Source organism: Corythoichthys intestinalis, chromosome 18 (genome assembly GCF_030265065.1).
Source record: "Corythoichthys intestinalis isolate RoL2023-P3 chromosome 18, ASM3026506v1, whole genome shotgun sequence".
NCBI lineage: Eukaryota > Metazoa > Chordata > Actinopteri > Syngnathiformes > Syngnathidae > Corythoichthys > Corythoichthys intestinalis.
The window spans coordinates 40,104,074-40,210,942 of NC_080412.1; the positions used below are offsets into that span (position 1 = coordinate 40,104,074).

At 39.1% G+C, this 106,869-nt stretch overlaps 2 protein-coding genes across 4 annotated transcripts; one reads left to right on the top strand and one right to left on the bottom strand.

Annotated features, from left to right (window-relative positions):
* Nucleotides 1-545: 545 nt before the first annotated feature.
* Nucleotides 546-31,599, top strand: LOC130906775 (prolyl 4-hydroxylase subunit alpha-2). 3 transcript variants are annotated; one of them, XM_057821393.1, is made up of 16 exons: nucleotides 546-664; nucleotides 8,191-8,331; nucleotides 8,665-8,761; nucleotides 8,942-9,093; nucleotides 13,112-13,249; nucleotides 13,384-13,623; nucleotides 15,211-15,419; nucleotides 17,024-17,200; nucleotides 17,272-17,342; nucleotides 17,566-17,665; nucleotides 18,632-18,685; nucleotides 20,631-20,690; nucleotides 20,745-20,810; nucleotides 23,350-23,418; nucleotides 26,918-27,014; nucleotides 31,336-31,599. In XM_057821393.1, the coding sequence occupies exons 2-16, from the start codon at nucleotides 8,250-8,252 to the stop codon at nucleotides 31,404-31,406; spliced, it is 1,683 nt and encodes a 560-aa protein (XP_057677376.1). In that variant the 5' UTR covers nucleotides 546-664; nucleotides 8,191-8,249; the 3' UTR covers nucleotides 31,407-31,599. The 3 variants fall into 3 exon arrangements, with proteins under 3 accessions (XP_057677376.1, XP_057677375.1, XP_057677374.1); XM_057821392.1 differs by lacking the exon at nucleotides 20,745-20,810; XM_057821391.1 differs by lacking the exon at nucleotides 20,631-20,690.
* An 8,870-nt stretch (nucleotides 31,600-40,469) lies between these two features.
* On the bottom strand, nucleotides 40,470-95,987 carry LOC130906637 (sodium- and chloride-dependent GABA transporter 2-like). The gene is made up of 14 exons (XM_057821151.1): nucleotides 95,669-95,987; nucleotides 95,459-95,593; nucleotides 95,197-95,337; nucleotides 80,595-80,685; nucleotides 80,269-80,401; nucleotides 77,300-77,434; nucleotides 71,181-71,284; nucleotides 70,874-70,998; nucleotides 63,583-63,695; nucleotides 63,369-63,506; nucleotides 58,261-58,363; nucleotides 58,092-58,192; nucleotides 53,084-53,254; nucleotides 40,470-46,282 (listed from the first exon to the last, which is right to left on the bottom strand). The coding sequence occupies exons 1-14, from the start codon at nucleotides 95,859-95,861 to the stop codon at nucleotides 46,139-46,141; spliced, it is 1,827 nt and encodes a 608-aa protein (XP_057677134.1). The 5' UTR covers nucleotides 95,862-95,987; the 3' UTR covers nucleotides 40,470-46,138.
* Between the last annotated feature and the right edge of the window lie 10,882 nt (nucleotides 95,988-106,869).

A 106,869-nucleotide genomic window follows, 5' to 3' on the forward strand; every position in this document is an offset into this window, starting at 1 on the left:
AAAGAAGCCATGGAAACACAAGATACACACTGTAAACGTGACTGGTTGCATGTAGAACACTACCGTGTTTACCCAAATAGGCTGAACTGAGGTTTCTGTAGACCAAAACACACTGGTCATTAACGTACGCATTCATGCACGCAGGCACATATCTTCAACTCTACGCTAATTTTAGAAACAGAACCATTACACACTCACTATTAAAATTAAAGCATTTCTTTCCCATTTCATCAATGACATAAACTAGCTTTTAGTACCGCAACTTAACTGGTACTCTGGCTCCCTCTAGGGGTACTTTCAAGTTTCACTGCCTCGATCAATAAAAAGGGACTGGGCGTCTATCATCGTCTTTGGGAGCCAACAAGTTACAAAATACAACCACTGTCATTTTTAAAAAACCATTATGATATCGTATTTGACATTCTAATACTGCCTTTGAATATTTTATGTTAGATTAGATTTAATATTGAGACACTGAAATTTACGAGTTGCCTCAAATGCAACACAAAAAACCCCCTCGGAAACCCGATACCGTTGCGCATTTATTATAATATTACGGCATCTTCCAGGAGGTTCTGTACGTGGCAGCGGCACTTTCGCACCCCTTTCTCCGTCATCTTCACCCAAGGGTGCTAACTACATTTCCGAACCCCAACAGACGAAGGTAAGAATACACAGATAACCTCCTAACGCCCCCATTAGCCACTTTGGGTTATTTCTGTTGTTTCCTCTCGTTTTCATTGCGAACATGCATGCATGGTTACACACTGGCTCGGTCCAACTCCGGGGGCTTACAAGCCAGAGAACAGGAGTTCGGAACATAACATGAACTTGTGTTTTACACATGCGTTTTGTTTCCGACATGTTAGTTTAGGTCACTGTGAGTAGCTACAGGGATGTCGTTGTCATACTTTACATAGCAAATGATAAAAAATCAAATACTTACGTGCACCACAGCTACTCAAACACGACTTTTGCCTGGAGCACCTTTTGACACATTAGCACTCTTTAAATCCACATAGAAAACACAATTGCTGCTGCTGTCACTAGAAATGATCTTTTTTTACCCGTGCCACCCAAATAAGTTGGGACCCTAGTCTAGAAACTACTATTGTTGTGACGTCACCAAGGGTAGGTTTAATTTGCTTGAAATAAACTTCCAGTTTTTTCCCATAGTCCGTCTAAAAAAATTAGCATGTTGTGATAAAGTTAATTATTTTCTGTAATGTACTGATAAACATTAGACTTTCATATATTTTAGATTCATTACACACAACTGAAGTAGTTCAAGCCTTTTATTGTTTTAATATTGATGATTTTGGCAAAAAAAAGTCAAGAAAAAACAAAATTCCCTATCTCAAAAAATTAGCATATCATGAAAAGGTACTCTAAAGAAGCTACTAACCTAATAATCTAAATCAACGAATTAACTCAAAACCCCTTCGAAAGATTCCTGAGGCTTTTAAAAACTACTCTCTTACTTTCTTTTCTGTTCACATCTTTGGAGTTTAGCTACAGTGTTCTGGGCTTTACACTTATTGATGACACCACGCACGGTAGACATGGGAACATTCAGGTCTTTGGAGATGGACTAGTAAACTTGAGATTGCACATGCTTCCTCAGAATTTTGCTCAGAGAGTCCTCAGACAGTTCGTTGGTCTTCTTTCTTTTCTCCATGCTCAATGTTGTACACACAAAGAGACAGAACAGAGGTTGAGTCAACTTTAATCCAATTTAACTTGCTGCATGTGCGATTTAGTTATTGCCACCACCTCTTATGTGCCACAGGTAAGTAACAGGTGCTGTTAATTACACAAATTCGAGAAGCATCACATGATTTTTTTTCAAGGGTGCCAATACTTTAGATCGGCCCATTTTTGGAGTTTTGTGTAAAATGATTATGATATTTTAAAAAATTCCATTCTCTTTTGTGTTTTTTACACTGCAAGCAAAATAAATGAAGATATCGCTACCAAAGCATTTGTAATTGCAAAAATTTTCCGGGAGAAATTGAGCATTATCTGACAGAATTGCAGGGGTGCCAATACCTTTGGCCAGCGCTAATATATATATATATATATATATATATATATATATATATATATATATATATATATTATAAACAGGGGTAGGACAAAATAATTGAAACACCTAACATTTTGGCATCATAACCATTGAACATAATTGTTCAAAAACGGCATGAGGAACATTCTAATGAACTTGAGCATCTCATATGGCCGGCACAATCAATGGTCAGTTTTAGAGATTCGATTAAGATATCGATTTCCACTGCCATCATCTCTAAAAAAGTTAGAGGGTATTCTAAGTGAAGAATGGCTTAAAAAATCGTTTGGAACCACCAGATCCACCAGGGGGTCACTAAACCCCCCTCAATCTCCGCCTATGCACACAACAGTACATTTGATCGCTTATTTTTTACATTTTGGAGGAAGCTGAGTTTCTCTTGCAGTCTTAGAGCAATCACCACTGTCTTAAATATAACAATTAAATATATCGAGCTTGATTGGGTGGGGAAAAAAAACAATCGTACTTTACAATAGGCAAATGAAAATGCATCACATTTTAGGCACTGTAAACATTAAGGCTGTGCAAAATTGTAGCGGCAAGTTACTGTTAATGTTTCATCTATGATCATTTTCAGTGATTTACATACCTATAAAAGCAGGTTCTAACATGTTCTTCTTTACTTCGATCCCCTGATAACCAAGGCATGCATGATATGTATTCATGTAAGCACCAGGGTCCAGGATATTTCCCTTTTGCATGCCGCAGTTTATCTGTAAATTTGGGGAAAAAACACATAAAAAAGTACAAAGTTTGGGTAAAAATCTTTCTTTATTTAAGTACATTTCGTTCATATTTTTAGCAAGGTTTAGCCAACATTATAATACAGCCATTAGGGCTGCAGCTATCGATTATTTTAGTAGTCGATTAATTGATGAACTATTTAGTTCGAATAATCGAGTAATCGGATTAGTAACATAAATTAAAAAACCTGCGCTGAGCCTCAAACAGTATAAAAAAATAAGTAAATAAATGAGGATCTATGTACAACAAAACAATGGTTGGCTAACTTACATAGCAAACATCTGTTAGCTTAAATGCTATAAAATGCTACCCCCCCCCACAATGCTCTTAAATGGTTCAGACACATATTTCCAAAAAAATGGCTAAATATACCTGTAAACAAATTACTAACGCATTAAAAAAAAACATTAGCTCAAACAAAAACTTAGCTTATGTTGGTCTTGACAGGGAGCAGATGGATTCAGCCACGTGAAATGAGGTAGACTAGAGGGTCGTATATCCACCCAAATCAATAAGGGTGTAACGGTACGTGTATTTGTATTCAACCGTTTCGGTACGTGGTGCTGGGTTCGGAACGGAGGCGTACCGAACGAGTTTCTGACGTAATGTAACCCTTACTTTTCGAGGCTGTGATTCGATCGGGTTACAGTTTCTTTGTGTAGATTATATTTACTCCGTCTTCTCTACTATATGAGGACCAACACGGTAGGACAGTATAACCCAGAAACGTCAACGGCGCGACAACGTTGCCGCCGCGAGAACATAGTGAAACGCGGGCGTTAAAGTCAATCAGCCAATGCACATCAGTCGCAGTGCGGACGCGTCCCAGAAGCGTCTCAACACGACGCACGCGAAAAGAACGGCAGTTTATTATTTGACATCGAGACGCGACCCTCCTGCGTCAATACTACTACCGGTAGCTAGGATCGGGCAGACCGGAAGTCACTCGTGTAAAAATACGGTGGATCTGATTTTCAAACTAATATGCAATCGTAACACACTTTTTGAGTCCATCAGATCTCTTGAGTGGTAGATCGGGGCACAGTTGTCTTGTCTTTGTTGATTTACTGCTGTCTTCTCTGCTATAATAATAACCAACACAGCCCCGAGTTCAATACAAAACCCTCCTACCACAACAAAACAAGTAGGAACTAATCTTCACATAGGAATTCAAGTTATACAACATAAAATATACAATATAAATGAATACTACATCACATTTGTAAAATATAAACACATAATAAAATAAATAATAGCCCTTTTAAATAAAATAAATTGAAATGATCTAAAACACCCGTAATTAAATAATAAGAATGATACACAGATCCTGCTTACACAATTAAATTTATTAATTTCTGAGTGGCGTTTTAACTTGAGAAAATCCACCTATAAGGCTTTTGAAAACCGTTCATAAGAAAAAATAATGATTCATTGAGGCATTTCATTTGTAAAATACATATTAAAATATTTGTCATTGGGATTGGTTTTCTCTTTAGCACAGGACTTCTTTTTTCTTCTTTCTTTCAGAAAGAAAGCTGACCAATACGCGGGGTCTGAAAGGCAAATTGTTGTTGGATTATCTTTAAATACCCACTACTTTTTGAGCAGAATTCTAGCTTTGTATAGGCTAATGTTCCTATTGTTGAAAGCACAAAGGTGTGTAATAAACAACTAGCACATTTATATTTTGCATTTTGTTTTCTTACTGTACCGAAAATGAACCAAACCGTGACCTCAAAACCGAGGTACGTACCGAACCGAGATTTTTGTGTACCGTTACACCCCTACAAATCAATAAAACTAAATGCAAACACTTTCAAAACAAATCATTACAACGCCATTTTAATTAAACGAATACTCAAAGCAGCAAAATTTTATTTGAATCTTTTTTTTTTTTCTAATCAAATACTCGAGTTAATGGATTAATCGTTGCAGCACTAACAGCCATGAAACAAAAACACGTTGATTCACTGAAGTCATCCATTTTTTTCCCCAGCTGAATAAAACAAGATGCTTTGAGGAAAAATACCCAGTTTGCAAAACACATTGCATTCAGATAGAGTTCACTGAGTTAAAATTCAAAGTGATTGTTTGATTTCCAAACTTGGACAAAGCACAACATTGTAAAACAACAAGTGAAAAGAAAAAAATAGGGCAAAAGTGAAAAGTCACAAATGTCTTGGATAGCAAGCTGCTTTAACTTCTTATTTCCAGTTATTCTGTTCTTGCGTCTGGTAAAAAAGACGCATTAGGAGCAGAATTTCAAAAACAGCAGGACTCCCATCTTTTCAGGAATTTCTGTCATTTGGTCTCGTGTTTGAGAAGGGCAAACTATGCACAATAAAACAGATTTACTAAGGTCTTGTGTAATGGCTCGAAATGATTTATTTACTTAGACTTCTTGGGTGACATTCATCAAGCAGACTTAAAAGTACTGGAAAAGGGACCAAAAAAGGAATGCACTTAGTGTAGTATACATGAATATCTCCTCATTAATAATTGCTAAAACAAATATAGTGAGAATTACAGTATATTTGTGTGGGGTCTATAAACTGAGAATAACTATTTTAAAACTATTCTTGTTTCTAAGCAGTGCCGTTCTGCTTTTATTGGCCAGGCAAGTCTATGCTGTATATTCAAAGCATCACGCATGAATGACCAATGCCTAATCTTTTTAAAAAACAAATGCAAGTTGGATTTTTTTGCACAAGGACCACAAGGACAGCTTATAACTATGACAGTCTTTTTTGGTTAGGGGTGTGACAAAATGTTGAAATGGTGATATATCGTGATACTTTGTATCCCAAAATGTTGTCGATAGAGTTATCCGATAATGACTTTTAATTGATAACCGATATCCCGATATTGTCATCCTCCAAAAATCCGATACGGGTATTAAAATGATACCTATACGTGTGTTTGTGGACTAAGTAGTATCTGAACCTTTTGGAATTTCTCACATTTCTGTGTAAAATCACCATCAAATGTGATCTTTGTCAAAATCACACAGATGTAAAAACAGAGTCTGCTTTAACTAAAACCACCCAAACATTTATAGGTTTTCATATTTTAAACGAGGATAGCATGCAAACAGTGACAGAAGGGGGAAAAATAAGTAAGTGAACCCTTTGCCTAAGGAGAATTGAAGAGCAATTGAAACCAATTTTCACCAAACAATTATAGTCACGTGTGTGCCCAATCACTGATGAGTGGTTTAAAGCTGGCTTGCCCACTATAAAACACACACCTGGTAAGAATTATCTTGATGAGAAGCATTGTTTAATGTGCATCATGGCTTGTTCAAAAGAACAGTCCGAAGACCTGCGATCGAGGATTGTTGATTTGTATAAAGTTGGGAAAGCATACAAAACCATCTCTAAAAGTCTGGATGTTCATCAATTGACAGTCAGACAAGTTGTCTACAAATGGAGAGAGTTTGGCACAGTTGCATCTCTCCCAAGGAGAGGCCGTCCACCAAAGATGATGTCAAGAGTTCAGCGCAGAATACTCAGAGAGGTAAAAAAGAACCCAAAACTGTCTGGTAAGGACTTACAGAAATCACTGGCACAGTCCAAATCTCTGTAAACACCGATGAAACCAAAGTGGAATTGTTTGGGAGTAACACACGTCATGAAGTGTGGAGGAAAAATTGAACAGCTCACCAACATCAACACCTAATCCTCACCGTGAAGCATGGTGGAGGGAGCATCATGATTTGGGGCTGTTTTGCTGCCTCAGGGCCTGGACAACTTGCAGTCATTAATGGAAGAATGAATTTAAAAGTTTATTAGGATGTTTTGCTGGAAAACCTGAGGCTGTCTGTCATACAGATGAAGTTTAAAAGAGGATGGATGCTGCAAAAAGACAATGATCCAAAACACAGAAGTAAATCAACTTCAGAATGGATACAGAAGAACAAAATAAGCGTTCTGGAGTGGCCAAGTCAAAGTCCAGACTTGAACCCCATTGAGATGCTGTGCAGACAGTTTTTTCATCTGTGTGATTTTGACAAAGATCAGATCAGATTTGATGGTGATTTTATGCAGAAATGGGAGAAATTCCAAAAAGTTCAGATACTTTTTCATACCACTGTATTGTGATGCCACACTAGATGCTTTAATAATGATAAATGTAACAACTTCAAAGTTTTCCAAATACAGGTAGTCTCCGGGTTACGAGTATTAGAGCTTTCCGATTTTTAGGGCATTTCACTTCCTGTTGAGTTTGAGTCACTGCCTATTCATTTGGGACCATTCCTGGGTCACTTCCCGCTCTGTAACCCAAAACAGGAAGTGACTCAGAAATGCCCCAAAATCAAAAGGAAGTGACTGGAAATCAACAGCAAATGACTTGGCCCCTAGTTAAACTCATTGGTTGCCAATGACCGCTATAGACGTCCAATCCGTGGAAGTGGTAGGGATGACATTCGTTTATTCACTGCCACCCTCCCAAACACATTGGACTAGTGATAAACGGAATTATTTCCTTTAACATGTTCCGGTAATTGTTAGTATATCGCCATATAGTGCTGCAACGATTAATCGAACAACTCAAGGAATTCAAGAAGAATAAAGGTTCGAATCAAATTTTGATGCTTCGAGGATTCGTTTAATTAGAGTGGCGTTGTAATGGTTTGTTTTGAAAGTGTTCACATTTAGTTTGTTTTGGGCTGATACACTACCCTCTAGTGGCAACAGTGGATATGACATAACTCAACAAACATGGCTGAATCCAGCTGCCTGTTGAGACCAACATAAGGTTGTAAGTTTTTGTTTGAGCTAATATGATCATTTATGCATTCATTCTTTAGAAGTATATTTAGCAGTTTTTTTGTGGGAATATGTGTTTAAACGATTTATTAAGAGCATTGTAGTAAAAAAAAAAAAATTTGCATTTTATGGCATTTAAGCTAGCGGACTTTTGCTATGCAAGTTAGCCAGTTGTTTTCATGCTGTACTTACATCCTCATTTATTATTATTTTTATACCATTTGAGGCTAAGCTCAGGTATTTTATTTTTAAATGCATTTATTGCTCTTTTGAAAGGATAGTGCAATAGTTTGAAAAAAAACCTCGGGAATTTTATTTTGAATTCACATTCAATGCTCTTTTGAAAGTGCAATCTTAGCAAGCCTTTGTTTTAGATCTCTTAAAATTTATTCAAAACACATTAAATGTTGCTAATCTGATTACTCGATTATGCTGCAGCCCTAATCGTGAGATAATCGTTATCGTGATCCTTGTATCGCATATCGTACCGTGGTCAATTACATCCCAAAAAAGTTGAATATTTTTTTTATCTGAACTTAGTTTCACATTTCCTAATTTCAAATGTAATTATTTTCCCTGTTTTTTTTTCAGGTGCAGCTTCTTGTGATTTAATACATTCATTCAGCAATTGCATCACACAATCCAACAAAATGAGGTGGTTCCTATTTCCTGTCTCCTGGTTTCTACTATGCTGCTGCTGGATCACACAAGCAGAGATCTTCACTTCAATAGGTGGGTTCAAAACTTCAAATAACAGAGTACTACTGAGGCAAGCCATGATCTTCCATCTTAGTCGGTCAGTTCCTATGTGACGCGTACAAGCAGAAAGCAAAGCCGGCTGTTGTTCCTCTTCTTGGCAGCCGCGGTGAATTTACCACGGTTGAAAAATCCCATGGAATTGTCCACTTCTCTCCTCCGGGATAAGTATGCTGCACAATGAATGGATGTTTGCAGTTTTTTTATGAAGCATGTCATTCCATTATAGCCTCAAAATCATATGGTCAGCTGCAGTTGGATTCAGCGCAAGCAGGAAATACAGTGTGTGTGTCTTGTCTGTGCCTGCAGGCCAGATGACAGACCTCCTGTACACGGAGAAAGAGCTAGTCCACTCCCTCAGAGAGTATATTAAAGCAGAGGAGTCTAAACTGGCTGAGATTAAAAGGTAAAGTACACATTGCAATAATAATCCTTGTAAAGCAAATTTATGACGTTGATAATGATGATGAATTGGTAGTGGCAGGTCAGGGCATGGTGGTGGAATCCAGCTGATCATTGCTGCCACATTTTTGTGCTGTACAATGCATCCCTGATATTAATATTAGCTTTTTGCATTTGGTATAAGCTGGGCCAGGAAGTTGGATGACTTGACCAGAGTGTCCACGTCGGACCCAGAGGGCTATCTGGCTCACCCGGTGAATGCCTACAAGCTCATGAAGAGGCTGCACAGTGAATGGTCTCAGCTGGAGAGTCTGGTGCTGCAGAACCCTTCAGATGGTAGGGCAATCAATTTAGAAAATAGTCTGTAAAGTATACAGTGGGGCCAATAAGTATTTAGTCAACCACCAATTGTGCAAGTTCTCCTACTTGTAAAGATTAGAGAGGCCTGTAATTGTCAACGTGGGTAAACCTCAACCATGAGAGACAGAATGTGGGGGGAAAAAAACAGAAAATCACATTGTTTGATTTTTAAAGAATTTATTTCCAAATTAGAGTAGAAAATAAGTATTTGGTCACCTACAAACAAGCAAGATTTCTGGCTGTCAAAGAGGTCTAACTTCTTCTAACGAGGCTCCACTTCTTACCTGTATTAATGGCACCTGTTTTAACTCATTATCGGTATAAAAGACACCTGTCAACAAACCTCATTCAGTCACACTCCAAACTCCATTATGGCCAAGACCAAAGAGCTGTCGAAGGACACCAGAGACAAAATTGTAGACCTGCACCAGGCTGGGAAGACTGAATCTGCAATAGGTAAAACGCTTGGTGTAAAGAAATCGACTGTGGGAGCAATAATTTGAAAATGGAAGACATACAAGACCACTCATAATCTCCCTCGATCTGGGGCTCCATGCAAGATCTCACCCCGTGGTGTCAAAATGATAACAAGAACGGTGAGCAAAAATCCCATAACCACACGGGGGGGACCTAGTGAATGACCTACAGAGAGCTGGGACCACAGTAACAAAGGCTACTATCAGTAACACAATGCGCCGCCAGGACGATTGATCTGTGTAAAGGAAAGAATGAATGGGGCCATGTATCAAGAGATTTTGAGTGAAAATCTCATTCTATCAGCAAGGGCATTGAAGATAAGACGTGGCTGTGTCTTTCAGCATGACAATGATCCCAAACACACAGCCAGGGCAACAAAGGAGTGGCTTCGTAAGAAGCATTTCAAGGTCCTCGAGTGGCCTAGCCAGTCTCCAGATCTCAACCCCATATACTGTATGCCTTATACATATACTGTATGTATTCTTTCTGACTATCTACAAAGAGTGTAAATAGTCTTTTTATTCAAGGCCACTTTGAACCAAGACATATGTTTCTGCTTTGTTCATAAGGTTAAAAAAAAAAAGTAATTTTCTCTCTTACAGTGAGCATTAGGGACTGAAGTTAAATGATAACAATTTCTGCTCCCCAGATGAGCAGAGAAAGGAACTGCAGCTGTTGCATAGCTGACAGTTTGCCTTTTAGATGTGTGTGTTTGTCTTTAGCTGTGCAAGAGAGATAAACCAAGGACAAGAGTTTACAGTATTTTGTCGGTAACACTTTAACGATAAGGGTCCCTAAATTAACATTAGTTAATGCATTTTTAAACAATAACTAATGTTTAGGTACCATTACAATAATTAATATAATTGCCTATTTATAACATTTATTATTATGATAATTAACATGTGTTAATGCATTAGCTAATGCATTAGTTAATGCATAACCAGACAGTAACTAATGGTTTGGTAAAATTAAAAAAATATAAAGGCCTTTATAGGGTTAGGGTTTTGGATTTGGGGTTAGGGTTTGTTAACTTAGCATTAATTTCCTAGTTAAGGGACACATGTGCTACACTTTACAATAAGGGTCCAAAAAGCATTCAGTAATGGTTAATAAAGTTTAAGGGAGGGGGGGACTTAAGCATTTATAATTTCTTAGTTAAGGGACACACGTGCTACACTTTACAATAAGGGTCCAAAAAACATTCAGTAATGGTTAATTAAGGTTAATTAATAGTTATGAGGTACGTTCACGTGAAATAACGGCATACTTAAGGTTAGGTTAGCAGTACTCAAGGACTCACAGAGCAATATTTCTCATTTTAAAATAATATAATCACTTACTTGTACCAGTATACAGTACATTAATAACTATTTATTAATGCTCTAATGTAAATGTGAATTAATGTTAAATAATGTATTATATATATATATATATATATATATATATATATTATAACCTAACCTTAAGTATGGTATTATTTCACGTGAACGTACCTCATAAGTATTACTTTTACCTTAATTAACCATTACTGAATGTTTTTTGGACCCTTATTGTAAAGTGTAGCACATGTGTCCCTTAACTAAGAAATTATAAATGCTTAAGTTAACAAACCGTAACCCTAAACCAGTGCTTCTCAATTATTTTCTGTTACGCCCCCCCAAGGAAGACGTAAATGTTTCGCGCCCCCCCAACTCTCTGCCGCCACTGTAAATAGTATCATTCGTCTATATTACTATTATAAGTACGCCTCAGCCTAACATTGTGTCCTTTTTTTTTTCTATTAAAGAAAAAAAGTAACATAGATCAACTTATAATAAAGTATAACTTTTTTAACATTGTGTTGCTTGTAACAGAAAAGACTTAATGCGCATCAATTTGCCTGAAGTTAAAAAAAAAAAAAAAAAAAAGTCACATCCAAACTGTAAAAATACACTCAAGGTACATTTTTGACCATTTGATACTGAAAAATAAAATGTAATAAAATCAGTAAATAATAACAAATTCAAATTGATTAGAAACATTTACTCTTCAGGACAACATGCCAAAAAATTTGACCGAAAAAAAACCAAAACTGAATAGAAGGGGGGGAAAAGGTCAATGAGATTGAGGTCTAATGTCTTTAAGTGGCGTCTTAACTGATTTGGCTTCTCCGCTATAATCATTTTTAGACTCAGTAAACAGTGGTCTTTCCTATTTTCCCACTATATTAAAAGTCAAAGGCAAACGGCCCGAAAAAAGCGCATTCTCGGCGGCCGAGGGAGAACCGTAGGTGAGGGCGGTGGTCGTGACGATCCCAAGCCGAAAACGGCACTTCTCGGCCGGACACGTGAGAAAGACAGTGGGTCGCTGCGTGAGTCCAGCTCTGCATGAGTCTCTTCCGTGTGCTCTTGCTTACTTCAAAAATACTGCACGCACTTTGAAAATGAGAGCGCCACTGCCACCCACGGAGTGGATGTGCAAGTACACTTTATTCTAGTACGGCAAAAAAAAAAAAAAAAAAAAAAAAAAAAAAGCATGTTCCCCGAGGTCACTCGCGCCCCCCCTGGCATCGCTCTGCGCCCCCCTGGGGGGGCGCGCCCCACCATTTGAGAAGTACTGCCCTAAACCCTAACCCTATATAGGCCTATATATATTTTTAATTTTACCAAACTATTAGTTACTGTCTGGTTATGCGTTAACGAATGCATTAACTAATGCATTAACTAATGCATTAACTCATTGTTAGATAGACAATTATATTAATTATTGTAATGTTACTGAAATATTTATTGTCTTGAAATGCACTAACTAATGCATTAACTCATGTTAATTAATATAGTAATAAATGTTAGATAAGGGATTAAATGAATTATTGTCATGTTACTTAAACATTAGTTACTGTCTAAAAATGCATTAACTAATGTTATTTAAGGGACCCTTATTGTAAAGTGTTACCAACCTTTCAAAATGGAGTCCGTACAAAGGGTTAAGACTAAGTTGAACACGCGGAGTTTAGCCTTCTGGCCAGATTGTCGGGGTCTCGCCGGCCCGGGTTGTTGGAGCTGCGCGAGCGCGGTTTCGGCGGTTCGGCTGGCGCGATTCCGGCAGTCTGGCTAGAAGGTCAGATTCCTTCAATAGAGATGTCCCAAGCCGATCACATACAACCTCTGACTCTCCTGCTGCTTTTCTTGATCAGCAGGCAGCTGCAGCTTGTTCAAGTTAATGATGTGACAAAGGTGCTGCTTTAATCTTGCCAGAGAAGCTTGGGAGTGCTACCTTTCAAAGGCGCCGTGTCATTTAGCTTGTTAAACACTCGCGGTAGTGTGTTGTTTGCTGTTCTAAGAAGCATGAGTGGATTTGAGAGGACTCGCTCAATGAATTCTTTAATTTCTCAAAGAATTATAAAAAAAGATGTCGTTTATGTATCTCTCAAAATCTTAATAAACACATTGAAAACACCCCCCAAAACTCAACAACTGCTGTTCATCTTATTTCAAAGAAGTACTCAAAAGAGTTTTTGCATTGCTTTGTACAGGCTTCATTTCCAACATGACCATGCACAGACAGTACTTTCCTGATGCGGAAGACGAGAAGGGTGCAGCAAAGGCACTAATGCGTCTCCAGGACACGTACCGTCTTGATTCAGAGGACTTTTCCAAAGGGAGGCTTCCAGGTAATCAGGACGTGATGAAGGACGTAAATGCAGTTTAATGGGAGACACCACCAATATCTGTATAATGTATTGCATTAAGATCCAGACAAGGTGTTTACCAGAGAATCACATAGTTCATCAACATGTTGCCCCAGGTATGCACTCCAAAGCCGTTTTAACCGTGGACGATTGCTTTGATATGGGCAAGACGGCTTACAACGAAGGCGACTACTACCATGCGGTGCTGTGGGTTCAACAGGCCTTGAAACAGCTGGACGCCGGCGAGGAAGCGGTGGTTTCCAAGGCGTCAATTTTGGACTATCTTAGCTATTCTGTTTACCAAATGGGAGACCTGCCTCGTGCCATCGAGCTGACACGCCGCTTGGTGGCCATAGGTAAGATATATGCAAAGAATTCCACAAACCATTCAGTATGCAAATTATTTTACAGTGCACACACACATTCTAGACACATTTTTAGAGAGGTACCGTTGTGTTTTAACTTTTTCACATTCTGCAGACCATAGTATGGGGCTCCCTCAACTCTCACTATAATTATGTATTGGGCTAGCTAAAACCGCAGGGTGTGGCCCACCCCTATGTATGCGCTTTTGGTTTTTAGTTAATTTTAGGCTCATTGTCAAGGTTTGCTAGCGACAACACCCAGAAACCTCTCAAGGAGAAATACAGTATGTTCAGTGTAGTGCTGCAACGATTAATTGATTAACTCGCCTATTCGATCAGAAAAAAATAATCAAATTAAATTTTGTTGCTTCGAGTATTCGTTTAATCAAAGGGGCGTTGTAATGGTTTATTTTGAAAGTGTTTGCATTTAGTTGTATTGATTAGGGTGGATACACTGCTCTCTGGTCGGCTTCTTTTCACATGGCTGAATCCAACTGCTCCCTCTTATGACCAACGAAAGCTAAGTTTTTGTTTGAGTTAATTTTTTTAATGCATTCATAATTTAGTATATTTAGGTATATTTAGCCATTTTTTGTGGGAATATGTGTCTGAACCATTTGTTAAGAGCATTGAAAAAAAACTAGAGCATTTTATAGCATTTAAGCTAGCGGACTTTTTCTATGTAAGTTAGCCAATTGTTCTTTTGTTTTACATAGATCCTTATCTTTAAAAAAAAATTTTTTATACCGTTTGAGGCTCAGCTCAGGTATTTTAATTTTTCATGTTCCTTATCGGATTAGTCGGACTAACTAGTCCATCGATTAATCGACTACTAAAATATTCGATAGCTGCAGCCCTAGTTTAGACTAACTTAAAATTTAACTAGAACTTAAAAATAGCTTGACACAAATGGAAATTCAATTGAAACACGTGGGGAAAAACACCTAACTTTTAAGTGATGTGTGTTATCAAGCGTAAGAAATATACAGTGTATATATATATATAGTTATTTGTTTTTTTTAAGATCTAGAAGTTTTTTGAGTGAAAGCAGTGAATTAATCTATTTTTTATTCTGGTCACATCTGAGATGCAAATGTTGGCTGTTTTCAACAATGTACATCGAAAATAATGACATTGATTGACTGAAAATGGTTCAGTATTAGATGAACTGTCTTGTTTTCTCATGTATATTTATAATTGCTCTTTACCTAAAAAAAAAGTTTTATCCGATTACTCGATTAATCGATAAGATTTTCAGTCGATTATTCGATTACTAAAATATTCGATAGCTGCAGCCCTAGTTCAGTGTCTAGAAAATAAATGGCATTAATTGTGTTTCATATATTAGTAACATAAACCAGGATATTCCAATGAACATTAAAAATCAAACAGCAGCAGTCAAATAGTAGCTACATTCCACTCGAGACGCGGTGCTGGTTCAAGCATATTTTACACGGTCAATCTGGTACACCACTAAACAAAAATGTCACAATTATAATTTAAGATGAACTCAAAGCTATGGATTCCTGAAATAGTGTTTGGAGCTCATTCAAAAATCCAATTTCCTTGTGTGGACAGACTCTAGCCACCAGAGGGCAGGAGGAAACCTGCGTTATTTTGAGAAGTTGCTGCTCAAAAAACAGAATGATGAGAGGCAGGCGGAGGAGCAGGCAGACCAGTCTTCTTCAGAGGAGCCTATTCAGCTGGGAACCTACGTTAGACCCAAAGACCACCTTCCTGAGAGAGACGTGTATGAAGCCCTATGCCGAGGGGAGGGAGCCAAATTGGTGAGATGGTGCTTGCTACAATCTTCTTCTTTTCCTTTTGGCTTTTCCCTTCAGGGGTCTTTTACTATAATAGGTCCAACCGTTGCTGTAAGGATTTTTTTCGTAACCATTTTCTTTCACAAATGAAAACCTTACTTTGTAAAACAAAGATAATTAGGAAATCCTGTATTTTTAAAAGAATTCGAGTTAGAGTTAATACGACTGAAATGTTTGCAAGTGGGGTAGCATCATCAGTACATACAGACAATTGCATGAGTCTCTATGATCTGAGTCACAAGTAAGTCCCGAGTCTTACCTGTTACCTGGGTCAAGTCGAGTCATGAGGTCGAGTCACAAGGTCGAGTCGAGTCACGAGGTCCAGTCGAGTCAAGAGGTCCAGTCGAGTCACGAGGCCGAGGCCACAAATGAAAACATTACTTTGTAAAACAAAGATAATTAGGAAATTCAGTATTTTTAAAAGAATTAGGAGATATGGATTGCATGAGTCTCTATGATCCAAGTCACAAGTCTCGAGTCTTACCTGAAGTGGTCTAGTCGAGTCGAGTCACGAGGTCGAGTCATAAGGTCAGGTCGAGTCACGAGGTCGAGTCGGGTCACGAGGCCAAGGCCACAAATGAAAACATTACTTTGTAAAACAAAGATAATTAGGAAATTCAGTATTTTTAAAAGATTTAGGAGATATGGATTGCATGAGTCTCAATGATCCAAGTCACAAGTCCCGAGTCTTACCTGTTGTGGTCTAGTCGAGTCGAGTCACGAGGTCACGTCACATGGTCGATTCACGAGGTCGAGTCGAGTCATAAGGTCAGGTCAAGTCACGATGTCGAGTCGGGTCATGAGGCCGAGGCCACAAATGAAAACATTACTTTGTAAAACAAAGATAATTAGGAAATTCAGTATTTTTAAAAGAATTAGGAGATATGGATTGCATGAGTCTCTATGATCCAAGTCACAAGTCTCGAGTCTTACCTGTTGTGGTCGAGTCACAAGGTCGAGTCATTTAGGTCAGGTCGAGTCACGAGGTCGAGTCATAAGGTCAAGTCGAGTCACGAGGTGGAGTCGGGTCACGAGGCCAAGGCCACAAATGAAAGCATTAATTTGTAAAACAAAGATAATTAGGAAATTCAGTATTTTTAAAAGAATTAGGAGATATGGATTGCATGAGTCTCTATGATCCAAGTCACAAGTCCCGAGTCTTACCTGTTGTGGTCTAGTCGAGTCTAGTCACGAGGTCGAGTCATAAGGTCAGGTCGAGTCACGAGGTCGAGTCGGGTCACGAGGCCAAGGCCACAAATGAAAACATTACTTTGTAAAACAAAGATAATTGGGAAATTCAGTATTTTTAAAAGAATTAGGAGATATGGATTGCATGAGTCTCTATGATCCCAGTCACAAGTCCCAAGTCTTACCCGTTGTGGTCTAGTCGAGTCGAGTCACGAGATCGAGTCTGCATTTAGGAGTATCATATCATTACTTTAGCCAGAATGATCTGAAAAGTTTCCAACATTTGCGGTCAATATTACACACAGATTTTTTACAACGGGAAATTCGTACATAGACATCATAACTATTAATGGCTTTCTTTTGATATCAACATTTTAAAGACTGAAGAAAGGCGCAGCCGTTTGTTCTGTCGCTACCACGATGGAAGCAGGAACCCTCGCCTTCTGCTGAAGCCAATGAAGGAGGAAGACGAGTGGGACAGCCCACACATTGTACGCTACCTGGAAGCCCTGTCTGACTATGAGATTGAAAAGATAAAAGAGTTGGCCAAACCTAGGGTAAGACAACAGAAACTACTCAAATAAAATAACCTTGAAATGAATTAACTTCATTTTGTTTGTTTTTTAAGCTTGCTAGAGCTACTGTCCGAGATCCTAAAACAGGAGTGTTGACCACAGCCAACTACAGAGTATCGAAAAGGTAATTGACTGAACTCATGCACGCGATACCTTTCTTCCACGTACTGAATTTTGTGTCAAAACAACTGCAAGTACATTAGATTATGTGATGAATAGTTCTTTAGTTTCTTCCCCAACAGTCTTCAATCAGTTGAAAATGTAACACTAGTACTCCCAGTACTCCCATCAACTGTTGCAGCCAGTGCTTAATCATGGCTAAATACACTATGTTTACATTTAATCAGTGCCTGGTTAGAAGAAGAAGATGGTCCAGTCATTACCAGAGTCAATCAAAGAATACAGGACATCACAGGCCTAACAGTAGACACAGCAGAGTTATTACAGGTAATGTTTAGATACATGAATCATCTATATACTAAAATGTTTTCATAATGGCTATAACAGTGTTTTTCAACCTACTTCATATGTATTTTTTAGGGCTGTCAAAATTATCGCATTAACGGGCGGTAATTAATTTTTTAAATTAATCACGTTCAAATAGTTCACGCATTTAACGCACATGCCTCGCTCAAACAGATTAAAATGACAGCACAGTGTAATGTCCCCTTGTTTCTTGTGTTTTATGGTGTTTTTGTCGCCCTCTGCTGGAGCTTGGGTGCGACTGATTTTCTGGGTTTCAGCACCACATGAGCATTGTGTAATTATTGACATCAACAATAGCAAGCTACTGGTTTATTTTTTGATTGAAACCTTTACAAATTTTATTAAAAAGAAAACATTAAGAGGAGTTTTAATCTAAAATTTCTATAACTTGTACAAACATTTATCTTTGAAGAACTACAAGTCTTTCTATCCATGGATCACTTTAACAGAATGTTAATAATGTTAATGCCATCTTGTTGATTTATTGTTATAATAAACAAATACAGTACTTATGTACCGTATGTTGAATGTATATATCCGTCTTGTGTCTAATCTTTCCATTCCAACAATAATTTATAGAAAAATGTGGCATATTTTATAGATGGTTTGAATTGCGATTAATTTAATTAATTAATTTTTAAGCTTTAATTAACTCGATTAAAATTTTTAATTGTATGACAGCCCTAGTATTTTTTATTGTTGTAAGGAAATATAATAAAGGTTCTTACTTCTTTACAGAGTTTCCCCACATTAAGACCATCAAACAATTGGAAATCTCCCTTAAATCAATCCAAACTTTTTAGAATTGCATACAAAAATGTAGACATTGACATAATATGGAAATGCACATACGTGAATATGAAGGAGTTCAATGTACATGTTTTGTTTACATTGATCTTTAAGTCTTTTCTTTTAATGGTTGACCAGGTTGCTAACTATGGTGTTGGAGGACAGTATGAGCCACATTTTGACTTCTCCAGGGTGAGTACACGTGGATTTTGTGTGTGAGCATATGTCATGTGTGTGTGTGTGTGTTAGAACTTGGAACTGAATTTCATGAGTCACTGTTCAGTTTCTCTGGCTAAGTATGCTTTGCACAGATGTTTGGACTTGTGCAACACAGAAAGGATTTGTTTGAAGGATTTTTATAACCCCTAGCAGGTCATGGCAGGACAAACTGAAGAAAAAATGTAATTGGAACCTATTTGAATTTACTGCCTTAGACGGAAATCGGTTGTTAAAAAAGTGTTTTCCACCTTGCCGATTCATGTTTTTTCATGTTCGTCACACCGTAATAATACATTTTCATACACCTGTAGGTATCTGAACCTTTTGGAATTTCACACATTTTTGCATAAAACCACCATTAAATGTGATCTGATCTTTGTCACAATCACACAGATGAAAAAAGTGTCTACTTTAACTAAAATCACCCAAACATTTACAGGTTTTCATATTTTAATGAGGATGGTATGCAAACAATGACAGAAGGGGGAAAAATAAGTGAGTGAACCATCACATTTGGTATTTTGTGCACCCCCCGGCAGCAATAACTTCAACCAGACACTTCCTGTAGCTGCAGATCAGTCTGGCACATCGATCAGGACTAATCTTATCCCATTCTTCTCTCATTCCTGGGATGTCTGGCATGAATCGCTGTCTTTAGTTCATGCCACAGCATCTCAACGGGGTTCAAGTCTGGACTTTGACTTGGCCACTCCAGAATATGTATTTTGTTCTTTTGAAACCATTCTGAAGTTGATGTATGTTTTCCTGCAAAACATACTGATAAACGTTAGCATTTATTCCTCCATTAATGATTGCAAGTTGTCCAGGCCCTGAGGCAGCAAAACAGCCCCAAATCATGATGCTCCCTCCACCATGCTTCACGGTGGGGATGAGGTGTTGATGTTGGTGAGCTGTTCCATTTTTCCTCCACACATGACGTTGTGTGTGGTATTTACTTTGGTTTCATCAGTCCACAAAATATTTTACCAAACCTTCTGTGAAGTGTCCCAGTGCCTTTTTGTGAACATTAAACGAGCAACAATGTTTTTCTTAGACAGCAGTGGCTTCCTCCGTGGAGTCCTCCCATGAACCCCATTCTTGCCCAACGTTTTAAATATAGTTGATGTGTGCACAAAGATATTGGACTGTGCCAGTAATTTCTGTAAGTCTTTAGCAGACACTTTAGGGTTCTTTTTTACCTCTCTGAGTATTCTGCGCTGAACTCTAGGCGTCATTTTTGGTGGACGGCCACTCCTTGAGAGAGAAGCAACAGTTCCAGACTCTCTCCATTTGTAGACAAATTCTTTGACTGTCGATTGATGAACATCCAGACTTTTTGAGATGGTTTTGTATCCTTTCCCAGCTTTATACAAATCAACAACCCTTCATCGCAGGTCTTCAGACAGCTCTTTTGACTGAGCGATGATGCACATCAGACAATGCTTCTCATCAAGAAAATTCTTACCAGTTGTGTGTTTTATCGTGGGCAGGGCAGCTTTAAACTCTCAACTTTCAACTCATCAGTGATTGGGCACACACCTGAGTTAAATTGTTTGGTAAAACTTGGTTTTAATTGCTCATTAAGTCTCCTTAGGCAGAAGGTTCACTTACATATTTTTTCCCCTACTTTCATTGTTTGCATGCGATTCTCATTAAAATATGAAAACCTATAAATGTTTGGGTGGTTTTAGTTAAAGCAGACACTGTTTTTCATCTGTGTGATTTTGACAAAGATCAGATAACATTTCATACCACTGTATTATTCCACCCGCAAGCACTTTTTACCCCACCATATTAACTTACGAAAACAAGGAGTCACTTTCGTTTCGACGAAGACTCCAGTGGATTGCATTTGAGTGCAGTCGCGGCTCTGATACAATTCTTAATGTTAAGTTAAAGTTCTAAACATCTGTTGCAGCGTCCTTTTGACAGCAACCTCAAGGCCGATGGAAATAGGCTTGCCACCTTCCTAAATTACGTAAGTGTGTGTTGTTTTCATTGTATATTTTACCCTTGAATTTTATCTTTATAGAAAGATGAGCCTGATGCTTTCAAAAGATTAGGCACTGGAAATCGTGTGGCCACTTTTTTGAACTATGTAAGTAGTCGCCGCTGATTGTGGGGAAGTTGTGGCTTTTTTGTGGGCCCACGTCTTAACTCAGCTTCAATCTTGGACTTGAATTGATTGACTGAGTGATTTCAAAATTTATTGATCATTAATAGAAGACCTTAGAAAATTCAAGAAATACTCATCATCCCGTCAATCGCTTCCAGTGCTTATTGTAAAGAGTTTTTGGCCACCCCACACATAACATGCTGATAGACAATGTTTGAAGTTGGATTGGGAATTCTAATAAGTGTTGTTTACTGGATCTATTTTTTTTGCCATTAATTGTGCTGTTTGCAAGGGCGTAGGTTTGCATAAGGATGGTAGGGACATAACACTACCAACTTTTCAGGATGCTCAAATTGTCCCCACCAACCTTTAAGCAACCTGATTTGCATTCTATAATGAGTTCAGTTATATAGGTAATTTAAAATGCCTTCCTAAATGTTGTAAGGATACAAGTGACCCTACCATTAATAAGTGAATTATTTTCATCATGTTCAGACTTATATTTACCCCTTTTTCACTGCTGAATGTGCTAGTCCATTCCCCCCCCTCAAACTTACGTTTGATTGGCTGATGACTTGAGCCCCCCCCAACACACACACACACAGATACACTGACCCGACGAAAATACACCACGTCGCCTACATGCCGCCTCATCCTCCCCCTTCAAAGAGGAGGGATATTAGAAGTTTTTTTTGCCAGTCAGCAGCTATAGAACTATATATAACCACTATAAGTAATATAAATAGACGTCTGTGTTATGGAGGTGGGGAACACACCACTAATTTTGCTACTGAAATTTTGCTACAACCTGCATCAGAGTTTGCATAACATTAAACTGTGTGAATTTGCTAACCTGCAAAACTCGAGTTGGAAGCTAGTGCTTAGAGAGAAGTGCCCTCCACTTTTGTATGTATTTTCTGTTGTTAACGTTAATTAAACTGTGAGAAATGTCATGAACCGAGGTTTACCCCCTTCTACCCAATTTTTGTTTTGATTATGTGGTCCCCTGCCAAATGTATTACATTTAATACACTTAGAATTTCATGATTTTGAGACTAATTCAGAATTTTGAAATATCTTTCCTCAAAAAAAAAATAATGGATGCAAGTCAACTCATGCATCTGCAAGATCCATGACAAAAACAAACAGGATTTAGCATGGGTTATAGATATTAGAGCGCTTATTGCACATATTAATTTTGTTTTTTCTTTTTCACAAATTTGAAAATAGGTAATTTTCCAAATTTTGGTATTCTCTGACAATTGCTTCATATTGCAGGCATTAAAGGGTTAGCAACACTTGGTAACTTTTCAGTTTTGGTCGATTTTAGCGACGCTCGTGGACAAAAGCAGTACTTTTTTGAAGACTGCGTTTCCCACGAGGACCAGCGCATGAGCGCATAGTGTCTTCCTATGAGGGGCGTAACAGAAAATAATTAAGAAGCACTGGTATAACTCAATACAGATTTCTTTTGCAATGACCCTATCAATTAATTAGGTTCATATTCGTGAGAAAATGTAACCCTGACCCCCATTTACCCAATCTGTTTGGTCTTATTAATTTCCCGACCCCAGCAAAAAGTGTACATGCATGTTATGCTGTTATATCGTCCCTACCAATGTAGAGCCCAAACCTTACACCCTTGGATCCTACCATGATTAAGTGAATTACAATACTTTCATTATGTTCAGACTTGCATTGACCCCTTTTCACTCGCTGAATGTGCCAGTCCATTTTTCCCCCTCACACGCATGTTTGATTGGCACATGACTTGAAGCCCCCCCACCACCACCACACACACACGCATTCACTGCCCGACAGGAATACAACATGCTGCCTCCCCCGCCCCCTTTGAAGACGAGGGATATTAGAATGTAGAAGTAATGTTAAAAGATGTCAATATGCTGCTACAGTGCTTCAAGTCAATTTTACTCACTATAAACAGACTTATTTTAAGCAGTGTTTGTATATTTAATCCTAAAAGAAAAACTTGTTTGACACAAATGTTCTTAATGCAAGACTATTGTTCAATACATTATTTGAAAGCAATTTTTTCTTGATTTAGTTGAAAAGTGACCAATGTTTAGATGTATGGGATTAATAAAACAAATAATGTAGTAATATTTGGTTAAAGTAAGTGGAAGAATATGACGCATTAATCTGTCAACTAGCCTTTAACACTCAAAACAAGATGGGAGAAAATTATTTGACTAGATTTAACAAAAAATATCAGATTAAGACGTTATAAATTTGCAGCGTGAAAGTTAGTATAGGTCAATACAGATTTATTTTGCATTAATCATTTAGCCTATCAATTAATAAGGTTCATATTGGTGAGTAGTGTAGCCCTGACCCCCATTTACCAAATATGTTTGGTCTCATTAATGTCCCGTCCCCAGCAAAAAGTGTACATGCAGGTTTTGGTGTTATATCGTCCCTACCAATATTGAGACCAAACCTACACCCTTGGCTGTTTGTCATATGTAATAGCATTAATATGTTGTTGTTTTTTTCCTGCCAGATGAGTGATGTTGAAGCAGGCGGCGCTACAGTCTTCCCTGATTTTGGGGCTATAATCCAGCCAAGAAAGGTATTGAATAAAATTCAAATGAGTTTTGATGCATGACAATTAATAATCTGTGAATCTAATCACAATTCATTCCAAATGGATATGCCATGTAATCATCGTAGAATCACATACACACACAAAAAAATGAAGTTACTCCAGCACTTGATGGATTTCAAGGGTATTATGCTGATACACAATAATTTCCTGATTTAATCACTACTGTGTAACAGTGGCGGATGCTGGTCTTTTAATGAGAGAAAGCTCAAAGTGTGTCTGCCTGTGAGTGTTTTGTGACAGTGGAGCAGCTCAGTCCGCTGCTCTGTTGGGAAAGAAACTAGAGTGCCAGAAGTCTAGTCTCCAAACACAAGTAGGAAAAAAAAAAACCACCAGAAATAGAAGCTCGATTTTTCACTGGTCGTTTTTAGTGTGTGTGTGTGTGTGTATGTGTCGCTAGGACTGTTATTACAGTCTCCAGTTCAATTCCGAACAATGGAATGAAAATGAAAAATACCTCCCGCAAATGCTAAAGCAACACTAGTTAACTTTTCAACCTTTTTAAAATATTTCCATGACATTTATGTTTATATGCCGACAGACAATTAGTTGAATGACACCTCTTTTATATGTTGAGGGTGTCTGTTTTGCTTTCACCGGGACTCATTAACTTTGAGGAGGGTGGCAGGAACCCTGCCACACAAAAAACTACAAATGTGCTGACTGTTTTACAGCATACATCACTTCCCCCCTCCTCCTTGAATTCTGCAAAGATGGCGGAGCAACAAAAGAGACAAAAAATTTTGTCCGAGGAGGAAAAAAAATGGGGAGTCTACCACGGATAAAAGGATACTCAAGAAGAAATATTGGTCCAGCTTTCACTTGCTGACGTGACGAGTTTGGGTGGGGTCGGGGGATTAGCCACACGGTTGCTAATAGGGGTGTGACAAAATATCGAAATGGTGATATATCGTGATACTTTGGATCCCAAAAGGTTATCGATATTCTCCTGCCAAGAATCGAGATATCGTTTTAAAAAAGGTGTCAATGTCTAAAATAAAAATAAAAATGAACCAACAAGTTGCTACCAAAATCTTCCACCATCGTAGTGTGTCAGTTAACCCTAAGGCTGCATTGACGGTGCTCGATGCCCAATCACTTTAGACAGGGAACGTTCATTCATTTGAAACCAGAGCATTCACAGTCATTCTGTCCGATTTTCAGGGCATTTACAGGTCACTTGCTGTTGATTTTAGGGCATTCACAGGTCATTTTCTGTTGAGTTTGAGTCACTGCCTTTTCATTTGGGTGATTCCCAGGTCAATTCCTGTTCTGTAACTCAAAATAAACTGGAAGAGACCCATCAAATACCCCAAAATCAACTGGAAGTAACTGAAAATCAACAGGAAAATGACCTTAAATGGCCCAAAATGACCTCATTGCCTGGCATTGGCTGCCACTGACGGCCATAGACGTTCAATCTGTTTGAAATGGGAGGGATGGCAGCGAATGAACATTCGTTCATTCGCTGCCACCCTCCCAGTTCAAACGGATTGGATGTCTACTAATGATAAACTCATTCCGATTCACAGCAGAAGCTTGTTTTTCTGTTTATTAGTTGTTTGTAGAATATCCTAGAATGATATATCTTCCCAAGCGTTCGGCCCATCAAATCAGCACCAGAAACGTGAAAACGACAAACTTGATTGTTTATTTTTAGTAACAAGACTTAAATTAACACAAGGGAACTATTCCCAAAAAAAAAAAAAAAAAAAGTCAGGCTACCAGGTTACAAGGACAACCAATAATAAACATTGGCCCATCTTTCATTGGCTGACGATCTGCATTTTGAATTTATTTGGCTATGTTACCTCAGTTAATATTGTTTTTTTATTGGCATGCTAGGATGGGACCATTGACTAGTGCTAGCTTAGCCTAACCGGAGCCTTGAAATTAACTAATTTGCTTCCAAAAAGGTATAAATACGTTCTATTTTTAATTCTTTCAGTGTCCCAAAGATGTATTTATACGTCTTTTACGTTTTTTTCACAAGAGACATCTCTAGGTTCTGATGCAACTTTGCTCCAAAGCACAACACTGAAAATCCATTTTTAAACTGGCCACTGGAGGGCAGTAGGGCATTTGGTAAGAACTCATATAGGACCATGAAAGGAAGTAAATGAAGACAAATAGTCAGGAAACGGAAGTAAGAAGTGTGAGAAAAATGTGGAGAACGATGTCAAACACAAGGCACATGCCCCACTCAAGTTCCCTAGGTGAATTGTGTTATGAGGTAGTGGTCACTACACAGGTCCCCCCCAGAATTCACCCACACAGGACGCCAGGTGTAACCCGATTTAATGGAACGGTCGGGTTGCATGGCCGGGGCTACAGCCACAACAGCGTCATCTCTCTGTTCAATAGTTTAGTTATGTGTAAATAAATTGTTACTTTGCTATGAAAAGCGCTATTTGTCTCGTTGTATATGTTATTTTGTAGAAGGAAAACATTATTCAGATGTTTGGGATGTCACAAAAGCAAAAATAATAGCTGTGTTAAAGTCAAAGTTATGTTTGAAATCTATGCTTTTACAAAAAGCTCAATTTCTCTGTTTTTTCATCAGAAATTGGAAAACTGCTCAAACTAAGCTATTTTCTCAAGCTGATTTCTAAAGAATGGAAAAAGATGTGAACCAACTTTTTTTCCTGCTGAAAGAAGAGAGTCTAATCCTTCTTTTGGTGGGTTCCATTTTTATATAGCAATAGAACAGAATTTTCTGTGGGCCTTGCAAAATCAGTCAAAATCCAGTAAAACGGTCGGGAGCGAAAGGGGTTGCTCTGTTGAAAATGGCTGGGACTGAATGAGTTAATAAATAACTAACAAACTGCACGGAATTTGTTGAAATCATCTCCACCGAAAAATTAAACTCCCGGTATATCGAAGATTAAGTCAAATGTAAAAAATTCTGAACTTCGGCTTTAAGTGTGGTTAGAAACGTGGGTTAGAAAAGTGTTTTTACCGGTGTTGAAGGGAAGAACAAGGGCTGTTAGGGCAGTCTCAATTTAAATGTCAATTGGTGGAGCATGTATAAAGTAGAAAGTATTTCAAATTAACTCTAAAAGCATGAATTATATATTAAAAGAACAGCAATGCCATGTATTGGATATTGATATAACTCATGTATTGCTACCAAAAAGTCCTGTAATGTTGCTTTAAAAAGTCCAGTCCGTCCTAACTCCACCCATAATGCTTTACTCTCGAAAGCCTATTTTGAAAAGTTTACAATGTGCTGTTTGATTGAAAAATGTCCTGAAAGATTTGTTCTGTCTACACTGTTAGACATTTGGCAAAAAGATCACATTTAGAAGGAAACATTTGGACCTATGTACTTTCAAGTGTGTAAAACTGTTCCAGAAAGGTGAAAATATCTAGGTTCTTAACTTCTTACTGTCTGTGTGTCAGGGTCTTACTGTCTCTCATTTTCCACTCATTCCCTTATGTCCAATCTGGTCTTCTCTCATCACAGGGGACAGCTGTGTTCTGGTATAATCTTTTCAAAAGCGGAGAAGGAGACTACAGGACCAGGCATGCAGCCTGTCCTGTCTTGGTTGGCAGTAAATGGGGTGAGTTAAGTAGTCCTTATATTGCTATGAAGGCATGCTGCAAAAAAAAAAAAAAGACCTCCAATTGATGATAAAAGAAAATATTTGTGTGACACAATGGAAAAGTACTGAGGATCCCTGCCATTAATTTATTGCGTGCTTTTTTTTTTCTTCTCCAAGTTGTTTCACAACTGAGACTTTCACATGACTTCATAGTTCCTTCAGTCCAAAACATTTACTACCCTAATGTTGTCTAAGGTCACCCGGGTGTTTGCACCTGGGACTGTAGCCTATGGGATGAACTGTCAATCTAAAATTTGAAATGTGTACAGTGGCATTCAGTCCAGGGGTCGCGTTAACCGAATATTTTCCGTCATTGACCGTTTTTTTTAAAACGGTGACGGAAAAAACTGAAGTCCACCTGTCATTTTGACAGGTTGCAATTCACACCCCAGACCACAGGGTGGCGAGTGAGCATATTAATTAGCTATTGTCTCTCTTGATGCATGACGTCGTTGGCCTTACTCTGAAAAATGTCAAGGCAACTGAGTGTCCGAAGTTTCTTCAAAAATGATAAAAGAGGTGAAAAAACAGGGACTGCACAAGCGGGCACGCAATTCAAGTCCATGCGCACCAGGAGGAAGGTGTAAGACTCCTTTCAGGCCACAGCAGGTGAACTGTTAATTTCATTGTTCCATATGTAGCCCACCTACTGGGGCCACAGTCAGCTGTTTTTGTCACTGCGGAGAAAAAGTTACATATTCATCTGCTTGATGTGTGATGGCACGGTGTGGATTCTCTGTTAAGCTTGTTCGGACAGAATATTAATTTAAAATGAATGAAAACTAAATACTATTGAATATGTTGAAGCGAGTTGCAATGTTAAGATTGCCTGGCTCTGCCAGACTGTTCTCCCTGTATTTTTCAAACACAGAGAGTATAGTCTGGGAACCAGCCCATTAACGGCCTCTCGAGCAGGTACAAAATCAATCGTCAAATCGGATTTGTTTATTTGCGTGACGTGTTCTTAACGAGCAACGTCACTCTTGCGCGTCGAAAGTCGTCTCCACAACAACACAGATGGTGAACGGGAGAGCCGAGTATATTTTCCAATCCACGGTAAAATCAGTTTTAAATGACCAAAAACACATCGACACGAGTCATTGACAAGTCTGTCTCGCGCTAGCCATGTTGAATAAACTCCGCTCTCTTCGTATGTTTACTTCCGCGCTTAAGTCCCTCGTCCTGCCCTCGTCATTTTACTAACGTCACGTCTGCCCGTCGCTGATTGGTCCACTCCGCTGTCTGTTTGCTGTGGCTTGCTCCGCCCTGGAAATTGTATCCGCGTGAATGGTGGCCAGACTCAATAGCTGGAACAGCGGTGAGTCTGGTGTACCAGGCAAATGTTAAGAGTCTTGTTAGCTCGAATTGCTGTGTCCAGCCGCTATAGCTCTGCTGCTCTCTGTGAACTCTCTATTCAAGCCGGAACGCGCGCGGCTCTTAAGTGTCTCCGTCACATGACTGTGTCGTAGCCGCTAACGGGCTCGGCCAAATGGACACACAAGTACGGAAGGTGAATTATGCAAAACAAAGGGTCACCACAATGTCATTATCATCATTTAAAAAATTTAAGTGACAGGTAAAAATAGATTATGACCGGATTTTTATGACCCTGTCAGTCAAAATGACAGACAACGAAAAAGTCTAGCGCAACCTCTGATTCAGTCCATATGATAAGCTTCTGAATCGGTGTATAACTTGTTTTGTCATTGTTTTTATGTTTGAAAACTAGCATGAAACTGCATTATTTTCAACGTTGAAGCTCAGCTCTCATGATGCCCTGCTGAATGTGTTGTAAAACCCGTGCGAATGCGCAATGACATTTATTGGTAAAGCCACTGGATGAAAGATATGATATTCAAACGGTAAAAATGAGATATTTTTATTTTTCGGACTATAAGTCGTAGAATTTTTTTTTTTTATAGTTTGGCTAGGGGTGCGACTTAAACTCTGGAGTGACTTATGTGTGAAATTATAAATCATTTCACATGTTATTTTCACACCAAACCGCAAGAGGGCGCTCAAGGCCTGTGTTTTAACATTGGCACTAACTTATAAAAACAATTCAAAACAACTGAGAAGGGCTGAATAAAAATGGCACTGAACCTTTATGCCAGGGGTTGGTAACCTTTCACACGCGTGTCAGCACTGGCACGTGAAGGGTTAACCAGTGACACGCGAGCGCATGTCAAAAAAAAGTTTTTTTTTTTTTTTTTTATGTGCCTTTTTACCTGAAATTAAGGCATTTTCAGTTGCGTGCCCTGTTATTTAGGGGCTTTATGTAGGGCTGGGCGATATGGCCTTAAGTACATATCACGGTAAATTGAGCAGAATTACCTCGATGACGATAAATTTGCCCAAACGGACTGTTATATAATTTGAAAATCTGAATCAATGCATGAAATACAAATTAACCGTTTATCGTTGATTTGTTTACCAGCTTTCAATTTAACAATTGTAAATGCAGTCTAAACATAAACTAACTTGCGCTAGCTTGTCCACTCAAGAGCCCTGAAACTAACAAATAACTTACGGACTAACTGAATTTGTTGAAATCAACTCCATCGACTAACTAAACCCCTGCTAACTCGAAGATTAAGCCTTATGTCAAAAATCCTGCACTTCCGCTTTAAAGCCATATTGCTCTTATGCCAATGAAACATTGAAGATTTTAGAAGATTTTGGCAGTAATGACACAGAACAAAGCAAGCACATATAGAAAAATAGCTGTGGCCATTAAACGGTCATACAGGCTTCACAGTTGGATTATACTTTATGCTTTACACTCATAGCTTTTATGATGGTATTAGAGAAATCACACACACAGATACAAAATAACGCGACATTCTGATTGCTAGGTGCAGTCCGTGCCCTTAAGTTCAGCCGTTTCGACAAGGTTAGAGCCACTATCTGAGTCATCACGTTCATTTGTAGAGTTAGCCGCTATCATTAGCCTTTGGCCTGGCTTCCAATAGAAAGCACTGAAAGTACCCTCTCCTGAAATTGTGAGAACCAGGGAGGACAGCGGGTGAAAAGCCATTCTTGGCCATAGTTTTACATATAGTTGATGTGTGCACAGAAATATTGGACTGTGCCAGTGATTTCTGGAAGTCTTTAGCTATCACTCTATGGTTCTTTTTTACCTCTCTGAGTATTCTCCTCTGAACTCTTGGCATCACCTTTGGTGAACAGCCACTCCTTGGGAGAGAAGCAGCAGTGCCAAACTCTCTCCATTTGTAGACAACTTCTCTGACTGTCGATTGACAAACATCCAGACTTTTAGAGATGGTTTTGAATTCTTTCCCCGCTTTATACAAATCAACAATCATTGATCGCAGGTCTTTAGACAGCTCTTTGGACAGAGCCATGATGCACATCAGACAATGCTTCTAATCAATACATACAGTATTTGGGTGTGTGTTTTACAGAGGGCAGGGCAGCTTTAAACCACTAGTCAGCGATTGGGCACACACCTGATTCAAAATGTTTGGTAGAAATTGGTTTCAATTGCTCTGCAAGTCTCCTCAGGCAGAGGGTTCACTTACTTATTACCCCCCTCTTCTGTAATTGTTTGCATGTTATCCTCATTAAAATATGAAAACCTATAAATGTTTAGGTGGTTTTAATTAACACTAGAAAACCCAGCAGAGGCCGACTCGGCCTTTCCCAAGACATATACCCCTAATGTTCTCCTAATATATCCCCCTTCTCATGACACAAAATCGGCCTGTTTCTGTTTTTCTCACTTTTTTTTTTTTCTGTTTTCACACATTTTCTTGTACTAACGTCAGACACAATGACGACAATTCATGCTCCATGCCCATGATTCATTCCTTCTAAACTATAGACACAATTCCTGCTTTACACTCAAATTGCAGTTCTAAAACGCTATTTCAAATCAATGTACACATTTTGGCCATTTTTTTGTGTGTATGTGTGTGTGTGTAGTTAAGGGAAAGTGAGTTAAAAAATGTGTAAAAAGTGCAAAACTCCATAAATAAATGTAAATAAATAAATGAGACTATTAGGAGTACCAGAATTCTCTGGGGCTTCTAGTGTTAAAGCAGACACTGTATTTTCATCTGTGTGATTTTGACAAAGATCAGATCACATTTGATGGGGATTTCATGCAGCAATGTGAGAAATTCCAAAAGGTTCAGATACTTTTTCATACCACTGTCACAATTAAGACAAAGCCAATTGTGTGTGAAGTTTTTAGATGAGCATTAATATACGTTTTAAACATTTACATTTTTGGTTATACTTGTGTTTCTTTTTTCAGTGTCAAACAAGTGGATTCACGAGCGGGGGCAGGAATTCCTGCGACCGTGTGGCCTAACAGAAGTGGATTGAACTTTGACCATCTACCCTTACGTTCCGCCAACTCATAAACTCTACACATACATGTGACATACAGCTCCGAAACATGCAACCTACACATGATATTTTCATCACCTTTTCGTTGCTGACATATTTTTAAATGAAATGTACACATCACTTACACTCCAAACCCTGTCATGAATCAAATAAATGATCAAACACACAACGATGGAAGTAAATCAGCTGAATTGTGAATTTTACAAACAGATAAAATGCCTTCACATTATAGTGTGAAAACATGCGCAAATCTAACCAACTTGACATCTAGGATTTGCAAGCTTGCCATCAGGACTGCCAACTATAATACAAAAGGATTGAAAGAAAAAATACCACGCCAATGGAAAAGGATGAAATACACACCAAAAGAGGTTTTTATTTGGACAACCTAACAGGAATGCTTTCATTTTTAGCCTTTTTCTTTATTTATACAATGTTTAAATTATTTCATTGGAGTCTGCGTTTTCTACCAAATGGCCATCATCAAAGTTAATAAATGGTCTCCTTAAAATGCAACATGCCAGTCCTATTTTGTGAACAAAATCTACAGTTTTCATACACTTTGCTTCAGAAATCATGCTTTGTCTAGTTGTCTTTTTACAGGGACTGCCCCATAAACTGCACGGCCCAGTGTTGTTTTTGTCAATGATGACGACAACGAAAATAGTCAATGAACACTTTTTTCCACGACGATGACCAGACGATAACGAGCTAACAACGTCCTCCGGGAGACTAAAACATAACGAGATGAATGCCAGTTTTCGTCTGACGAGACGAAAATGACACATCATGTCACGTGTTCACGATGTGTGACTTTTTATGTGTAGTTAGCCTGCAGCGTAGCAGTGTCTGGTTGTGTCACTCGTGATGTGCTGCACCCCCCCTCCCATTCCCGACTCACCATTGTGTCCTCTCCAGTCTCCAAGCAGGCTTGCACACACGGTAAGATTTGATTTCTTGGCCAGAGAGAATATGCAATGTTGCTTCAGCCTTTAAAGGTCTGTGCTGAGTGATCATCTCACACTAAATGTAACTTGTAGTGTTATGTTGGAATTCGCCCCCCCAGCCAAGCCGCACGGAAACGGCAACAGCCGAACGAAGTGCCGCTCTGCTGATGTCGCCTCTGTGCGCCAACTGGGAAGGCGGAAATTCCGCGCGTTCACCTCTTGTGTTAACCGTTCGTACTGACTATGTTCCAAAAGTTTGAAGAAGGCTCACCGAAAACAGGTTGACAATTTATTTGTCGACAATGGTCAAAAAACAGACGACGGAGGAACAATTCTGGATCCAAAACAAGGCTACATAGAAAATGTTTCTGAGCAGCAAAAATCTGTGTTATCTCAGTGTCCAGTGTTTTTTTAAGTCTGTGGTGGAGTAGGCCGGGCCGAAGGTGTGGCTGACTGTTGTTTCGGGGCCATCCCGCCGGTTTTGGGCGGTTAGGTTCGTCCGTGGTTGGGACGTGGTTGCCACAGCGACCGACGCTGGTCTTGACGTCCCAAGCGCCTGCTATCAACTTTGTTATCCGGGCTGGCTCTACTTGTTTTAGGACAAGGCGCTCTGCTCTTTGTCCTTGTTGGTGTTCGGGAGAACTAAATGGCGTGCCGCAAGCAATACGTCACTTCCGTTCATTAATATTTATGACATTAGCTACTGTTGCTAAATAAGGACAAGCCACTGTTTGTCCCTAATAGGAAATGAATGGAAATCGTGTACGAAGGAGATGTTTACACAGTTAAACCTACCAATTCTCTCCGAAAATGATGTGCCTGGTGCCAAATTCACTGGCAAAGATGTGGAAGAACATAAAAATGTTCAGTTAAAGAGATGGCTTTAGTATCGAAGGCTGAAAAAGACGAAAAAAACGAGCCGGCCTAAGCAAAGCTTTAGCTTTTTTATTGGCGCGGCTGACAATGACATTCTCCTGTTTCAACAAGCTATCCTTTAACATCAGCCCTGTCTTTCTTATATATCCTCTGGTTGTCCTACGTCTCTTACCGTTCTTGGGGGTAATTTAGTTAGCTTTGTGTAGCGATTGCAAATGGTACTCAGTGACAGCCAACGAACACTTTTAATTTTTTCATGATAACACATCCTAATCCTGTGATTTATTTACACTTCCCTCTTAATAATGTTGTTTTATATATATATATATATATATATACAGTGCCTTGCAAAAGTATTCGGCCCCCTTGAATCTTGCAACCTTTCGCCACATTTCAGGCTTCAAACATAAAGATATGAAATTTAAATTTTTTGTCAAGAATCAACAACAAGTGGGACACAATCGTGAAGTGGAACAACATTTATTGGATAATTAAAACTTTTTTAACAAATAAAAAACTGAAAAGTGGGGCGTGCAATATTATTCGGCCCCTTTACTTTCAGTGCAGCAAACTCACTCCAGAAGTTCAGTGAGGATCTCTGAATGATCCAATGTTGTCCTAAATGACCGATGATGATAAATAGAATCCACTTGTGTGTAATCAAGTCTCCGTATAAATGCACCTGCTCTGTGATAGTCTCAGGGTTCTGTTTAAAGTGCAGAGAGCATTATGAAAACCAAGGAACACACCAGGCAGGTCCGAGATACTGTTGTGGAGAAGCTTAAAGCCGGATTTGGATACAAAAAGATTTCCCAAGCTTTAAACATCTCAAGGAGCATTGTGCAAGCCATCATATTGAAATGGAAGGAGCATCAGACCACTGCAAATCTACCAATACCCGTCCGTCCTTCCAAACTTTCTTCTCAAACAAGGATAAAACTGATCAGAGATGCAGCCAAGAGGCCCATGATCACTCTGGATGAACTGCAGAGATCTACAGCTGAGGTGGGAAAGTCTGTCCATAGGACAACAATCAGTCGGACACTGCACAAATCTGGCCTTTATGGAAGAGTGGCAAGAAGAAAGCCATTTCTCAAAGATATCCATAAAAAGTCTCGTTTAAAGTTTGCCACAAGCCACCTGGGAGACACACCAAACATGTGGAAGAAGGTGCTCTGGTCAGATGAAACCAAAATTGAACTTTTTGGCCACAATGCAAAATGATATGTTTGGCGTAAAAGCAACACAGCTCATCACCCTGAACACACCATCCCCACTGTCAAACATGGTGGTGGCAGCATCATGGTTTGCGCCTGCTTTTCTTCAGCAGGGACAGGGAAGATGGTTAAAATTGACGGGAAGATGGATGCAGCCAAATACAGGAACATTCTGGAAGAAAACCTGTTGGTATCTGCACAAGACCTGAGACTGGGACGGAGATTTATCTTCCAACAGGACAATGATCCAAAACATAAAGCCAAATCTACAATGGAATGGTTCAAAAATAAACGTATCCAGGTGTTAGAATGGCCAAGTCAAACTCCAGACCTGAATCCAATCGAGAATCTGTGGAAAGAGCTGAAGACTGCTGTTCACAAACACTCTCCATCCAACCTCACTGAGCTCGAGCTGTTTTGCAAGGAAGAATGGGCAAGAATGTCAGTCTCTCGATGTGCAAAACTGATAGAAACATACCCCAAGCGACTTGCAGCTGTAATTGGAGCAAAAGGTGGCGCTACAAAGTATTAACGCAAGGGGGCCGAATAATATTGCACGCCCCACTTTTCAGTTTTTTATTTGTTAAAAAAGTTTAAATTATCCAATAAATTTTGTTCCACTTCACGATTGTGTCCCACTTGTTGTTGATTCTTGACAAAAAATTAAAAATTTATATCTTTATGTTTGAAGCCTGAAATGTGGCGAAAGCTTGCAAGGTTCAAGGGGGCCGAATACTTTTGCAAGGCACTGTATGTATATATATATATATATATATATATATATATATATATATATATTATATATATAAAACAGAGACGGTAGCAATGGCAGTCAGATACCACTGTAATTCTTTTCAGGTCATTCATTGTCAGACAGAAGCAGTACGGCACAACGTTACGCTAAAAAAATAAGTTAAAAATATAAAAATGGCTTACCTCTTTGTCCTCTGAAAGACCATGCCAACCCAACATAATGTTTACTGCATATGATATGTGAATGGATTCACCGAGCTGGTGTTAAAGTCCGCGCAAGTTGATTCGGTCTTCACATTTTTACCTCCCGAGTTTGGTTTCCGGAAACGTATGAAGAAAACATCCTTCATGTGTCGTAATGTCTGGAGTCGTTTCTACAAGTTCCAAAAAAGCAATGCGTGATCGGCATGTTCGTTTTTGAAAGATTACCAGCGAAAAGTAGCACTAATTGCGTTGTGTCTATGCGAGGGCGGGTCTATAATGTCCCACTTCGGCTTTACTTCCGCTTTACGATGCGACGTCACGGTCTAAAAATAGCCTGCGTGCGGTACGCCATTACAAGAGTTGGTGCGTCAATCTTGCTCGTGACGCACACGTTGGGCTTCTGTGATAAGATGGCGTTGTGTATCTATTCTGCTTCTTTTCATTAAACTATGTTGTGCTATTTATTTTATATTAGGTGTGGTAAAATAGTACAGTCCCACAGTAAATATGAGAAATGAAACTATTCCCTGATTAATTATATTATGTGTGTTAGAGTAATGTAAACAGACGGTGCCTACGAGAAACTACCATTTTTCCATTTCCCCCTCATGAGCCCTGATAAGGTGATTAACTTTACTGTGTCCAAGGGCATGGAGTGAAGTCTGCCTAAACTATAGTTAGATGAATGTGTTAGACTAATGCAAACAATTAGATGGTGTGTGCGAGAACGGTACCTATTCCCTTCAGTTAGTATAGCGTTCGCGTTAGCATTAGACTAATGCTAACGGCGAGCGTCCTCTTAAACTCTTTGAAAACTTTTTTTGCTTACCGTTTGTGGCATCCAGGTGGGTATAATTAATTGAAAATAATGTACAGTGGTACCTCTACTTATCAACGTCTCTACATACGGAATTTTTAGGTTGAGGCACACCTCAATGGGAAAGTATTGCCTTATGTTAAGAAGGAAATTTCAGGATACGAAAGGCAAAAACACTGTTTGGGCTGCTACTTTCAGCCCATAAGAGTTTACCGAACATGGCTTAGCTGCTCTGCTATTGGCTAGCATCCTCCTGGCATCCAATTGGCTAAGACAGACCTCCATTGTAAGTGTATATGTGTTTCCCAGCATCCTTTTCATTCGCCCCTCAGGCAATGAGGTGTTCCGACAGCTTAACATGGGTGTATTAGCTTTTATTATTTTACATTGTTTACTACATTCTTAATTTTTTACAGTATGCACAACTGGGGTTGTGCATACTGTAACTGGGGTTGTGCATACTGATGTTTATCTCATGTTTATTGTGCCTTAATCTAATTGTAACATGTATTTGTTACATATTTTGATGCATTTTATGCTTTATACTAGATTTATGTCTGAATTTTGAACAGATTAGGACATTTACATGGAAAACTGTTGGTTAAAGACTCATCCAGTCAATATCATGGCCTGCAAATAGCCCAGATCTAAACCATATTGAAAACCTGTGGTGGAAATGGGGGGAAAAAAACGGTCCACAGCAAGGCTCCAACCTGCAAGAATGATATGGCAACTGCAATCAGAGTTGGCACCAAATTGATGAAGAATACTCATCAAGTCCATGCCTCAGAGACTGCAAGCTGTCATAAAAGCCAGAGGTGATGCTACTAATTACTAGAGATGTGTTTTCCTTGTTATTTCTTTGTTTGTTTCCCATGATTCCATATTTTTTTCCTCAGAATGGAGTGATTCCGTATATATTTTCCTGCACTTGCTCTATAAAAGTAACACCACCACAATGTTTTTTATTCATTTCTTATAGTGTTTCTAAATGCTAAAGAGTTGCACTTAACTAATTCAATTTTTTTTTATTTCCAAGCTTTTTATCTGAGTTTGTTCTACGTGATAAAATGTCTGAGTGAGTGCTCGTCCGAGACTGGTGATTCCATACATTTTGCTAGGGGTTGTAGTATCCTATGTAGAATATCCTAGAATGATTTCCTGACCCACGTATCGGTAATTGTTAAACTCCAAATTGTGAGATCATCGTTATCGTAAGCCTTGTATTGCTTATCGTGAGTTACCCAGAGGTTCCATTAGTGGAGGATAACTTACAGTGGGGCAAATAAGTATTTAGTCAACCACCAATTGTGCAAGTTCTCCTACTTGAAAAGATTAGAGAGGCCTGTAATTGTCAACATGGATAAACCTAAACCATGAGAGACAGAATGTGGAAAAAAAAACAGAAAATCACATTGTTTGATTTTTAAAGAATTTATTTCCAAATTAGAGTGGAAAATAAGTATTTGGTCACCTACAAACAAGCAAGATTTTTGGCTGTCAAAGAGGTCTTACCTTCTCCTAACGAGGTCTAACGAGGCTCCACTCGTTACCTGTATTAATGGCACCTGTTTTAAGTCATTATCGGTATAAAAAACACCTGTCCACAATCTCAGTGAGTCACACTCCAAACTCCACTATGGCCAAGACCAAAGAGCTGTCGAAGGACACCAGAGACAAAATTGTAGACCTGCACCAGGCTGGGAAGACTGAATCTGCAATAGGTAAAACAACTGGTGTAAAGAAATCAACTGTGGGAGCAATTATTAGAAAATGGAAGACATACAAGAACACTGATAATCTCCCTCAATCTGGGTCTCCAAGATCTCACCCCGTGGCATCAAAATGAAAACAAGAATGGTGAACAAAAATCCCAGAACCACACAGTGGGACCTAGTGAATGACCTACAGAGAGTTGGGACCACACTAACAAAGGCTACTATCAGTAACACAATGTGCCGCCAGGGACTCAAATTCTGCACTGCCAGACATGTCCCCCTGCTGAAGCCAGTACACGTCCAGGCCCGTCTGCGGTTCGCTAGAGAGCATTTGGATGATCCAGAAGAGGACTGGGAGAATGTGTTATGGTCAGATGAAACTAAAATAGAACTTTTTGGTAGAAACACAGGTTCTCGTGTTTGGAGGAGAAAGAATACTGAATTGCATCGGAAGAACACCATACCCACTGTGAAGCATGGGGGTGGAAACATCATGCTTTCAGGCTGTTTTTCTGCAAAGGGACCAGGACGACTGATTTGTGTAAAGAATGAATACGGCCACGTATCAAGAGTTTTTGAGTGAAAATCTCCGAGGGCATTGAAGATGAGACGTGGCTGGGTCTTTCAGCATGACAATGATCCCAAACACACAGCCAGGGCAACAAAGGCGTGGCTTCGTAAACAGCATTTCAAGTTGCTGGAGTGGCCTAGCCAGTCTCCAGATCTCAACTCGATAGAAAATCTGTGGAGGGAGTCAAAAGTCCGTGTTGCCCAACGACAGCCCCAAAACATCACTGCTCTAGAGGAGATCTGCATGGAGGAATGGGCCAAAATACCAGCAACAGTGCGTGAAAAGCTCGTGAAGAGTTACAGAAAACATTTGGCCTCCGTTATTGGCAACAAAGGGTACCTAACAAAGTATTGAGATGAACTTTTGGTATTGACCAAATACTTATTTTCCACCATGATTTGCAAATACATTCTTTAAAAATCAAACAATGTGATTTTATGTTTTTTTTTCTCCACATTCTGTCTCTCATGGTTGAGGTTTACCCGTGTTGACACTCACAGGCCTCTCTAATATTTTCAAGTGGGAGATCTTGCACAATTAGTGGTTGACTAAATACTTATTTGCCCCACTGTATCAAATCTTTAACTCATGGAGGCAGTAGTTCAAACATTAAACTTCCTTTATGTGGCAAACAGGCACTTAACTTAAACTGAAGACAATTTCAAAAATAAGTCTTATTATTTTGGGGGGAGTTAGTCCCACCCAGTAAAAATAACAATCTGACCAAATGAACAATGCTTTTATTAAATAAAACCCTAAAACAATCTGTAAATAGACATTCCAGTATGTTTGTGTACAGTACTCATAAACAACAGAGAACAACAGTTACAGGAAAATAAAATGATAGATATTTGACAAATTAAAAAAAACAACCTAAAATGATGTTGTAAGGCACTTTGCAAAATCATTATTGTAACGGCACTATACAATTGAAGTAATGGAATTACAGTAGTACGCTATTTAAAATTACTGGTAGAACTATAACAAAAAATACAAGTTAATGCTTTATAATCAGTGTTTTTTAAGACTTTGAAGAAGTCAAACAAAACAACTCATGGCGGTCCGAGCATATCAGATGTGGGCATGCACTAAGCGAACCCAGCACACACCATTCCACATTTACATTTTTGTTCTCCATATTTTTTTAGTATTTTTTTGTTTCTAAAATTTTGCATAATTCAGCTCTACCTCCGTGAAGTTGGCCCCCCATCCGACGCAAATTTATATAAAAATGATGTCAAACGTTTGTGCTTGTTTGTGCTGTAAAAAGTTTCATTTGTGCTGCTACAATATGTGCTTGTCTGTCAATATTCATTCGGAATAGTTGGAAACCTTTCTTTATTTTTATTAAAAAAAAAATTTTTTTGTGGAGTAAATTTTTTAAAATTTTACAGGCGAAAACATTTTTTTTTTTTGCAAACGTCGAATAATACTGGATGAAATTAGTCTTGAGTTTTGTCCAAAAAAAAAAAAAACTAGACGAAGACACATTTTGAGATGACTAAAGTATGACTAGTGCTAAAAACATAAGCGGATTTTAAGTGGGGGCCAGGGCCCCCCTGGTGGCCGAAAAGTGTCATTGAATGTAATTGACTTTCCTATATTTATTAAAGTTGTAAAGCAATAAAACTGCAACAAAAATGAATGAAATGAACAAAAAAATATATTTTTATAATGGTTCAAAATTATTTTTCGAACAGATCATGTGACTAGCAACTTAGGCGGTCATTTGCTTTGCATATAATCCCCCCCCCCCCCAAAAAAAAAAAATTAGGGGAGGGCAATTTTATTTTTCAAATGATTTTTTTTTTTCTTTGAGAAAAAAATCAAAATATACATATATATATATTTTTTTTTTAATAAAATATTATATATATATATATATATATATATATATTTTTTTTTTTTTTTTTTTTTTTGATTGAAGCAACTTTTGGGGGGGATTAAATGATTGAGAGACAAATGTCCTACCCATAATATGGCCCAAACACACAAAAAAACTTTTTCGATGAAAAATTAAGTGTTCGAATGCAAATTTTTCAATCTCAAATATTTTTTCGCATTCAAAAACTTTTTCCATGATTGAAATTTTTTTTTTTTTTTTTTGATTGAAGTGATTTTTCTTTTTGAAAATGTATATTTTTTTGAAGCAACTTATTTTTTGATTGAATAATAAAGACAAAAATGTCTTAGCCAAAATGTGGCCCAAACACAAATCAACATTACTTCAATCAAAAAAAAAATCTTGAATAAATGAATTTTAAAAAAAAAAAAACTTCAAATCAAAGAAAAATAGCTTTCATATGAATTTTTTTGAGTTTCAAATTCATTTTTGTATTCAAACACACTTTTTTTGGATTGAAGCGACTTTTTTTTGATTGAATAATAAAGACACAAATTTACCTCCATAAGGCTCCGCCCAGGGGATACAATTTTTGACTGGGGTAACTACATTGGCACGACACCTGCGGGCGTACTATATTCAATGGATGACGATCATGGCGAAAAGTATTGCCTAAGCAGCCTGATTTAGAATTCCCCTTAAGAATGATGGGAAACAAAAGACGCTGATTGTAAACTTATCATTATAAATATTCTTGTAAGTTAATTTTATTGCTGACACTGCGTTTCAGAGTCATCAACATGTTGTGCCCCCCCAGCCCCAAAAGTCAAATCCGTCTATGGCTAAAAATGCATCATCAGTTCACCACCAAATAGTGTGAAGAACCTTAGTCCTCTAGTGATGACGTCATCAAAACGCGGCGAGAAGCAACACACAGGCTGACGCTATTTCGCTAACACTACTGGCTCACAGATGACATGTCCTTGTTTATAAAATCTTCCATTAGAATAGAAATTTTTGTTCTCCATATTTTTTTTTGTTTGTTTCTAAAATTATGCATAATTCTGCTCTACCTCTGTGAAGTTGACCCCCATCCGATGCAAATTTATATAAAAATGATGTCAAACGTTTGTGCTGTAAAAAGTTTCATTTGTGCTGCTACCTTTATTAAGATATTTACAATTCTTTTATAGGTCAATCTGAGGTCAACCAGCCCCCCATTTTGATTCAAAACGGCTAAAATTGGTGTCATTTGTTAATGCTTCGTTTGCGATTTTAAAAAATTTCGTTTGTGCTGCTATTGTTTTTCAGATGGTGAGATAGTAATTTCGAGTGATGACGTCCTGCAGCCCCCCGATTTATTGTAAAATAGAAACGAAATGGTGCCATTCGTTTCTATTATTTGTATTACATACCTGTCAACCCGAGGCCGATGGCAATCTTACAAATAGTGAGGTATGCCCTTACAAACTGGTGACTAATCTTACAACGTTGTATATAGCGTGCAATATGAAACAACAATAAAACTCAATTTTTATAATAATATGAATTTATTGGTAATATTGTAACATATAACCTGGTGCAATCAAAGAACAATATCTTCAGCTACATCATGATTACTAAAATTTAACAGTGACTTTTGTTATAATTGTATGTAGCACTTTTGGCAATTTCTATCATGTCTTTTGATGGCTGCACTTCAGCTCGCAATTCAGTTTGACTTGAAGGTAGTCCGTTAGTGTGTCCAATTCTAAATTAAAAAGGTCAAATGATAAAATTAACTTACCGATGCAATCTTTGAGTTAGGGAACATTTCTTTAGCTAATTCTGAGAAGTGATCAGCAATAGTTGCGGGCAAATTGTGTTCGGCAACAAATTGGCAGGATAAAATCTCCGCTTTCGTCACTTTTCATTCTGCAGACTTCATCTTAATGACCAGTGTTGTTAATCTTTACTTTAAAAAAGTAATTAATTACAGTTACAAATTACTTCTCCCAAAAAGTAATTGAGTTAGCAACTCAGTTACCTGAATGTAAGAGTAATTAGTTACTTGGCAAAGTAATTGGTGTTACCGTTCATGTTTTTTTCTCCATTTTTTTTCAAAAAAACAAAAAACATAGTAACCTTTGCTACGTTTGGAAGTCATTTAATGTTGTGAATCAACCGTTTGTTAAAATTGCTTCCATTTTTGCATTAGTTCCCTTCTGTCTGCTTTCGACACGTGAAAGTTTTAAAACTGTTTCATCATTTAAAGATAGATTCAAGTCAAGATTTTGCCGATTTAGGAGTATTTTAAATCAAAAGTTACTTAGGTTCGCTAGGAAGGTTCACTACAACAGAGCCTTTCTGAGAAGTCTACTGCTTTAAAATGGCGGCTGTTTACTAACACCGCCGAGTCTGTCATTTCGCATGTAGTTCTATATGCATGTAATAATCTAGGCGTAGATTGTAGGCTGTCGGCTACAGTCAGGAAATATTGGAGCCACCTAGCCTAGCATCGTGTTTGCTACAGCGTCACAACAAACACTTTTCTCTCTCCGTGTCTCTGACTTTTCTCGCGTCATTCAACCAACGTTGTAACGCATAGTAACGTTGTCTCGTTGCCAAAACGCTGACAAAATCCGAACGGAGAAAAAAAAACGTAATGCACGATAAACGTACAGATTTTGAACGTACGGCGTACACATTTAAAAATCAGTGCTCACTTGTACTAATTACGCCGAAACCGTACAACTTGACAGGTATGCTATCATCTATTTAATATCTGAATACCTACAAAACAATAGCAGCACAAACAAAAGAAATTAACAGCAAAAAGGCAAACAGCAAAAAAAACAATTGACACAGTTTTTTGTCATTTTGAAACAAAATGGGGGGCTGCTTGCCCTCAGATTGACCTACAGTGCTGGCCAAAAGTATTGGCACCCCAGCAATTCTGTCAGATATTGCTAAATTTCTCCTAGAAAATGATTGCAATGGGGTACATCGCGCTATACGTCACTTCCGCTCATTAATATTTATGACGTAAGCTTCTGTGGATCTGCTGTTAGCTAAGGTAGCTCTTGTTTGTCCCCAATAGGAAATGAATGGGAATAGTGTACGACGGAGATGTTTACAGAGCTAAACCTACCAATTCTGTCCGAAAATGATGTCCCTAGTGTCAAATTCACTGGTAAAAATGTGGAAGAACATACAAATGTTCAGTTAAAGAGATGGCTTGAGTGTCAACGGCTTCGCTTTTTTATCGACACCTTTTTCTTACGCCACTGAAAATGATATTCTCCTGTTTCAACAATCCATCCTTTACTACCATAAGCCCCATGTTTCTTATATATTATATCCCCTGTTTGTCTTACGTCTCTGACCATTCTTTTGGGGGACTTTGCAGTTTTGTGTAGCGATTGCAAACGCTACTCGTTGACAGCCAACAAACACTTCATTTTTTCATTCATAACAAATCTTAATTCTATTAATTTATTTACACTTTCCCCTTACTAAAGTTGTTTCTTTCCAACAGAAAAGGTAACAACGGTGGCAGTCAGATACCACTTTAAATTTTTTTTCAGGTCATTCATTGTCAGACAGAAGCAGCACGAAAAACGCCACGCGAAAAAAATAACTCAAAATATCAAAATGGCTTACTTCTTGGCCCAAACAAAATGTTTACTGCATATGAAATGTGAACGGCTTCACTTTACTGGCGTTAAACTGGTCTTTTAGACGTTCGCGGCATAGTAGCTCCATTATTCACGTTTTTTGGTTCCGGTAGAGTATGAAGAAAACATCCTTTATATGTCGTAATGTCTAGAGTCGTTTCTACAAGTTCCATAGTAGCAGTGATTAATCGGCATGTCAGTTTTTGAAAGATTACCGGAGAAAGAAGGCCGAAATATAATGGTTTGCTACTTCCGCTTTACGATACGACGTCACGGTCTAAAAATAGCCTGCGTGCAGTACGCTATTACAAATGCTTTGGTAGTAATATATTCATTTATTTGGCTTGCAATGAAAAAACACAAAAGAGAATGGAAAAAAAATATATATCATTTTACACAAAACTCCAAAAAAATGGGCCGGGCGAAAGTATTGGCACCCTCAGCCTAATACTTGGTAGCACAACTTTTAGACAAAATAACTGCGAAAAACCACTTCCGGAATCCATCAATGAGTTTCTTACGTTGCTCTGCTGGAATTTTAGACCATTCTTCTTTGGCCAACTGTTTTGGGTCATTGTCCTGCTGGAAGACCCATGACATCTGAGGGTGACCCAGCTTTCTACATTATGCTGCAAAATTTGTTGGTAGTCTTCAGACTTCATAATGCCATGCACACGGTCAAGCAGTCCAGTGCCAGAAGCAGCAAAGCAACCCCAAAATATCAGGGAACCGCCCCCATATTTGACTGTTGTGACCGTGCTATTTTCTTTGAAGGCCTCATTTCTTCTTCTTGTAATCTCTATGTTGATGCCTATTCCCAAAAAGCTCTACTTTTGTCTCATCTGACCGGAGAACACTCTTCCAAAACGTTTTTGGCTTTCTCAGGTAAGTTTTGGCAAACTCCAGCCTGGCTTTTTTTATGTCTCTGGGTCTAAAGTGGGGTCTTCCTGCGTATCCTCCCATAGAGTCCTTTTTCATTCAGACCCAGATAGATAGTACGGGTTGACACTGTTGTACCCTCGGACTGCAGGACAGCTTGAACTTGTTAGGATGTTAGTCGAAGTTCTTTATCCATCGTCTGCACAACTTTCGTTGAAATTTCTCGTCAATTTTTCTTTTCCGTCCACATCTAGGGAGGATAGCCACAGTGCCATGGCCTTTACACTTATTGATGACACTGCGCACGCTAGACACAGGAACATTCAGGTCTTTGGAGATGGACTTGTAGCCTTGAGATTGCCCATGCTTCCTCACAATGCTGCTTCTCAAGTCCTCAGACAGTGGTTTTCTTTCTTTTCTACATGCTCAATGCGGTACACACAAGGACACAGGACAGGTTAAGTCAACTTTAATCCATTTTAACTAGCTGCAAGTGTGATAAAGTTATTGCCTCACTTGTTATGTGCCACAGGTGAGTAACAGGTGCTGTTAATTACACAATTAGAGAAGCATCACATAATTTTTCCAAGGGTGCAAGTACTTTTGTCCGGCCCATTTTTGGAGTTTTGTGTAAAATGATCATGATTTATTTATTTTTTTTCCCATTCTTGTTTGGGTTTTTCTATTGCAAGCAAAATAAATGAAGATATTACTACCAAAGCGTTTGCGATTGCGATCATTTTCTGGGAGAAATTGAGCATTATCTGACAGAATTGCAGGGGTGCCAATACTTTTGGACAGCACTGTTTATAAGAATTGTAAATATCTCAAAAACGACAGCAGCCCAAACGAAACTTTTTACAGCACAAACGTAGCACAAATGATTGACATTATTTTTATATAAATTTGCGTCTGATGGGAGGCCAACTTTATGGAGGTATCTCTTTGGTCTTAATAATGTCCTGTCCCCAGCAAAAAGTGTACATGCAGGTTATGCTGTTATCTCGTCCCATCCAATGTTGAGACCAAACCTACACTCTCGCAAAAGGCACTATCATATTTTGCTGTAAATCTATAGAGATGTCAGTACTTTTTTGCAAGGAAATTTTACAGTGAACAATACAATACTTAAAAAAAAAAAAAGTAATATATCCGGGTCCAAGTCTTAGCTATACATTCGTCTTCGTGAGTCTTGTATAGTTGAAGGCTCTTCATCTCATCTCCTCATTATTGAATATACCCACTTGGGCATTTGGTAACTTCCTCCACACAAGACAAAGGTTTCAGTTCGGTGATTGGTGCAACGACCTTATCTCCCAGCTGCGAAAGACATTTCAGATCATCTTCAGGAATGCAGAGCGCCATAAACCGCTGCGGAAAGAGGAGAGATAGAGAAAAGAAAGACACTTCGGTCATTAACATGTGAGTCATTGCATTATTTTTAGTCAATTTACAGCAATGGTCTACTGAAGTATATTTTGATGACATGCTGCACCAATACACCTGTTTATCTGTTTATTTACACCTGTTTAGCTCAATTCCACACAGCACCATTGGGGCAAATAAGTATTTAGTCAACCACCAATTGTGCAAGTTCTCCTACTTGAAAAGATTAGAGAGGCCTGTAATTGTCAACTTGGGTAAACCTCAACCACGAGAGACAGAATGTGGAGAAGAAAAAAAAACAGAAAATCACATTGTTTGATTTTTAAAGAATTTATTTCCAAATTAGAGCGGAAAATAAGTATTTGGTCCCCTACAAACAAGCAAGATTTCTGGCTGTCAAAGAGGTCTAACTTCTTCTAACGAGGCTCCACTCGTTACCTGTATTAATGGCACCTGTTTTAACTCATTATCGGTATAAAAGACACCTGTCCACAACCTCACTCAGTCACACTCTAAACTCCACTATGGCCAAGACCAAAGAGCTGTCGAAGCACAACAGAGACAAAATTGTAGACCTGCACCAGGCTGGGAAGGCTGAATCTGCAATAGGTAAAACACTTATGTAAAGAAATCAACTGTGGGAGAAATTATTAGAAAATGGAAGACATAGAAGACCACTGATAATCTCCCTCGATCTGGGGCTCCGTGCAAGATCTCACCCTGTGGCATCAAAATGATAACAAGAATGGTGAGCAAAAATCCCAGAACCACACGGGGGGACCTAGTGAATGACCTACAGAGCGCTACGAACACAGTAACAAAGGCTACTATCAATAACAACGCGCCGCCAGGGACTCAAATCCTGCACTGCCAGGCGTGATCCCCTGCTGAAGCCAGTACACATTCAGGCCCGTCTGCGGTTAGCTAGAGGGCATTTGGATGATCCAGAAGAGGACTGGGAGAATGTGTTATGGTCAGATGAAACCAAAATAGAACTTTTTGGGAGAAACACAGGTTCTCTTGTTTGGAGGAGAAAGAATACGGAATTGCATCCGAAGAACACCATACCCACTGTGAAGCATGGGGGTGGAAACATCATGCTTTAGGGCTGTTTTCTGCAAAGGGACCAGGACAACTGATCTGTGTAAAGGAAAGAATGAATGGGGCCATGTATCGAGAGATTTTGAGAGAAAATTTCCTTCCATCAGCAAAGGCATTGAAGATGAGACGTGGCTGGGTCTTTCAGCATGACAATGATCCCAAACACACAGCCAGGGCAACAAACGAGTGGCTTCGTAAGAAGCATTTTAAGGTCCTGGAGTGGCCTAGCCAGTCTCCAGATCTCAACCCCATAGAAAATTTGTGGAGGGAGTTGAAAGTCTGTGTTGTCTAACGACAGCCCCAAAACATCACTGTTCCAGAGGAAATCTGCATGGAGGAATGCAGACCATGATTTTGCCACCACCAAACTTCACTATTTTGTGGCAAAAGGTGGATTTTTCAGATGAATCTTTCATTGAATTACACCAGAGTCGCCGCAAATATTGCAGGAGACCTACTGGAGCCCGCATGGAGCCAAGATTCACTCAGAAAACCATGAAGTTTGGTGGTGGCAAAATCATGGTCTGGGGTTCCATCGAGTATGGGGATGTGTGAGAGATCTGCAGGGTGGAAGGCAACATAAATAGTCTGAAATATCAACAAATCTTTGCTGCCTCTTACATTCCTAACCATCAAAAGGGACAAATTCTGCAGCAGGATGGTGCTCCATCGCATACTTCAATCTCTACCTCAAAGTTCCTCAAGGCAAAGAAGATCAAGATCCTCCAGGACTGGCCAGCCCAGTCACCAGACATGAACAGGATGAAAGAGGAAGCATGGAAGACGAAACCCAAGAATGTTGATGAACTCTGGGAGGCATGCAAGACTGCTTTCTTTGATGTTCCTGATGACTTCATCAATAAATTGTATGAATCCTTGCCGAACCGCATGGATGCAGTCCTTCAAGGCCATGGAAGTCATACAAAATATTAAATTTGGATCTCACAGCACCACTACTTAATTCGCTTATGTTATGTAACATATTTTTGTATCTGTAGTACATTTTTTGTTCAATTTTCACACTACTTTCTGTAGGCGACAAAACTTTTGTCTTGCCAAAATTTGACCTTTATGTTTTCATTAAAAACCCTTTATTGCCGAATGTATCACATTTGATTCACCTAATATTTCATGATTTTGAGACTAATTGAGAATTTTGACATTTCTTTTTGGAAAAAAAAAATGATGGATGCAAGTTAACACATGCATCTGCAGGTTCCATGAGAAAAAAAAACAGGATTTAGCAAGGGTTATAGATATTAGAGCGCTTATTACACATATTCATTTTGACTTTTCTTTTTACAAATTGAAAAAAAGGTTTCATTAGGACCTTATTTTTCAAATTTTGGGATTCTCTGATCATTGCTTCATGTTGCAGGTATTTAAGGGTTAAATGATAAATCTTTTTTCAGTGAAACTAATGTATTTTTGTTAGGGTTGTCAATCCATGGATAGAAAGACTTGTCGTTCTTAAAAGATAAATGTTAGTACAAGTTACAGAAAATTATTATTAAAACCCCTCTTAATGTTTTCGTTTTAATAAAATTTGTAAAATTTTCAAACAAAAATAAACTAGTAGGTCGCCATTGTTGATGTCAATAATTATACAATGCTCATGGATGGTGCTTAAACCCATAAAATCAGTCGCACCCAAGCGCCAGCAGAGGGCGACAAAACTCCCAAAAACACAAGTAACAAGTGCATATGACCCTGAGCTGTCATTTTAATCTGTTTGAGCAGGGCATTGCGTTAATTGCGTCAAATATTTTAATGTGATTAATTTAAAAAATTAATTACCGCCCGTTAACGCGATAAGTTTGACAGCCCTAAATTAAATACAACTGAAAAAAACGTCTTGGATAGGGAATACCAAAAATAAAAATGGAACCTTCCTTCAGGTAAAACACTACTGCTTTTGTCCACAAGCACAACGAAACTCAACAAAAAAATGAAATCTCCTTTGGGCTGCTTTAAGATCACATAAATCAAATAAGAATGAAAATTGGGGAAAAGGGGTTAAACCTTGTTAACAGTAGAAAACATACCGAAGGACACTTCTCTCTAAGCAGCTACTTCTCAAGTTTTGCAGGTTATCAAATACATACAGTTCAATGTTATGCAAACTCTGATGCAGGTCGGACTTTCAGTTGCAAAATTAGTGTTGTGTTCCCCACCTCCACAACATTGACATCTTTTTACTAGGGCTGTCAAACAATTAAAATTTTTAATCGACTTAATCACAGCTTAAAAATTAATTAATCGTAATTCAAACCATCTATAAAATATGCCATATTTTTCTGTAAATTATTGTTGGAAGGGAAAGATAAGACACAAAACGGATATATACATTCAACATACTGTACATAAGTACTGTATTTGTTTATTATAACAATAAATCAACAAGATGGCATTGACATTAACATTCTGTTCAAGCGATCCATGGATAGAAAGACTTGTAGTTCTTGAAAGATAAATGTTAGTACAAGTTATAAAAATTGTATATTAAAACCCTTCTTAATGTTTTCGTTTTGATCAAATTTGTAAAATTTTCAATAAAAAAATTAGTTAAAAACTAGTAGCTCGCCATTGTTGATGTCAATAATTACATTACATTATGGTGCTTAAACCCATAAATTCAGTCGCACCAAAGCGCCAGCAGAGGGAGACAAAAAACACAAGTGACAAGTGGACATGACTCTGTTCTGTCATTTTAATCTGTTTGAGCGGGGCATGTGTAATTGCGTCAAATATTTTAACTAGGGCTGTCAAAATTATCGCGTTAACGGCCGGTAATTAATTTTTTAAATTAATCACGTTGAAATATTTCATGCAATTAACGCACATGGCCCGCTCAGATTAAAATGACAGAAGTGTAATGTCCGCTTGTTACTTGTTTTTTGTTATTTGGCGCCCTCTGCTGGCGCTTGGGTCCAAATGATTTTATGGGTTTGGGGAATGAGCATGGTGTAATGACATCAACAATGGCTAGCTACTAGTTTATTTTTTGATTGAAAATTTTACAAATTTTAATAAAACAAAAACATTAAGAGGGGTTTTAATATAAAATTTCTATAACTTGTACTAACATTTATCCTTTAAGAACTACAAGTCTTTCTATTCATGGATCGCTTTAAGAGAATGTTAATAATGTTAATGCCATCTTGTTGATTTATGGTAATAATAAACAAATACAGTACTTATGTACCGTATGTTGAATGTATATATCCGTCTTGTGTCTTATCTTTTCATTCCAACAATAATTTACAGAAAAATATGGCATATTTTATAGATGCTTTGAATTGTGATTAATTACGATTAATTAATTTTTAAGCTTTAATTAACGCGATTAAAAATTTTAATTGTTTGACAGCCCTAATTTTAATGTGATTAATTTAAAAAATTAATTACCGCCTGTTAACGCGATAATTTTGACAGCCCTAATTTTTGTACATTCACCATCATTTGGGAGGGTGTTAGCTTTCACATGAGCCATTTCTGAAACCAATTGAATAATTAAAAGTCAGGTTATTAGCAATTGTTTCTACAAAATGGAGAAGAGACAAGACTTTGGTCAGGGACTGTATACTTTACCCCAGCTTTCCTTTGACCTTGATGAGGACAACCACCGTTAAAAAAATGGATGGAAGTGAAATCAGCGATATCATATAAATGATCACGTAGAGCTGTCATGTTGGTGTTTCTGTGTTGTTTGAGAAACGAAGAAACCGGAATGTTGTTTATGATTCCCACATGAGGGCCAAGACTGCTTGCCAAGTTGGACTTAAACAACCTCTACATGCATCTGTTCTTGTTCTTCAGGAGAGCCTGAATCCTCCTTCGTCCACTATGAGGGCACCTGGATCATAATCTCACACAATAAAAGTGTGCATGATACGAACTCACGTTTGCTATGAGCCTAATTTAAAGGTAAAATTAAAAGATATTCAACGTTTCAGTCATCTTGTTTGATTGATACTGATATTGTTAGATTCCTATGTTTTACACAACACTGCTTTATCAATTTTGATCACGTAACTTCACGGGATTTACTTCCAGCTGGTTATTGAATATTTTGCTTACCCAGGGGTGAAAGTGGCTAGAATTTCTTGCCGGAACTCCCACACGTGAAGGTTGCCACAGAGCCAGAAATTGTGTTTATTTATTTATTTATTTGTTTGTTTGTTTGTTTAGGCACACTTTTATTTCTATAACACATACAAAAACTGATTTTTGTTTAAAATTGTATTTTTCCAACGATTTGCAAAATAAAAGTTAACAAAAAAAAAACAGCAATAACCCCAACCTCCATCTCCTAATTTTTATTTTCCCATCATCTCCTCACATACTAAATGCCAAATCTCAATTTTAACTACTTAAGAACATTGGATGTATATTAAAATTGAAATTAATGTAAATGTTTACTTTTGCTTTTTTTTTTTTTTTTTTATTATAAAGATATACAGTGGGGAGAACAAGTATTTGATCAATCAAATACTTGTTCTCTTGTTCTCTTGTAGGTAACATACATTCAGAAAGAAGACTTTTTTAAATAATATGGAAATGAATAAGTAGTCTAACATAAATGAACAAATATAAGTGCAAAGTGCACATTGACAGCTAAGATGTTCTAAACCTCCCCATCAGAGCAAATAAAACTAAATATGATGAATAAGTCTCCTCAACGCTTACCTTGCTCTCAGGGCCGGCCCGGCCCATACGCAGACTATGCAGCTGCTTAGGGCCCCTGACCACTAGGGGGCCCCCAATCTGGCAATTGTTTAATTTAGATACTATTTTGTTTACTACAGTTTGCTTCATTTGACTTTTGTGAGTTTTGATACTTGATTACAAGCTTAAAAAATAAAGGTCCTTCCTTAACTTTCTTTCTTTCCTCTTTTAGAAAAAGGTTTGGCGCTATCTACTGTAAGTACTGACAATCATTTGGGGTGAGAAGTTTGAAGTATGCAGTGCAAAAAAATCTGATTAATATACAAAATATGGACGTATGGGTTGGATTGCATGTATGGGTTTCACAGTAGACTGTGACGAAATGGTGGGCCAAAAATATGGGCCCCTTTGCATTAGTTTGCTTAGGCCCCCCAAATGGCCTGGGCCGGCCCTGCTTGCTCTTAAAGATCTGATCCATTTTCTGTTGCATTGCCCTTTTTTGTCGCATCAATTCAACACTTTTTTTTTTTTTTGCTGTTCCAGAAAACATGCACATTTGAACCAATCAGAGCTAACTATCTCTGCTGATCACATGTCAGTATGTCAGCCAATTGAACGGATAAATGAGTCCAGGCGTTTTGCGTTGCTGCGTGCATTCGCACATTGACGTGACTCATCATCGTCAGACTCGGATAACTGCAGCAGCTGGGGAAACCTCCATGCCGTCCGTGGAATAAAATAAATAATAAATATCGGTGGAAACGGATTACGCTACACAAGTACTTCATTATGCTTTTTGTCAACACTTCTTGGAGATTAAATGCATGTGTGGCATTTTAGGATTTTAAATTTAAAAAAAAATTTTTACATAGCGTTTTGACAGTTGCCGTCATATTTTTGGAATCAAAGCACCGTGTACCGGAACAGCATTCTGGCCCTTAATCTTATACCGGAACAGTTCCGGCCCTTAATCTTGCGTTCCTGACCGTTCTGGCCCACTTTTACCACTGCGCTTACCTGATACAGGGTGCCTTCGCTGTGTACTAGTTTGTAGAGCACAAAAATAGGAATTGCGGAGAGGGAGCTAGTGGCCAAGAACCAGCCAAAGATGTTGGCCCACAGTGGATAAACATAAGTGCTGCTGAACTTCAAGGGAGAGTATTTGACGATGGAGAAGATGAAGGTGCCCTGCGGTTAGAAAAGACAATTGAATTATTATAACAGTGGAAAATGTGTTATACTACAAAATTATATGATTTACATTCATGTTTCTGCATAAAATCGCTCTCAAATGTGATCTGATCTTTGTCAAAAGCACACAGATGAAAAAACAGTGTCTGCTTTAACTCAAACCACACAAACATTTGTAGGTTTTCATATTTTAATGAGGATAGTATGCAAACAATGAAAGAAGGGAGAAAATAAGTAAGTGAACCATCACATTTAATATTTTGTGGCCCACCCTTTGGCAGCAATAACTTCAACCAGACGCTTCCTGCAGCTGCAGATCAATCTGGCACATCGATCAGGACTAATCTTGGCCCGTTTTTCTCTACAAAAGTGCTGTAGTTTAGTCAGATTCCTGGGATGTCTGGCATGAATCGCTGTCTTTGGGTCATGACACAGCATCTCAATGGGGTTCAAGTCTGGACTTTGACTTGGCCGCTCCAGAAAGTGTATTTTGTTCTTCTGAAACCATTCTGAAGTTGATTTACTTCTGTGTTTTGGATCATTGTCTTGTTGCAGCATCTTTTTAGCTTCAACTGTCTGAGAGACGGCCTCAGGTTTCCCTGCAAAACTTTTGAATTCATTCTTCCATTAATGATTGCAAGTTGTCCAGGCCTTGAGGCAGCAAAACAGCCCCAAATCATGATGCTCCCTTCACCATGCTTCACGGTGAAGATGAGGTGTTGATGTTGGTCAGCTGTTCCATTTTTCCTCCACACATGGCGTTTTGTATTACTCCCAAACAATTCGACTTTGGTTTCATCAGTCCACAAAATATTTTGCCAAAACTTCTGTGGAGTATCCAAGTGCCTTTTTGCGAACATTAAACGAGCAACAATGGTTTTTTTAGACAGCAGTTGCATCTTCCGTGGAGTCCTCCAATGAACACCATTCTTGGCCATAGTTTTACGAATAGTTGATGTGTGCTCAGAGATATTGGACGGTGCCAGTGATTTCTGTAAGCCTTTAGCAGACACTCTAGGGTTCAGTTTTCCCTCTGAGTATTCTGCGCTGAACTCTTGGTGTCATTTTTGGTGGACAGCCACTCCTTGGGAGGGAAGCATCAGTGCCAAACTCTCTCCATTTGTAGACAACTTCTGTGACTGTCGATTGATGAACATCCAGACTTTTAGAGATGGTTTTGTATCCTTTCCCAGCTTTATACGAATCAACAATCCTTGATCGCAGGTCTTCACACAGCTCTTTTGACCGAGCCATCAGACAATGCTTCTCATCAAGACAATTCTTAACAGGTGTGTGTTTTATAGTGGGCAGGGCAGCTTTAAACCATTCATTAGTGATTGGGCACACACATGACTTAAATTGTTTGGTAAAATTGGTTTCAATTACTCTTTACGTCTCCTTAGGCCTTTTTGCAAAGGGGGCCAGATTTGGTGTGGTAAAAATGTGGGGGGCCGACCTTAGCTGACATCCTTTACGTAGAACAATATATTTAATCAAATTTTAGCAAGCCATTCTGGGTGTCACATTTGCTTTATTATTTTTTTAAATTAATTATTTCAACAATCTCGCAACTAGCCTTTGTGGCGGTCTCTTTCGACTCTCGGCTGTCGCAGTCAACTTTCTTTTTTTTTGTTGATTGTCGCCATTTTACAAAATTGGGAGTAAAGGGTCACACGGGGTAAAGTTGCTTAGAGTGCTGCTGCCTTTTAGTGGGTAAATGAGGAGCAGCATTTAGTGTGTAAGCTACTTCATATGCTGGTAGCAGTACTGCTGATCAATTTATTAAGCCTGTGTGCGGGCCAGACGTTATTGATTTTATGACAGAGGCTGGGGGCCGGATGAAATTTGACCAAGGGCCGCATTTGGCCCCCGGGACGAACTTTGGACATGTCTGCCTTAGGCAAATGGTTCACTTACTTACAGTGCCTAGCAAAAGTATTCGGCCCCCTTGAATCTTGCAACCTTTCGCCACATTTCAGGCTTCAAACATAAAGATATGAAATTTAATTTTTTTGTCAAGAATCAACAACAAGTGGGACACAATCGTGAAGTGGAACAACATTTATTGGATAATTTAAACTTTTTTAACAAATAAAAAACTGAAAAGTGGGGCGTGCAATATTATTCGGCCCCTTTACTTTCAGTGCAGCAAACTCACTCCAGGAGTTCAGTGAGGATCTCTGAATGATCCAATGTTGTCCTAAATGACCGATGATGATAAATAGAATCCACCTGTGTGTAATCAAGTCTCCGTATAAATGCACCTGCTCAGTCTCAGGGTTCTGTTTAAAGTGCAGAGAGCATTATGAAAACCAAGGAACACACCAGGCAGGTCCGAGATACTGTTGTGGAGAAGTTTAAAGCCGGATTTGGATACAAAAAGATTTCCCAAGCTTTAAACATCTCAAGGAGCACTGTGCAAGCCATCATATTGAAATGGAAGGAGCATCAGACCACTGCAAATCTACCAAGACCCGGCCGTCCTTCCAAACTTTCTTCTCAAACAAGGAGAAAACTGATCAGAGATGCAGCCAAGAGGCCCATGATCACTCTGGATGAACTGCAGAGATCTACAGCTGAGGTGGGAGAGTCTGTCCATAGGACAACAATCAGTCGTACACTGCACAAATCTGGCCTTTATGGAAGAGTGGCAAGAAGAAAGCCATTTCTCAAAGATATCCATAAAAAGTCTCGTTTAAAGTTTGCCACAAGCCACCTGGGAGACACACCAAACATGTGGAAGAAGGTGCTCTGGTCAGATGAAACCAAAATTGAACTTTTTGGCCACAATGCAAAACGATATGTTTGGCGTAAAAGCAACACAGCTCATCACCCTGAACACACCATCCCCACTGTCAAACATGGTGGTGGCAGCATCATGGTTTGGGCCTGCTTTTCTTCAGCAGGGACAGAGAAGATGGTTAAAATTGACGGGAAGATGGATGCAGCCAAATACAAAACTGTTAAAAAAGTTTAAATTATCCAATAAATTTTGTTCCACTTCACGATTGTGTCCCACTTGTTGTTGATTCTTGACAAAAAATGTAAATTTTATATCTTTATGTTTGAAGCCTGAAATGTGGCGAAAGGTTGCAAGGTTCAAGGGGGCCGAATACTTTTGCAAGGCACTGTACTTATTTTGTCATTGTTTGCACACTATCCTCATTAAAATATGAAAACCTATCAATTTTTGGGTGTTAAGCCAGGGGTCGCGTTAACCGAATATTTTCCGTCGTTGACCGTTTTTTTAAAACGGTGACGGAAAAAACTGAAGTCCATCTGTCATTTTGACAGGTTGCAATTCATACCCCAGACCACAGGGTGGCGAGTGAGCATATTAATTAGCTATTGTCTCTCTTGATGCATGACGTCGTTGGCCTTAAGGCTCAAACACACCAGCAACGTGAACGTCGCGTCAACGATCTCGCCGCGATTACGCTTCGAAACGCAGCCGTTAAAGTCAATCAGCCAATGCACACCAGTCGCAGTGTGTCCGTGTGTTAAGGCGGTAACACACCAGCAATGTCAAAGTCGCGTCAACGATCCCGCCGCGATAACGCACCAGTGACGCTCGGCGTCAATTTCCATAGGACGCGTTTCACGAGCAGCGCGTCTGTGGAGCGGCTCGATCGGTTCACGCGAGGATTGCAAGATCGCGCGAGAATAGCGGGTATTTAAAGGTAATAAAACAACAACACTTTGCCTTTCAGACCTCGCGTATTGGCCAGCTTTCTTTTTGAAAGAAAGAAGAAAAAAGAAGTCATGTGCTAAAGCAAAAAGCAATCCAAATGACAAAGATTTTAATTTTTTTTCTTATGAACATTTTTCTAAGCTTTATTGATGTTTTTTCTCAAGTTAAAGCACCACGCAGGAATTAATTTAATTGTGTAGCAGGATTTGTGTATTATTCGTATTAATTGCAGGTGTTTTAGCTCATTTCAGTTTATTTTATTTATATAGTAAGTTACGATTGCATACTATTTTGAAAATCGACCGGATCCACCGTATTTTTACATGAGTGACTTCCGGCCTGCCCGAACCTACTTAGTAGTATTGACGCAGGGGGGCCGCGTCTCGCGTCAAAAAACAAACTCTGCTGTTCTTTTTGCGTGCGTCGCGTTTAGCGCTTCTGGGACGCGTCTAACACGTGGACGCACTGCGACTGGTGTGCATTGGCTGATTGACTTTAACGGCCGCGTTTCGAAGCGTAATCGCGGCGAGATCGTTGACGCGACGTTCACGTTGCTGGTGTGTTTGAGCCTTTAGACGCCACAGTCAGCTGTTTTTGTCACTGCGGAGAAAAAGTTACATATTCATCTGCTTGATGTGTGATGGCACGGTGTGGATTCTCTGTTAAGCTTGTTCGGACAGAATATTAATGAAAAATGAATGAAAACTAAATAGTATTGAATATTTCATTATTATCATTTTAAAAATTTAAGTGACGGGTAAAAATAGATTATGACCGGATTTTTATGACCCTGTCAGTCTAAATGACAGACAACGAAGAAGTCTAGCGCAACCTCTGGTCAAGCAGACAGTTTTTTCATCTGTGTGATTTTGACAAAGATCAGATCACATTTGATGGTGATTTTATGCAGAAATGTGAGAAATTCCATAGGTTCAGAAACTTTTTCATACCACTCTACTTAGTCACTTGGGATAGACTCCAAGCTTATTTATGACTCTGGACAGGATAGCCCAGGAGAAAATACAGTACATTAATGAAAGAAAAGTGAGGCTTCTATCCGGAGCGTTGTTTCAGGGCATCTGGCAGTTTTAGGAAATACAGTACATAAGTTGTCTGTTAATAGGATTTTAACGGAATGCTTACAAAACATAAACAAGGGGTGAAGTAGCACCAGCACAGCTTCATTAGCGGAGATGGACGATAACCGATCATATCTGTGATGTTCCCATAGAAACGCTCTGCCCCTATGAAGTAAAAAGGGAATTATTTACTCTTTGTTCATATTATTTTGTAAATTTGACCAAGAGCATACCATAGACCCAAGCAATGCAAACGGACTGGCAAAGGGAAAGCAAGAGCAAGGTGGTCCCGCTGCATACGTAGAAGTCCACCAGCTGGAGTAGGTACATGCCTCCCTGTTAGCATAGCAAGAATAATAACATAAAGTTTCACAAGTCTGTTAACACACAGTAGCTGCAAATCATTTTCTTTCAGTGATGTAGTGCACTGCGGTATGGGAAACTGAATTCTGGCAATAGGATCCAAATTTCAAAAGAAAAATGCATATCTCTGGTGTAACCCACCACCCTTAGGAAAACATGTTTTCTTTGCAGTGTTCTCACTTTGAAACTGACCTTAAATGTCCTTTTAGATAGTGTTAGGGGGAAATGAGGTGATTTTTTTGGGGGGGGGGCAAGTTTTCGACAATGTTTCTATACAGTCCCTGACAAAAGTCTTGTCGCTTATCCATTTTGTAGAAACACTTGCTAATAACCTGACTTTTAATTATTCAATTGGTTTCAGAAATGGTTCATATGAAAGCTCAGACCCACTCAAATAATGTTGAATGTACAAAAATATATTTGTTTCACTGAAAAAAGATTGATAATTTAATGAAGACATAAAGGTCAAATTTTGGCAAGACAAAAGTTTGGTTGCCTACAGAAGGTAGTGTGAAAATTGAACAAAAAATGTACTTAAAATACAAAAATATGTTCATAACATAAGCGAATTAAGTAGTGGTGCTGTGAGATCATAATTTAACATTATGTATGACTTCCATGGGCTTCGGCAAGGATTCATACAATTTATTGATGAAGTCATCAGGAAACATCAAAGAAAGCAGTCTTGCATGCCTCCCAGAGTTCATCAACATTCTTGGGTTTCGTCTTCCATGCTTCCTCTTTCATCCTGTTCATGTCTGGTGACTGGGCTGACCAGTCCTGGAGGATCTTAATCTTCTTTGCCTTGAGGAACTTTGAGGTAGAGATTGAAGTATGCGATGGAGCACCATCCTGCTGCAGAATTTGCCCTTTTTGTGGTTAGGAATGTAAGAGGCAGCTAAGATTTGTTGATATTTCAGACTATTTATGTTACCTTCCACCCTGCAGATCTTTCACACACCCCAATACTGAATGTAACTCCAGACCATGATTTTGGTAATGATGGAACCACCAAACGTTACTGTTTTCTGAGTGAATCTCAGATCCATGCGGGCTCCAGTAGGTCTCCTGTTGTATTTAATATTTGTGCCGACAGTGGTGTAATTCAATGGATGATTCATCTGAAAAATCCACCTTTTGCCACTTTTCAAGCGTCCATCCTTTTGACAGGCTGTGGGCCTTGGCAAGTGCCACACGTTTTTTTAATTGTCTGCACCCTAAGAGATAAATAGTCTGAAATATCAACAAATCCAAGCTGCCTCTTACATTCCTAACCATAAAAAGGGACAAATTCTGCAGCAGGATGGTGCTCCATCGCATACTTCAATCTCTAGATCAAGATCCTCCAGGACTGGCCAGCCCAGTCACCAGACATGAACATCATTGAGCATGTCTGGGGTAGGATGAAAGAGCAAGCATGGAAGACGAAACTCAAGAATGTTGATGAACTCTGGGAGGCATGCAAGACTTGCTTTCTTTGATGTTCCTCATGACTTCATCAATAAATTGGATGAATCCTTGCCAAAGCCCATGAAAGTCGTACAAAATATTAAATTTGGATCTCACAGCACCACTACTTAATTCGCTTATGTTATGTAACATATTTTTGTATTTGAAATACATTTTTTGTGCAATTTTCACACTACTTTCTGTAGGCGACCAAACTTTTGTCTTGCCAAAATTGGACCTTTATGTCTTCATTAAATGATAAATCATTTTACAGGGAAACAAATATATTTTTGTACATTCAACATCATTTGGGAGGGTCTTAGCTTTCATATGAGCCATTTCTGAAACCAATTGGATGATTATGAGTCTGGTTATTTGCAATTGTTTCTACAAAATGGATAAGTGACAAGACTTTTGTCAGGGACTGTAGAGTAAAAAAAAAATACTGCATGAATACTAGGTTATCAGTATTAGTGCTGCAACGATCAATCAATTTACTCGAGTAACGTAATTTTTGCACTATAAGGTGCACCTCACCTCTATTATGAGATATTAACACCAAAAGATATCAACCAGTACCACTTTTTTTGACATTGCCATCATAAGACTGTCATAAGACCAAATGAAGCTTCAAAAAGCTTCAATTTCGCGAGACAGTCAACACTCTTGCCGTCCAATATCCCTCCTTGCATACATTGCAGCGCTACAGATGTAAATAACATCAAAACTCATGTTCTGTGCTAATTATTTCTTCAGTTACTGTTCTAGTTGTTTCATTAATTGCTAGTTATGGAATTTGGTAACACTTTATTTGACAATGGTGCCATAAGACTGTCATAAGACTATCATAATTATGACATGACACTGCATGACACATTAATGAATGCTTAATGAATGTGATTACTCGATTATTCGTACCAACTAGTTGATAGAATAATTGACTAATAAAATGGTAATGGTGACAAAATACAGTGGGGCAAATAAGTATTTAGTCAACCACTAATTGTGCAAGTTCTCCTCCTTGAAAAGATTAGAGAGGCCTGTAATTGTCATCATGGGTAAACCTCAACCATGAGAGACAGAATGTGAAAAAAAAAACTTTATTTAATTAAATTTTAATTATTTAATTAAATTTGTTTCCAAATTAGAGTGGAAAATAAGTATTTGGTCACCTACAAACAAGCAAGATTTCTGGCTGTCAAAGAGGTCTAACTTCTTCTCACGAGGTCTAACGAGGCTCCACTCGTTACCTGTATTAATGGCACCTGTTTTAACTCATTATCAGTATAAATGACACCTGTCCACAATGTCAGTCAGTCACACTAAACTCCACTATGGCCAAGACCAAAGAGGTGTCAAAGGACACCAGAGACAAAATTGTTGACCTGCACCAGGCTGGGAAGACTGAATCTGCAAGAGGTAAAACGCTTGGTGTAAAGAAATCAACTGTGGGAGCAATTATTAGAAAAATGGAAGACATACAAGACCACTGATAATCTCCCTCGATCTCGGGCTCCATGCAAGATCTCACCCTGTGGCGTCAAAATGATAACAAGAGTGGTGAGCAAAAATCCCAGAACCACGCAGGGGGACCGACAGAGAGCTGGGACCACAGTAACAAAGGCTACTAACAGTAACACAATGCGCCCGCCAGGGACTCAAATCCTGCACTGCCAGACGTGTCCCCCTGCTGAAGCCAGTACATGTCCAGGCCTGTCTGCGGTTCGCTACAGAGCATTTGGATGATCCAGAAGAGGACTGAGAGAATGTGTTATGGTCAGATCAGAACCAAAATAGAACTCTTTGGTAGAAACACAGGTTCTCGTGTTTGAAGGGGAAAGAATACTGAATTGCATCCGAAGAACACCATACCCAATGTGAAGCATGGTGGAAACATCATGCTTTGGGGCTGTTTTTCTGCAAAGGGACCAGAAAGACTGATCTGTGTAAAGGAAAGAATGAATGGGGCCATGTATGGAGAGATTTTGAGTGAAAATCTCCATCAGCAAGGGCATTGAAGATGAGACGTGGCTGGGTCTTTCAGCATGACAATGATCACAAAGACACAGCCAGGGCAACAAAGGAGTGGCTTCGTTAGAAGCATTCCACAGTCCTGGAGTGGCCTAGCCAATCTCCAGATCTCAACCCCATAGAAAATCTGTGGAGGGAGTTGAAAGTCCGTGTTGCCCAACAACAGCCCCCAAACATCACTGCAACAGTGTGTGAAAAGCTTGTGAAGAGTTAGAGAAAACGTTTGGCCTCCGTTATTGACAACAAAGGGTACATAACAAAGTATTGAGATGAACTTTTGGTACTGACCAAATACTTATTTTCCACCATGATTTGCAAATAAATTCTTTAAAAATGAAACAATGTGATTTTCTGTTGTTTTCTTTCCCACATTCTGTCTCTCATGGTTGAGGTTTACCCATCTTGACAATTACAGGGCTCTCTAATATTTTCAAGTGGGAGAACTTGCACAATTAGTGGTTGACTAAAAACTTATTTGCACCACTGTAAATTAATTGGTAACACTTTTTTTTGACAGCTGTGTCATAAAACTGTTATAAAACCAAATGAACCACCATGAAGCTTTGAACCAATTAGCTGCAAAGCATTGCTTGCTTCAAGAAGCTTCAAGAAGCTTCATTTGGCTATCACTGCTCCTTTGAGGGAGACCGTCAACATCTGCTGCCACCTGCTGTCAACACAGCTTTCATCCAACATGCCTCTTTGCATGCATTGCAGCGCTACAGATGGAAATAACAATCTAAATTCATACTGTAAGTATGTGAAATTCTTATCAGGTAACTGACTGAATGTGAAACTTTTTAAAACATTTACAGTGCCCTCCATAATTATTGGCACCCCTGAAAAATATGTGTCTTTTAGCTTCTAATATATATTTTTTAATTCAAATAATATGGGACCTCAATGGAAAAAAAGAGAAAAATCCAACCTTCAATACAAGTGCATTCATTCAGTGGGGAAAAAATCCTACATAAAGAAAAAATTATTTGACATCAAATAATGTGTGTCACAATTATTAGCACCCCTGTGTTAATACTTTGTACAACCACCTTTTGCCAACTAAAATGGCCGTGGGAGGAGCTTCATTTTGTGTCTGGAGAACCATTTCTGTGTAGATTTGGCCATATATTTAGGGTCATTGTCTTGCTGAAAGACCCAGTGATCACCCATCTTCAGCTTTCGAGCTGAGAGTGCTTTAGCTTTAAAGTGTTTGTTGCCAAAAAGCTCAATCTTGGTCATTATTAGCACCAGGGGTGCTAATAATTGTGACACACATTATTTGATGTCAAATCATTTTTTCCTTATGTGAGATTTTTTTTCCCCACTGAATGAATGCACTTGTATTGAAGGTTGGATTTTTCTTTTTTTTCCCATTAAGGTCCAATATTATTTGAATTAAAAAAAAATATTAGAAGCTAAAAAAACATTTTTCAGGGGTGACAATAATTACGGAGGGCACTGTACTTGGATGGATGTTTTTTTCTTTTTTTTAACAAACCTCAGTCACCAGGGAAAGTCCTAGCAGAAAGGAGACGGTGCATATGGCCAGCAATACTAGCTCACGTCTGCAGCCTTGACGTAGATAAGATGGGTAGAGATCGACCAGTGACGTCATCAGACACTCCAGTCCGACAAACTGCAACAGGTAGAAGGCTTCAGTTGAAATTTTTAGCGACAGCTTTGTGCTATACGTTCAAAGAGATCATGCTTACCTGACTATCTAGGCCAAGTAGGATGATCATGAGGAAGAAGCACACTGCCCACACTTGTGGCATAGGCATCATAGCTACAGCACGCGGGTAAACAATGAAAGCCAGCCCTGGACCTAAAGGTATTTACAGTTTCAAAATATCGTATGTTAAGCATAGTTTCTCTGAGTAAGGTTTCCTCCCCCTCTTCCAAAAGTATGTTTTTTTGCCAGTTTTTTTTTTTCTTTAAGTTCTTAGAAACTCTGAAACCTTTCCCAGTTTTGCTGCTTTCTACAATTCAAATTCTTTGGCAGACGATTGCATCCGCCCAACATCTTATAGCTCTTTACTTTGATAGGCCTTGATAGCTGTGAATATTTTCCAAAGTATGTGTAACCCATACCAATAAGTTTGAATCACTCAAATGGAACTTCACACATAAACAAGTACTTTCAACAACAAACTACTGTATGTTAGGGCAGCTGAATCTCTTGGAAACTGTGTAATATAGCAAAATTCAACACAAGGCAATTCAAAGTGCTTTACATCACATGAAGATAATAAAAATCACATTAAAATCAATGGAACGTAAAAACAAAGACAATCGAAATAGGAAATAAAATTATACATAAAAATCACATTTAATCACGAATAGAATAAAAAAAAATAAAATAAAATAAAACATATACGACTACAACTACTACTGCTACTAACTGAAATCCGCAATGGAGATAAGCACAAGAGGAATAGAAGGCAACCACTTTAATCAACCACTAATTCTCCCACTTGAAAATATTAGAGAGGCCTGTAATAGTCAACATGGGCAAACCTCAACCATGAGAGACAGAATGTGGAAAAAAACCAATAAAGCACATTGCTTGATTTTTAAAGAATTTTATTTGCAAATCATGGTGGAAAATAAGTATTTGGTCAATACCAAAAGATAATCTCAATACTTCGTTATGTACCCTTTGTTGGCAATAACGGAGGCCAAATGGTTTCTGTAACTCTTCACAAGCTTTTCACACACTGTTGCTGTTATTTTGGCCCATTCCTCCACACAGATCTCCTCTAGAGCAGTGATGTTTTGGGGCTGTCATTGGGCAACACTGACTTTCAACTCCCTCCACAGATGGAGAAAGGCTAGGCTACTCCAGGACCTTGAAATGCTTCTTACGAAGCCACTCCTTTGTTGCCCTGGCTGTGTGTTTAGGATCATTGTCATGCTGAAAGACCCAGCCACGTCTCATCTCCAATGCCCTTGCTGATGGAAGGAGATTTTCACTCAAAATCTCTCGATACATGGCCCCATTCATTCTTTCCTTTACACAGATCAGTCTTTCTGGTCCCTATGCAGAAAAACAGCCGCAAAGCATGAGGTTTCCACCCCCATGCTTCACAGTGGGTATGGTGTTCTTCGGATGCAATTCAGTATTCTTTCTCCTTCAAACACGGGAACCTGTGTTTCTACCAAAAAGTTCTATTTTGCTTTCATCTGACCATAACACATTCTCCCAGTCCTCTTCCAGATCATCCAAATGCTCTCTCGCGAACCGCAGACGGGCCTGGATGTGTACTTTCTTCAGCAGGGGGACACGTCTGGTAGTGCAGGATTTGAGTCCCTGGTGGCGCGTTGTGTTACTGATAGTAGCCTTTGTTACTGTGGTCCCAGCTCTCTGTAGGTCATTCACTACGTCCCCCCGTGTGGTTCTGGGATTTTTGCTCACCGTTCTTGTTATCATTTTGGCGCCACGTGGTGAGATCTTGCATGGAGCCCCAGATCAAGGGAGATTATCCGTGGTCTTGTATGTCTTTCATTTTCTAATAATTGCTCCCACAGTTGATTTCTTTACACCAAACGTTTTACCTATTGCAGATTCAGTCTTCCGAGCCTGGTGCAGGTCTACAATTTTGTCTCTGGTGTCCTTCAACAGCTCTTTGGTCTTGGCCATAGTGGAGTTTGGAGTGTGACTGACTGAGGGTTGTGGACAGGTGTCTTTTATACCGATAATGAGTTAAAACACGTCCCATTAATACAGGTAACGAGTGGAGCCTCGTGGGACCTCGTTAGACCTCATTAGAAGAAGTTAGACCTCTTTGACAGCCAGAAATCTTGCTTGTTTGTAGGTGACCAAATACTTATTTTCCACTCTAATTTGGAAATAAATTCTTTAAAAAAAATCAAACAATGCGATTTCCTGTTTTTATTTTTCTCCACATTTTGTCTCTCATGGTTGAGGTTTATCCATGTTGACAAGTACAAGCCTGTCTAATCTTTTCAAGTCGGAGAACTTGCACAATTAGTGGTTGACTAAATACTTATTTGCCCCACTGTATAAACAGTTATGGATATGCAGTGTTAAACAAAAGTGTTTTTAGCCCTGATTTAAACGAGCTAACAGTTTGAGCATACTTCAGACCTTCAGGTAACTTGTTCCAGAGGTGAGGAGCATTATGACTAAATGCTGCCTCCCCATGCTTGGTTCTTGTTCTTGGAACATACAGGAGACCGGTTCCAGACGACCCTAGGGGTCTAGATGTTTCATAGGAATCTATCAAATCAAGCATGTATTTTGGTCCAAGGCCATTAAGTGTTTCGTAGACAAGCAGTAGTATTTTATAGTCTATCCTTTGACTCACTGGAAGCCAGTGTAACGATTTCAAAACCGTAATGTGGTCCAGTTTCCTTGTATTTGTCAGGACTCTGGCTGCAGCATTCTGTACTGGCTGCAGCTTCCTGACTGATTTTTTATCAAGTCCTGTAAATATACAGTTGCAGTAGTCCAATCTGCTGAAAATGAATGCATGCTTAAGTTTTTTTTTAGCCAAAAAAGGAAAGGTCAAAGATAAGCAGGCACCTTAGCACAATGTGACTTACAGCTACAAACAAAGTCAGAAATCTTGGCGTACTTATTGACTCAGACCTAAAATTTGATAGCGATCTAGAGTCCGTCACTAAATCTGCGTATTACCACCTAAAAAATATAGCCAGAATTAAGGGGCTTCTGACTCAACAAGATATGGAAAAACTTAAGCATGCATTCATTTTCAGCAGACTGGACTACTGCAACTGTATATTTACAGGACTTGATAAAAAATCAGTCAGGAAGCTGCAGCCAGTACAGAATGCTGCAGCCAGAGTCCTCACAAATACAAGGAAACTGGACCACATTACGGTTTTGAAATCGTTACACTGGCTTCCAGTGAGTCAAAGGATAGACTATAAAATACTACTGTTCGTCTACGAAACACTTAACGGCCTTGGACCAAAATACATGCTTGATTTGATAGATGTCCATGTCTCGTTGAGTCAGAAGCCCCTTAATTCTGGCTATATTTTTTAGGTGGTAATAAGCAGATTTAGTGACGGACTCTAGATCGCTATCAAATTTTAGGTCTGAGTCAATAAGTACGCCAAGATTTCTGACTTTGTTTGTAGCTGTAAGTCACATTGTGCTAAGGTGCCTGCTTATCTTTGACCTTTCCTTTTTTGGCTCAAAAATGATCACTTCCGTCTTCTCCACATTTAACTGAAGAAAATTTTGGCACATCCATTCATTGATTTGATGAATGCATTTACTCAAGCAGACTAAGGGACTATAATCCTGTGGGGACACAGAAATGTAGAGTTGTGGGTCATCTGCTTAGGTATGATAGGAGATATCATACTGTTCCATAATCTGAGCTAGGGGAAGCATATAGATGTTAAATAAGAGTGGTCCAAGAATTGACCCTTGAGGGACTCCACGCGTGAATTTGGTTCGTTCTGACTGATGGTTTACGATTGACACAAAGAAATCCTTATCATGTAAATAAGATGTGAACCACTGAAGAACAGTGTCAGTAAGCCCGACCCACTGTTCCAATCTGCTTAGTAGTATGTTGTGATCAACCGTGTCGAATGCGGCGCTGAGATCCAATAGTAGCAGAAAAGATGATTTGCCTGCATCGGTATTCCGAATGATATCCAGACTAAAATGAGTTAAAAAGATTGTTTTGCATCATAAAAACCTGGATCTGTTCGAACACAACCCTCTCGATAATTTTCCCCAGGAATGTCAGATTTGATATAAGCCTATAATTACTAATGGTTGAGGCATCCAGATTAGGTTTTTTTTATAAGAGGTTTTATTACTGAAGTTTTTAAAGTCTGTGGAAACTCTCCTGTTTGGAGAGAAGTACCTCTGGGGCTATGCAAGGAAAAACAGTTTTGAAAAAGTTTGAAGGAAGATTGTCAAGGCAGTATGTTGTGGGCTTTAATTTTGACACAATTTCTGGTAAAGTGGCATAGTCCAAGAGGCTAAACTGTCTAAGATTGACATGGCGGACATTTTGGGAGGCATTTAGTGTAACAATCGTTAATCTGGAGTTGCACACAGCCTGTTTTATCTTTAGTACTTTGTGTGTAAAGAATGCTGCGAAATCATTACAGTACACCTCAGATACCAATTCCTGAGGTACTGATGCTTGTGGGTTTGTAAGTTTGTCAAAAACAGAAAATAGTGTATGATAATTCAACAGCATTACTAAGACTAGGACCTGAAATTTCTGGAGAAATTGTGATGGGAGCTTTGTTGTGGTAGATACAGATCTAAGACCCACCCGGTTGATTTGGGGACATTTCGGGGACACGTCCTGTTTATATCAGGTGACTTCTTGTTGATTTGGGGACACTTCATGTTGAAATCAGGTCAGTTCCTTTTGATTTGGGGACATTTCGGGGACTCGTCCTGTTGATATCAGGTCACGTACTGTTAATTTGGGGACATGTCGGGGGCACGTCATGTTGATATCAGGTCACTTCCTGTTGATTTGGAATCATTTCGGGGACACGTCCTGTTGATATCGGGTCGCTTTTCTGTTGATGTGGGGACACTTTGATGTTGCTTTCCAGTCAGTTCCTGTTGATTTGGGGACATTTCGGGGACACGCCCTGTTGATTTCGTGTAACTTCCTGTTGATATCGGGTGACTTCTTGTTGATTTTGGGACATTTCGGGGACACATTTGGTTGTTATCGGGTCACTTTCTGTTGATTTGGGGACACTTGATGTTGATATCAAGTCAGTTCCTGTTGATTTGGGGACATTTGGAGGACACGTCCTGTTGATATCGTGTCACTTCCTGTTGATTTGGGGACATTTGGGGGACATGTCTTGTTGATATCGGGTCACTCCCTCTTGTTTTTGGGTCATTCGGGGGACACGTTCTGTTGATATCGGGTCACTTCTTGTTGATTTGGGGACATTTGGTGAACACCTCTTTTTGATATTGAGTCACTTCCTGTAGATTTGGGGACATTTGGGCGACACTTCCTGTTGATTTGGGGACATTTGGGGGACACATCCAATTGATATTGGGTCACTTCCTGTGGACATTTGGGGGACACGTCCCGTTGATATCGCGTCACTCCCTGTTGATTTGGGGACATTTCAGGGACACATCCTATTGATATCGGGTCACTTCCTGTTGATCCTGGGACATGTCTGGGACACGTCCTGTTGATATCGGGTCACTTCCCGTTGATTTGGGGACATTTCAGGGTCACTTCCTGTTGGTAGCACATCACTTCCTGTTGATCTGGGGACATGTTAGGGACTAAGCCTGTTGATATCGGATCACTTTCTGTTGATTTGGGGAAATTTGGGGACACGTTCTGTTGATTTGGAGACATTTCGGGGACACTCCCTGTTGATATCGGGTCACTTCCTGTTGATTTGGGGGACATGTCCTGTTGATATCGGGTCACTTCCCGTTGATTTGGGGACATTTCAGGGTCACTTCCTGTTGGTAGCACATCACTTCCTGTTGATCTGGGGACATGTTAGGGACTAAGCCTGTTGATATCGGATCACTTTCTGTTGATTTGGGGAAATTTGGGGACACGTTCTGTTGATTTGGAGACATTTCGGGGACACTCCCTGTTGATATCGGGTCACTTCCTGTTGATTTGGGGGACATGTCCTGTTGATATCGGATCAATTTCTGTTGATTTGGTGACATTTCGGGGTCACTTCCTCTTGATATTAGGTCACTTCCTGTTGATTTGGGGACATTTCGGGAACACTTCCTGTTGCTATTAGGTCATTTCCTGTTGATATTTTGACATACATGGCTGTCAATGGCATCAACTTTGTTGGGCGCCAGTTGAATGTCAATGTGCTCTAATGGTAAGTTTTTGGTCAAAAATCACAAGCACGCAGGTTTTTCCACCACCTGTTTTCCTGCCATTGAAAATAAAGGGGAAATTTTGGCCATTAGAAATGAATGGAATGACGTAAATGCCCATTAATGTCATCTCATTTTGGGGGAACTGTACGTTTTTGGCAAATTCTGTACACAACTTTTATGCCCCTTACCGTCCTGGATGTACTAGATGGAAGTCAATGTAATTTAAGTTTTGAGGGTCAAAAACCACAACCGTCCATAGGGTTATGCTTCTGGGTGTGCCAAGTTTTTTGCAGGTCTGGGGTGGAAATCAGTAGGAGTAAATGGAGTTTCATGTGCTATTACAATAAATAACTAACAGGACCACTGGAAATGAATGGGAAATTTTGGTCATTAGAAATGAATGGGAAATTTTTAGGCCAATTTTAAGGGTACTGTACGTTTTTGGCAATTTCAATGCGCCTCACCAACCTGAAATTTTTAATGTGTAAATTCAGTGATTTGGACAAAAAATTTAGGGCAAGTAGCGTTTTTAATATAAACTGCTAATTCTAGCAAAAACTTGGATTTCATCACAGTTTTCTTGAAGGGAATCACAACACAGAATGTAAAATATAACTCCCGAGTAGGGCTGCAGCTATCGATTATTTTAGTAGTGATTAATCGATTAACTAGTTAGTTCGAATAATCGAGTAATCTGAAAAGCTAGCTTAAATGCTATAAAATGCTAACTTTTTTTTTTTTTTTTAACAATGCTCTTGACAAATGGTTCAAACACATGTTCCTACAAAAAAAAACGGCTTAATATACCAATAAACTCAATTACGAATATATTATATATAAAAAAAAAATCGCTCAAACAAAAACTTAGCTTATGTTGTTCCTAACAGGGAGCAGTTGGATTCAGCCATGTAAATGAGTTATATCATGTTCACTGTCGCCACAAGAGGGCAATGTATCTCCCTAAATCAATAAAACTAAATGTAAAATTACAACGCTACTTTAATTAAACGAATACTCCAAGCAGCAAAATTCAATTTGAATGTTTTTCCTAACCGACTCACTCGTGTTGATCGATTAATCGTTGCAGCACTACTCCTGAGTCGAGAGAAACAAATATCCCCAAGATAATCAACATGCCCACTGACCTGATTCTGCCACTTCTGCGATATCGACTCCTTGCTCGTAGGTCATAAATCCCAAGACTGAGAAAATGGCAAATCCTGCCACAACACTTGTGACGCTGTTTAGCAGACACAGGTAGAAACAATCCCTAAAATACAAAAGCATGCAATGATGTTGAAGCAGGGAAGAAGAAGAACATGTACTGTACCGAAATTTTGTTGACAATAGAATTCGAATCATAAAAAAAGGAACTATAATTACAAACATTTGTTCCTGGTTTTGAAAACCTTCAAATGCTGCTCAGATGTGTTTTTCCATCAATGGACCTACTTGTAACAATTGTTGTTGTACGTATTGTAACTGCCAAGCGATGTCAAGAACCCGAGGCCGATGGCATAAGAGAAGAAAATCTGAGTGCCGGCGTCCAACCACACCTTAAAAAAAGAAAAAAAGTATAAGCCTTTTCATGTCTTTTTTCCTTATTGTATTCAAGTATAACTTTTCATATACAGGGTGGGGCAGAGCAACTTGCTTATTTAAATTTGGCGCCCTGAAGCGATGGTTGCTCTTAGGATGGTAGAGATGGTTGTATTTGAGAGGGCGGGGCTTAAAGTTTGTTTCTTAACACGCGTTATTTATTTTGTATTAATTTTTCAGGAACCCCAGCGAGTATCATGGAGTGGACAAAGTTGGAACGTGCATTCGCCGTTCAGGGCAGTCGCTCAATCGTCGCAATGCAACGTGCATTCCGTAGACATTTCAATATTGCCCTCTGTGGTCGTGTTCCAGGCCGGCAGTCGATTGTTTGTTTGTTGCAACGATGTCTGGGACACATCCTGTTGATTTGGGGACGTTTGGGGGGGCACCTCCTGTTGATATCAGATCAGTTCCTTTTGATTTGGGGACATTTCAGGTAGAGATGTCCCGATCGATCGATCGATCACGTCATTTTCAAAGTATCGGAATCGGCAAAAAAATGTCGGCCATGCCTTTTTTTAATATATATATATATATATATATATATATATATATATATATATATATATATATATATATATATATATATATATATATATATTTTAATTGAATCGTTTTCTAATTGTATTTAATGTTACAAACGTAATATGTTACACTCATCCAGAGTCTTTAGTTTAGGCTTAAGGTAGGGTTATCAAATTTATCCCGATGACGGCGGTGATTAATTTTTAAAAAAATGTATCACATTAAAATATTTAACGCAATTAATGCATGCGCTGCACGACCCACCCACGCAATGTCGCGCTCAATCTGTAATGGCGTCGTTTTACCTATGTAGAGAGATAAAAGGCAGTGTAAAATGAGTCGAGTGAATTTTGGCAGCCTTTGGCCCCTTTTTTTTAATTGGCTAAAGCCTTACAATCCCTCTCCCTACGATTAGAAATATCATGGGAAGCAATGTGGGGAAGCAAGGTAGCAAATGATCTTTTCTTAACACCTTATGTTACTTCCCAATGCAGAAAAGATATATCAATTGGTAGCACTACGCACAGTCATGGTTCCACTTCCCATCATGCATTTGGGCATGGCTACAGTATCATTTACTGAAAGCTCACAACAAATATACTAGATGGCAATATTTTAGTCATAATATACAAAGTCACAAGTCTTTCTATCCGTGGATCCCTCTCACAGGAAGAATGTTAATAATGTAAATGCCATCTTGAGGATTTATTGTCATAATAAACAAATACAGTACTTATGTACTGTATGTTGAATGTATATATTCGTCCGAGTTTTATTCATTTTTTTCTTAATGCATTGCCAAAACGTATATGATCGGGAAAAATTATCGGGAATGATTGGAATTGCAGAGCAAAGAGCATAAAAAAAAAAAAAAAAGCAATCGGATCGGGAAATATCGGGATCGGCAGATACTCAAACTAAAACGATCGGGATCGGATCGGGAGCAAAAAAACATGATCGGAACAACCCTAATTTCAGGGACACTTCCTATTGAAATCAGGTCAGTTCTTGTTAATTTTGGGACATTTCCGGGACATATCCTGTCGATATCAGGTCAGTTCTTGTTGATTTGGGGACACGTCCTGTTGATATCGGGTCACTTCCTGTTGATTTGGGTACATTTGGGGGAAAAGTCGTGTTGATATCATGTCACTTTCTGTTGATATGGGGACATTTCAGGGTCACTTCCTGTTGATATCAGGTCACTTCCTGTTGATCCGGGGATATGTCGGGGACACGTCCTGTTGAAATCGGGTCACTGCCTGTTCATCGCAATGCAACGTGCATTCCGTAGACATTTCAATATTGCCCTCTGTGATCGTGTTCCACGCTGACAGTCGATTATTTGTTTGTTGCGACGATTGAGCGATTGCTTGAAAAAAAATGCCTCAACAGCGAAAGCGCGTTCCAACTTCGTACGCTCCATGATGCTCACTGGGGTTCCTGAAAAATAAACACAAAATAAATAACGCAAGTTAAGAACTAAACTTTAAGCCCCGTCCTCTCAAATAAGTCCATCCCTACCATCCTCCGAGCAACCATCACTTCAGGGCGCCAAATTTAAATGAGCAAGTTGCTCTGCCCCACCCTGTATTTTTTTTACTGGCTGAAGGCCTGTCAATTCACTGCTCAGGGTTGTTGTTGGGGGTGTGTACACTATCATTTTTTTATCTATTCCTTCATTATCTGTGAACGTGTCCCAATGAAATTTCATCTATATATTCTAGGGATGTATACACATCGATCCTCAGAACCCGATTTTTAAATTTAAAAAAAAAAATTGTATGCATGCACTGTCTTCGTCATTTTTTTAGCCTTTAGTTGCACACTACAGCAATGCATGAAATGGTGTTAAACAAGGGCGTAGGTTGGCAGAGGGACGGTAGAGACAACTACCAACTTATGCTTAATGAATGTGATTACTCGATTATTGGTACTAACTAGTTGATAGAATAATTGACTAATAAAATGGTAATGGTGATAAAATACAGTGGGGCAAATAAGTATTTAGTCAACCACTAATTGTGCAAGTTCTCCCACTTGAAAATATTAGAGAGGCCTGTAATTGTCAACATGGGTAAACCTCAACCATGAGACACAGAATGCGGAAAAAAAACAGAAAATCACATTGTTTGATTTTTAAAGAATTTATTTGCAAATCATGGTGGAAAATAAGTATTTGGTCAATACCAAAAGTTCATCTCAATACTTTGTTATGTACACTTTGTTGGCAATAACAGAGGCCAAACGTTTTCTGTAACTCTTCACAAGCTTTTCACACACTGTTGCTGGTATTTTGGCCAATTCCTCCATGCAGATCTCTTCTAGAGCAGTGATGTTTTGGGGCTGTCGTTGGGCAACACGGACTTTCAACTCCCTCCACAGATTTTCTATGGAGTTGAGCTCTGGAGACTGGCTAGGCAACTCCAGGACCTTGAAAAACTTCTTACGAAGCCAATCCTTTGTTGCCCTGGCTGTGTGTTTGGGATCACTGTCATGCTGAAAGACCCAGCCACGTCTCATCTTCAATGCCCTTGCTGATGGAAGGAGATTTTCACTCAAAATCTCTCGATACATGGCCCCATTCATTCTTTCCTTTACACCATGGGTGTCCAAACCTGTCCGCAAGGGTCTTTGTGGGTCCTGGTTTTTGTTCCTACCAATCGAGCACAGACAGTTTAACCATTGAAGTTTGTGCTAAAACAAGCAGCACCTAACTGCAATCAACTGATTACACTTGTGAGACACCAGATTGGTGAAAAGATGTCAACTTGTTTTGTAGGAATGAAATCCAGCACCCACTGCGGCCCATTGTGGAATAGTTTGGACACCACGGCTTTATACAGATCAGTCGTCCTGGTCCCTTTGCAGAAAAAACAGCCCCAAAGCATGATGTTTCCACCCCCAATCTTCACAGTGGGTATGGTGTTCTTCGGATGCAATTCAGTATTCTTTCTCCTCCAAACACGAGAACCTGTGTTTCTACCAAAAAGTTCTATTTTGGTTTCATCTGACCATAACACATTCCCCCAGTCTTCTTCTGGATCATCCAAATGCTCTCTAGCGAACCGCAGACGGGCCTGGATGTGTACTTTCTCCAGCAGGGGGACACGTCTGGCAGTGCAGGATTTGAGTCCCTGGCGGCGCATTATGTTACTGAAAGTAGCCTTTGTTACTGTGGTCCCAGCTCTCTGTAGGTCATTCACTAGGTCCCCGGTGTGGTTCTGGGATTTTTGCTCACCGTTCTTGTTATCATTTTGATGCCACGGGGTGAGATCTTGCATGGAGCCCCAGATCGAGGGAAATTATCATGGAGATTACTCCCACAGTTGATTTCTTTACACCAAGCGTTTTACCTATTGCAGATTCAGTCTTCCCAGCCTGGTGCAGGTCTACAATTTTGTCTCTGGTGTCCTTCGACAGCTCTTTGGTCTTGGCCATAGTGGAGTTTGGAGTGTGACTGACTGAGGTTGTGGAGAGGTGTCTTTTATACCGATAATGAGTTAAAACAGGTGTCATTAATACAGGTAACGAGTGGAGCCTCGTTAGACCTCGTTAGAAGAAGTTAGACCAGCCAGAAATCTTGCTTGTTTGTAGGTGACCAAATACTTATTTTCCACTCTAATTTGGAAATAAATTCTTTAAAAATCAAACAATGTGATTTTGTTTGTTTTTTTTCCACATTCTGTCTCTCATGGTTGAGGTTTACCCATGTTGAAAATTACAGGCCTCTCTAATCTTTTCAAGTAGGAGAACTTGCACAATTGGCGGTTGACTAAGAACTTATTTGCCCCACTGTATTACGGAAGCCCAACCTGTGCGTCATGAGCAAGATTGACGCACAAACTCTCCCGATCAGTTCTCCCGGACAGTCCAGAACAAATGGCGGGACGCTATGAGCGCCGGAGAACGCCTGATATCCAACTGATAACACGACTGACAAGACTCCAAGAACCCTTTTGACGCTGAACTGGCAAAAATCAAATCAAATTTATTTATATAGCCCTTTAAAAAACCCGAAAGATCCCCAAAGTGCTTTACAACAAAGACAAACATGGCTCATAGTAAATAAAAGGTAGTATTATTAAAAAGTATTATACGATGACATTAAGAAGAAAAAATAGAAAAGAAACAAAACCACGCATCACCATAAAAGTCAGACAGCAAAAAAAAACCAATAAAACAGATATAATCCGAAAACATTAAAAACCCTTAAGAAATACAACCAGGCTACACTAATCTGGGGAAAGGCGAGTCTAAAAAGGTGTGTCTTTAACCGAGGTTTAAAAAGGCCTAAATTCGTAGTGGTGCGGATTTCAGGGGGAAGACTATTCCACAACCTAGGGTCAGCAACCGCAAAAGATCGGTCTCCCCACTGTTTGAGTCTTGACCTCAGAACGTGTAAATGAAGTTGGCCGGTAGAACAAAGAGTCCTGCCAGAATCACAGAAGGCTAAAATTTCCGATAAGTAAGAAGGAGCCTGGCCATTAAAAGAATTAAAAACAAACAGTAAAAGTTTGAAATCAATTCTAAAATGGACTGTAAGCCAGTGGAGCGTTGATAGCACGGGAATAATATTTTCACGTCTAGGTGTATCTGTTAAAAATCGAGCAGCAGCATTTTGAACAAGTTGGAGACCAGAAATTAAGGACTTGGGAAGACCAACATAAAGTGCGTTGCAGTAGTCCAGCCTTGCGCTTATAAAAGCGTGAATTGCTTTTTCAAGGTCGTGGTGACTACGAAAAGGCTTCACTTTGGCCAAGAGACGGAGCTGGAAAAACTTGCTCTTACAACAGAACTAATCTGTTTTTCAAAGTTGAGCCTGCTATGGAGTACAAAATACACAACCCTTGTTGCCCTGACAACAGTAAATCCCAGATCCTCCTGTCCAATCCACAAACAGACAATAATCCCAAACACACCCTTCTTCCTGCCCACGGCCCGCCCCGCGAGAGCCTTCAAAAGACTGATTGTTTAACTAAGCGTCATTTTTTCTCGTGAACCTTTTGTCAACTTTTGATATGGTGACCATGAAACTAGTTTGCCTCCTCGCCTGAGTGTTTCTGTTTCGCCTTGCCGTTTTGATCGCTGTCAACCTGAATAAATTGTCAACTTGTTCCCTGTGAGCCTTCTTTAAACCTTTCAAAATGGAGTCCATACAAAGGGTTAAGACTAAGGTGAACGCGCGGCGTTTGGCCTTCTGGCCGGATTGTCGGGGTCCCACAGGCCCAGCTCGTTGGATCTGAGCTAGCAGTCTGGCTCAAAGGTCAGATTCCTTCAGTACCCAATCTGTTTGGTCTTAGTAATGTCCCGTCCCCAGCAAAAAGTGTACGTGCAGGTTATGCTGTTATAGCGTCCCTACCAATGTTGAGACCAAACCTACACCCTTGCTGTAAAACAAAACAAGCAATAACAATGACGTCTCGAGTCAACATGTTCATTTTCACCTGTGGATCTGATAGGCGGGATAAATCAGGGTAGATGTAGTAAATAATTCCGTCCATTGCCCCCGGCAGCGTGACACCGCGTATCAGCAAAATCAGCAGCATTGCATAGGGGAAGGTTGCTGTGAAGTAGGCCGCCTGGATTCAAGGAAACCAAATTGAAGAGTTAGAATCTACAAAGTGTTTGTCACGCAATTCTACTGTACCTATTACTAGAGGTGGGAACCTCTGGGTACCTCAAGATACAATTTGCGATACAAGGCTCATGATAACGATGGTTTCATGATATGGCGATGTTACAATTATCGATACATTGGTCAGGAAATCATTCTATGATACAACTGATAAACAGAAAAACTGGAATGAATTAGCTTAAATACTATCTAATGCTAATGTTCACGAGAATTACAAAACATTATCCGGTAAGCATTAGCGTTATATAGCATTTAAGCTAGAGGACTTTTGCTATGCAAGTTAGCTAATTGTTGCAACTGGCTAACTTGAATAGCAAAATTCCGCTAGCTTAAATGCTATATAATGCTAATGTTTACAACAATTGGCTGACTTTCATAGCACAAGTCCGATAACTTAAACGCTATATAATGCTAATGTTTACCAGATAGTTTGTGGTGCGTACTAGAATAGGGTACCAAACATCCTCTTTTGCCCGGACATGTCCTCTAATTACGTGCTCTCCGGACGGTCCGGCCGGGTTTCATAAATTCATTAAATGCCCGATTTTTATGATTTTTCACGGGACCAATTTGAAGAGAATCCCTCCGGCCGCTAGGAGGGAGCGCCTGCCTCCGTTGATGTGGCTCCGACTAGTAGGGGCGGGAGAAGGAGTACATCTTCTTGTTTTTTGTTGGCGGTTTACCCTTTGTTTTATGTGGAATTACAACCATCTAACGATGGTTGACAGTTTGGCAAGAAATCAGACTACAGCAAGGAGTTTTAAGACGTGGCTCCATACACCTTTCCGTAGGTTTCACTCCTGTTAATGCCGATCACATGTGTTGAATATTGGGTTATATGTGTAAACATAGATGCAGTATATTGTATTAGTCTTGTATTAATCGTTCTGTGTTCGTGTATTTGGTTGATTGATTTGGTTACGATAAATACGTATATAATGGCAACTGTTGACTTCTGTCGGAGATTTGTACTGGCGGAATCTGTAAAATCCTGTTTGGTGTCGCATCGTTGCGCTGCCGATGATTGTAAACTTTTATGGCAAAGTTTGATTTTGCCTCGCCCGGTACTCGCTAACAGGGTAGCTATAAGTGCACTCAGCCGCGCTAGGCATTATGGGCAATGTAGTTTTGAACTGCTGCGTTTGGAAACATGCTGGTTGAATAGCTTGTCAGTTTATTTCGGTTATTGTTTGCGTACAATCTAGAACACTGAATGAGAATAAAAATTGAGTGGGAATAACAATTTGTCAACGACAATTGTGATAGTAATTTATAAAAATGTTGAGTTGGCACAAAGCCTACTGTGTGTGTGTATTGATTGGACTACATTTCCATGGGTCTGCATTTTATATATTTTTTTTTTTTTTTTTTTTAAATCATCCGTTTTTTGTTTTTTTTGGTTTGTTTTTTTTTTAAGGTTTGATTATTATTTATTTTTTTTTAGGAAGAATAAAGCCTGTTGAGTAAAAAAATATTTCCACATAGTCTATAATCAAAATATGGTCACCCTACACTAGAAACAATCTGTAGCGCACCAGAAACTATCTAGTAAACATTAGCATTAATACAGCACTTAAGCTAGCGGACTTTTGCTATGCAAGTTAGCTAATTGTTGCAATTGGCTAACTTGAATAGCCAAAATTCCGGTAGTGTAAATGCTATATAATGCTAATGTTTACAAAAATTGGCAAACTTGCATAGCACAAGTCCGATAACTTAAATGCTATACAATGCTAATGTTTACTCGATAGTTTGTGGTGCGCACTAGAAACAATTGGTAGCGCACTATTTAGGTTCTGGTGCGCACCAGAAACTATCTAGTGCGCTACAGATAGTTTGTGGTGCTCATTAGAAAAAATCTGTAGTGCACCAGATTGTTTTTGGTGTGCACCAGAAATATCTGGTAAACATTAGCATTGAATAGCATTTAAGCTAGAGGACTTTTGCAATGCAAGTTAGCCATTTGTTGCATTGTTGCAATTGGCTAACTTGCATAGCAAGATTCCGCTAGCTCAAATGCTATATAATGCTAATGTTTACAACATTTGGCTAACTTTCATTGCACAAGTCAGATAACTTAAATGCTATATAATGCTAATGTTTACCAGATAGTTTGTGGTGCGTGCTAGAAACAATCTGTAGCGCACCACAAACTATCTGGTAAACATTAGCATTATATTGCATTTAGCCAACTGTTGCATTGTTGAAATTAGATAACTTGCACAGCAAAGTCCGCTAGCTTAAATGCTATATAATGCTAATGTTTACAACATTTGGCTAACTTGCACAGCAAAAGTCCAATATCTTAAATGCTATATGCTAATATTTACCAGATAGTTTCTGGTGCGCACTAGAAACAATCTGGTGTGCACCAGATTGCTTAAATTTATTTCTGTCGATGTCCTGTCCCTTTATGGGCCCCTGTTGATGTTGCCTAGCGTTTTATTAAAGGTGACACTTCATTGGAAAACCTTACTTTAGCTTGCGGCATGTAACATGGGCGGACCTCGGTGTCAAACTTTGATCTTTATTTTGACATTACGTTATGAAATAGGATTGTGTCCACTTCAATCATGGATGCTTGCAACCTTCAGAATTTCATTGTGGTCTGTATCAAATGCTCACTCGGGCTAGTCGCCCTCACCATTATCTAATCTGAAACGTCTGTTATTGTGGAAAAATGTGACACAATACTTTTATTATAAGTCATTTGGGAAGTTTGCTCAAGAATTCTAATATTCACCAATGCATGTTGCTCACTGGTAAACTATTTCTAACCTTCCCAGTGGATTTGATCCCCTTCCAAATGCAAAAGTAGCAGATGACCCACGCCAGGATGAGACACAGCACCAGCTCCCATCTCAAGCTGCCTACCTCTTCAATACCACTAGAGATCTTCAGCACTCTGCGCCTGAGGAGAGCACACGTATGGCGTAATATGGTGAGGCACAAAAACATGAATCACGAGGGAAAGGGGGGGAAGTTATAGAGTGAAGGAGGATTGACGTACAAGTTAGAAGAGGAACATTAAGACGGGTAGAGAAGGCGAAGAAAAAAAAAAAAAGTAGTCAGTCGAGTCAAGATAGTGGATTAGGCGTGCTTACTCCCAGAACTCCAAAACAGGCAGAGTGGTGTTCTGCCTCTGTGTCACGTTGTTCAAACTCTGATTTGCAATGCTGGAGTCCATGCATGAGTCTACAAGGCAAGGAAATAAAGCAGGATAAAAAAAATGTTTTGCAAAATCAATCAAGCATTATTATTAACAAAACAATGTGCAAATTCACTCATGTTCTTTTGCTCATGAACACGTCATTGCCTCCAACAGCTGTTCCTGGCACTCTCGGGTTGGGCAATCGCCCGGAGCGGCAAAGTCATCGGGGCGCATGCACGCGAGGTGTACTTCAATGTTTTTCTACTACAGGTAGTCCCCGGGTTACGAACGAGTTCCGTTCCTATGCTGGCAACGTAAACCGAATTTCGACATAAATCGGAATTAAACCTTTAAGTACCCATAAATCTCAAAATAACTATCCAAAAACATGTATGATACGTCATTGTACCATCCTCGCCAAGGCTTTGGAGATAAGTCCTAGCTAGACAGCGAGCTAAGCTCCGAAATGACGATGTCAGACGTCCATGTGGTTTGCTGATTCATAGACTGCATTACCTACTAACGTAACACTTGGATCTTCCATTTAGTAATAGTCACTCCAAGGCGGCGCACGGTTATGTCAAAGCCGGGTTTAAGCCTGGATTTTGGAAGAACTACTTAAGTTGTACCGCATACAAACAGGAAGGATTGTCTCAGGAGTGGTTTGTTCGCATTTGTTTGCATGCATTTTGAAACGCTGTGAAAAAAACTCAAAGGGAGAATGGGAACCACTACAGCATTGGCGTCATTCATCGACATACAGTAGGGCAAATAAGTATTTAGTCAACCACCAATTGTGCAAGTTCTCCTACTTGAAAAGATTAGTGAGGCCTGTAATTGTCAACATGGGTAAACCTCAACCATGAGAGGCAGAATGTGGAGAAAAAAAAACAGAAAATCACATTGTTTGATTCTTAAAGAATTTATTTGCAAATCATGGTGGAAAATAAGTATTTGGTCAATACCAAAAGTTAATCTCAATACTTTGTTATATACCCTTTGTTGGCAATAACGGAGGCCAAAAGTTTTCTTTAACTCTTCACTCGGTGTAAAGAAATCAACTGTGGGAGAAATTATTAGAAAATGGAAGACATACAAGACCACTGATAATCTCCCTCGATCTGGGGCTCCATGCAAAATCTCACCCCGTGGCGTCAAAATGATAACAAGAATGGTGAGCAAAAATCCCAGAACCACACGGGGGGACCTAATGAATGACCTACAGAGAGCTGGGTCCACACTAACAAAGGCTACTATCAGTAACACAATGCGCCGCCAGGGACTCAAATCCTGCACTGCCAGACGTGTCCCCCTGCTGAAGCCAGCACACGTCCAGGCCCGTCTGCGGTTCGCTAGAGAGCATTTGGATGATCCAGAAGAGGACTGGGAGAATGTGTTATGGTCAGATGAAATCAAAATAGAACTTTTTGGTAGAAACACAGGTTCTCGTGTTTGAAGGGGAAAGAATACTGAATTGCATCCGAAGAACACCATACCCACTGTGAAGCATGAGGGTGGAAACATCATGCTTTGGGGCTGTTTTTCTGCAAAGGGACCAGAACGACTGATCTGTGTAAAGGAAAGAATTAATGGGGCCATGTATCGAGAGATTTTGAGTGAAAATCTCCTTCCATCAGCAAGGGCATTGAAGATGAGACGTGGCTGGGTCTTTCAGCATGACAAATGATCCCAAACACACAGACAGGGCAACAAAGGAGTGGCTTCGTAAGAAGCATTTCAAGGTCCTGGAGTGGCCTAGCCAGTCTCCAGATCTCAACCCCATAGAAAATCTGTGGAGGAAGTTGAAAGTCCGTGTTGCCCAACGACAGCCCCAAAACATCACTGCTCTAGAGGAGATCTGCATGGAGGAATGGGCCAAAATACCAGCAACAGTGTGTGAAAAGATTGTGAAGAGTTACTCTGTTATTGCCAGCAAAGGTTACATGACAAAGTATTGAGATGAACTTTTGGTATTGACCAAATACTTATTTTCCACTCTAATTTGGAAATAAATTCCTTAAAAATCAAACAATGTGATTTTCTGTTTTTTTTTTTTTTTTTTTTTTTTTGTCGTATTCTGTCTCTCATGGTTGAGGTTTACCCATGTTGACAATTACAGGTCTTTCTAATATTTTCAAGTGGGAGAACTTGCACAGTTAGTGGTTGACTAAATACTTATTTGCCCCACTGTAAATACGTAAAATAGATGTGTAACTGCCCGGTTTGTAGCTCTTTCAACAAAGAATCAAAACAGTTTTACGTCCATATCTATAAAGAATTCAGTGATTGAAGCATTTATTCGCAAGAATTTTCTTCTTTGTTTACACATTGAGGCGGTTTAAAGACGAGCCGCACATTCGCCATATTTCCGTAAAATACATGCTACCTGCACGGTTTCTTTGCTTTTAACCAAGAAACAAGACTGTTTTACGTCCATATCTGTAAAGAATTCAGGGATTTAAGCATTTATTCACAAGAATTTTCGCACGAAAAGCTCTGTTTACGGCAGGCGGCCGCAAGCCTTCGTTGTACTTCGACAATATACGGAAAATAAATGCTAACTGCACAGTTTCTTTGCTTTTAACCAAGAATCAAGACTGTTTTCCTTCCATATCTATGAAGAATTTGGGGATTTAAGCATTTATTCGAAAGATTTTTGGCAGAAAAGCTCTGTTAACGCCAGGCGGCCGTTAGCCTCGTTCGCTAACAGAGTCGCATTGTACTTCAACAATATACGTAAAATAAACACTAACTGCAAGGTTTCTTTGTTTTTAACCAAGAATCGAGACTGTTTTACGTCCACATCTGTAAAGAATTCAGGGATTTAAGCATTTATTCACAAGAATTTTCTCATGAAAAGCTCTGTTTATGGCAGGCGGCCGCTAGCCTTCGTTGTACTTCGACAATATACGGAAAATAAATGCTAACTGCACAGTTTCTTTGCTTTTAACCAAGAATCAAGACTGTTTTCCTTCCATATCTATGAAGAATTTGGGGATTTAAGCATTTATTCGAAAGATTTTTGGCAGAAAAGCTCTGTTAACGCCAGGCGGCCGTTAGCCTCGTTCGCTAACAGAGTCGCATTGTACTTCAACAATATACGTAAAATAAACACTAACTGCAAGGTTTCTTTGTTTTTAACCAAGAATCGAGACTGTTTTACGTCCACATCTGTAAAGAATTCAGGGATTTAAGCATTTATTCACAAGAATTTTCTCATGAAAAGCTCTGTTTACGGCAGGCGGCCGCTAGCCTTCGTTGTACTTCGACAATATACGGAAAATAAATGCTAACTGCACAGTTTATTTGCTTTTAACCAAGAATCAAGACTGTTTCACGTCCATAACTATGAAGAATTCGGGGATTTAAGCATTTATTCACAAGAATTTTCGCACGACAAGCTCTGTTTACGCCAGGCGGCCGCTAGCCTTGGTTGTACTTCGACAATATACGGAAAATAAACGCTAACTGCACAGTTACTTTGCTTATAACCAAGAATCAAGACTGTTTTATGTCCATATCTATGGAGAATTTGGGGATTTAAGCATTTATTCACAAGAATTTTTAGCAGAAAAGCTCTGTTCACGCTGTGACATATTTATGTCACACTGCTGTTGCCATAGTGTGCACTTCCTGTGGGTGTGGTATTACAGTATAAAAAGGAATCTCTGTTATGTCTCTGTGATATATGCTGAGAGGCACACTGAATAAAGAAGTGTTGTTCCATTCAAGTCTCGGCCTTACATGTACTTAGATCAGGGAAGTACATAACAAAAGTGGCGACGAGAACGTCTGGACCTGTGTCAGCTTGGACGTGCTGTTTTTGGAGTTTACTGCAGGTCACGGTGGGGACAGACGGCGCCGACCTCAGCTTCCACGTCGTGACTTCGTGGGGAGGACGAGCGGAGTTTTCAAAAGGAGCTTGAAAGTGCTGTATAACCAGGCGCTATGGCGGGAGTTATCGGCTCTGTTGCTCCTTTTGATGAGCTTGTGGAACAGTGGAGCTCGTACACAGAGCGGTTCTGCTATTTCGTGGAAGCTAACGAAATAGCGGAAGAGAAAGTGGTGCCCACGTTTTTGAGCGTTACTGGGCCAAAGACTTTCAATTTACTGAGAAACTTGCTTCAACCCGATAAACCTGGTTGTAAAACGTACAGGGAAATCGTGGAAACTCTTAATGGACATTTTTCACCCAAGCCCCTTGTGATAGCAGAGAGATTCCGATTTCACAGGAGAAATCAGGAAGAGGGGGAATCTGTCACTATGTTCGTAGCGGCGCTGAGGAAGCTGGCTGAACATTGTGAGTTTGGTGATGTTTTAGAAGACACATTAAGAGACAGACTGGTATGTGGACTGAGAAACGAAGCAACACAAAAGAAGTTACTCTCAGAAAGTGGACTGACATTAAAGAAAGCCTTTGATGTAAGCGTGGCTATGGAAATGGCTTCAAAGGAGGCTCAACAACTGAACATTACGAGCAGAATACACCAAGTGGCAAGTACCCAAAGCAAGGTTGCTGGTCCCTGTTTTAGGTGCGGTAAAACAGGGCACCTGTCCTCAACTTGCTGGTGCAAAGAAATGAACTGTCATAATTGCGGGAAGAAGGGTCATGTTGAGCGTGCCTGTCGGAAAAAAACAAGCACAGACAAAGATAAGGAAATGAATGACAAGAGGAAAACAAAGAAATATGTCAAAGCGGTAGAGAGTGCCTCTACTTCCGAAGATGAAAAAGACGTGCACACCATGCATGTAATGAGCATGGACGGGAAGTCAGGGTGTTACTGGGTCACACCAAAGTTAGAGGGTGACCCAGTCAAAATGCAAATAGATACTGGATCACAGGCATTGCTTGTGTCTTACCAAGTCTATAAACAGTGTTTGAGACACCTTCCATTAAGACCGTCAGACACTGTGTTCAAAGCGTACACTCTGTGCAATGCAAGGATCAAACTGCTAAACTTCCAGTGTATGTCACAAAAGGGAATTTTGCTTCCATCATGGGACGACTGTGGATTAATGCACTTCGTGTAAATTGGCTAGAAGTTCGGCAGCTGTCAGACGGTTCTTCACAACTACAAGTCATCCTGGACAAGAATGAAGAGGTTTTCCGTGAGGAATTGGGCAGCATGAAGGACATTACAGTGAAATTTCACATAAAACCAGGAAGCAAACCTGTGTTTATGAAGGCTAGGACAGTGCCGTATGCTATTCGTGACAAAGTCGAGGCTGACCTGGATTCGTTGGTCAAAAGTGGTGTTTTGGAACCAGTCACCACCAGCGAATGGGCGACACCAATTGTGCCGGTTCCGAAAAAGAATGGCGGAATTCGCACATGTGGCGATTTTAAAGTGACTTTGAATCCGGTGCTTTGTGTGGAGCAGTACCCACTTCCATTGATTGAGGATTTGTTTGCAGGTCTGAGTGGTGGTCAAAAATTCAGCAAAATTGACCTCAACCAAGCTTATCTGCAGATGCATGTGGACGAAGAATCACGGGAGGGGCTGACAGTTAACACGCACAAGGGACTTTTCAGATATTGCAGATTACCTTTTGGCATCACATCTGCTCCTGCTCTGTTTCAACAGGCTATGGATCAAATTTTGAGTGGATTGCCAGGAGCACATTGTTACTTGGATGACATTCTCTGCACCGGTGCCAACGACGAGGAGCATCTTCGCAACCTGGATGCTGTCTTAAAAAGGCTAAGGCAGTATGGTCTTCGAGTGCGCAAGGAAAAATGTGAATTTTTGAGACCATCGGTGGAGTATCTCTGGCATGTGATAGACCACGAAGGACTACACAAGGCTCCATCAAAGACAAAGGCAATTGTGGATGCACCCGCCCCAGAAAATGTGAGTCAGCTTAGATCTTTTTTAGGTCTTTTGAACTATTATGGACGGTTTATTCCCAATTCGGCATCACTTCTTAAACCATTGCATGAGCTGTTGTGCAAAGATGTCAATGGAAATGGACGAATGAGTGTAACAAAGCTTTTCGAAATGCGAAAAACGCCCTGATTTCATCAGAGGTTCTCACTCATTTCAACCCTTCATATCCGATACAGCTGGCATGTGACATGTCTTCAGAGGTGGGCTTTGTTGTTATCAGCTCACTCATACGACATCAAGTATCGTAAATCTGATTTGCATTGCAATGCTGATGGACTTTCGAGGTTGCCGCTTCCTGTCACAAAACATGAACCTACCTCAGTGGACATATTCTACTTCCGAAATGTTGAACATGCACCAATTTCAGCGTCGCAAGTAAAACGTGCAACTCGGAACGACCCCGACCTGTCAGTCGTCATGGACATGGTAATTAAAGGACAAACCAAGTGTGAGAACACCGGTCTCAAACCTTTTTTGGATAGGAGGTGGGAACTTTCTGTTCAATCGGGTTGTTTGCTGTGGGGGAGGAGAGTGATTGTGCCACAGTCATTGCGTGCTAAAATGCTTACGCAACTGCATGCAGGTCACAGTGGTATTGTTAAAATGAAAGAAATGGCGAGAAGTTATTTTTGGTGGCCAGGATTAGATAAACAGATCGAAGAGACGGTAAAAAGTTGTTCATCTTGCCAGAAGATTCGCAACAATCCACCTGCAGCCCTACTTCATCCTTGGGATTTTCCTCAGGACCCTTGGCACCGCATTCATATTGACTTTGCGGGGCCTTTTGAAAATCGAATGTTTCTGGTTGCTATCGATGCCCATAGTAAGTGGCCAGAGGTAGCTATCATGAAATCAACCACATCGAAAAGGCAATTGAGAAGTTAGGGGAGATGTTTAGTCGTTTCGGAGCCCCTGCACAACTCGTCTCAGACAATGGCCCCCAATTTGTGTCAAAAGAAATGGTTGAATTCCTGCAAGCCAATGGGGTTCAACACATTAAGTCTGCTCCCTATCACCCGGCAACCAACGGCCTGGCAGAGAGGTTTGTGCAGACCCTCAAACATGCTCTCAAAGCATCACAAGGGCAAAGTACACTCCATCAGAGACTACACGAATTTCTCCTCAAATACCGAACATCTGTGCATGCAACTACCAATGTATCGCCAGCGTGCCTCATGTTTTCTCAAGAGATACAAACTGGCATGGATCTTCTGAAACCACCCACCCTGAGCGAGATTGTTCAAATGGATCAACGGAAGCAAGTCAAGTACAGAGACCTGCATTCCAAGAACCGAGTTTTTGCACCTGGTGACTCTGTTCTGGCCCGGAGTTACCAGAGTAAGGAAAAGTGGGCCCCTGCCACCATCATTGTTCAAACTGGGCCTGTTTCCTACACCGTTCAGACAGCTGATGGTGTTTGGCATCGCCATGTGGATCAATTGTTGGGAACACCAGACACTACTCCAGAACTGTCTATTGATTGTGATGATGCTAGCAGTGTAATTATACCAGAAATGTCTAGCTTACCGGATGTGCCAAAAATACCAGAAATGTCTAGCTTACCGGATGTGTCAAACCCAAGCAATTCCGCTGTAATTGTGTCTAATTCAACCAATGCACAAACGGAACCTGAAACTGTATCGGAACCTGTTTCCACAAGTGGGAAATCGGAAGTGATTGTTGAACGTCGTTATCCTGCACGCGACAGGCGACCGCCTGATAGATTGGATTTATAAGTAATAAGTAATGAGGGGAAAACAGGAGGTATTTTTGTGTTTATTTCTGGGACTTGTTATGTAAGCGGGGAGGAGATGTGACATATTTATGTCACACTGCTGTTGCCATAGTGTGCACTTCCTGTGGGTGTGGTATTACGGTATAAAAAGGAATCTCTGTTATGTCTCTGTGACATATATGATGAGAAGCACACTGAATAAAGAAGTGTTGTTCCACCATTCAAGTCTCGGCCTTACATGTACTTAGATCAGGGATGTACATAACACACGCCAGGCGGCCGCTAGCCTCATTCGCTAACAGAGTAGCATTGTACTTCGACAATGTACGTAAAATAAACACTAACTGCAAGGTTTCTTTGTTTTTAACCAAGAATCGAGACTGTTTTACATCCATATTTATAAAGAATTCAGGGATTTAAGCATTTATTCACAAGAATTTTCGCACGAAAAGCTCTGTCTACGCCAGGCGGCCGCTAGCCTCACTCGCTAACAGAGTAGCATTGTACTTCGACAATATACTAGTATGTAAAATAAACACTAACTGCACAGTTTCTTTGCTTTTAACCAAGTATCAAGACTGTTTTACGTCCATATCTGTAAAGAATTCAGGGATTTAAGCATTTATTCACAAGAATTTTCGCCAGAAAAGCTGTTTACGCCAGGCGGCCGCTAGTCTCATTAGCTAACAGAGTAGCATTGTACTTCGATAATATACGTAAAATAAACGCTAACTCAACGGTTTCTTTGCTTTTAACCAAGAATCAAGACTGTTTTACGTCCATATCTATGAAGAATTTGGGGATTTAAGCATTTATTCACAAGAGTTTTTGGCAGAAAAGCTCTGTTTACGCCAGGCGGCCGCTAGCCTCATTTGCTAACAAAGTAGCATTGTACTTCGACAATATACGTAAAATAAACGCTAACTGAACGGTTTCTTTGCTTTTAACCATGAATCGAGACTGTTTTACGTTCATATCTATAAAGAATTCGGGGATTTAAGCATTTATTCATAAGAATTTTTCTGTCTACGCCAGGTGGCCGCGAGCCTCATTCGCTAACAGTATATAGTGTATAATGATTATAAAGGGCTATTCTATTCTATAATAAGTTTTGATTGTATATAGAATTTATTAATAATCTATTACCTATTATTTATAATTGATTCTGCATGTTTTCCTCAGGTACAGTATTAAGTTCCTGATGTTAAATTGAGTGATTTATTAGCTGTTGAAAACTTGCAGTAAATAAAAAAAATAGTAAGTTGCTATTTTGGTCTAAAACTTATATGATATGTTAAATATTGCTATCCATCCTAAAAAATATAGGTGATTATCTCTGCATTTGGGGATTTTTGTGCATCTAGTGTAAAATCTGAGACATTTATAGCCATTTTAAGTTGTGTTATAATTATATAAAAAGTAATTAATAGAGATTTTATAAGGGAACGACTTTGAATTTTTTAATGCCGCTGCTCATGGAGACTCATATATGGCTAAGGTACGGTAAGTGCCTGTTTTGAGTTTAGGTCGGTAGCAGCTTTGGTTTTGAAAATACTTGAATTTGAAGTTTTTGAATCGGCCCCGTTTCCTGTGTCATGTCAATAGGTTATGAAGTCCATGGCTGATTTTATTCAGCTGCTCATGACGTCAACACTTGCAAAATGAAACTAAAAAAAAGAAATTAAATCGGTTTCATCTTCAATAACAGCAATTCAAATTTGCGTTTATATCTTGCTGCTGATACAGCAATAACAATGCACATAAACGATTAGCATGTATCAGTTAGCGTCCGCACATTATCAAAAACAATCACGTTAACTCGCCCAAGTATTTGACCACAATTGAAAACGCACAATAATTTATTTTCTATTTAGAGCGGCACTATTATTTTGGAAACTGCTCGTGCTTTTATTGCCAATTCGGCGTTTCCTGGTTCATGCGTCTGCTCCTCAAGGATGATGCAAGTATGTCTTGTAAAGTGAATTAAAGGCGGTGCACATATCGTGAACATTCCTCACAATGCTCGGTGGATGAATTGTTGTGTTAAATGTGTTTTTGGGTCCATTTTTTTGATCGTTCACACTCGTAATTTCGTAGTTATGAGCTTCTTTTTTATCGGCAATGACTCATATCAAAATAATTTATGTGAGCAGTGAATGTAGTGGTTTGAAGGGAGATGGCGTGCAAATGTTCACTCTACTTGGTTTATAGTTATAATTATGTGGTTTATGTTTAATAAGCTAAACAGATTAAGAGGTCTGTGAATGTTGACTATCCAGTGGTGTGAAAAACTATCTGAACCTTTTGGATTTTCTTACATTTCTGCATAAAATCACCATCAAATGTGATCTGTCAAAATCACACAGATGTAAAAACAGTGTCTGCTTCAACTGAAACCACCCAAACATTTATAGGTTTTCATATTTTAATGAGGATAGCATGCAAACAATGACAGAAGGGGAAATCATAAGTATGTGAACCCGCTGCCTAAGGCGACGTAAAGAGCAATTGAAACCAATTTTTACCAAAAGATTTAAGTCAGGTGTGTGCCCAAACACTAACGAGTGGTTTAAAGCTGCCCTGCCCACTGTAAAACACACACCTGGTAAGAAATGTCTTGATGAGAAGCATTGCCTGATGTGCATTAGTGCTCGGTCAGAAAAGCTGTCTGAAGACCTGCGATTAAAGATAGTTAATTTGTATAAAGCTGGGATAGGATACAAAACCATCTCTTAAAGTCTGGATGTTCATCAATTGACAGTCAGAGAAGTTGTCTGCAAATGGAGACAGTTTGGCAACTCCAAAAGAGTGGCCGTCCACCAAAGACGTCCCCCAAGAGTTCAGCGCAGAATACTCAGAGAGGTAAAAAATAAACCTAGTGTGTCTGCTAAAGACTTACAGAAACCACTGGCACAGTCCAATATCTCTGTGCACACATCAACCATATGTAAAACTATGGCCAGGAATGGTTTTCATGGGAGGACGCCACAGAGGAAGCCACTGCTGTCTAAAAAAAACATTATTGCTTGTTTATTAATGTTCGCAAAAAGGAACTTTGACACTCCACAGAAGTTTTGGCAAAATATTTTGTGGACAGATGAAACCAAAGTTGAATTTTTTTGGGGTTAACACACAACGTCGTGTGTGGAGGAAAAATGGAACAGCTCACCAACATCAACACCTCATCCCCACCGTGAAGCATGGTGGAGGGAGTATCATAATTTGGGGCTGTTTTGCTGCCTCAGGGCCTGGACAACTTGCAATCATTAATGGAAAAATTAATTTCAAAGGTTTATCAGGATGTTTTGCAGGAAAACCTGAAGCCGTCTGTCAGACAGTTGAAGCTAAAAAGAGGATAGATGCTGCAACAAGACAATGATCCAAAACACAGAAGTAAATCAACTTCAGAATGGTTTCAGAAGGACCAAATACGTACAAGACAATGTCCAGACTTGAAACCCACTGAGATGCTGTGGCATGACCTAAAGACGGCAAATCATGCCAGACATCCTAGGAATCTGAGTGAACTACCCGAGTTTTGTAGAGATTAATAGGCCAAGATTAATCCTGATTGATGTGCTACACTAATCTTCAGGTACAGGAAGCGTCTGGTTGAAGTTATTGCTGCCAAAGGGGGTTCACAAAAAAAATATGATGGTTTTCTTCTGTCATTGTTTGCACACAATCCTCATTAAAATATGAAAACCTATAAATTTTTGGGTGTTAAAGCAGACAGTTTTCTCATCTGTGTGATTTTGACAAAGATTAGATCACAATTGATGGTGATTTTATGCAGAAATGTGAGAAATTCCAAAAGGTTCAGATACTTTTTCATGCCACTGTATGTCTGTATGTAATTCACCAGATACTAAATGTGTCAGTGGTGCCTCCAGAAATTTTTCATAGGGGTGGCCAAATAGGGTCACTTCAAATCTTGTGACACACCAAAACTCAAAGCCATAATTTCAAGGTTTTTATTATGTTGTTGTAAACAGTAAAAACCAGTAAAAAAAAAACTCAGAAAGACTTCAGGACACGCCTACTGATATATTTTGGTTTATTGTGTTATATTTCATGTTACTAATGATTTAATATGCAAGGTCCATAACTGTCCAGTCCAGTCAACATTTTGAGTTCCACAGCTACTACAATCTGGCATTATACTAGCATTAGCATGCTAAGCATGCACCATTGGCTCGCACTAGCTTAAGGACTCCGGAGCCCTGCCAAGGGCACCATGTAAGCTAGAAACGCCACTGATTGCTTCAATCAGTTCATCACCCCCACTTTGTACAATGTACTGTAATTTCGGACTATAAGGCGCATTCTAATTATTGTTCAGTGCTAGTTATGGTATTTTGGTAACACATTTGACAGTGGAGCAATAAGACTGTCATAAGACCATCATAATGATGACATGACACCGCCATAAGCATGAATGAATTCTTATGATAGATGTCATTTTGTGTCATCTGGCAAATTATCTCACTTATGAATAGATGTAAAAGATCCGAGCTGGACATAAATGGAGTGTTGGTGACATCATTTGCCGGATAATACTTAATGACATCTGTCAGTTTTATGAATCCACTGTCAAATAAAGTGTTACATATTAATCAAGGGTGTAGGTTTGGTCTCAATATTGGTAGGGACGATATAATACCATAACCTGCATGTACACTTTTTGCTGGGGACGGGACATTAATAAGACCAAACATATTTGGTGAATGGGGGTCAGGGCTACATTTCTCACCAATATGAACCTTATTAATTGATAGGCTAAATGTTTAATGCAAAATAAATCTGTGTTGACCCATACTAACTTTCACGCTGCAAATTTAAAATGTCTTAATCTGATATTTTTTGTTAAATCAAGTCAAATAATTTTCTCCCATCTTGTTTTGAGTGTTAAAAGCTAGTTAACAGAATAATGCGTCAGATTCTTCCACTTACTTTGAGTAAATATTACTAAAATACATCTAAAATATGGTCATTTTTCACCTAAATCAAGAAAAAATGCTTTCAAATAATGTTTTGAACAATATTCTTGAATTAAGAACATTTCTGACTAACAAGTTTTTCTTTATAAGATTAAATATACAAACTTTTTGCTTAAAATAAGTCTGGTAATCTTATTTTCAGCTAGCTGTTTTTGTTATGTCAAGAAATCTAAGAGAGTAAAATTGACTTGAAGCAATTTAGCAGATGCTAAATTAGTGGTGTTCCCCACCTCCACAACATTGACGTCTTTTTATATTACTTTCAGTGGTTGCTGCTGGCGGAAAAAAACTTCTAATATCTGTCATCTTCGACGGGGGCGGAGGAGGCGGCATGTTGTATTTCTGTAGGGCTGTGAATGCGGGTGTGTGTGTGCGTGGGGGGTGGGGGTGTCATGAGCCAATCAAACGTGCGTGTGAGGGGGAAAAATGGACTGGCACATTCAGTGAGTGAAAAGTGGTCAATGTAAGTCTGAACATAATGAAAGTACTGTAATTCACTTAATAATGGTAGGATCCAAGGGTGTAGGTTTGGGCTCAACATTGGTAGGGACGATATAACAGCATAACATGCATGTACACTTTTTGCTGGGGATGGGACATTAATAAGAACAAACAGATTGGGTAAACAGGGATCAGTGCTACATTTCTTACCAATATGAACCTAATTAATTGATAGGCTAACTGGTCATTGCAAAATACTGTAAATCTGTATTGAGTTATACCAGTGCTTCTCAATTATTTTCTGTTACACTCCTCATGGGAAACGCAGTCTTAAAAAAAACTACCGCTTTTGTCCACGAGCGTCGCTAAAATCAACCAAAACTGAAAAGTTACCAAGTGTTGCTTTAAGACCACATAAACGAAACAAAAATGAAAATTGGGTAGAAGGGGGGGTAAACCTCGGTTCACTACATTTCTCACCGTTTAATACATAAAAAAAGCAGAAAATACATACAAAAGTGGAGGGCACTTCTCTCTAAGCAGCTTCCAAATCGAGTTTTGCAGGTTAGCAAATCCACACAGTTTAATGTTGTGCAAACTCTGATGCAGGTTTTAGCAAAATTTCAGTAGCAAAATTAGTGGTGTGTTCCCCACTTCCATAACTTTGACGTCTTTTTACATTACTTATAGTGGCTGCTGCTGTGCTGACTGAAAAAAAAACTTCTAATATTCCTCCTCTTTGAAGGGGGAGGATGAGGCGACGTGTTGTATTTTAGTCGGGTCAGTGTGTGTGTGTGTGTGAAGGGGGCTGTTCAAGTCATCAGCCAATCAAACGTGAGTTCGGGGGGGGGGGGGGGGCGGGGGTGGACTAGCACATTCAGCAAGTGAAAAAGGGGTAAATATAAGTCTGAACATAATGAAAATAGTTCACTTAATAATCCTTACATTTTAAATTACCTATATAACTGAACTCATTATAAAATGCAAGTCGGGTTGCTTAAAAGTTGGTGGGGACAATTTGAGCATCCTGAAAAGTTGGTAGTGTTGTGTCCCTACCGAAATTGTTCTTTTTTTTGGATTGATTTTTCTTTTTGAAATTTTTTTTTTGAAGCAATTTTTTTTAATGAATAATAAAGACAAAAATGGCCTAGCCAAAATATGACCCAAAGAAAAATCCACATTACTTCAATCAAAAAACAAAAAAAAAGAAAAAAAACTTGACTTCAAAAAAAAAAAAAAATCAAAGAAAAATAGCTTTCACATGCATTTTTTGAGTTGAGTTTTGAGTTTTTGAGGGGGGAAATTAGGGGCTTATAGTCCAAAAATTACGGTACTTACTTTCTTCTGCCATATCAATGGCCTTATTAATGCAGTCAAAACTTCCAAGTCCAACGTCCAACTAGATTCTTATTTATTTATTTATTTATTTTTTAATTTGACCCCTAGCTGATTAAAACAGTTCTGCAAAATTATTTCATGCAGGGCACCAACCTGTGTTCCACTCGTTTCCACACGTTGCCCAAGGTAAATCCGCGCTGAAGGAGGAGAACAGATAAAAGAATGCCCACGCGATCAGGGTAATATAGGAAGTTGCGCCGAATGCAATAATAAGGTGACTCGCATAGCCAATTCCTGCAAATAGAAGGTACCAAATAACACCGAGCTTCAATGGATTGCGCAATCCGTGCGTATTTGCGCACAGACGCAGCCTCCTTAAATGGCTCCACTGTTTAACTCAAACGTAAATACGCACCTTGAAAAAGTGGACACATCTTTTTCCAAGCTGTAATACCCCCTTGGTTAGTGTATTGCCCCATGGCGGTCTCGAGGAAGAACAAGGGAATCCCGCACGTGACCATGAATAAAATGTACGGGATGAAGAATACACCTAGAAAGAAACAATATTTTAGCGCAAAGTGGGAAAATGCGTCAAATAATACATCAAAAATAAATAAAGTCATGCCTCCGCCGTTTCTGTAGCACAGGTAAGGAAATCTCCACACGTTGCCCGGTCCGATGATGGCACCCATAACAGTGAGAATAAACTCAGCTTTATTGCTCCAGTATCCCCGTTCTTCAGCTTCTTTGAGCTTCTTTTGTTTTGTGTTGGACACAAAAACAACGCAACACTCGCTATCTTTCTCTTTTGTGAACATTTCTCCACACTTAAACGTGGTTAAATGAAATAAAATAACAAGTTTCTAAAGCTGCGTCCAAATTGCAACAAAAACAAATTCCTGCGCAGATGTGATTGGAGCTCTTGTCTCCTGACAATAGTGCTGTCTGAGACAGTAGCTGGTGTATGTATGAGTAGTTGAGGAGCACAGTGGGTTGCGCCATGGGATGTAACGTTCCACCTTGGAGATTCATTTACAATACAATTGATTACATAGCAAAACAGAAACTAGTTGTTTTCATGTCTGGGCTGGATATTTCAACAAGACAACATCCCGAGACACTGCTCAAAATGTTCAAAACTTATGTTATATTCCAGTTTTCTTTTCCTCTGATTAGTGCTTTGCACAGTCTCAGCAAATGAGCTTCAATAAGTAGTCTCCTCAAAATGTTTTATTTTTCTTCACAGGCAGTCAGGGGCGTTCTTGGCCAATTTGGTACCCTAGGCCAAGGGTGTAGGTTTGGTCCCAACATTGTTAGAAACGATATAACCAGTGTTGTTAATTTTACTTTAAAATAGTAATTAATTACAGTTACAAATTACTTCTCCCAAAAAGTAATTGCGTTAGTAACTCAGTTACCTGAATGTAAGAGTAATTAGTTACTTGGCAAAGTAACTAGTGATATTTTTTTTTTTCTCAAAAAAAAAAAAAAAAAAAAAACAAGAAACAAAAAAAACAAAAAACAACAAAAAAAAAAAACAGGTCACACAATGTGAAGTTTAAAGGATTTGGGGGACAATTGGCCCTAGCCCCTTTACCCTCCACTTAACTAGACACAAGGGTATTGCGATAACTAGCTAGTAACCTTTGCTATGTGTGGAAGTCATTTAAAGTTGTGAATCAACCGTTAAAGTTGTTAAAATTGCTCCCGTTATTGCATTAGTTCCCTTCTGTCTACTTTAAACATGTGTAAGTTTTAAAACTGTTTCATCATTTAAAGATAGATTTAAGTTAAGATTTTGCCGATTTAGAAGCATTTTAGATTTAAAAAAAAAAAAAAAAGTTACTTAGGTTCGCTAGGAAGGATCTCAACATCAGGGCCTTCCTGAGAGGTCTACTGCTTTAAGATGGCGGCTGTTTACTAACGCATGTAGTCCTTAAAACATGTTGGCAATGCAGCTGTGTCAGTTTTTGCATCTAGTTCTATAATATGATATCTACCGTGTCATGTGGGCGTAGTTTGTCGGCTATGGCTACAGTCAGGTATTATTGGAGCCACCTAGCATCGCGGTTGCAACGGCGTCTTCCCCACTGCTGCTCTGCTCTCGTCCCCGTGAGTCCGTTTCTCTCAGACTTTTTTTATTCAACCAACTTAGTAACGCATAGTAACGCACGCCTTTCCCGCCTCAGTAACGGTAACGGCGTTGCCAAGATGAGAAAAGTAATTAATTAGATTACTCAGTGCTGAAAAAAATAACGCCGTTAGTAACGCCGTTATATTGTAACGCCGTTATTAACAACACTGGATATAACAGCGTTACCTGCATGCAGGGCCAGCCCAGCCTATACGCAGACTATGCAGCTGCTTAAGGCCCCTGACCACTAGGGGCCCCCCCAATCTGGCAATCGTTTAATTCATATTCTATTTTATTTACTACAGTTTGCTTTATTTGACTTTTGTGAGTTTTGATACTTGATTACAAGCCTGAAAAAATAAAAGTTCTTCCTTAATAGAGCTGGGAATCTTTGGGCACCTAACGATTCGATTACGATTACGATTCATATGCTCCGATTCGATTCTAAAACGATTATTGATGCACCCTCCTCCTTTTTTTTTTTTTTTTTAAATGTTTTGTACATTAGTTCCAAAATTGTTCCAAAATACTCTCAGGCTAAACCAAACTACTATTTCAGTATCAAGTTAACATATAGCAGTAAACAAATATACAAAAATAACAGTAAATAAAAAACTCCAGTCCCCATTCTGTAACAGCAGCTTTAAACTACATTCAATTAATTTAATGTTGTGAACCAACCGTTAAAGTTGTTAAAATTGCTCCCGTTAATCCATAATTTCCCTTTTGTCTACTTTCGACATGTGAAAGTTTTAAAACTATTTTAAAGATAGATTCAAGTCAATATTTTACCGATTTAGGAGTATTTTAGATAAATAGTTAATTAGGTTTGCTTGGAAGGTTCGCTACAACAGCCTTGCAGGGAAGTGTACTGCTTTAAGATGGCGGCCGTTTACTACGTCCCCATCTAGCTTTTTGTAGATGTGCTGGTAACGCTACCGCTACTGTAGTGCATCTAGTCCTATATAAATGATATCTACCGTAACATGTGGATGACGTACTTTTGTAGCAGCAGTCAGGTATGTTGTGTTTTTTTTTATCTCGTGGCATGAGTTGAGCCAGAGCCGTGAGTTGAGCATTGGCATTACCCGAGGGGCCGGGTAATGAGAAGCATGATGTTTAGCTACTCTCGCTTCGTTGCTCATTGACCGCGCGGCGCGCTGTGTGTTGTACATCCGCTTTACTTGGCATATTTCAATAATCGGAATTTGGATGTTTTTGAATCGTTCTCGAATCTTCCACGGCCGAATCGCGAATAATCTAAGAATCGGAAATTTTGCACACCTCTATTCCTTAACTTCTTTCTTTTCTCTTTTAGAAAAAGGTTTGGCGCTATCTACTGTAAGTACTGACAATCATTTGCAACAAAATCTGATTAATATACAAAATATGGACGTATGGCTTGGATTGCATGTATGGGTTTCACAGTACACTGTGACGAAATGGTGGGCCAAAACTATGGGCCCCTTTGCATTATTTTGCTTAGGGCCCCCAAATGGCCTGGGCCGGCCCTGCCTGTATGTACACTTTTTTCTGGGGACGGGACATTAATAAGACCAAACAGATTGGTTGGTCAAGGATACATTTCTCACGAATATGAAACTAATTGATTGATAAGCTAAATGATCAATAAAAAAATAAATCTGTATTGACTTATACTAACGTTCATATGCATTAGTTCAAGTGATACATCGTTCAATTCAAACCTTCGTTTTCAAAAAACTACAAAAGAAACATTTCGAAAACTTCCAAATAGGGCTGTCAAAATTATCGCGTTAACGGGCGGTAATTAATTTTTTTTAATTAATCAGGTTAAAATATTTGACGCAATTAACGCACATGCCCCGCTCAAACAGACTAAAATGACAGTACAGTGTAATGTGCGCTTGTTACTTGTTTGGTGTTTGGCTCCCTCTGCTGGTGCTTGGGTCCAACTGATTTTATGGGTTAGTACTAGGGTTGTTCCGATCATGTTTTTTTTGCTCCCGGTCCGATCCCGATCGTTTTAGTTTGAGTATCTGCTGATCCCGATATTTCCCAATCCGATTGCTTTTTTTTTTTGCTCCCGATTCAATTCCAATCATTCCCGATAATTTTTCCCGATCATATACATTTTGGCAATGCATTAAGAAAAAAACGAATAAAACTCGGATGAACATATACATTCAACGTACAGTCCATAAGTACTGTATTTGTTTATTATGACAATAAATCCTCAAGATGGCTTTTACATTATTAACATTCTTTCAGTGAGAGGGATCCACGGATAGAAAGACTTGTAATTCTTAAAGGTTAAATGTGACTTTGTATATTGTGACTAAATATTGCCATCTAGTATATTTGTTGAGCGTTCAGTAAATGATACTGTTGCCATTTAACTGTTCTGCCCAGTTGCATGATGGGAAGTGCAACCATGACTGTGTGTAGTGGTACCAATTGATATATCTTCTCTGTGTTGGAAAATAACATAGGGTGTTTAGAAAAAGATCAGTTACTACCTTTCTTCCCCACATTGCTTCCCACGATATTTCTAATCGTAGGGAGAGGGACTGTAAGGCTTTAGCCAATTAAAAAAAGGCTCCAAAGACTGCCAAAATTCACTCTACTCATTTTATGCTGCCTTTTAGCTCTATATATAGGCAAACGGCGCTATTACAGATTGAACGCGACAATGCAGCGTATGCGTTAATTGCGTTAAATATTTTAATGTGATAAACTTTAAAAAAATTAATTACCGCCGTTAAGGGGATAAATTTGATAACCCTACCTTAAGCCTAAACTAAAGACTCTGGATGAGTGTAACATATTATGTCTGTAACGTTAAATACAATTAGAAAACAATTTAATTAAAAAAAAAGTATATATATTAAAAAAAAGGCATGTCCGATATTTTTTTGCCCATTCTGATACTTTGAAAATGACGTGATCGGACCCGATCAATAGGCATTCCGATCGATCTCGATCGGGACATCTCTAGTTCGTACCATGAGTGAGCATGGTGTAATTATTGACATCAACAATGGTGAGCTACTAGTTTTATTTTTTTGATTGAAAATTGTATTAAAACAAAAACATTAAGAGGGGTTTTAATACAAAATTTCTGTAACTTGTACTAACATTTATCTTTTAAGAACTACAAGTCTTTCTATCCATGGATCGCTTTAACAGAATTTTAATAATGTTAATGCCATCTTGTTGATTTATCGTTATAATAAACAAATACAGTACTTATGTACCGTATGTTGAATGTATATATCCGTCTTGTGTCTTATCTTTCCGTTCCAACAATAATTTACAAAAAAATATGGCATATTTTATAGATGGTTTGAATTGCGATTAATTACGATTAATTAATTTTTAAGCTGTAATTAACTCGATTAAAAATTTTAATCGTTTGACAGCCCTACAAATGACTTCTCCCCAAAAGTAATTGAGTTAGTAACTCAGTTACCTGAATGTAAGAGTAATTAGTTACTTGGAAAAAGTAACTGGTGTTACCGTTCATTTTTTTTTCCATTTAAGAAAAAAAATAAAAATAAAAAAATAATAGTAACCTTTGCTATGTTTGGAAATCGTTTAATGTTGTGAATCAACTGTTAAAATTGCTACCGTTTTTGCATTAGGTCCCTTCTGTCTACTTTTGACATGTTAAAGTTTTAAAACTGTTTCATCATTTAAAGATAGATTCAAGATTTTGCCGATTTAGGAGTATTTTAGATCAAAAGTGACTTAAGTTCGCTAGCAAGGTTCACTACAACAGAGCCTTTCTGAGAAATCTACTGCTTCAAAATGGCGGCTGTTCATTAACGCTGCTGTCTGTCATTTCGCATGTAGTTCTATAAGCATGTGATATCTAGGCGTAGATTGTAGGCTGTCGCTTACAGTCAGGAAATATTGGAGCCACCTAGCCTAGCATCGCTTTTGCTACAGCGTCACAACAAACACTCTTCTCTCCCCGTGTCTCTGACTTTTCTCGCGTCATTCAACCAACGTAATGCATACGCATTGTCTCGTTGCCGAAACGGTGACAAAATCCGAAACGTAGAAAAAAAGTAATGCACGAAAAACGTACGGATTTTGAACGTACGGCGTACACATTTAAAAAACAGTGCTCTCAGTTGTACAAATTACGCCGAAACCGTACAACGGTTGATGGTCAATGGAAGATTCATCTGAAAAATCCACCTTTTGCCACTTTTCCAGCGTCCATCCTTTTGACAGCCTGTGAGCCTTGGCAAACGCTACACGGTTTTTTAATTGTCTGCACTCTGAGAGATAAATAGTCTGAAATATCAACAAATCTTAGCTGCCTCTTACATTCCTAGCCATAAAAAGGGACAAATTCTGCAGCAGGATGACGCTCCATCGCATACTTCAATCTCTACCTCAAAGTTCCTCAAGGAAAAGAAGATCAAGATTGTCCTGGACTGGCCAGCCCAGTCACCAGACATGAACATCATTGAGCATGTCTGGGGTAGGATGAAAGAGGAAGCATGGAAGACGAAACCCAAGAATGTTGATGAACTCTGGGAGGCATGCAAGACTGCTTTCTTTGATGTTCCTGATGACTTCATCAATTAATTGTATGAATCCTTGCCACAGCCCATGGAAGTCATACAAAATATTCAATTTGGATCTCACAGCACCACTACTTAATTTGCTTATGTTATGTAACATATTATTTTATTTGAAGTACATTTTTTGTTCAATTTTCTCACTACTTTCTGTAGGCGACAAAACTTAAAAAATAGGACCTTTATGTCTTCATTAAATGATAAATCTTTTTTCAGAGAAACAAATATATTTTTGTACATTCAACATCATTTTGGTGGGTCTTAGCTTTCAAAGTCAGGTTATCAGCAATTGTTTCTACAAAATGAATAAGCGACAAGACTTTTGTCAGGGACCGTTGTATTTTTATGGGGAAATCCTGCTCGATATACGACCATTTCAACAACAAGGTCCTGGAACGAATTAACTTCGTATGTACGAAGTTAATTTGTTAGACCTTCTAACGACCTCGTTAGAAGAAGTTAGACCTCTTTGAAAGCTAGAAATCTTGCTTGTTTGTAGGTGACTAAATTCTTATTTTCCACCATGATTTGCAAATAAATTCTTTAAAAATCAAACAATGTGATTTTCTGTTTTTTTTTTTTTTTCCACATTTTATCTCTCATGGTTGAGGTTTACCCATGTTGACAATTACAGGCCTCTCTAATATTTTCAAGCGGGAGAACTTGCACAATTAGTGGTTGACTAAATACTTATTTGCCCCACTGTAGTTAAATGTGCACTCTTTATACCACTATCTTTGGGGTGACTTCCTTCTGGAGCATTAGCTGTATGCATAGATGAGTACAGGATCTGAACCCATTTATGTATGATTATCATCAGTGGATATTCATAATAATACACTAATAATAATCACTCTACCACCTTTATTGACCTGTAGGAGTCGGAGCAGAGGAGCAAAAAGGGTGAGAGGGGAGAGACTTCTACTGGAAAGGTGAGTAGGAGAGTAATGATTAGAAAGTGGGGAAAGCCAAGAAGATGATTATATATATCATATATAGCACAGTCATGTGAAAAAATTAAGACACCCTATGGAAGCCTGTGTGTTATCTAATATATTTGGTCATGTGGATATTTAATATCAGTCTTAACGATCTTCAGAAGTTCAAGTTAAAGAACTAAACAATTAAAACTGAAAAAAAAATTTTTTTTTATAACTTTCTGTAAAACGTAATATTAAATAATGCAATTTCTGTTGAGGAATAAATTTGGACACCCACACATTCAATCTGACTTAAAATTGCTAAAATCACAGGTGTATCACATCAGGTGCACATCATTATACGAGCATTACCCAATGTTTTGAAGGAGGCTTGCCTTATTTAAACCTCACATTTTGTCTGGTGTGCCCCTGACTGTTGAAGTGAGAGAAAACACCATGGTGAGATCAAATGAGCTGTCTAAGGCCTTCAGAAAGAAGATTGTAGACGCTTATGAGTCTGGTAAGGGATTTCAAAAGATCTCAAAAGAATATAAAATCAGCCATTCTAATGCCCGGAAAATATCCTACAAGTGGAGGACATTCAAAACAAATTCCAACATGCCCAGGTCTGGCTGTCCAAGTAAGTTCACCCCGAAAGCAGACCGCAAGATGCTAAAAAAAAGTCTCCAAAAACCCTCAAATGTCATCACGGGACCTACAGCAGGCTCTTGCTACTGTTGATGTGAAGGTGTATGCCTCTACAATCAGAAAGAGACTTCACTAGTTTAACCTTCATGGAAGGTGTGCAATGAGGAAACCTTTGCTCTCCAAGAAGAACATGAAGGTCAGGCTGAAGTTTGCCAGAGTGAATGTAGACAAAGACTAGGACTTTTGGAATGATGTTCTTTGGACAGATGAATCTTAAATATTGTTTTTTTTTTTTTTGTACACCAGAACCGAGGACATGTTAGGCATAAACCCAAGACAGCATTCCAGGAAATAACCTCATATCCACTGTGAAGCATGGAGGTGGAAGTGTCATGGTTTGGGGATGCTTTGCTTCAGCAAGACCTGGCCAGCTCACCATCATAGAATTCACCATGAATTCGATCATGTATCAGGGAGTGCTTGAGGAACATGTGAGATCATCTGTGAAAAAATTAAAAAGCTGAAGCGAAACTGGACCCTGCAACATGACAATGACACATTGTTTTGGCCTCCCTGTGTTTCGGGATTTATTTGGGAAGATCCGGCACCTCTCGTGGAAAGAAAATCAAAATAATATAAAAACGTTTTTAACAAATGTATTGTAATAGCCCCGAATGGGGGGAAAGAAGCAGAGGAGTCGGTGATGGCTTTCTCCACATTTTGTGGCAACAATAAGAAAACAATAAACAAAATAACAGCGGACTGCCGCCACATTCGACCGCACACTTTTGCTTTTGCCCGTCCCCCCCTTGCTTCCTCCTACCTCACAGCTCTCCAGTCCCAGCGTCTCCTAAAGGGACCATGCATAGTTACGGACATTACAGTATAAAATAAAATAATAATATGCATAAATTCATTTACAGAACAAATCCCAAGACGTGCATGTTGTTTATAAAAATTTAACGTCATCTGAAAGAGTCGGAGATTTGTCGGTGCACTGGAAAGCTGGACCAACAAATCACGCCCCTGACAAAAAAAAAAACACAAAAAAACTTTCGGCATCTGGAACGGTATTTCAACATGCCAAAAAGAAAAAATGTTGCATTTACTGTCTTTTTTTCAAAAACAAGGAAGATGGTTCAAAACGAGTCAGAAAAGCAACAACCGGCGATAACGGCAGCTGCAGCGATCATGCTAACGGGCAGGACTGGTTGCAGCAGGAGGCTAGCCCCGCAGCAGTCTGCATGCTATCCTCATTAAAATATGGAAACCTATAAATGTTTGGGTGCTTTTAGTTAAAGCAGACACTGTTTTTACATCTGTGTGATTTTGACAAAGATCACAATTGAGGGGGATTTTATGCAGAAATGTGAGAAATTCCAAAAGGTTCAGTTACTTTTTCATACCACTGTATCGATGTAAATATCCCGTACACATTATGCATCTTAAAATTAGGTGTAATTTGAGAGGTTTTATTCTTGAATGGTACTAAATTTGGCTGGTGTGGCAACCCAGTATTGTTTGTTTAACCTCAATATGTGATGGAAGTAGACAACAAATACATGTAATTAAATCAACAATTCAACCAAGAATTTGATATATACAGTGCCTTGCAAAAGTATTTGGCCCCCTTGAACCTTGCAACCTTTCGCCACATTTCAGGCTTCAAACATAAAGATATAAAATTTTAATTTTTTGTCAAGAATCAACAACAAGTGGGACACAATCGTGAAGTGGAACAAAATTTATTGGATAATTTAAACTTTTTTAACAAATAAAAAACTGAAAAGTGGGGCGTGCAATATTATTCGGCCCCCTTGCGTTAATACTTTGTAGCGCCACCTTTTGCTCCAATTACAGCTGCAGGTCGCTTGGGGTATGTTTCTATCAGTTTTGCACATCGAGAGACTGACATTCTTGCCCATTCTTCCTTGCAAAACAGCTCGAGCTCAGTGAGGTTGGATGGAGAGTGTTTGTGAACAGCAGTCTTCAGCTTTTTCCACAGATTCTCGATTGGATTCAGGTCTGGACTTTGACTTGGCCATTCTAACACCTGGATACGTTTATTTTTGAACCATTCCATTGTAGATTTGGCTTTATGTTTTGGATCATTGTCCTGTTGGAAGATAAATCTCCGTCCCAGTCTCAGGTCTTGTGCAGATACCAACAGGTTTTCTTCCAGAATGTTCCTGTATTTGGCTGCATCCATCTTCCCGTCAATTTTAACCATCTTCCCTGTCCCTGCTGAAGAAAAGCAGGCCCAAACCATGATACTGCCACCACCATGTTTGACAGTGGGGATGGTGTGTTCAGGGTGATGAGCTGTGTTGCTTTTACGCCAAACATATGGTTTTGCATTGTGGCCAAAAAGTTCAATTTTGGTTTCATCTGACCAGAGCACCTTCTTCCACATGTTTGGTGTGTCTCCCAGGTGGCTTGTGGCAAACTTTAAACGAGACTTTTTATGGATATCTTTGAGAAATGGCTTTCTTCTTGCCACTCTTCCATAAAGGCCAGATTTGTGCAGTGTACGACTGATTGTTGTCCTATGGACAGACTCTCCCACCTCAGCTGTAGATCTCTGCAGTTCATCCAGAGTGATCATGGGCCTCTTGGCTGCATCTCTGATCAGTTTTCTCCTTGTTTGAGAAGAAAGTTTGGAAGGACGACCGGGTCTTGGTAGATTTGCAGTGGTCTGATGCTCCTTGCATTTCAATATGATGGCTTGCACAGTGCTCCTTGAGATGTTTAAAGCTTGGGAAATCTTTTTGTATCCAAATCCGGCTTTAAACTTCTCCACAACAGTATCTCGGACCTGCCTGGTGTGTTCCTTGGTTTTCATAATGCTCTCTGCACTTTAAACAGAACCCTGAGACTATCACAGAGCAGGCACATTTATACGGAGACTTGATTACACACAGGTGGATTCTATTTATCATCATCGGTCATTTAGGACAACATTGGATCATTCAGAGATCCTCACTGAACTTCTGGAGTGAGTTTGCTGCACTGAAAGTAAAGGGGCCGAATAATATTGCACGCCCCACTTTTCAGTTTTTTATTTGTTAAAAAAGTTTAAATTATCCAATAAATGTTGTTCCACTTCACGATTGTGTCCCACTTGTTGTTGATTCTTGACAAAAAAATTAAATTTCATATCTTTATGTTTGAAGCCTGAAATGTGGTGAAAGGTTGCAAGATTCAAGGGGGCCGAATACTTTTGCAAGGCACTGTATATATATATATATATATATATATGTATGTGTATATATATATGTGTGTATATATATATGTATGTGTATATATAATATATATATAATATATATATGTGTGTGTATATATGTATATATATATATGTGTATATGTATATATAAATGTGTATATATTTATATATATATATAATATGTATATATATATATATACACACACACACACATATATATATATACTGTATGTATGTATATATATATTATACACACTCTATGTATATATGTACGCTTCCATCTACCAAGTAACTTGTAGTTGTAGCCATTTTTTCCTGTTGGTCTAC

Excerpts from the sequence above, each read along its gene's own strand:
- LOC130906775 (XM_057821393.1), top strand. The coding sequence starts at position 8,250 with ATGAGGTGGTTCCTATTTCCTGTCTCCTGGTTTCTACTATGCTGCTGC. Across the intron at positions 13,624-15,210 it reads ACGCCGCTTGGTGGCCATAG|ACTCTAGCCACCAGAGGGCA; the intron begins GTAAGATATATG and ends TTGTGTGGACAG. Across the intron at positions 17,666-18,631 it reads ACACAGCAGAGTTATTACAG|GTTGCTAACTATGGTGTTGG; the intron begins GTAATGTTTAGA and ends ATGGTTGACCAG.
- LOC130906637 (XM_057821151.1), bottom strand. The coding sequence starts at position 95,861 with ATGTTCACAAAAGAGAAAGATAGCGAGTGTTGCGTTGTTTTTGTGTCC. Across the intron at positions 95,594-95,668 it reads GTGCTACAGAAACGGCGGAG|GTGTATTCTTCATCCCGTAC; the intron begins GCATGACTTTAT and ends GTTTCTTTCTAG. Across the intron at positions 71,285-77,299 it reads CCCGCCTATCAGATCCACAG|GTGTGGTTGGACGCCGGCAC; the intron begins GTGAAAATGAAC and ends TCTTTTTTTAAG.